Source organism: Syngnathus typhle, linkage group LG4 (genome assembly GCF_033458585.1).
Source record: "Syngnathus typhle isolate RoL2023-S1 ecotype Sweden linkage group LG4, RoL_Styp_1.0, whole genome shotgun sequence".
Lineage (NCBI taxonomy): Eukaryota > Metazoa > Chordata > Actinopteri > Syngnathiformes > Syngnathidae > Syngnathus > Syngnathus typhle.
In genome coordinates, this window is record NC_083741.1 from 17,876,356 (window position 1) to 18,020,534 (window position 144,179).

A 144,179-nucleotide genomic window follows, 5' to 3' on the forward strand; every position below is an offset into this window, starting at 1 on the left:
ATACAGCTATGACCTTTTAGGGTAATATATATAATATATTATATATTATAATAATATAATATATAATATATTAATATATATATATATATATATATATATATATATATATATATATATATATATATATATATATATATATATATATATATATATATATATATATATATATATATATAGTATTTCAGTCAGTAATAAAAATATTAACTGGTAATGTCGTAACTCTTTATAAGGTTGTGCAGTGTGTCATTTGCACTTCAACAAAAAGTAAGCATAGTACTGTGCAAAAGTCTCAAGCCTCTACTAGCTTTGTTTACATTGTTCTTTTGTTATAACATTGTTATAACATTGATTTAGACGTTTAAACCCAGTAAAGTAGGACAGATGTGGAGGGATGGTACATGAGATAAGGAAAAATAGTGTCAATGCAAGTAAAGGTGTGGATGGATTATTTATCTCTTTTATGTTTTTACCATTTGAGTCACAATGTCATAATTGCAATCTGTACACCTCCCACTTGTCTGTCAATGAGTTTCCATAAAACAAGAAGCAGGCAAAAAAAGAAAAACTTATACCAAACACTCTCTTGGGACAAGATGCATGGTTAGTCGACAGCACCTGCGTATTTGTGACACCGATGGCAGATGCGTGTATACAGAAGCCATCAATATCACATTTCCTGTGGTTCTTTTTTCTTTTTAATCTTCATCTTAAAACATCAGCGTAACCCCTACATGCAAACCTTTTAAATAGTTCTTAACTCTTGCAAAATACCTTGAGTCAATAGACTCTTGAATTTATACTTGTAGAATGAGCGTCTTTTAATAGTACTTTTCATTAAAATGCGTACATGTTCAAAATCTGTAGTTGATCAGAAGCTCCCAAATCACATAGTGTTATGATATTTAGTCGTAGAAGGTTTGTGAGAACTATTTCCCATACGTACATGTGGCATTCTCAGGTATTTACTTTATGAATTGAAAAATATGTGACTATTTTGCTTTCTAGTAGATCACTGAATAGATATAAAGACACTTTGTGTCTGTACGTAATGGTGCCAACTAACTTCCCTCCTACATTTTATAAAATGAATATAAAATGTACAGTATATCACGTAATGTGTCGTACTTAGTTACCAGACGGCTTGAACTTTCGCCTTGCATACACACCCAAGTCACATTTCAATTATACTTGCACCTGTTATCTTAACAGATGACCTTTAAAGAGTGAGGATAACAAAGGCAATTTGTGTGGGAGGCTGCCGATGTGGTTTGTTCTTCTAGAGAAAGTTAGACGAAAAACACAAGTAAGCGGCATTGTTTTCCCCATCTCGGACTATTTTTTGTGTGCTTTTGAGGCGGCACTATTCTTTCAAGGATTTGCAGAAGCACATGCGCACGCGCGTGCACACATCCAACACACACACACACACACATGTTGCAGAAAAGCAAACGTAAGCACCTACGCAACAGGTGTTTGCGACATGTCAACAAATATCAAGTTACGGGCAGTCCTGTATTAGAATGTGGACAGATAAGGGACTCACTGAGGCAATAAAGCAAAAGCAAATGATCTGCAGAAGACGTCTAATTCGAATATCCAATTTAGAACTCGTGAAAATACATTGTATATTAATTCCTTTAACCTCAATTTATAATGATCAAATAATGATGAAGAACGCAGTACGTGTGGATTTACATTGTATATTAATTCCTTTAACCTCAATTTATAATGATCAAATAATGATGAAGAACGCAGTACGTGTGGATTTACATACAGTAAAAATGACCCCGGAAGGTCTCATGAACTATTTAGGGAAATCCTCCATTCACCCCTTTTCTTTATCGCATATTTTCATCACAAGGCTGAGCTGGAGCATATCCGAGAAGGTGGTAGTACACTCTGGATATGTCATCACAGGGCCCATACACACAAACAATTATTCATAAATACATTCACATTCAAAATATTCAATGAATTGCAAGAGCAAGCCAGAGAACTCACACAAGGGGGAGAACATCCAAACTCCACACAGGGAGATTTACTGCGCCACCTATGATTAATATTTGTAAATATAATCTTTAATATGTGTCGAATGCTATGAAAACACATTGTGTGTTATATGTGTGAAGAGTTAAGTTCATAAAATGTTACTATTTCAATTTTATTATTGCCTCCAGGAAAATTCAGATGAGTTTGTGCTTCCCCTTAGTGGTCAATTAGTGAAATTGCTTTTATGAGCAGGTATAAGGCCCAATGTGATCATAAAACTTTAAGCAGATGCACTATTTTTCCTGACTAAAGAGTTTTCCTTATTGGAGTCCAGATTCCAACAGCCACATTAATTTGTGACACACTTGATGATACTGTTAATCAATGACCGGGCACTGAGTTCATTCAGCGCACCAGCTTGTGTACGATCAATTCTCTAACAGCCAGCAGCACATGAATGTGATGACTGAAACATGTTGATGAACACATTCAGATGAGTAACCCTCTTTTGGACCCCTTCCTCTTCATACAAAAAGAGATTAGTGACCCGTTATTTCAAATGCCCAATGGCACAGCAGCAACACTGGATTATCCCCATAAGAATCCCAGTACAGGCACCCAATGGTTTACAAACCTTAAGGCTTTAATTAGTCGTGAAAATCTTAATAAAAGTCGACTTTAGATTTTTTTCATAAAACTAGTACACGTGACAATCCTGCAGAGTCAAACGCTTGCCTAAACACATTTTACTGAGGTATTTTTAACATTATTGCACTCCCCATATTGATGATTTCTGCCAAAAATCCAAATCCCACACATAGTCTATAAACCACATAAATAAACAGGGAGAGAAAACAAGAGAGAGAAAAAATCTAAATCCAAGTAAAAGTAACATTTGGTGCAGTAAAAATAATGCAGTAATAAGAATAAGAATAATAAATATTATTTTTCATATACAGAGCTAGATGTTGCTAGTTGTGTGAAGTTATTTGTAAATGAGAGAACATTCTGAAGCAAAACAATTTAAAAGACAAACACTTTTTGGATTTTTAGTGTGATGAAATATTAGCGCCTGACATATACATTGATTATTATTTTTTTAACAAAATTATAAATCATTGTTTTTGTGTGAAAACTCCACTTTTTCTTTAATATGTATGCACTTTTAAATAAAAACGTCAGTGGTGTTTTTTCTAAAGCAATCATATACTGTGCGTTTGAATATTTAGACATGAAGTATTTTATTTTTAAACCCGAAAACACGTAAATAAATAAGTGCGTCATCCATCTGCGTCCGCCGACATTCGTCATCAACAATCGCGTTACGCGTGGTGGTCTCGTTTAGTTTTTTTAATGGCGTATTGGAATCATTTTGCTTTTGGGATTAATTGCTAAGGATTTATTGCTTTGTTTTAATAGGTAGCTCCATGTTTTTGTCAGGCTTCTTTGTTGCTAACTTTTAGCCGCTAGCTGACTCGCGTGACGTTTTCAGAATGTTGTCTCTGAAGGTCGGCTACTCGGCTCTGGCTTCTTTGAGAATTCACCGGACTAAAATAAGCAGTCTCTCAAACGATCATGTTTATTTTTCGGTTTGCGCGGCCTCTACGGATGAGATCCCCATCATCCGTGTCCCTCTGTCAGTGCGGAATCGCATTGAGAATGTCAAGCAAACCAGAGGGAAGAACAATATCAACACGAGCAAAGCCGGCAAGCTCCTCATCCAGAGCAGGAACCCAAGTTTGAACCAGTCTGTAGGATACACGCACGGCAAGTTTGACGAGCCGACACTCTGCTCAAAAGGATGGAAGCACAAAAAGTCCTTCGGGGATTATTTCACCGTCAACAACATCAAATCTGTTGCGCCTTTTGTGTCCGGAAGCGGAGAAGAGGAGGATATTAAAACGCCAGTGAAGACTTTCCATACACTGCACATCTGCAAGGAACTGGTGGAGACTTTGGAACGCTTAAACATCAGTCATCCCACCACTGTGCAGTTGCAGACTATCCCCAAGGTGATGAGGGGTCACAACGTCCTGTGTGCAGCCGAGACAGGAAGTGGAAAGACGCTGAGTTATTTGTTGCCAATCATGCACAAATTACATCTGCATGAGGAGATTCATGAGGAGGGGTCTCCGAAAATCCACGCTCTGGTTGTGGTGCCCTCCAGGGAGCTGGCTGAGCAGGTGGCGTCTGTGTCCAGGAGCCTGTGCGCCCCACTGGGCATGGTGACGAGGACGGTTGGAGGCGGACGTGGCGTGGGTCGCATCAAGGCGGTCTTTAAGCAAGACGTTCCTGACATTTTAGTAGCCACGCCCGGCGCTTTGGTCAAAGCCTTGCGGAGACGCTGCTTAGACTTGAGCCACCTGAGCTATCTGGTAGTGGACGAAGCGGACACCATGTTCGACCCGAGCTTCGCCAACATGCTGGAGGAAATTCTGCGGTACACCGAAATCGCCAGCGCCCCGACCGAGACGCGAGGCCCCGCCCGGAAGGCCCAGCTGCTTGTTGTGGGCGCCACCTTCCCCGGCGGTGTCGGCGAGGTCCTCAGCCGAGTCACGGATCTCGGGAGGATGGTGGTCATCAAGAGCAAGATGCTCCATTTCCTCATGCCGCATGTGAAGCAAACTTTCCTCAAGGTGAGAGGACAGGAGAAAGTCCTGGAGCTCAACCATTACCTGAAACGACTCCAGCAGGAACACGGAGGAGCAGGAGGACACGCCGTTCTTGTGTTCTGCAACAAGGGCTCCACCGTCAACTGGCTTGGGTAGGTTATAAAAAATATGATATCGTAAGACTTGCCCCTCATTTTATCTCAAAGATTTATTTCAGGTATTCTCAATCTCAAGATGAGTCATTTTGTTTCTACAACAGATACTCACTGGAGGAGATGGGGGTGGCCCACGCTCGTCTCCAAGGAGAGATGCCGGCCGCGCATCGTGCAGGCATCTTCCACCGCTTCCAGAAAGGCATGGACGACGTTCTCCTGTGCACTGACGTCGCCTCGCGAGGCCTGGACACATCCCGGGTGCGCCTCGTGGTCAACTACGACTTCCCAGAGTCACACACGGATTACATCCACAGGGCCGGCCGGGTGGGGAGGGCCGGGGGGTGCGAAGGCGGCGAAGTCCTCAGCTTCGTCACGCATCCGTGGGAGGTGGAGCTTGTGCAGAAGCTCGAGATTGCAGCACGGAGGAGGACTAGTTTGCCTGGTATGGAGTCTGAGATACGGGAACCAAAACCTGTTATAGTGGAAACTGAAGAATCAGGATGATGGACCATGCATTAATGTCCACCTGCATCTTTTTATAGCACTCGCTTATTAAGTTGTACTTATGGAAACTCCCAAAATAAATGCTACTTTTGCTATGATACAGACGCAGTGTGAGTGATTAACCACTAGATGGCAGTATTTGTCAGATCTTTAGATTTCCTAATAAACTATAGTATTTTTTAAAAGATGACCCTAACCACGGGGTGATTAATTAATGCTTATTTTTAGTTTTCCATTTCGGTGGCTTCCACGGTTGTGTGACTTAATCATTCCACGCTGCACTAATTATACACATCTCAAATTTTAATGAGCACAGGCCCAAACCTGATGCTTTGTCCACACGGTCCCGAATGTCATACCTTGCAGGGATCCCTCCCCTCCTCTTTTGCTGCAGGTAACTTATTGAAAGCAAAGTGTCAGCCTCCAAGTGAAACTTTTTCTGCGTTACTGATGCTACATGGAATGTTGCCATCAGATTACGTATTCACGGACAGCTGACGGGAATCAATCCAAATATAAATCTCTTTCCGAAGACGTTTTGCTATCACAGTTCCAAGTTTTGGGGTGGGGGTGGAGGAAATGTGGAGATTATGGTAGCAGACAGATGTGAACATTTGAATGTTTGGAATTTTCCTTGGATTCTCTGGAAACTATTCTTTTCTATCCATTAATAGCCTGAGTAGGGGGTGTTCTCTGCAACTTTATTCTTCAACCAGTCCCAAATGAAGTACTGTGCAACAAATCCTTTCATTAAAAAAATGACTTGCACAAATAGTTACAAATTGAAGTTTCTGTTGATTCACTCAGATTGTTTTATTCTAATGCATTTTAAAAATATTGTAGGTTGAGCTCCAAATCTATTAAATTGCATTTAATTGAAATAAATTGCTATAAATATAGAATGTATGTATTGAAAGTATTTATTATTTTTAGTCACCAACTATTATCCATGAGTCATTTCTACTGAAATAAAAGCTTGGTGGTTATTATCCCTTGTTGACAGTGTGGGAGTGGCTGAATGGACTACAAAGCGTGGTCCATTTAAAGTGACGTATTTCCTTTTGTGCCCCCACTGGAGGATTTACTCCTCCCCCCCCCCCCCCCCTTTTTACGCGCACGCACTCACGCGCATTACACGCGCAGTCGCCACTGTCCCTCCACGCAACACATTCACACTATCCGGCCACTTGGAAATTTCTCGCGCAGGATATTATTTGGCCGCTGAATCAGCGGAAGTATCCCCCACCGTGCGCCCTGCGATGCGCCAGTGGAGCGTTTAAAGGTAGGATGCCCTTTTTTTATTATTGTTGTAACATTAATGTAATCCGATTACCGCGGCGCACATCTCTCCTGCGGCACTCGCTGAAAAGCCGCCTGACCTTCTCTGGCTATTGGGGCTTATTAAATGGAGAAGAACCAACGCCGCGTGCGTGTGACTGCTGCCGTGTTGCGGTGCGTGTGCATTGACGGGTGAAGTTGCGTTCTCCGAGATGCTTCGTTTAATCGGCGTGCAACTTGTAGAGTCTTGACCGGTTCTTCTTGGGGCTTCACCGGCTAGGGCTGCTGCAGCATGCCGTTGAGCCAGCCGTCTCTGGTGGCTTTTGTTTGGAGAGTTGCCCCGAGGAGGGGTGGGGGGCAAATTCGAATGCACGGTTCCCCGCCATGTTCATGTGTCAACCACAACTGAATGAATTGTTTGCAACTTTGTTTAATGACCCCACCCCTCGGTTATGCATTCACCAACACCAATGTAAAGAACCATGAATAATGTTGCGCAATTAATCCCATGGCTTCCTTAAATCCTTGAAAATAGGCTGGTTGTGTCATGCGATCAATGAGTGTTTTGTTACATGCATGGATTCATCCTGCAACCCCATGCACGTTTAATTCATGGATCCACTGCCACACCCCTTCTAGTAGAGCAGCCTGCTAGCACTCCATCATGCTTTGCGTAGTGGTGTGTGGTATAATCATCTCAGTTTTACATCATCCATTTTTATGAGGCAGGTTTGTGCAGAAGGCGCTTTTCGTAATGTAAGGTGAGCTGACATGAGGGAGTCTTCGTCCACCTCACCTGTAGCTGCCTGCCACAGTTAACCTAATTGCATTAATTTTGCAATGTGAATTTTCTTTTTGATATGTCACTGGATGTTGTGATCATTCTTCCCACATGGACCATTATTGCAGAGTAGTTTAGCGATAAGCGTGAACCAGGAGGGAAGAGAACGTAAAAGGTTTGGGATCAATCATAGTTGCAAAATTGTTAACTGCTCCTGCTTGCATAAAATTTGTTTTGACGCGATAATTCTTCTGACAAAACATCTGCGTGCAATGAGAAGTTGATTTACTTCCACATAATTTGAGCAAATTTGTTTTTCCAGAAGTTTGTATCACACTGGAAGCTCCTACTATTATTCAGTATCCAAGACGGAGCTCACAGTTTTAAAAAGATTGCTGACCCCTAATTTGATGTGTGTATGTTCGAGAAACTCAGTTAAAAAGGGTAATTGCTGAATAAATAGTGTGTGACCCACAGAGCTAATCCAAAATCCAAACTGTCAGACCTGAACTGCTGCCCAAAACGGAGTTTCACAAATTATTAGCCTAAGAGCACAATTCCCCAAGTCATTTAAAAATATCTTATTTATGTATTTTCTCAGTCCACGACAATCCTTTCAATTCAACATTATGAACAGTTAAATTAAATACATTGCTGAGCTTTTGAGTTATGTTGGCGAATGTGGACCTCTTCTGTGTCCTTCAGCACAGTTGTGCATTTTTGGACGATGTGTCTTTCAAATTGCAGCTGAATCAACCGAGTCTTTTATGAAGCCTTGTGTGACTGTGTGCTGGAAATCATGTTTCTCAGCATGGAGAATGAATTATTGACTATCGCTGTGGAGGCGCCAAATGTGAGGCCTTCAGTACTTGGACAGGATGTGACATAAATTTTTTCTTTGACTCCAACTGATTTAAATGAGAAAATGTAATAAGGACTTTATTTGTATAAACGCCTTTCTTGCCTAGTTGCAACACCCTAGCTCCGCCCCTTTTATTATTATGACGCAATCCAGGATTTTTAACAGCCTAGTAGTATTTTGAGGCAGGGTTAACAGTCACACTCTCTTGCCTCAGATAAAATCACCCACTCAAAGCTGACTAATTTCAGCAGGAAAAAGGATGTCAAGCGTACTACCGTCCTTCACAGACATGATACCTAGGAAATGGATTCAGCTGTTTCGGACTCATTCAGTTGGCCTGGCTTCCTTGTGTAAAAAAAAAAAAAAAAAAAAATCCTTGCTGTCTTTTGCACTTAAACCATTTCGGCATGCAGCTCCCTGTCCATTAACGTCAATTGGCCAAACTCTATCGGACGCCCTTGTCGGCAAAAAAAAAAAGCAAATGAAGAGCTTTTTCATTACCTTTGCGTTGATCTACGGTGTCGGCGGTGGTCGTGAACAGTAATGCTATTTGCCACTTAAATTTAATGATCTCAACGCGGCATGCTGGAACAAACCGCTGCGCCGTAACTGTTCACATGTTCAGTGCTGAAATCACGAGGTAGACATGAGCTTCGTGGGATTGAAAGACGAACGAGTTGATTTATTGATGATCCGGGGGTGGTTGACTAACCTCTGGTGAGCATGTGTGAAGGGGTGTAGCCTGTAACTCTTCATTAGTCTTGCATGGCTTATTTATTGATTTTTTTAGCCCTGCTTAAAAAGAAGCCTGAGGAGAAGGAAGTGAATGAGCCTTACTGTTCATCACTTAGAACACGACAGTGAGAGAAAGAGTCATAATAATAAGAAGTTATTTGCAAGTTATCTTTGTGTGGGAGTCTTTTTTTTTTTTTCAAAGATGGTCACATTTGGTCAACAATGTGGCGACTGAGGAATTTGTGGCCTGGTTCAAGTTGATAGGGCAGATTGTCACACTTGGTTGTGACCCGGCCACTGCATATGTAACCTTTAAAAATGAGAGTCAAATCACAACATTCCAGTCTTGGGCTCCTTTTTAAGAAAAGCATCACCAATCACGGCTCAACGGTTTTCTGAAGCTGAGCCGTGATTGGTTGTGAACTGAGACCTGGTAACTGTGATGTCACTTTCAATGGACAGCGAGTAGCAAATCAACATTTTGCTGATAACTCATATTCCATGAACACAATTTTAATCCAAATGCCGTGTTTAGACTAATGGGGGCACGTACAACATATTATTGTAAAGAACATTTCGGGATTAACTTCCTCTTTAAAGCAACCTGTCAAGAAAACAAACAAACAAAAATAACAGTTTCAGTTGTACCCATAACAAAAATCCAATGACAGCTATAGTTTGCTACTTTCAAGCGTCTTCTGTATGGGCTTTCCAGAACCATTTGTCACATGATCTCTTCCAGCTGTCTGGGTGTATTTATATACATAAGCACACCAAATAAAGAATTATCCTTATTTGCCTTTGGAAAAAAAAGTCTCTAAATAACTATGCTCTTATTTGGATTTTAATTTTTAAAGCGTGACGACACTTCGATTTCATACACCACCTGTATAGAATGTTCACAATATTTTCGATTTCATACAGCCAAAGAGTCACTTTGACCTCAGGCTGAGCTCTTCAGATATCACCGGCCTTTATATGTGCTGCTTCTTCCTGCATCCTTCAAGCCCACCAGGGAAGAAACTTAACCAGGCGTTCCCGATCCTTCTACTGGCTTGCAGACCGTCTCAGAATTTCTGAAGTTCACTTATGGTGTCAGTCTTCTTGTTACTCACGTCATGTTTCATAAATGTAGCTATTAAATCCAAGAATGGCCGAACGTAAAAATAATCCACGTCGTCTTGTAACTCCAAAAGTCCTGAACAAATGGCCATCTCATTATTCAACACGTTTGTTGACAAATTTCTACATTTCAATCAGTCATCAGAGTATTTTCGTCGCCGTGACGCCGCGGCGTGTGAAACTAATCCGCTGGTAGAATTCCCCTGCAGAGTCACTCGCAGCTTTCTTAGGGAACATTGCTGGGAGTGCTGGAAATGCATCCCACCCCCTTCCATCGGTCTCTTGGGCCCCCCCACGGCCTCCGGGTGTCTATTCTTGGTTTTCCCGACAGGGTTGGATTCTCGCTGCGAATGTTTGGCGGCAAACTGTGTCGAAGGGTGTCACCCCTCTGAAAAAGGCCAGAGGACGTGAGCCAATGGAAAGGGTCAAGTTCAGCCATTGACAAATTGACATTGGTGTTCCCGAGTTTCATCACAATCTGTTTGAGACACTGACCAAATTTTGATTTAATTAATCAATTAATGTTATGAATTGCTTATCGCGGGTGTGCTAAGTAAATTTATCTGTATAAGGAATTGTTCGATCCAGGCTGAAATGAGATTTACGAAGGTTTCCTGGCGAAAGTTGAGTCTACCCCTGATGTTTGCATCTTCGAATTACTTTAAGCTCATCAGCAAACTTTGTCGGTGCCTAACAACGATCCAGAGGTTGACTGTAAATCATGGAATTTTTTTTTTTTTTACATGCATTTTGTTTTTGTGCAGTCCCGAATGTTTGTCATTTCATTGGAAACTGCCCCACTTTTCATCACGCTTCTATTGGGGAGCCCAACACGCCACTGTCCATTTACTGGTCGACAGACTTATGTGGAATGTCTGGAATGTCTATCAAACCCCCCTTTCCTGCTGCCTATTGAAGTTGGAATTTTTTCCCATGTTGTCTTTCCGCATTAAAATTACCTATACGGAATCAGGTGTCAAAGTCAACCTCCGAATTTGCCATCATTCAGCAAAACTCGCCGAATGTTGCTCTCCTTTGTTTTCACTTCATTTAACCTCTTTCATCCAGTATGTCCGAGAAACTATCGGTCAAAGAGCATTTTCCATCGAGACACGGGTTTTGTTTGCTTAACCGCCTTCCCAACTTGACACGTCCAAACCTCCGCTGACAGCCGGTACCGCAAATAGCGCTTTAAGTGGCCATTAATGAACGACTGTTACACAGTCATTCTGTCAGCCCAAGCGCCCCAACTTGGTATTTGGCCAGAACCATTCTGTCTTAAATGGGCTCTCAAAGACTTGTGTCACTTGAATCGAGCTATATAAGGAAAACAATCCTGTGTGTATTAGTTTAGGGCAAGTTCATGGAACGCTGCCAGGCCTGGGAGTAAAAAGTGGGGTCAGGAACACGACGAAGAAGAAGCAGCATTCAGAGTGTTGAGCTGTAAACATTCCTTTCCTGGCATTTTGTAGAGCTTCTGAGAAAGCTTTGTTGCTTGCTCAAGGGGCTGGAGATGGCTTCTCATTTGTCCAGCATGTTATAAGAGGCCATGTTTGCTAATGTGGTCATATTAGCTGCCGACTAATAGCTTCGATTTGGGTGGTCCCTGTCCACAGAGTTCACAGGGGCATTTGGAAAGACGCCATCCACCTGCTCCATCCTGCCAAATGTGTGATGGGTTTTTGATTTTGTGGTTCGGACCAAACTAGAAAACAATACAATTGAGCATCAACCAAAGAAATGGTCCATTTGTTGTGTGTCAGGCTTTGAAAGTCAAAACTGGAAGTGGTTCTGACTCACGGACCTGCCCAGGTTCTTGTTTGCTCTGTGGAACACCACAAAGAAGGCATTTGAATGCTATCATTTATGTACACGTGAACTGCTGCCATTTCGAGAACTTGTTACGCAGTGTCAAACTAAGGCCATATAGGATTCGTTTCGCCCCGAGTGCTTGTTGTTTACTTCCTGAAATTGAATTGCGATAATCCAGTAGGGGTTGAAACACTGTAAAGAAGTTTTATTGTGAACGCTTACGTTTGATGCAAACATGCCTTCGTGCAGCTTGTTCTCCAGCTGGCAAGGAGACAAATGCTGCATTGTCACATTCCTCTTCACATGGACCCGAGGGGGGGGGCGAGAATGCCAGGCTTGTCCTCAGTTGGGTTACTTATCTCCCCAGTGCAGTGCATACCCTCAGGGAAATTACTGGGAAAGAAGGGAGGAGGGGTGGCAGGCTTGTACTCATCCACCCACGGTCAACATGTGTCGTGGAATTCGAAATTTAAGTTGTCACTTTTTAGGTATTAACTCCTCGATTGCTTTGGTTTGCAAAATATTTCAGCTGTTCTCGCATTGTGATTTAAATGGCAGTGAGTAAGTTGCAGGTGGGATTTTTGTGATTGTTTGTTTCTTCACCACCTTATTCAAGCTTCTGCACTATGAAGTTGCCCGTGTGGATGAATGTGCCTCAGAGGAGCAGTAAAAGCAGGTAAAAAGACAAATTTCAAAGGAGAAATGGGAGGAAAAGTCTCGCTTCAGAGATTAAAGTCGTAGATATCAATTTTGGGAAATGAGCTCCTTCGCTCTGCCAACAGCAAGCTGAGAAAGATTTGGACGCTCGCATGGCAACAGACCCACACATTCAGTTGAGTTGTTGCTTTTAAGCTTAAGAACTAAGAGGTGTCTGTTTTGTTTGCAAGATTCTGTAAACCCAACTGAATTTATTTTCATAAAATCACCTCTGGCTTTCCTGTGTTTTTATTTGCATGTTCTCTTCTACTTGTCAACTGGAGTAGCAACTTGGTGTACCTAATGAAGTGTCCAGTACACTGTTGATTATTGGCTTTTTTTTTTTCGTTTCCAAAGAGTTACCCGCTTGGCTTAACATGGACATACTGTATTAACTGCAACATTTCCACCATTCTCCAGCATGCGTGTAATTCCGCTCTCCTCGTCCCTTCGGTGCTGCTTTTCCAATTTGCTGACCAAGCAGTGAAACAGTAGCAGCCTGCTCACTCTGTCTCTTCCACTCTCTCTTTTCTCAGAGGCCTTGCTCTTTCTGCCACTCAAATCTGTCCCTGACTTCTCAATCTCCATTCCTTGTTTGGCACGCTCAAACATGGCGAATAAAAAAACTCTTGAATCTTGAATGCCGCCGTGTAGCTTGCAAGCAAGTTGACACTTCATCTTCAAGACAGTTGGCGGGATAAAAAAAGGCATCAGGCGTGTTTATTCGGCTGTGAATCTGCACGCACATGAATGGTTAACGGACGACGTCTCGTGACGTTTTGGCGTTGCAGTTGCCATGACGTCCCTTAAATTGCTTAGTGTTTGTGTTGAAGACGTCTACCAAGACATGTGGCAGTATCAGATATCATGAGAGAAAAGTACTTATCTATAAATGAATTGATTAATTAATTTATTTATTTACAACTGTAATTAAAAAGTATTAGACTCTAAAGACAATATTATTTATTTATTTACATAGGTAATTTAAAAGTGTTAGACTGCAAATTATTTATTTATTTATTCGGCATTCATTCTGGGAGGGCACTATTTCAGGATATATGATAAATTGTCAAGATTTATATAGATTATATATTTTTTTATTTATATAAATGTAATATTTATTTGTTGCGATTTCAATTCCACCAATCGGAAGCTTGAAGAATGTTATTTTCAGAAAGTCACAGTATGAGCAGATCAACATTTAACATTTTGCACATCAAATAAAGTCCAGGTCATATGGTTAAGTTACATCCAAGGCCGTTCTTCAGTGTATTGGGTGACAGCTGCTTCCACACCTTCCGAAGATGATCCGCCTTTGGGGCCCTGTCCTGCCACCTCTGTTGTGTACTCCATTGGCTCATATTCCGTATTGTCCAACTTGTCCCTTCAAATGCAAACCTCATTTATTTGCTATTTAAATCCTCTGCAAATGATCTCCCAGCTCTAAAGCAGGTATATTTTCTATTCCTGGCCGTTGTAACAGGTGACATGCAAAGCAAAGCAGAGGATTTAAAGTGGCAGTGACTCGCTTATAAAAGAGCTCAAGAGAAAGAGCTTTTCATTCGTGGAGTTGAAGGAACTGGGGCTTGGTCCGAGCTGGATTGTTCAGCCACAATAGGCGTGAAGTTGGTGTACCTCTCGTGTCGTTTTGCTCCATTTCTCGAGTGTCTCCTGAGCCACGGCCTGGACTAGCACCTGTTTTGAGAGTTGGAGTGGTTTTTTTTTGCAACAGTAGATATTCACCATTGTTTTGTATAATCAACATTTTTTTTTATCTGTGAAGAATGAGCTCCTTGTATCATTTGCCCACAATAGACTTAAGTACTCCGGAGAGTTTTAGCCTCTCAAGTTCTTAGTTTGAAGTGGCCACTTGAGTGAAACACTCCAGTTGGTAGCTGAGAGACAGGAAACTGGTCATTGGTTCTGACCTGATCTCATCGTGGCAATTGGATTTTGTAAAAACCATAGCCATGTTTCCAACAAGTGGTACAAGTTCAGCTGGATTCATTTTGGAAGTCCTGGTTGGGTTTCTGCTGTAGGGGTGAAATTGGCAAATAATTCTTTAATTTAGCGATGAAGAACAAATCTTGGGGCTTTTGTGTTGTTATTGGGAATTTCTGGAGAGTCTGAGACATGAAGCGCTAACCCACAGATGTCAAACTCAAGGCCCGGGGGCCAAATACGGCCCACCACATCATTTTATGTGACCCGCGATGACAAATTGTGCAGCAAATTCGTGTCATTACTAGAATTCCAAATTGTCTTCATTTTTAATCATATCTTTTTTTAATATTTGACCAGTTTTTACTCGTCTGATTTGAAAAGGAATTATTTGTCAGTTTGTTTTGTATCTTTTACTGTATACATTATGAGGTACTCATACATTTATTTGGGTTGACAGTCATAATGGCCCTCCCAAAGAAGCTATGACTACAATGCGGCTCGCGAAAAAAAAAGTTTGACACCCCTGCGCTAAGCGATTGAGCCCGCCCGCCCTCCATCGGATGTTGTCTGGCGCCAAGACTGTCAACAGCTCCAAACTTCTGATCCTAGAATTGCCCCTGGTTTGTTTCTCATCAACTAACACTTCCAATTCCATCACATAACACCTCATTTTGCGCTTGCAGTGCTCACCCAGAATAAAAACCATCAGCTCTCTTTTAATCTTACTTTTCCACCTGTTGCCAACAGCGTGCACAATCCGTTTATAGCAACTGAACACAATTTAGTTCTGGGCCCAAAGTGCTTTTACGCTCAATTACAACTAAACTAGAAGTTATCCAATGGTTGAGAGGGAAATGGCAGAATGGGTGTCTCCGAAGTGTAAATTGACTACTGTTGCATGTGGCACCCAGGAAGTCACTCATCCATTTTGGAAAACCTCTTCCGCAACTACTGCTAATGGAAAAATGATAAGAGTGTTTATTCTAATTGAAATGTGTGCCAATGCATAGCCGCTGACTAAATTGGAATTTTGTCATGGCTGCTGGCCGACTGTCCGCTAAGTCACAGCTGTCTGGAGGATTAGAGGACTCGCTTTTCTCTACTGCGGAGATGCAAAGGAAGATTAGGCGGGCAGTTCCTGAGGGAAGGCCCGGTCGGCTCAAAGCTGCGACGCTGGTTGTGAGTGAAACGACCTCTCTATGCTCCTTCAGTCATTTGGATGGATGGAGCTGCTTGGTTGTTTGGCGATTGTGCCGATGGAAGGGAGCGTGTGCTGGAACCAGAACAAGGAAGGATCTGTCTTGTCTTCAAGTCCTCAAGGTGGATTTGATCCAGATTGTTCTGGTCTGCTTTGACCCAGTATTAAAATGTCCCAAACTTTAGAAATCATTTTGCATATTACATTTTGGGTTTGTGTGTTTTTTCTGCAGGCACCCTGGGTTCTTCTTAAACTTTCAATTAGAATTTCATACTAATTGAATATAAAACCTTCAAAACTCTGTTTTAGAGCACAAAGTTCAAAGCAAGCATGGTGCATCAGCATTTAGCTGTTATGCTGTACTTTTTTTAAGTGAGGCACATTCTTTGAGACAAAAATGTGTCTTTTTTTAAAGAGATGGAAATACAACAGCCTCGTTGCCATTCTTTGTTGGCATTGGAATGATACGTTCAGTGCGGCATAGTTTTTACATTTTCCTGCTCTACAGTGTGGAAAACTAAACAGTGTCTTGACATGCCTTCCATTGTTTGTATTCTTTTTCCTTCATGCTTAGCGTGTATATTTGTTGAACATTTCAAGGGCAAACAGAAAAATGCCATTATTTTCTGGGTGGTGGATTAAAAAAGAAAGATAAATCAAATGATTTCTCTTGCAGCGTGTGCTGTGATTAGTTGATTTGTCTCGCTGCCGGTATGTATACACAAAGATGTCTGCAGAACTAATCCATCCTATTCAACAGCAATTTTTTTGATCTGTAAAACTCATTTATATTTCCCATACAGCATTTTCTCATTTGGTGATGCCTGCAATTCATCATTTTATTTATTATCGTGACACTAGAACATTGCCAACGTATCATAGCCTCGCAGGACGAGTCTTTTCGATATAAATTACTCTGTAATATGTAGTTATGATTTGCCTTGAGGCTAGAAAGCTTCTCTTTGATTCTCTTTTTGTTTTGGCTATTTAGCCTTCCTTTCTTTGTAATTCAGCTTTTAAACGAAATGAAAGGCCGTGCACATATTTCTTGTATCATGTCATTTGAATTCTAACAATGTACTTTTGTTGTAATAGCACATTTTTGACCAGTGGGAGTCATATGAAATGTAAAAAAAAACAAAGCAAAACAAAACATGGTAACCAAGGGGATGATCATTTTTGTCCCTTTTGTTTACAGACACTCGACATGTTTATGTTGGTTACTATGGACAACTGCAATAACATTAGTTTTTCTGAAGCTGAGTCGTGATTTGTTGTGACCTAAGACGGTGACTGTGATGTCATTTTCAGTCGACAGCAAGTGGCAAAATGGCCGCCCCATAAAATAAAAATAAACAGGTGGGTTTTGCTCGTTGAATTGATATTCTACAAAGAAAACATTAATCATGTGTTTGAACTAGTCGGGCTGCACTGAAAATATGATTACAAAGACATTTTGGGGTTGATTTCATTTATTGAATTAGACAGAATAGGAACTGAGAGGCTGTAATTGAATTCGTAGACACACACACGCACACACAAACGTCCTCCACAACGCCACACGAATCAGCGACAATCTTTGCTGTCCCAAGAGTGGCAAATAGTTGGTTGCCTTGTATAGAAGAAACACGAGCGGCACTCTACTTTGCGTGCATGTGTGTTCTCTGCCTAGTTTAGTGAGAGCATTCTGTTTGATTTCCACAGATTGTCTGTAGCTGTAGCAGATTAAATAGTGTGCCTGGACACAAGGCTCCTGACCCCGTAACCTCTGCTGCTGATGCCATTATGTTGCAACTGTGTGTGTGAGTAAGTGTGTGTGTAGCATTTGATGCATAGCAACAGCTGCACTCCAGATGTCCTCAACTCTCTGGAAAAAGGGTAAGATAGTGATGAGGATAAAAATGAAGCTCTGTTGCATACTCTTCTGTGTTTGTATGATGGTTTGAATGTTGAATGCCGCCATATGTTTCTTTTAGAATTTATTAAGAAGATTTTCATCATTGGATCTTGAGTTCAATGGTTTTTTAAAGGTGAAGATCGCAATGCTTTTGTTTCAGCCGCCACTTGAAGGTGGCTCCGGATTTCCCCCCAGCCTAGCGAGTCACATCATGAGGAGGATGGAAAGATGGAATAGTTCACTCTTAATTTCACACTTGATGGGTGGTCAGGCACTCCACAGACCCAACTACTTCAAAAGTCATTTTGTCATATTCTGTCTCCCGAAATCTGACCTCCAAGCCTGTCAGCGACGAATCGCGGTAATGGTGTCAGGATGCTGAGACCCACCTTGAGCCAGACATACTCCCCCTCACACACTTAGTGGGGGACATTTCCCAATTTATTTTTTGCAAAGGGGGCACCGTGTCGTCTGAGCTCTTGCAAAGATTGTCTGCGCAGTGAATTCCCATGTGGTGTATTTGGATCTCGAGCATTAACCCCTATGGAGACCCTCCCTCCAATTGTGATCAACCTTCTATTGCTTGTTCATTTTCTTTTGCCGCTTGCTTCTTGTTACCTAACCTCAGCGTTTTGCTTTTGGAAGCAAACTCCCTCAGGAATTCAAAATGTCTGTGAAGTTGCTCAAGATAAGGTTTCTCTCTCGTTCTCTATCTCTCTCTCTCTCTCTTTGTGTGGAATGCTCACATTGATTTTCCCAAAGGCAAAAGTGAGCAGGATTAGCGTTCCTCCATCACAATGTCTTCTGCACTTTCCAGGGATCCTTTTTTTACTCGAATGTGGTTTTGATCCTCAGGACACCATCCTCTAAGGCTTTTTATGAAGATGGAATATTGAGTGCATTTCACATAACTTTGTATCTTCAGACTCTTCCTGAAAAAGTTGTTGTTATTCATATGATCAAGTGAAGCCAAAAATTAGAACTGTAGGCAAGGGGCTCTATTTTGCACGGATGTCTGTCATTATGACCAAACAAAATCTTTGTGTTTGTTAATATACAAATTGAAATATTTCCACTACCACCCTTTTTTCATCTTTCCACTGAAACTCTCCAGAAACTTTCCACCTCTTTACAATCCCTGCAGCATATCAAGGAATGTCATCTCCTGTAGTATCCACTCCAACATTTTTTCCCATTCATTCATCATTACATGGCAGACAATCATCATTTGACCTCCTGTAGACAACCCAAAAAGTGAGTTAGTGACTGCAGGAAAAATAAGCCGACTTCCTGTGACTAAGTGACACTCGGGGAGATGAGGTTAGCCCAGCCCAGCCCAGTCGGGAGGAGGCGGGTTTTGCTTAGCGGTTAGCGGCATGGTGTCATCTCATGCAGCTGTTCCAAGCTGCCCCTTTCTAATGTGATTTGGAAGCTACGTCAAATGAGATCATGCATCATGAAAATAAAATGCCCACCCCCCTGCATGCTTTGGGAAAAAAATGAGTTCCTTGGCGTGCTGCTTTGCATCATTGATCACACCGGTGGATTTCATTTCATTTTTCCTATATTGAGTCACCTTCGGAGCATTTCTCTTGTCCTCCATCAGTCATGTAGAGAAATATGGATAGTGCAGTTTGTCACTGATATTGACTACACTACTGCCCCAAGTCATTAGCTACCTTCCGATGATCATAGCAATCACTGTTACTTTGTATTAAAAAAAAAAAGCAACAAAAAAGAAAATGATCATTAATGTGAAATCTGGTAAAAATTATGTTCTAGACGTTTTACCCGTTTTCCTGTATGTGTTTCTCTAATAATGATAAAAATACAATCGTATTCGATATAGATAATCACAATAATGAGATTAAAGAGGAATAATAAATAAATGTTGACTTTTTGTACATTAGATTATGCGGAGTGCACACATTTTTTTAAATGAATAGAATGTTGTAAATATGAACAATTATATGTGATGTTAAAATCATGCATTTTATTAGTAATTATATAAAAAAAATATCTAGCCATCCTTTTTTGGACATAGAGTGTCAACCTATTAACGGTTGATGGATCCCACAAAGAGGTGACGGCAGAACAATGTTTATTCCCATCATGCCCTTTAGTCTAACATCACACCATTAAAACACGATGGGACGATTTGTTTTCATAAGTGCCGCACATACTGAATTTATTGGCATCAACCCATTTTTTTCCTGAGTGGTAACACTGCCTCACTCGATGAAGTCGCTTTTAATTGTCACAAAATGTCACTTCATTGAAGAATTTGCATTCAAATTGCTTATTTAACGACTCGACGGGTGCGGGTCGATATCTCAAAGTCCACTGTTTGTCGTTTCAGCTGTGAAGATCAGCGCAACGCACACAAGGAAGGAAGGAAGGCGGCCTTTTCCTTTCCAGCGATAAGGTGAGTTTTGCTTGTTAGCACCTGTCATCACTCTCGAGAGTGTGCAACTAACACATGGAAGGTGAGGAAGCATAATTTGGTTGATTTAATTTGCAGAGGTAAAGAGAGCTTATTTTAGCCATTGTCTGAGGGTTGCCATAGTAACATGAAGCTAATTGATGTGAATTAAAGCTCTTCTCCAGTGAAACTACTCTTTGAATCTCACCTTTTTTACAAATGGTTACTAGGTATATTTTTTGTTTTGGCTTGGATGGCTTTTTTTTTTGCTATCTCTGGTGTTGTATGAGTTTTTGTAAATAATGTGATTCATACTGATTTGGCATTTGATTACGGTATTTTCCGCACTATAAGGTGCACCTAAAAATCTCCAATTTTCTCAAAAGCCGACAGTGCGCCTTATAATCCGGTGCGCCTTATATATATGGACCAATATTGAGCCACTACGGCAGGCGTGTCCAATTATATGGACTTATATATGGACAAAGTTTTAAAATGGGCCATTCATTGAAGGTGCGCCTTATAATCCGGTGCGCCTTATAGTGCGGAAAATACGGTATGTTTGCGATTTAGGTCATAGGTCCTGTTTGATCAAATCAGAGGATGATGAAGTCAGACAAGACCATCTCCCTGGGCTAGGAGAAAACAATGGTCGTCAGATAGAGCATAGTTCATGTTTGGTGAAGATCAAATGGGCCATGATATAGAAGAGAAAGTACTGCTGTTGTTTCCCGCAAGAATATTAAATCATCTTGAAGTGTGTACAGGTCTCATTTTACCTCTAGCATGAAATCAGAAAATATTTGAGTTCCGTCACTCCATGACGACAGGCTTTTATAAGCTGACTCGGCTTTTCACAGGCCAATTAAGTGGCGGCATCTGGTTCTGCGCCGCAGATGAGGTTGGCGTTCCAGCGGCGCATCTCCGCTTTGCAATGTTTTTTTTGGTTTTTTTTTTAACGAGCTAGCGTAACGTGTTTGTCCCCTGTTGGCTTCACTGTATGGACACCCCTCCCCAGATGTGAGCTTTAAGCACTCGGCGGGTAGTTAAATGTAGGATCCTTTTGATGTGACCCACCATGTTAAAAATGCTGACACCGGCTCTCCACCTACCACCCCTCCACACACACACTTTTTTTTAGCCCCACTCCTAAAGGGCTGACAAGGACCTAATTGGAGTTTGATGGAATTTTTTTCTTTGTTCTGACATTGCTCTCATTATTGAAACACTCATAGTTGGCCTCTTTCTTGTTGATGTGTGTTACAATGGTACTTTATTTAAAAAATGAGCCCTAATTTGGGCAAAGGGGGGAAAAAGTGTCTCATGAGACTTCGCACTGTTACTTGTATTTGCAATATTTTGGTGGTTGGCAGTACTAGTACTATAAATATATGAATTGTGGCAAAAGTTATAAGAATATTGCAGGCTATTTTTCCAAAAACATGCATCAAATTGTGCTGAAATCATGCAATAGTCCCTTGAGGAAGATTTGCTTTCCACGAATAAAGATATTTCTCCACATCGTCAGTGACAAGCCGACACTGAGACAGCAAAGTCTTGCTCACTGGGAGCAATTACCAGTGCAGTAGGACACTGCAACGACGGATGAGTCGGCGGATCGGGTAACCGTCTGACTTTGGTGACTATCCTTAGCCGTGACGCGACGGCACGGACATGACAGGAACTGGCAGACTCCCGTTTATTGAATCACCTGCTCCTCTGAGGTCTTGCGGACGACCAGCATTGGCCTGCTTGGCAGACTTGTCCGCGTGGCTATCATGCTTACAAGAAAGCTTCTAAAATAGCAAACGAGTCATTGAGGTCCCTATAGTCCAAATCTCTGAGTTCATTTAGGTTTTTTGGGGGAAAAATGAATTTCTATTCATTTATTCTAGTCCTTTACATGACCTGAAAAGCTTGTTAAGTGTGAAATGTCTGGTATTTAAACAGAGGTCTTTAAAAGTAAATACGTACTTAACATTCCCTCCTCCTTCCGCTCTCTTTTCCACCTATCCATCTTGTAATTTTCCTTAACCAGTCCAAGCCTCATTTTCCCTTTCGGTGCGCTACCTTTTGTAAGCAAAAGCAGAGCACAATAGTGTGACGTTCCCTTAATGGTGCACTTGACATGACATTTGTTTGTCTATCTCCATTTTGCGGGTCAGGAGCACAATTAGTGTTTGTTTTGTTACTCATTCCAGCGCTGACCTATATATGAGACATGAGAATTCGTCATATGTAGCCAAACTTTGTTTACTTACTTAACCAACACTGAACCTGCACCTATATCATGACGAATGTTTGTGCAGATGTTTACATCCTGTATCTTACTTGATTTGGCCCGATATTGATCAACGTGCCAAAAAGATCAACTGCGGTTTGCATTTAAATCTCAAGCAGATTTGCTCTTGTGATCGAAAGGCTTGATTAATTCGATTTCCTGTCGTTCCCAGTGAAATGATGGAACAGGAGACAAGTGGATGGTGGTGAATGTTCAAGCTGTGTTAGTTTAAAGGGAGTTTTCAACAACTGTTTGCCTGCTGTAGAGATCCCACCCAGTCACCTGCCTCAGTCTTCCTCATTTACGTGCACACAAAGGCAAAACAACAACAACAATAAATCCTGGAGCTAACCATTAGAGACCAATATGCTGTGCTCTGATGAATCTTTAAAAATGGGTCCAGTATTGCTGTGAATTAAAGTCAAGTCATGAATACTGAACGAAAAGCAGGATGTCAAACCTTGACTTTAAAAAAAAAAAGATATCATAATAATAATAAAACAAATTGAAAGTGGGCTTTTTCAAATGATAGCCTAAATAGAACTGTTTGGGATGAAGTGTGTCGTGTTTATCTTGTGTTTGGACAAACACTGGCTGTAGAATACATCTGGCTCATTCTCATCGAGTAGTTTGCACAAGAATGTGGTCAATGTGACAAATATCCTTCTGAGTTCAGTTGGCTCTGATACAAATGTAGGAATGGATCTTGTTTGTGTGTAGATGTTTACATTGGCCGGACCTCCAGGTTTAGACCACGTCTCTGTGTTGTGAATCGATGAGACAAATGTTTACACCAGATGGGAGTGGACATATAGATTTGGACGATGTGTGAATCTGAATGGAGCGGACATGTTTGCGACTGAGCAAACTGACTGTTTCGATCCTTTTTTTTCAGTCAGATGTTTGTTTACATTCTATGCATGACAATATGAAAGGTTAGACAGGTGTTTAGATTTTTGTAAATCAATGGCTTGGAATGGGCGATCACTGGTATAATTTATAGATTTCATACCTAAATTTAAGGTATCGAGGACTCCCGGTGGCTGCCAATACCATCCACCGATACTTAAAAAAAATCTCTTTGGAATTAGTTCACAATAGCTGTGAAGCGGATCATTTCCTTCGTTCCTTTGTTTCAAGATGTCAAGAAACTCGTCACCATGAAACAATTTGCTGTAATTTTCTTGTCTCCTGCTAAACTTGTTGCACATCCTACGGCGAGTTCTTATCTTTCTTTCCTGGCCAAGTGGGCGTTACCCGAGGCCAGCAATAATATGCCGCACATCTGCTCTCTGGAAAAACGCAGTTGTTACGAGGAAACTAATTTATCGGCCAACCAGAGATGGCAGATGGACTAATTATCACGATGCTCCAGCCTGGTTCATTTGCACAAACTAGGTTAGCGACATGCCCATTGCCAAATATGAAGTTGATGCTTTTCTGGCCTGGCTGGGACTGCTGACTCGTGGGCCGTGCTATTATTGGATTAGAGGCCATGTTACAGTAATAAGGTCTGGGTGTGCTCTGCATCATTGATCAATCGAACAATGGCTGCATGCTCCTGCTTTCGGTCTCTGCTTACATGTCAGGACTCACGTCGGCACTCTGTTAGAAAGGGAATTGGGTCTGCAAAATGTTTTTGTCTTGTAACTGTATTATATTACGATGAGAATAATCTTAGTTGACTTTGCTTTTGTTATGTTTTTGCATTTGTATTGTTATTCATTTCGTCAGTCTTGGCTCAGATTGCTTGCTCGGCATGATACGCTTACGTGAGGCTGCAGCTGATAAAACAGTGTAGGTGTCACTGGTGGGTTGGGAGACGAGCGAGGTTTTGTGCTACTGACTCCTTATTATTAATCATCGCACTTTTTTTTTATTTCATTTTAAAATATCGGTGTGCCACGTTCACGCACACGCCGAACAATGTTTAACGAGATTACTCAGGCCGATGTAATACCTCGTCGTATTCACATCGCCTCCCCCCAGTCGAGAATGGGCGGCGGAGCGACACCTTCTGCCCCGGGTGCGAACACATATCACATAGGAAGCAAATTCTCCACGTGTGAGTCAGGGTCAGGAGCCAGACGGGCCAGAAGAGAAGCCTGTCTGTGTCTTTTCCTCTGCGGCTCATCCATAATGACCTTTTACCTCTAACCTCAGACACAGAGGAATCCTGCGCCTCCTTCATTGCTATCCAGACAGGAGATCCTTTGTTAGAATGTTTGAGAATGATTTCTGTTAGATATGGAAGAGATATGTTGGGCAAATCCAAATTGAAATATTGGCAGTTTTTCTTGAACAAGACCAAATATTAATATTTGGGCTGATTAGAATTTTCTCCTTGCTTTGGTGTAGCTGCAACCCCGCTGGCCAAGATGGTGGTGTTGTCGTTGAAAATCTGCGTGCGCCACTGCAACGTGGTCAAGACCATGCAGTTCGAGCCATCCACGGCCGTCTACGACGCCTGCAGGATCATACGCGAGAGAGTTCCCGAGGCGCAGACCGGACAGGGTGAGAACACCGGAACTGTGAAATCGCTTGACGTGAGACAAAAGTATTGGAACGCCGTTTTATTTCACAGAGTGAAAATAAAGAGCAATGATTTATTTGTCAATTTTTTTAAGAACATTTGTGATTTTAAAGGAAGTTTGTCCTCAATGTGGCTTGTTGTTTACACTAAAATCCTCATGTTTGTGGTCTAGCATCGGATTATGGTCTGTTCCTGTCGGATGAAGACCCCCGAAAAGGCATCTGGCTGGAATCTGGCAGGGCACTTGACTACTACATGCTTCGCAATGGGGTAAATATTGCAGTTTATATATGAGTGTGTGTGCGTGTGTTTTTTTAATTAATTTCATTACTTTTAATTCATTTTAATTATAATTCTCAGAAAATAAAGTCACTGCATATAAAGTGAATTTGAAATGCACCAAAGGTGTAACGCGTGACTGTGACCAATTTTTCCGCATCGAATCTCTCCTCATTGTAATTGAACCAAACGGAAATGTCGGGCTGTGATAGGCAGCCGCTAAATTCGCTTTTTGTGCTTTCTATTCGCTCGTCTCAGCCCCGCTAAAACCTGGACCCATTTGATCATTTCCTCCGCGGGCACATTCGGTCTCGCTCTGTGCTTCATCGCTATTTCATTTCCCCCCCCCCCCTTTCTCCTATCTTTGTGTTCACCCCTCTTTCACATCGCAGGACATTCTTGAATACAAGAAAAAGCAGAGGCCCCAGAAAATCAAAATGTTGGACGGGGCTGTAAAAACCATCATGGTGGATGACTCCAAGACAGTCGGGGAGCTGCTTGTGACCATATGCAGTAGAATAGGTACGACTCAAACCTCAAACTCGAGAACTATATGAGGCAGACGAGCTAACCACATTGCTCCCATACTGCCTGAGGATGCAGAGATAAAAATATATTTTTTATAATATCCGTAAAGATTGTTTACGTGACTGCCCAAAAGCAATAAAAACATCCCAAAAACTCATCTAATATTAAGATGACGTATCTAAGGCATGGCGATGACTCTTTCCCCTGAAGGAATCACCAACTATGAGGAGTACTCGCTGATCCAGGAGACGGCGGAGGAGAAGAAAGAGGAAGGGATGGGAACACTGAAGAAGGACAGAACGCTGCTGCGTGATGAGAGAAAGATGGAGAAGCTCAAAGCCAAACTGCACACTGATGACGACTGTGCGTTCCCAGCTTTTGCTCATCCTTGTTTTGAAAAATAGAATCTTTCTGCCGTCATCTAAAATGTAATAATAATACATAAGAATAGTAAAACGTATCAATGACTTGTGAAAATGCGAATTATTTTGCTAGTGAACTGGCTGGACCACAGCAGGACTTTCAGGGAACAAGGCGTGGAAGAGAGCGAGACGCTCCTGCTGCGACGCAAGTTCTTCTACTCGGACCAAAACGTTGACTCCAGAGATCCGGTCCAGCTCAATCTTCTTTATGTGCAGGTTGGGCCTCCAATCAAACACATTTATACATTTACAGATATATATATACATTAATCTCGCCCGTCTCTTTGATTGGTTCTGATGGGCGACAGTTTGAAAATTTTTCATTCATTATGTAGAAATTAAGACATCACGTAATTTGGAGGTCATGCGATACAGCACATTAATGAATGTTTTTATTTATTTATTCAAATCCAACAATTAACAAACCAGAAGATGATTCTGTATATTTTGTATTCACCTCTATGGAAAGGGGATATTCAGATAGTAGCAGTGGGTCTTAAAGTGGAATGTGGAACAAGGAGGCCTGAATTGTAGCCAGGGGGCGAGGTCATGGAGTACCTCGCACTTTGTCAGCTGGATCTTTTAAGAAGTCGAGAACAGCTAGTAATGTGGGGCCGGGGATCTGGTTCTGCTTAGAAGTCTCTGCAGAATCACTGTAAGCGATTACATGCGGGTTGGCTCGCTTTTAAGAAGCCGGTGAGGTCATCTTGAGGAAATCCAGTGAAGTTTTATTAACTCTTTACTTGTAGCCATCAATCATGAAAGGGGACAGGGGGGTGGTTTTAATAATATGAAAACAATCAGCAAAACGTGGTATCTGTCAAACATCAACAAACATCTACGTATCCTGTATTGAACTTAGCTACTGATTTCCCTACCTAAGATCATCAAATTAAAACCGTAATTACCCAAGATAGAAACATCTGAACATGTTTAAGATGATTTTTCATTTGAGATTCATACTTTTGTCCAAATGTACTATCTTGATGGATAGCTTGACTGAATGATAAACAAATAGACTGCGAAACGCTCAGAGAGAAAAAAATTAATGAACAGAAATGGGCAAGGAACAGAACCTTGAGGGACTCCGGACTTAACAAGTCTAATATTTGAATAAAATGCAAGGTAAGGTTGACTGAAGGCAGAATTTTTGATTGGTGTTAGTGTTGTTTGTCTCTCCCTACCCTTATGCAGTTACTCGATATAGACCGCTAAGCTGCCATTGTATCACCCTCGTTCCACTTTAATATTAATCCCCCATTAATGGATGTCATTTTGGCATTGCGTATTAACCACGGGGATTAAGATTGATGGAGTTTTCTTTCTTTTCAGGCTCGAGATGACATTCTGAATGGTTCACACCCAGTGTCCTTCGACAAGGCCGGCGAGTTTGGCGGCATCCAGGCTCAGATCCAGTTTGGACCTTACATCGAGCACAAACACAAACCTGGATTCTTAGAGTACGTAACTAACCTGCCTTGCCCTCATTTGTCTCCCCTCCAAACACAATTTCTGATTCTTCTTTTCAAATCTTTGTAGCTTGAAGGAGTTTCTTCCCAAAGAATACATAAAGCAAAGAGCATCTGAGAAGAAAATATTTCAAGTGAGGCTATGCGATTACTTATTGAGGAGGTTTTCCACACTCAACCAATCTTCCAGTAGTTACATCAAGCTGTGATGTCACTTCCAGGAACACAAAAACTGCGGAGAAATGACAGAGATCGAGGCCAAAGTCAAGTACGTCAAACTGGCGAGGTCTCTACGGACTTACGGAGTGTCGTTCTTCTTGGTCAAGGTGGGCTCTCAATAATTTGATTCAAGAGATGAAAAAGCTAGCCTCCGGTTCTACTTTCTTATTGCATTTGAGTTAATTGAGAAAAGACCAAAAAAATAATAAATAAAGCGGAAGCCTTTTATCTCCCAAGTGACATCTACTTGCGGAGCTTTTTGGATTTCAGTGGATAAAACGGGAGTTGAAGAAAATTACCCAGCAAGTGTTTGGGGTTCACTTCAATTTTAACTTTCCTTTCATGTCTTGTAACAAATATCCCCATTGGTCATTTCCCTCACGCTCGCTGTGAAAACCAGTAAAACTAATATCCAATATACCAAAAATAATGAATTGTGTATTTTTTTTTTTTTTTTTTAGAATGAGATCAGATGAAGTATTTAAAGGTAATTAAAATTAATTCCCAAATAAGACGTGACATGTAATGCTCTAAACTTTAAGAGGAATTTTCTTGTATTTTACAATACCACGATTGCTATCAAACAGAACTTGTTAGACCTATGCAAAAAAGTCCATCGTAAAAAAGCAAATCCATGTTAATAAATCAAAAACTATCGACAGGAAATACTCATTCGTTCATATGCACTGCTTCTACTTTAATCGCGAAACACGTAAATCTCAAACGTTCGCCTCTCCGCCTCGTCTCGGCTTTCATGTGGAATCCGCTCGACCTTTGTCAGTTGGGGTTCGCCTTGAGTGTAATCCGACAGAGCAGAGGCATTTAAAAATAGCCCTGCCTTCAGTCCCCCCCAACCTTGTAACCCCCTCGAGATTCCACGCAACTGACATTCCCGCCATAACTTTTACACAAGTGGACCCCAGTGACCCGACGTCACGGACCGTCACGTTCTGTCCATCTGCTTATCGTCTGCGCCGAATCTTTTTTTGCGTTTTCTTCTCATAGAATCTTAGTAATGACAAATCCAATGTGCTGCTCCAGCTGTTGTGAGATGAACGCATTGCCAAACACAAATACAAAAACCGACCCCACGTCGACAACTAGCTAACAGACTTTTTAACACAGGAGAAGATGAAGAGCAAGAACAAGCTAGTGCCACGCCTCCTGGGCATCACCAAAGAATCTGTGATGAGAGTGGACGAGAAGACCAAAGATGTGGTGCAAGAGTGGCCGCTCACCACCGTCAAGAGGTGGGCCGCCTCGCCCAAGAGCTTCACCCTGGTAAGATTGAAGGCAAATAGTTAGGAATTTGCGGGACGAAATATAATTTCACACCACACAGAGACTCAGAAATTCTGTTCATGAAGTATATTTGGAAATCATTTTTATTATTTTACTGATTATGAAATGAAACTTGGACTCTGCTGTCTATAATTTGTTCCACAGCAGAAATTGCCTTTATATTTAGTGCCGTTCTCCTGCACACAGCGTTTGTCTTTTTTTATCGTTTGCCCTCACCCCGAAGCACACTTGGCCGTGCCTCGCTGTTGATGAATCAGCACTCCGGGAGCTCAGTCAACCCGAGCGTTTCCCTCGCTTCTTAAATTCCCTCGTGCGCTTGTTTGACTGAACGCCTCTCCTCACTCATCGATATTCCACCGTGCGTGTGCGGCCACAAGTCAATGAGCAACACTTCATGCAGAAGCAACCCACCTGGTTTCCCTTTTTATGATGTTAATTCAGAAGGTTGCGATTACTTTGCTGCCTTGTGAACTGCTAATTAGCTTTGGGTTGGCTCTCGCTTCTGGTTTTCTCTATGGTCAAAGCTTACAGAGTTGACGTTACTGTGTTTGTGTTTGTGCAGGACTTTGGCGAGTACCAGGAGAGCTACTACTCTGTGCAGACCACCGAAGGCGAGCAGATCTCGCAGCTCATCGCGGGTTACATCGACATCATTCTGAAAAAGGTGAGGCGTTTATCTCCACGCGATCAAACAATATCCTTCAGAGGAAGATAACATCTAATTTGTGTGCAAGCGATATGTCGAAGCACCTTTTGCTCTCGATATTTGGAATATTATCACCTGTCCTCACTTGGCAATAGTTTCCTACTCTTCCTTACAAAAGTAATCTAAAAGTGTCAGAGTGTAAGCAATTTTATTTATTTAGTTATTTGTATTTTTGATTGATTTGTTTATTTGAATTCTTGTTTCCCTTGATCATATCAATTGTTTAATTTTGTCTGACAGTTGTAGGCAAATTTAATAAAACACAAATATCTCGTTTTTTAATTTGTGCCGAGTAGGGGACATTTCATCGTTTTTAATAGTAGTACTTATTCTCCAAGTGTTGCTAAGTAAAATCTGGATACTGTATATAATTAAAAAAAAAAAAGAAATCACTGAGAATATTTTTTATCCCCACTGTACAGAAACAAAGCAAGGATCGTTTTGGGTTGGAAGGTGACGAGGAAGCAACCATGCTTGAAGAATCTGTATCTCCTAAAAAGTAAGTAACAGCAAAATAATAACGTATTTAATTCGAGCTAGTTCAATTAAGAAAGAACTACATTCTTAGTTTCCCTGTATGTACAAGTTTATCAGCCGTGCCATGATGGTGTTATTATAACAACACAATGTTATTGCATTCTAGTGTTACAAAAACAACATATTACACACTGGGTTCTTTTTCCAATTTCCTCCTCCACACCAAATTGGAGCACAGTTCACGCATCTATCTTCCAGGACTTCATTTCACCACACCAGCGCTTCCTCCTCTGGATTTTATCGTGGGAGATAATCTCCAGAGGAAATTTTGCAGCACTGGGAAAGCGCAAGCTCCATCCAAACATTTCCTGATTAGACGTGCAAGCTCGTTTTCCAGTCCGAGTTTCAGCTTCCCATCGAGGCCATCTCATTTTTCTTGTTATGATGTGTGATGCTAACCAATGCCGCTCGGACCTTCAGGTCCACCATCCTCCAACAGCAGTTTAACCGCGTGGGCCGGGCGGAGCACGGCTCTGTGGCGCTGCCCGGAGTGATCCGATCCGGCTCCATCGGCACCGAGTCGCTCAGCGTGGGCTCCATGCCGTCTCCTCAGCAGCAGATCACCATGGGTCAGATGCACCGTGGACACATGCCACCTCTGGTAAGAAAAGTTTCGCCACAATTAATTAACATGAGAGGCACGAGCCAAAAATGTATTTTTTAAAAAGCTGCAAAATTGCTATTCCAGAGAAATTGAGTTAAATTGAGGCAGACTTGACAAAACTGTTCCAAAGCAAGACTGTTTATTTAAAATATGTTATTTTTCCTGTGCAGAGTTCAGCCCAGCAAGCTTTAATGGGAACCATCAACACCAGCATGCAGGCCGTGCAGAAGGCTCAGATTGATTTGGGAGAGGTCGACGACCTGCCTCCACTAGGACAGGACATGGTATGTTCATGCATTTGTGTTTTCACTATCTTTGTGGTTGTCCCATTGCTAAATGTGAAGCGTTTTGTTATCGCTTCCCTGTATGAATAAAATTGTATTGACATTGTGTGCAGGCCTCCAAAGTTTGGATCCAGAACAAGATGGATGAATCCAAACACGAGATCCACTCTCAGGTTGACGCCATCACCGCAGGAACCGCTTCCGTCGTCAACCTCACTGCAGGTCAGTAGCCTCCATTTTTATATTTTGGTTTTACGGTCTTTGTAAAAAAAACGTTACTATTTAAGTCCTCGATCATTTCTCCCCACCAGGCGACCCGACCGACACGGACTACACGGCAGTGGGCTGCGCCATCACAACCATCTCGTCTAACTTGACTGAGATGTCAAAGGGCGTTAAGCTGTTGGCCGCTCTCATGGAGGACGAGGTCGGCGGCGGTAACGACCTGATGAAGGCTGCCAGGACGCTGGCGGGGGCCGTGTCTGACCTGCTCAAAGCCGTGGAGCCTGCCTCTGGAGAGGTAAGGGAAATCGATCGTCAATGTACAGATAAATTATTTAAAACCAGACACCGGGTTTCAGCAGATATATAATTTTTTTTTGGCCAAGTGTGTGTCCTTCTGTTTGTAATGTCCTTTCTGTTGAATATTCCTCACATTTTTAACCAAGATGAGCAAAATGACAAATTACTTTTTTCTAACGCAATATAATTTTTTAGAGGTTAATATGTAAATTGGCAGCTTAATAGATTTTGAATTACGGCAAATTAGCAAGCAATTTTATTTTCCCGTGTCACGTATAGCTTTCTATATAATTACCTTTCTTTGTTGTGTCCAAATTAATTACACACCCAGAGGCCCCGGAATGAAATGTGCAATGTCTGAGTAATGCGACTTTGCCTCACCACTTTATTCAATGTGCATGTATGTACGTTGTACATTAAAGAGCTGTGAGTGACGTGAAGCTGACTGCAAGGCATTTTCAGACAGCAAGTGGCTTGTTGACCCGCCTACTTATGAATAATGGAGTAGACTTGTGCTGCAGGACTGTAACGAAATGCCTGACATTTGTTCAAAGTTGTTTATTTCTTCTGTAGCAGCAAACCAAAAAAACATTTGTCGGCTAATCATGATGCATAGTCCCTTTCATGTGTAAGGATTTTGAAGAATTAGAGCTGCTCTTCCATGTTGGAATATTTTCAAATGAAGCATTGAATCAATGTAAAGTAGCTTAAACAGGTTAAGCAGAAGCCCTTTTCAAGAGTGTGTGTATACGTGTGTGTGTGTGTGTTCAGCCCAGACAGACGGTGCTGACAGCAGCAGGCAGCATCGGCCAAGCCAGCGGAGACCTCCTCCGGCAGATTGGAGAGAACGAAACAGACGAGAGGTTCCAGGTAACCATGGTGCCCATTTGTTTGTCAAAACGGTGCACTTCAAAATATAATCATATGATAACAAAACTCGTCTCCTTAGTTTTCCTCACAGTGTGAATCAATATGTCTATAACCTTCAAACACGGCCGCCATATATTTTTTTTATTTATCTCTCGGGTCCTTCTGACTTTGCTTCCTGTGCAGGATATCCTTATGAGCTTGGCCAAGGCGGTGGCCAATGCCGCCGCCATGTTGGTCCTGAAGGCAAAGAACGTGGCCCAGGTCGCAGAGGACACTGTTCTCCAGAACCGAGTCATTTCCGCTGCCACCCAATGTGCCCTGTCCACCTCGCAGCTGGTAGCGTGCGCCAAGGTACTGCATAAACCCGAATCAATCTTGCTAAGTGTTCATCTCTTCTCATGGCATCTCCTTCCACATCCTTGTAGGTGGTGAGTCCTTCTATCAGTTCCCCAGTTTGCCAGGAACAGCTCATCGAAGCCGGGAAGCTGGTGGACCGCTCGGTGGAGAGCTGCGTCCAAGCCTGCCTCTCGGCCACAGAGGACGGAGAACTCCTCAAACAGGTTCGTTATAATTTCCTTCCCCAAGAAGGTGTCGTGGTGGCTAAACGTGGACTCGTGAGAAGCTCCTGTCCTGTTTTGTAGGTTAGCGCAGCAGCCAGCGTGGTGAATCAAGCTCTAGAAGATTTGCTGCATCACGTCCGCCAGTACACCTCCAGAGGAGAGCCCATCGGTCGCTACGACCAAGCCACTGACACCATCATGACCGTCACCGAGAGCATCTTCACCTCCATGGGAGATGCAGGTCAGGCCGAAAAGCTAGTGTCACATGCAAATTTAATTTTGGGATAAAAAAAATTCCCATTGTCGTGTATACCTCCCGCTCACAGGAGAGATGGTCCGTCAGGCCCGGGTTCTGGCCCAAGCCACCTCGGACTTGGTGAACGCCATGAGGTCGGATGCAGAAGCTGAAGTGGACATGGACAATTCTAAGAAGTTGCTGGCGGCAGCTAAATTGTTGGCCGACGCCACTGCCAGGATGGTGGAAGCGGCCAAGGTATCATCTTTGCTCTCTTTCTTGCCATCCGACTACTCGCTACTACTAAAGATTGGATCCTCTGAAATTGTGCAACGGTAGTTTAATAAAGTCAACGAGTCATTCACTTGGAATTAAAAACATCTGACCTGACACTGACCTGTACTCTTAGTTTGACATTTTAATTAAGTCTGTACAAGATTACAAAACAAAACTCTGCCTACGCTCATTGTCTCATTTTGACTCCTGGACCACGATCAAAGCGTAAGAAACATCCCAAAACTGAAAGTTGGCAATGCTGTGTATATGAATGTTAAGTCACCGTGATTCCAAGGGTGGCTTAACGCTGCTCACTTTCCGTTTGATCCTAATTTAGCTTGTGTCGTTCCCTCTCAACAAATTACTGTAGCACTACACTTGGTACACATTCCTGCCTTCAATCGAAATGAAGCCTAAAGGTGTTGTAGCTAATAATACGACCAGTCTGAAACTTAGTGTTACATACTATATGACATTTGGGTTAGCATGCTAAAAGAAGACTAAGCGAGACCAATTTAGGAAAATAATTTATCGGATATGAATAGCTCCCTATTTTCCATTGTGACTATAAAAATATGCTCTCCAGCTATTTACTTCAAATGAAGCTTTAATTTACCATCAGTTGCCTCTACACATATCAGCTGGACTTCATCTCAAAGCTGTTGCCATGGCGACTGATAAACTGATAAGATAAGACTTCTGGACACCGCTCATTGTTTGATTTCCTCTTCCATTTCTGCGTGTAATATTGCCGTAGCAAAGCGTCCCTGGGATTTGGAAAGCTTGTTAGCGTTGGCTCGCTCATGCACGCCGTGTCGTCATCCGTCCCTCTGGAAGGGTTTTAGCAGTTTTTTATAATTATGCAAATGACTTTTTTTTTTCTTTAATTGGCGTCAACAGGCAGACGGCGGAGTTAAATTCCACTGGTCTGGAATTTAATTTACCCTCGAGAAAAATAGCTGCTTGTCTTGGAATGATGCGCGTTTGCCTTCAGGGTGCAGCGGCCTATCCCGAGAACGAAGACCAGCAGCAGCAACTGAGGGAAGCCGCTGAGGGTCTGCGAGTGGCCACCAACGCCGCCGCTCAGAACGCCATCAAGAAGAAGCTGATCAACAGACTGGAGGTCCGTGGGAATCCCATTTGGGGTTAAGAGGGCAGAAATGATCATTTGAACCATTTTGTGCGATTCAGAATGCCGCCAAGCAAGGCGCAGCCGCTGCCACTCAAACCATCGCCGCCGCTCAGAACGCCGCCGCCTCCAACAAGAACACAGCCGCTCACCAGCAGTTGGTTCAGAGCTGCAAGGTGAGCGGGATTGGGTTATAACAATCAGTTTATGTTCATTTGTATCTGTCAGTCAAGTATAATGACCAACCACCACACATCAACATTAATCAGGATTTTACATATTACTGTATTTTCCGCACTATAAGGCGCACCTAAAAACCTCCAATTTTCTCAAAAGCCGACAGTGCGCCTTATAATCAGGTGCGCCTTATATATGGACCAATATTGAGCCACTACAGCAGGCGTGTCCAAAGTCCGGCCCGCGGGCCAAATGTATATATCTTATATATGGACAAAGTTTTAAAATGGACCATTCATTGAAGGTGCGCCTTATTATTCTGTGCGCCTTATAGTGCGGAAAATACGGTAACTCTAATTGACCACCGATTTTCTGTAACTTAGGCGGTGGCTGACCACATCCCTCAGCTGGTCCAAGGAGTGCGTAGCAGCCAGGCCAAACCGGACGACATCAGTGCACAGCTTGCCCTCATCATTGCCAGCCAGAACTTCCTACAGGTGCAACACATGACACCCACACGGGTTTACCAAAATGGAATGTTGAGACTCAATGTCCCAGAATTGTCAAGACTACTTTGGAAATGAGGCCGAAGAAAGTATAAATAGAGATAGGACCATGCTGGGATGTTTTTAAAATGGACCCACAACCTATTTTCTTTTTATCTAATAGCTCAAGAAACACGCCTGTGGTGGAGTTTCTGTACAAGCTCGTTGATTGAACTGCTATATTTCGACAAATGGTAGCCCCGGGAGTTTATTTGCTCAACAGAAGGTTGCTATTGCACAATGTTAGCAATAAATTACAATGTATGTCAAGTGAAGTGGAGTTTAAAAGGACTATTATGGAGAAATGGCAAGAAATAAAGCAGTCTGGATGGAATTTATATGTGTTATAGCTTTGCAGAAAGTAAACCCTAGATACACACAACATTGTGGAGCAGCCATTTAAATCATCATTTAAGAAACCACTACCTTCACATCTGAGCCTGTTTACGTGTCCACATAGGTGCTGCTGTTTTGCTTAGCAACCGAGTTCAAATCGGATCAGTAACTCTTAAACGTCCATATGTGAGCAATAGCATCTAGAGACAGCCGTTATCATAACCTTTATAGAGTTTTGCTTTACACAGCAAATTTGAAAATAGATCAATTTCCTGTATGCTCCCTGTTGTACATAGCCCGGGAGTAAAATGGTGACCTCCACAAAGTCATCAGTTCCCACGGTGACGGATCAGGCCGCAGCCATGCAACTGGGCCAGTGTGCCAAGAACCTGGCCACTTCCTTGGCCGAGCTGAGGACAGCCGCACAGAAGGTAGCAGACAATTCTTCAATTTGTGTTTTCTATTTAATACAGAGAAATAGTTCATTTATAAAAGTACTGCGTAGAAATTGGCCAGTCGCATCAGTGTTGTCGATTTGCTCAGCTGCTGAAATGTGCCTAGCAACAAGTGACATTATATGAAAACAAGGTTTGAAACAAATTAATTGGCAGTTTTTCCTAAAACTTGTGATTTTTTTTGTAGGCTCATGAAGCTTGTGGCCCCATGGAGATCGACTCTGCTCTCACTGCCATCCAAACGCTGAAAAGTGAGCTGCAGGATGCCAGGCTGGCTGCAGGCAATGCACAGCTGAAACCGCTGCCGGGAGAATCGGTAAGGAGAAGTCACTTTACTCGTTCAAAATAAGAAGTTTCTATTTAAAATTGTATGTTGTTACATTTTTCTTTAGTTGGAGAAGTGCGCTCAGGAGTTGGGCAGCACGTCCAAATCAGTTGGGTCCTCCATGGCTCAGCTACTCACCTGTGCTGCGCAAGGCAATGACCACTACACAGGTTAGTACTGCTAATTAACTTCTGCGTAGTATGTCTATGAATCGGAGCTGGGTAAAAATAAATTCTCATATTTTTTTTAAATAATGCACATGCTAACTAGGCATAGCAGCCAGGGAGACGGCGCAGGCCTTAAAGACGCTGGCCCAGGCGGCCCGCGGAGTCGCCGCCTCCACCACCGATCCCAAAGCCGCCGCCGCCATGCTGGACTCGGCCCGCGACGTCATGGAGGGCTCGGCGCTTCTCATCCACGAGGCCAAGGAGGCGCTTATCTGCCCCGGTGATGCTGAGAGCCAGCAGAGGTTGGCCCAGGTGAGATCTGACCGCATTTAACAAAAATATAGCCGTAATTTGCACTTCTTCAGACTTTTAAAGGTTACTGAGTCTATTTTCCAACCATTTCTTATTCTCATATGTACTAGAGGTCTTAAATTGATACCCCAAAAAGTTAGTGAGACTTCCATAAACCCGCAATTGCCTGATGAGAGACTTTCTGGTAAATATTTACATGCAGGCAAGGGAAGTAAGCAGCTCAACATCTGTCATAATAAGCAAGGGAAAGTATTTTAATTAATCAGGTGGCATTTTTTTATGAGCAAAACATCATAAATGATTTATGCCTTAGCATCTCATTTTCCCCAAATTCATTAATGCTGTAGGTTGCAACAAACACAAAAGTGGTGCTGCTTTGCTAGTGCGGCCGCATTTTGTATTTAGAAGGTCTTTGTTGAACCTGCAGGTGGCCAAGGCTGTGTCTCATTCGCTGAACAACTGCGTCAACTGTCTGCCTGGTCAGAAGGACGTAGATATGGCTCTCAAGAGCATCGGCGAAGCCAGCAAGAAGCTCCTCATTGAAAGCGTGAGTTGAAGCAAGCAGTAAAAAAATGTTTTTATAAGCACAGGGAGTTAATAAATGCTGTGTTTAGATCCCGCCACCTTCCAAGACCTTTCAAGAGGCACAGAGCGAGCTCAATCAAACGGCGGCCGAGCTGAACCAGTCTGCGGGCGAGGTGGTTCACGGCTCCAGGGCCTCCAGCAGCCAGCTGGCGGTGGCGTCGGGGAAGTTCAGCGAAGACTTTGACGAGTTCCTAGACGCCGGCATCGAGATGGCGGGGCACACTCAGGTCCGTTTTGCTTCCCATGAACTTGACACAAAATAAAACGAGACACTGCCAGAGGAGACGGCCAAGAAAATGAAATAATATCAGATCTTATTTCCTGCTACCTTTTTTTGACGTTTCCATTTTCTAGGTCAAAATGAATAAAACCAAAAACCCATTGTGACCACCTATTATGCATTTCGTAACACAAAGCGCATAAATAATAACATACAGTATGTTGCATAAAATACAAAGCAAACCTTCCATCAGAGTAAAACATTCATCTTCCTGGTGATTCAGCACATTTGGGTCAATATCAGTAAATAATAAAAACTGAGCCCGTCAAGACCCGCCATGAGGCAGAGCTTGTATACATTTTATAAAGCAAGGCACAGCAGTATTGGCAGCCCAATCATCCACCCATAACCATAAATTATAGGATTCATCCAGCCATTAATTTTTTATAGCGCTTGTCCACATTAGTGTCACGGGTGAGCTAGATTGGCAAAAGGCGGGGTCCATCCTAATCTGGTTACCAGCCAATCACAGGACACATAATTTGAATTCAAATCTTCAACTAGCTTTACATGCAGGTTGTGAGATAAAGCCAGTGCTGATTGTTATTCCCCAACCTCCCTATTAAAAAGAATAACTGCACCATTTCCCAATTGTGCTTTCGTTGGCTTGAAAGTTTTTCTTGCTGCTGTTGTTTATTTTGTCTCACATGGCTCGTCCTCACAGAAGCGGGACGACCAAGTACAGGTGATCGGTAACCTGAAGAACATCTCCATGGCCTCCAGCAAGCTGCTCCTGGCCGCCAAGAGCCTGTCAGTGGATCCCGCTGCGGCCAACGCCAAAAATCTGCTCGCAGCCGCTGCGAGGTACCGCCGCTGCTTTTTACGCTTTGGAATCAATAGTCACGATAAGTGTCCTTCCTTTCATAGCAAGTAGTGTCGTCGTGTAGAGCCCACATATCACTAGTGCTCCCTCTAGTGGTAGGCAAAAGGATCACTGAATTAAATTTTTGTAAATCTTAAATTCACGTTTTTGTAATCTAGCATCGTTTTAGTTGTATTTAACTTTTAAGTGTAAAAATCTGGAATGTACAGTGTCGCAGTGGCTAACAATATAGAATATAGTTTTTATGAATACTTTATTTACTGTCGGTCGTTATGGTGTTACATGAGAGAGCTTTTTTTTTTACTTGGTGTAAAAAGCTTGAAAGTGACTGCTTCAGAGTGTAATTTTCCGGTTCTCCTTTCAGAGCTGTAACCGACAGCATCAACCAGCTGATCACGCTGTGCACTCAGCAGGCGCCCGGCCAAAAGGAGTGTGATAACGCCCTGCGAGAGCTTGAGGTAAACCACACTGGTTTTTAATCATTCTGGTTCCCACCAAGCAACAAGTTGGAGGAGTATGATTTGGCTCGGTGTTGTTACGTAGATTACAATTTCAATTGGTTTTGTGTAAAAGGCAAAGGTGGGATAATGTTTTACATCTGTGTAAAAGAAGTTACTAAAACATTTCCAGGCTGTCCGAGGAATGCTGGACAACCCCAATGAACCCATCAATGACCTCTCCTACTTTGACTGTATCGAGAGTGTCATGGAAAATTCCAAGGTAAACCTTCCAGGTCTCCCTACTGGGAGATTAAAACATCCCTCATCTCACAATCTGTCACTCTGCTTTTTTTTTTTTTATTCATGTTGGTCCGGCCAGGTCTTGGGGGAGTCAATGGCGGGAATTTCCCAGAACTGTAAGACGGGAGATGTGATGTCATTCGGAGACTGCGTCAGATTGGCGTCCAAGGCCCTTTGCGGCCTCACCGAAGCTGCAGGACAGGTACGTACAAATTCCCAAATGTCATTAATTCCCGTGAAGTGATTACAATGTTCCAGCACGATATTGTGGGCGATTATTTACGCCCCGCAATTTCAGATTTTATTGTGGAACGTATCGAGCCATCTGTTACTATATTGTGGAAATCTCCAGTTTATAGTTATCGCTTTTTTTTTTTTTTTTACTTGAACTTCACAGCTTTGATTCAAAATGTTTTCCTCTCAATTCAATTAATTGCCATTATAAGTAAGAAAATAAGTTTACAATATGTTTAAAAACTTGCCTTAAATATGTTTCAAATATTAATTTTTAAAAACAAAGTTTTATTTTAATATCTAAGTTGTGGCTTTTCACTGATAGTAGGCAGTTCCCAAGACTTGTTTTTTTATTCTTAGGCATCCTACCTGGTGGGCGTGTCCGACCCCAACAGTCACGCAGGTCACCAGGGACTGGTGGACCCCATCCAGTTTGCAAAAGCCAACCAGGCAATTCAAATGGCCTGTCAGAATCTTGTGGACCCAGAGAGTAGCGCCTCCCAGGTACATTCCGCCATAAAATAAAGACTAGCAGGTATTGTTGTTTATTGTTTCTCACCTTTAAGATACAATCAGATACTTTGAGTAAATGCTACAGTGGCCTCTAATGGACCATGAATCTTATGGGCCTTATTTTTATTTCTCCTTAACATTGCAGGTGCTCTCAGCAGCCACCATTGTTGCAAAGCACACGTCTGCTCTGTGCAACGCCTGCCGCCTGGCCTCCTCCAAAACCACCAACCCGGTCGCCAAGAGACACTTTGTCCAATCAGCTAAGGAGGTGGCTAACAGCACCGCCAACTTGGTCAAAACCATTAAGGTGGGTCTAGTCCTTCCAAAGCCTAATCAGACAGATCATCACATGTCCATTCAGGACTTAAACCAGTAGGCATTGGATTAAAGAATCAGTGGAACATGACAGCAAGAGCTTGTTTGTGATTTTCTCTCTCAGGCTCTCGATGGAGATTTCTCAGATGAGAACAGGAACAGGTGTCGAGTGGCCACAGCTCCGCTCATCGAAGCGGTGGAAAATCTGACGATATTTGCCTCCAACCCAGAATTTGCCAGCATCCCGGCTCAGATAAGCCATGAGGTCAGTCACAGACTTTTTGTGTAGTATACTAGGAAAAAGGCATTTTATGTCTAAACCAGGGATGTCAAATTCATTTTTGTCGCGGGCCGCGTTGTACTCAGTTTCCCTCTGAGGGCCATTATGCCTGTCAATGTCTTCTATATACATATAGTCGAGGCTACACAACAAACTGATGAATAACTAGTTTCGAAATCAAAGACTCGTAAAAACTGTTCGAGTTTAAAAAGATGAATGGTCATAAAAATAACTAGTAATATCTCTATTTTTTAAAAGTGAAGACAATTTTAAAAATGACACAAAGTCGATACAAACTTTTTCTTCGTGGGCTACATAAAATGATGTGGCCGTCCATATCTGGCCCCCGAGCCTCGGGTTTGAAACCTTTGGTCTGAAGTCTTCCACCAACTTGTTTGGCTGCAGGGTTCTACGGCTCAGGAGCCCATCATCCAATCAGCACTCTCCATGCTTGATAGCTCCACATATCTGCTCAAGACCGCCCGCTCGTTGGTTATCAATCCCAAAGACCCGCCCACTTGGTCCGTTCTGGCCGGTCACTCCCGCACTGTCTCCGACTCCATCAAGAGTCTCATCACCGCCATCCGGTTTGTTGTGGGAGGGGGGGGGGGGGGGGACAATTACCCTGTGTTGAAGCTAATCCTATTTACTTTCATCACTATGTTATATTAGGGTCTAAGTTGACATCTTCACAGCACACACGTGGAATATTAATACAGAAGTATTTTAAAACAATATTTTATATGAAAATACAAGATTCTTCTCACTAAAGTATTTTTTTGTAGTTTTCTAGATTTCATTTTTCAAAGCCAGGATAGATGTAAAAATTGCATTCTTTAGTCAATTTTTTTTTTAACTCCGTCCTCGTTGTCATCCTTCGACCTCCCTCCCCCCAACTATTTTATTGCTCCCTCTCTCTGTGGCCCATTTCCATCTCAGTGACAAGGCCCCGGGCCAGCGGGAGTGCGACTCATCCATTGATAACATCAACAAATGTATCCGGGACATTGAGCAGGCCTCTTTGGCTGCGGTCAGCCAGAACTTACCCAGCAGGGACGACATTTCTCTGGAGGTAAGGAACCGTTACGAAAAGGACTCAACATATTTCATTTTTTCTTTCTAGTTATCAAATGATGCTTTCATTCGATGTGCCACACTGTAAAAGAAAAAAGCCAAAATTCACGCTGCAACAATATTTTAATTTTGTGTGTGCATATTTATTTATTTAACCAGGTTGTTTGTGGTTTTTCTCTCGGGAAAGATATTCAGTTTGAGGGCATTGACGTCAAGGTTCCAAATGAACCACTGTGAATGCAATTCCACCTTTCACATGAAAAGGCCACACAGGAACAAATGTACTTTCATTCCCTCTTCTTTTCAGGCCCTGCAAGAGCAGCTGACGTCCTCCGTTCAGGAAATTGGCCACTTAATCGACCCTGTTTCCACTGCTGCCAGAGGCGAGGCTTCCCAACTAGGACACAAGGTGCGCTATATAGGGCAACACATTAATGACTTTACTTAAATGATTTAAACGTGAAGCAAGACAAAAGTGGAAGTAGAGTCGATGTCATTTATCATTGGGGATACATTCAAAACCTGCTTGCAATACGTGAAAATAAATGTGATACAGAGACGCATTTTTAATTAGAATTTTTTCATTTTTAATTTAATTTTTTTTTTCAAAAAAAGCCATTTTGAACATTTTTTTAAAGTACATATATGTATATAATTTAAAAAAAAAAAAAAAAAATTCCTGTAATCAAGATTTGATGTTTGACCTTAGGTGACCCAGCTGGCTGGCTACTTTGAACCACTGAGCAGGGCAGCAGTGGGCGTGGCGTCCAAGCTGAAGGACCACCAGCAGCAGATGACCTTCCTGGATCAGACCAAAACCCTGGCTGAGTCCGCCCTGCAAATGCTCTACGCCGCCAAGGAGGGGGGAGGGAATTGCAAGGTCAGATCTTCAGTGGCAGTTGTTACCATCATCCATTGTTATTTCTCCAAAGTAATATTGTAGAGACAACTTTCAGGCGTCTCACACTCACGATGCCATCGCCGAGGCCTCTCAGTTAATGAAGGAGGCGGTGGATGACATCATGGTGACACTGAATGAGGCTGCCAGTGAAGTTGGCATGGTCGGCGGCATGGTGGATTCCATCGCGGAGGCCATGGCCAAGGTAAATCCAGTTTATGACTTTTATGAATTTTTCATTTAAAAAGTCGACAGCATATCTAGAGAACCAACTGTTTCTATACAGACATCAAAGTATTTCCATATCATTTCTTGTTTAAATTTCGTGTCAATATATAATAAACTACTGCTGCTCAATGTCAGATTCCGAAGTGTCTGTATGCTTTGTGAACGTGACGTACCTGCGATATTGCAAACTGCTGTCTGCTGGCTTCCCTGTGATCCGTTAATTTAACACAGACGCCGTAATGTATGCAGTGCAAGCTGGCAATCATATTTTTTCCTTTTTTTCTTTCCTTTTACTTGCAAGGCTTTTTTTTTTAATGGATTAAATATTCACCAGATGCTTCACAGTTATCAATTGTGCCTTTATAAAGATGATCAATTTTGTCACACAGGTGCTTATTTAACAATCTGCTTGTTAATCTAGTTGGTCCTGCATTATTATTAGTATTCCAAGCAGGAGGATTTGCACTATGCAATAGCTTTGAGCCACCTTCCACTTAAGACAAATAAATGCCTCCTTTATTTAACCTCTCCCTTTTTCCCCTCTATTAGAAAATACTGGTAGTGATAGTAAGTAAGCTCTAATTATGTGTGCTCTAGTTGCGGTACTTCATAATATTAAGTTATTTACTGAGCCCATTTGAACTCAGTTGCTTAGAAACAGCAGCACCTACCAAAGCAAGTCAAAAGGGTCTCGGTTGAATTAAAGTGTGGAGTCTAAATTATTAAGGATGATCTTGCGTTAAGTGGCCAAAGCTTCTTAAACGGCTATTAAAATTCCAATCGACTCTGACTTGTGGTTCTTACGTGTTTATGTTGCAAGAAGGCAGTTCATTTGTTTATTTATTTGTTTGTTTGTTTACATATTTATTTATTATTTAGTTTTTAACTCACTAACTGCATTTGAATATATAAGGACATTAAAAACTGCTTGAATTGGGTATTTTATTGGTTAAGGTGTAACATTTAACATTTTGATTTTTGTATTTTTTTGTCATTTAAAATGCATACTTGTTTGAAATGCAAACTGAATGTTTCTTGTTTCTTCAGCTGGATGAGGGAACGCCGCCTGAGCCCGAAGGCTCATTTGTGGATTACCAAACCAGTATGGTGAAACACTCCAAAGCTATTGCAGTCACTGCTCAGGAAATGGTAAGCCGCATTAAACTTTAAATGTTACTTAGTATAAAACGTTTGGAAAAAGATCTGAAATGATGACGTTTGGTTTGTTATGACTTAGATGACTAAATCGGTGACGTGTCCGGATGAGCTCGGAGGTCTGGCCTCTCAGGTAACGGTCGATTTCAGCCAGCTGGCCGTCGAGGGACGGATGGCCGCCCACACGGCCGAGCCCGAAGAGGTACGGTGACCCGGCAGGCATTAAACAGCAACTGCCGTGAGCAACTTGTCTACTCCATGTTTCCCAGATCGGCTTTCAGATCAAAACCCGAGTGCAGGAGCTGGGCCACGGCTGCATCTACCTGGTGCAGAAGGCCGGGTCGTTGCAGATCACGCCTTCCGACGGCTTCACCAAGCGAGAGCTCATCGACTGCGCACGCGCCGTCACAGAAAAGGTTAGCATCATCATAAACCAAAAAAACAAAGCAAACATTCTGACCGTTGTTTTTTGCCGACGTCCTCAGGTGTCCTTGGTGCTGTCGGCACTCCAGGCAGGCAACAAAGGAACGCAGGCCTGCATCACAGCGGCAAGCGCCGTGTCGGGCATCATCGCCGATTTGGACACCATCATCATGTTCGCCTCCGCTGGCACGCTCAACGCCGAAAATGACGAATCCTTCGCCGACCACAGGTGGGAGTGGCAAAATCTGTTTTTTGGAGAATTTCTCACGTCTGTAGCTTCAAATCGACTTTGGGGATCTGTTCTCAGAAGCTGACAGAATGACTTAGTAGCATGCAGACAAAAGGGGAGCTTAACATTTTCTGAACGTCAGAAAGTACAAATTACCCCTCAGGCTTTGCAAGATGAACTGTCACATCTTTCACTGTGACAACAAAAGGAGACAATAGGCTGCTTTGGTGTGACAGCGTGAGTGAAAAGATGATCCCAGATTGAAATGATAAATTGTTTTGTGACATGGCTCATCATGTTCCTCCCGTGGCATGAAACTGGAAAATTCACAAAAAGCCTCGTTTCTGATCTTTAACTTTTGCACGCATTTTATTTCTGCATTGATTCTGACACGGAAAGCTCATCTAGAAATATATCCACAGCACAGCATTTAATAGTGTAAAAGAGTGAAAATAAAATTAAGAAAATCATAACATAACACAAAATAATATACAAAATAAAATAAACACAAAATGGAAAAAAATACTCTATAAATAATTAAATGAATGATGATTAAATCCCATTTACTTGGTAAGAGAAATTGTATCGGACGTCATTTACAAATGGTGAAATTTCTCTTCCTCAGAGAAAACATTCTGAAAACGGCCAAAGCTCTCGTGGAGGACACAAAAATGTTGGTGTCAGGCGCCGCTTCTGGCCAGGATAAGCTGGCGCATGCCGCCCAGTCCTCTGCCAAAACCATCACCCAGCTCACTGACGTGGTCAAACTAGGCGCAGCCAGCATTGGTTCTGATGATCCAGAGACACAGGTTGAACTGTTTAGTTGTCATAGCAACATGACTTCACATTTCTCAATGCCTCATGAACTCATTGTTTGAACTCCAGGTGGTTCTGATAAATGCTGTCAAAGACGTGGCCAAGGCGCTGGCGGAGCTCATCAGCGCCACCAAGTGTGCCGCCGGCAAAGCTGCAGATGACCCGTCCATGTACCAGCTCAAGAGCGCGGCAAAGGTGCGGGCACCATTTCATCCATCCATTTTTTTTTTTTTTTTCGACAGAGCGTGACCTCATCATTAGGGTCATGTGTGAGGTGAAATCACTCCCAGCTGAAAGAAAAAAAATTCAGTATAGATAAAATATGTCTTCTAAATGGAGTACTACTTACAACCCTGCCAAATTTGAATGATAATTTTGCTTTCAGGTGATGGTGACCAATGTGACGTCCCTGCTGAAGACGGTGAAGGCCGTGGAGGATGAGGCCACGCGAGGCACTCGAGCGCTGGAGGCCACCATCGAGTGCATCAAACAGGAAACGGCGGTGAGATGACATCGGCTGCCGTTCGGCTCTAATGTCAATAAATGCAGTGTTAATGTATGAATCACCATTTGTTGAAGAATTAAAAACCGATAGCTCCGAATCATTCGAGACTATATAGGGATGGACAAATATTGAACAAGTGATATGTAATATATTTTAAGATAAGTGTGTTTTACCTACTCTTCATTGACTTCATTATAATAAAATATATAATATATAAAATAAAAATACAAAAAATATAAAATAAATATATATTCTAATAAAAATATATAATTCTGTTTAAAAACGTAACTATTGACATCTGCCCCCCGTTTCGGCATCCCCAGTTGTTCCAGTCCCGCGATCCTCCGAGCAAAACAACCACGCCCGAAGAGTTCATCCGCATAACCAAGGGCATCACCATGGCGACGGCCAAAGCGGTGGCCGCCGGCAACTCGGCTCGACAGGAGGACATCATTCACACGGCCAACCTGAGCCGCAAGGCCATTTCTGACATGCTCGCCAGCTGCAAGGTTCATATAGTTGATCAGGTGACCCTGAAAGCGTTTACCTCTTTAAGGTTGATTGTATTTGTGCTATGCAGCAAGCGGCTTATCATCCTGATGTCAACGAGGAAGTGAAGAACAGGGCGCTGAGATTTGGATCAGAGTGCACCATCGGATACATTGATCTACTTGAACAAGTCCTCATGGTGGGTGGTTTTTCTGTGTTGCAAATTGTTTGAGATACAATATTATTTGGACCTCACTTTTTTTGTTGGAGAACCTATCATCTGTTGTTTGCTGAAAACTCACCTAGTCGCTGTATTTGGGTCTCTAAAATCCCGTAAGATGCCACAAGATGGCAGTAAAGCTCTGTCTAATAGTACTTTTTTGTGCATAGGTGTTGCAGAGGCCCACTCCTGAGCAGAAGCAGCAGTTGGCGGCGTGTTCAAAACGAGTGGCAGGAGCAGTCACAGAACTTATCCAGTCTGCAGAGGCCATGAAAGGTAATTAGACGATATATATATATTGCGCAACTAAACAGAATTTTGAAGACAATTTTGTTTCCTTGAGGAAAAAACTGGATTCGTACTATGAGAATGGAGGTGCAATTTCTGAAGAAGAAAAAAATTACACATCCAAATTCCTCCACGTTGAGCGGCACTGATTTTACATATACATAATAGTTGTGTTCTTCGTAACAAATTGCTTCATTCCCTGAGATATTTTGTTAACCACTTGTCTTCCTCCTTTTTTGGCACCACAGATGAAGGTAAGTTAGTGTTGTTTTCTATCCAGAGACTGATTTCACCAAAAGCTTGACAGTTTTTTATTTTGGTTCTCATCTTTTGGCCGCTAACATGGCTTCATTTCATCCCATCTCAAAGTTCAGCTGCTGCACGGAGACGTCAAAGTTCGATCCGCTTTTGTTTTAGACACACTCATCACTCACTTCATGCGACGAATGTGGCACCCGGGAATGCGTGAATGTGCCGATGCTCTGTTGTCGTGAGGCATGACCCAGCGACGTTTTGATTCTGCGAGCGAGCTTGTAACTTGTATGTTGTCATGGTTCGATCCAGGTTCCGAGTGGGTGGACCCCGAGGACCCGACGGTGATTGCGGAGACGGAGCTGCTCGGGGCGGCGGCGTCCATTGAGGCTGCCGCGAAGAAGCTGGAGCAGCTCAAACCACGAGCCAAGCCCAAGGTGAGACACCACACGCCTTTATGCAAGACTCGTAAGAATTTGTTCATATGTAGACTTTTAGAATTAAATAGTTTTGAAAAGAAAACAATAAATAAATCAAATAATTTTAATGAAAAATGTCTAAAATATGAAATTAATCACAATTAAAGTATTATAAAACAAAATCAATATAACCAGATTTTTAATTTTTTTTATACAGGCTAGAATTTCATTTTAATATTCTGATATTTTTTGATCATTTCATTTTCATTCATCACACATTTTCCATCTTGCATTTCAAACATTGAATGTCAGTACAAAAGCACTACATATAATTTCTAATAAGTATCAAACCAATAAAAAAAACTTGTCAAGTGCAATTTTTTTCAAAATCTAAATAACTGTTTAAATTGTGTGTGCTTACGTGTAAATAAAGTGACAAATGAGGATTTTCAGGAATGTGGATGTTGTCTCTTGTCTCCTCCCTGTTGAAACATTCCCCACAACGTCCAGTGATGGCGCTACAATGGCTTCTGAATTATTTTCTCACCATCCCTTCTCATGTGTCCAGCCCATTTTCAGTGGGAGAGAAAATAATCGTACGTGCCAGCCAGCCCCTCATGGTTTCAAATCCAACTCATTAGTTCTCCTTGTCCATGAAAATGTTTTAATATCCCTCCCAAGATTTGGCCTTATTCCCTTTTGACTTGTTTCTTCCTCATCCCAATCCTTCCATCTGCGGTAAACTGAGCTAAATCCCTTTCCCTACATATGCTCTTGATAAATCCCACGCCAAATCAATCTAACCTTTAACCCCACTTCCACCCTAACCCTCTCCTTGTGTCCCTGCCTTGCCTGCCCCCGCCTCCGGAGGCCTCCTCTGCAGGGCTCTGTCTGATATGTTTGATATATTAGGTTGTTATTCAGTCCCAACTATATATCAAACATATTCCTACAGTGTCCCGCTCTGTCTACAGACTTGTGGCGTGTGAATGTGCATATGTCTGTGTGCAAGAGGTCACGTGTATTATTAATCCAAACACTTTAATGTAATATGATAATCTAGTCAGTCATTGCACAATTTAGATTCTTCAGCGTTGGTTTGCAGATGTAGACGTCCTTCAAAGCCAAACTGAATTTATTTGGGTCAGCACATCATTTTGTAATTTCAATTAATGACTTCTTCATGAAAATGATATAAAAATGTCAAAAACAACAACAAAAGAAATTTCAGATCCCATAACTGTTATCTTGAAATTAAGAGATTTACATTGAAAAAGTAAATACGTGATACTTTGATAATTAATCCCTTGGTTCCTTCAAATCCACACAAAGTTAAATGCAAAATAAAAGTTGTTGGATTGTGTTTAATTATGCCAACACACAATCGAAAAGGATAAAGTGAGGTAATCCTGAATTATATCCACGACGGCCCCTTCTAGGTACAGTACGAACAATTTGCATGCAAAGTGACGAACGTGTAATGGAAGTATGTGTTGTTGTTTTCTCCCCTCAGTTGGCAGACGAAACGTTGAACTTCGAGGAGCAGATCCTCGAGGCGGCCAAGTCCATCGCCGCCGCTACCAGCGCCTTAGTCAAATCCGCCTCAGCCGCCCAGAGGGAGCTGGTGGCTCAGGGCAAAGTGGGCTCCATCCCGGCCAACGCTATAGACGACGGACAGTGGTCCCAGGGGCTCATCTCTGCTGTGAGTACGAATATTTGATCGACACATTTGATAAGATGGCTGACGAAGCGCGTGGCCTCTCTCAGGCGCGTATGGTGGCGGCGGCCACCAGCAACCTGTGCGAAGCGGCCAACGCGTCCGTGCAAGGACACGCCAGTGAGGAGAAGCTCATCTCTTCGGCCAAACAGGTGGCCGCATCCACAGCTCAGCTGCTGGTGGCCTGCAAGGTGAAGGCTGACCAAGACTCTGAGGCCATGAGGAGACTGCAGGTACGCATTTCACATTGAGTGTCATTAATTTGATGCCATTTTAAGAAAAAATGGCGCATAAAAGTGTTTTTCTAAAGTTATCTATCAGTTTTTATGTATTAAAAGTAACAGTGGTATCGGTGCTCGGTATCGGTGTATAATGTACATATATAATAGCAATGGAACATTTGTGTGCCTCCTGGTGGTTTAATGTGACGGTCCCATTGGACGTTCAACCAGATTGCTGGCAATGCAGTCAAGAAGGCGTCCGACAACCTGGTTCGAGCCGCTCAGAAGGCGGCCTTCGACAAAGCCGACGAAGACAACGTGGTGGTCAAGACCAAGTTTGTGGGAGGCATTGCGCAGGTAAAAAACAAAATCACAGATTTAATGGATCAATGAGTACAGCATGACAAATATGTCACAAGATGTCATTTGTGATTAAATCTTACCTGCACCTCTGCTGAAAAATTGCAGTTCAAACTTTGGTCACTGCATTCTATTAGTTAACCACTAGATGGCCCGCTCTGTCCTTTTAGGTTCCAAATAAACGTACACGCACATTTATTTAGTATTTATCGATGGATTGATTCATGTCATTCTTCGTTTTCGTCCTTGCAAGATCATCGCTGCTCAGGAGGAAATGCTGAGAAAGGAGCGGGAGTTGGAGGAAGCCCGCAAAAAGCTAGCTCAGATCCGACAGCAGCAATACAAGTTCTTGCCAAGCGAACTGCGCGAGGATAACAACTAAAATAAGCGCAGAATCGACTTATTCTTCAAACGGCTCCTCTGCTGAGACTTGTTGGAAGCAAACAGTTCCGTGTTAATCTTCAAATTGCTGAGTTTTGGGACACAAACCTCACCGATGGGTCTCCTCCTATAACAACACAGCTACTTCGACTGATATCAAACCGAATGTGATTCAATTGGGAGCGACCGTGTGAAATGTTTCGTTCGTAAATGATTTTTTACCCGCATTGAGAAGTTCCCGTGTTGTGTGAATGTCTTTTTAATGGCCATGAGAGAGTCACGTGACCCCATCGACAAAGGATGGTTTTACATATTTGTCACTGTAAATTTATCTCATGGACATTTTTGTGTGTGACTATTTTTCCTACATGCTCAATGACCTGCATGTTTGGCTTAGACCTTGAATCTGCAGCGTGCAGCCTATCAGACTCAAAGGTGACTTAAAGAGACCGTTGAAGGAATATTTATTTTTAATTTGAAAGATTTTTATTCGCGGAAAGTTCTTTTCACACTTTGGAGAAATAAATCTGATGCAATAACGAGGATGGTGCTGTAGAGGCCAGTGTCAGTGTCCGGCAGAGATCAATGCAAAATAATAATCAATCATAACATTTATTTTTGCTTCCACCATGAAATCATTTGAAATTTGTTAAATTGGCTGATTATGAGAAACACCTCAAAATGTTGCAACTTTGTTTTATAAATAGTTTTTCGAGTAATTAAAAAAATGACAATAATCATCTTGACTATAATCAAGCACAATTCTGCAGCATGAATTGAAATCACTTTTTTTTTTTAAATGAAAGGGTGCGGCTTTATAAATATACTACCTGCAATAGTTGAGCCCTTTGTTTACCAAAATGTGATTGTAGTGGCTTTTTGCCTTACTTTATGGCCTATGTTACAATAAAACATACATGTAAAGTGTATGTTCAGGTTAGTGCATGACTTCAAGTGCATCATATCATAACTGTTCAAACTTCTATGGATGCACAAATACGTTGACAAGACTTCAAATTGACATTATGCTGTGTGTGAACGAGAATCACGTGTGTGTGCTCATAGTGTTATTTTTATTATTAGTGCCTTAGTCCGTAGCCTATTCAGTGTCTACAGTGATGTGTGTGTGAGTGGAAGCACAAGCACATTTTTTGGCAATGGAGGTTCTCATTTGTTGTCGTGGGTTTTGACATCATCCAAATGTCGAATTACCTGCCGCCGGGAAAGTCTCTCATCATTATGACATGTTTAATGGCCCTTTAGAAGGGGGGTGTTGAAACTGGTTCACTGCAATTTATTCATGTTCTCTATATTTTTCATCATGTTTCTCATCAATTTGATAAAGAATGATCAAACTGGTTCGCTGCGTTTTCACGAGGGTTCTCATCATTCTGTCTCATGTAAGGTCTTTCTATATGATGTTTCACCATGTTTTTTATTATTTGAAAACGTTTTTAGGAGATGGTCACTGCATTTTCATGATGTTTTCACAAATTCTGACTGAAGGATTCATTCATTGCATTTTTATGCAACCAGGATGATTAGGAACTCTTATAACTCGTTCACTGCATTTCATCAAACTCCTTTTCAGGCATTGTACTGTATCATGTCTCAATTTCTGACACGTAAGGCTTTTTTTGGGAATGATGGAACTCGTGAAGGGCTTTTTTTTGTGATGGTGGTTCTGCATTTCCATTGCTGTATGTTTGTCACGTTTGAAGGCCTTTTTGAGGGATGCTAGTACTGTTTCACTGGAGGCCTTTTTCCAGATGACCATAATGACAACAAGATCTGATTGTCATCTGGCATGCACGCTTTTGCTTTAAAACCAACAACAAACTGGCTTTGTTTTTCAGTCAATCACCTTTTTTAATGTGCATAGGCATTTTATGAATGAATACCCCCCCCCCCCCCCCCCCCACATCTCCCCTTTTAACCTGTATAAGAAGTAAATCAACATTTGTCACTATTAGGATGTTGTGGAACATATTACAAATGTTGTATGTGTTACCCGTAAAGATTACGTATACAAGATATTTATCCGGCCATGATAAAATTATTTTTTTGTATTTACTGGAAATAAAGTGTTGCATTGTGTCAACGGCCCTGTATTTGAGCATTTTGATTTCCTTTACTGTGGTTGTGTTCCAGCGAAGAGCTACTTTGAAGAAAGAAAAAAAATCTCCAGAGACTTCTCCTGTTTGCTAAATGTTCAGCAAAGTGTAAACAAGGCCTGACAAGTGTCTTTGAGTTGCTTTGGTGTTGGGACAAGATGGCATTAAACCTGGAGCGATACGCAGGCCTGGCCCGTCCGCTAACAGCCAAGCTAAATTTGTCTGCCACTAAAATTTGAGCAGGCGACATCAATTGTGGCCACTACCAGCTGCTCCTTGTACTCCTTTTAGATATGGAATCCCTTTTACCACATATAATTTTATGATCACCTTCCAATACTATACAAGCCACTGAAATTGAATCTTAAGAAGTTTTAAATGTTGTGTGAGGAAACACATCTGAAAAGTACTGAAAAAGTGACAGCTGCCAGTGGCCCTGTGAACTATCGAAGGAGCACAAGGTGAGGGGGGAGTGAGACGGGGGCGGGCTGTTGAAAAGCTAAAAGCCACTTGAGCCAGGGTGGCCAATTAAAGCGGCACAACTTGCCGACATGCATCAGCACAGAAAGCCACTCAGACAAGCTGGATGATGATCTTCTACGGAGAGAGCGTCTAGTAGTAGCCAGGATGTTAAGTATGCCAGCCAGGAGCTTCCTAAATGATCCCTGGAACACAAACACAAAGTGCCACAGGCTAACCTGACACCCCCCTCGGAGGGGGAGTAACTTCCACATGAGGCTTATTTAATCAGATAGATTTGCTTTGCATGAATAGCTCACATGCACAAGATACTCAGACACGACCTAATTTACCCTGACTGTCTAATGCCATAGATGACAGATAGATATTGTATCTACTGTAAATTAATATCTATAAATATATATCAATAGATTATAGTATGTATAATAAATAAAAAATAGTTTGTAAATAAATAAAGAAATACACATGCTTATTTTTAAAGCAGTCAAAGGTGAATTCTTTTTTTCACGTAAACTTAAAATCTAAAATAATGTAATTAAAACACCATTATTCAACAATTAAAAGGAAATTAAATAATATATCAAAACTTAGACTTATCCCTTGGGATCGTTCCCTCAGGAAATTCTGGTTCCACAGAAAATAGTACAAAAGAGAATGTTGCACATGAGCAATAAACAAAGAGGTGAGTAATAAAAACAGCGTTTGTAATTTATGGAAACCAAACAATCAATACATCAGCAGTACTATATTTTGAAATGAATAATGTTATATTTTTGGTTCATTATGATCAGCATGTTCCTTCATGTTACTGCATGGGTGGTGTTGAAATAGGGCTGGACGTGTTGTTGGCACAAGAAAGAGAGGGAGAAGGTGACGGGCTGTTTGACTGCCATTCATCCCCCATGTATGGTCACACGAGTGGTCAAATGTCTCGAAGGAGCGAATCGGTGAAGACTCGCAAAAATAGGGGCTCCTGTCGAGGGAGGCAGCTGCAGTGGTTTCCAAAAAAGTATTGGGTGTCCCGTGACCCGCCTATCCGAAAAGACATATTTGACCAACAACAACTTGGGTGAGCTCGCACTCCAGCTTGGCCGTTCAGTGTGGTTCAGACGCTCCACTCCGTTTTTCTTCTATACGCGCAAAAAACACCAACACTTAAGCAGCCATGGATGCCATCAAGAAGAAGATGCAGATGCTCAAGCTCGACAAAGAGAATGCTTTGGACAGAGCTGAGCAGGCTGAGTCGGATAAGAAAGCGGCGGAGGACAGAAGCAAACAGGTTGGCATCCAATGCTCGTGCGCTTTTACGCGTGGAGCGAATGGCTTTGCACGCGCTCTAGTGTTTGTCTACAGCCATAATAAATAAAATACCAGTGATTATTGTGATTATGTCTGAATATTCTTTACATTATATTGGTGAACAATTCGTAGTGGGACACCACAATTGCCTAAAAACTAATAATGGGCATCTCTCTCTCTGTGTCCCAGCTTGAGGATGACTTGGTGGCACTGCAGAAGAAGTTGAAATCGACAGAGGATGAGTTGGACAAATACTCTGAGGCCTTGAAGGATGCCCAGGAAAAACTGGAACTGGCTGAGAAGAAAGCCACAGACGTGAGTTCAAATGACCTTGAAATCTCAACCACCCAGCTCCCCTACATTAATGGCTACACAATGCAATAATTAATAAGTACCTGTGGATAGAATGTTATATTTAGCATGTCCTCTATATGGTAAGGTCACTGTTCCTGAGTACATTCCACAGGCGGTGGCACCAAACCACATACTGGTGTCGTGTGACACCAGACTGCTTTTACAAGCATGTTTGGCCCATGTAGACCTTGACAGATATGTGCTTGTTCCAGTTGGCATGGGTCATTTCCATTATGTCCATTATGTTAAATGACCAATTTTCTGACTACGTATTATACATTGAATAACCACAGTGACCCTTTTAGTTGAAAATCTTTTATTTTTTATTTTGTTTAGAGCAGTTTATCTCAAGAACGAACCTAACTAGTAACAGTGATTCAAAGCATTCAAACAGATAAGTCAACTATTTACTCAATGAGCAAGTGGATATCCCAGGGATACCCCAGTTAGTAAGACATTAATTTAGCTAGTATTAGTCAGTGGTTAGTGTGAAATCACTTATTTAGTGAATCAGTTGAGTAGGAAATTAGTCAGTCAGTTTTCTACTCGGTCAGTGGGTGATTTATTCAAGTAGTCAGTCACTTAGTTACGTAATAGATAGTTAGTTATTTAGTTTGTTAATCAGTTGGTCAGTCTGTCACTTATTTATTCAGTCAGCAAACAATAATAATAATGATGATAATAATAATAGTTATGATGATAATAATGCTAAGAATAATAACAATGATAATAATGACAATAATTGTGCAGAGATTTAAAAAGTCCGTACTGTAATAATAACGTTAAACCATATTTTTAATTGAAATTGATCACTTATTGAGATAGCTCAATTTTCCAGTAGGAGGTGCCCTTTTTATTTGTTACTCAATTAGGTCGCCCTAATTTTTAACTAGTTTATAAAAGACAATATTTTTATTTAAATAATAGGATAAACATAAAAATACATACAATTCATAGTTTGTATATATAAATTCAGTTAAATAATTTCCGTGAGAAGCGAGTCACTTCCGGGTTCGGTGGCACGTCCCAATCCTCATCAGGACTTGATTAAAGTGCGGTGGGGGCTGAGACTAAACGCGGCGCATCTCGACTTGTGTCCGGCGGCGGCGCCTTTTTGAGGAGGCCAACAAGAACGACACTAGCTTAGCCGGAACGACGGTCGGGTCACAATCATGGCCGGTGGGAGCTCATTGGAAGCGGTGAAGAAGAAGATCAAGTCGCTACAAGAGCAGGCGGATGCGGCGGAGGACCGGGCTTCTTTCCTCCAGCGGGAACTCAACCTGGAGAGGAGCGCAAGGGAAGCAGTAAGCCAACGCTAACGATTTAAGGCAATTAGTGATGAAGCTCCCGACGGCTTTAAGCGTAAATCTGGTCAAAAAAGCGTGGCAGCGAGGCCCAGACAGTGTCGCTTTATGTGTACCAGACACACTTGTGTTGTGAGTCCCCCTCCACCATCACCAAAAACGCCCTGGATCGAGTAGCTAGCTTGGCGACAGGTTCCTCCTTGTGCTAAATCCCACAAGCATCATTTAGCCTAAAACCGTTTCCATGACTTAAAATACCCTGGTTCAATCATAAACTTTTGATAATTCAACCCAAACAATGCTAAAATACTGCACCGCCGCACCCCTCCTTTCTGCATCCCTCACCACGCCCAAGATTTGTTTGGATGCTGCATGTCCCACGAGAGAAGTTTTTCTTTTTCAGCTCTCCTGCAAATACACCTGACTGACTTGTCTGGTGCCCTTTCCAGGCTGAGGGTGATGTGGCCTCCCTGAACAGGCGCATCCAGCTGGTTGAGGAGGAGTTGGACCGTGCCCAAGAGCGTCTGGCCACGGCTCTCACCAAGCTGGAGGAAGCTGAGAAGGCTGCTGATGAGAGCGAGAGGTACGTGCACTCCACTCCATTTATATATAAGAATCGAAATAAAGTTTCAACAGGATATTTAGAAACTATCAAATGTGAAGATAGAAAATACAAGCTTTGTATTGAAGGTCAGAGTTCAAAGGTCACTTATCAGGATAAGTGACCAGATAACCTCAACCTAAGCAATACTGTTACATTAAAGAAAAATATTATTCTTTTGAACACGCTCCTATTTGCCTCATTTGAGTCATTCTTGACAAAAACTGTATGTTGGAAGACCACTCCCAAGCATCTGTCTCAGTGATGCCACATCTGGCCACATGTTGTAATGCAGCGTTGAGTACATAAGGAACAAGGATAGAAAAACCTCACCACCCCTCAGGGATCACTAAACTAAGTGGGACAAAATAAAAAAATATATATATTTAAAATAATAATAATAATGGTGCAAATGTATAAATTCATCAATGGTTTCCTTGTGATAGCAAACATAGCGCTGTGGATATTAATAGCTATTGATAATAACATTTTCCAATAATAATGGTGATTGTGATGGACTCGATTAATGGTGCAGATTAAATATGCTGTAGGTATGATATGCTGTCATAAAATGAGGATCCGCCGTCTATAAGGCATTTTCATAGGCATGCACGACGTTCCCCCAGTAACTATTAAATGTACATCTAATTTTTTTGTTTTATGTTGTCAGCATTTGTGCGTTGAATGTTATAGGGATGTTTTGCAATGGTTCCTCCGAGGTTTTATTTGCTTGTAGAATTGCATGGTGAGTTGGAACTCATACTCACCCCTGATCTTTAGCCTCTTCCACATTTTGAACAGGCTCAAGTGTTCGGTATTTTTATAGCTGATTAGTTACTGACACAAGGATTCCCATGTTCCAAAATGTCTTCTTGGTAACAAAGTTGTGTGTTTTCTTTTTTTTTTTATCTTTGCTTTGAAATAACCAATGTGCCAATTGTGTCCCCTCAGAGGCATGAAAGTCATTGAGAACAGGGCGATGAAAGATGAGGAGAAGATGGAGCTGCAGGAGATTCAGCTGAAGGAGGCCAAGCACATCGCTGAGGAGGCTGACCGCAAATACGAGGAGGCGAGTTTCTCAACTGGAGGACTTGTCGAAGATTTACTCTAACCCGCATTGCATGTTTGACTTCAGGTGGCCCGTAAGCTTGTGATCATTGAGAGTGATTTGGAACGTACAGAGGAGCGCGCAGAACTGTCTGAGAGGTAACAACGTCACATTTCAAAGTTATACTTGGATATAGCGTTGTTTCATGACTACTTTCCAATCCAAACAATACAACCACAGCAAATGCTCTGAGCTTGAGGAGGAGCTCAAGACCGTACAGAACAACCTGAAGTCTCTGGAGGCTCAGGCAGAGAAGGTAAACCAGCAGAAGAGAAGAATGACACAACATGACATCATTGAAGCTGTTTGTGGTGTTGTGACACTTTTTTTGTTGTTCTTTGTATGTGACCACAGTACTCGCAGAAGGAGGACAAGTATGAGGAGGAGATCAAGGTTCTTACAGACAAGCTGAAGGAGGTAAGAAGGCTCATATTGTGTCAACATATTCACGTCTGAGAATTGGTGAAGCAAATTTTTCAATTGCGTAGTTTTGTGTTATTTGCTTGACTTTTTTTGTATTATGAGATGGTTCTATAGCGGAGGGATCTTATGTGCTTCATGCATTAATTGCATTTACCAAATATGGTTCCTTCCTGTATAAGGAGCTAAAATGACCCATTTTGAATGATCACTTTCATTATTGCGGGTGCTAATCTTTTCTTAACTCCTCGCAGGCCGAGACCCGTGCTGAGTTCGCCGAGAGATCAGTCGCCAAGCTTGAGAAGAGTATCGATGACCTGGAGGGTATGAATTTATTTCAAATCTTATTAGGGCAATAGAGGAACCCAAATTTAGGTCTTACAAATTGGGTCTTTGAAATGCAATATAGATGTCAAATCATTAACGCGGGCGTCACGCTTTTCAACGGTTTATCGCGAGTGAAAGAAAAGTTGAGGCGGCCGTGCTGTTATTTGATTTGGCAGCGATGCCCCTCGCCTGTGTCTTGCATTCCGATCCGCTGGCTGTTCAAGGCCGGCAGGTGTCAGGCCAAGGCTTTCCACGACTCCTTTGGAATCTGTCACTTCTACCGCAGCTGTTGCGTTTCTATTACTGTCCCGCTCCCTTCATGGTTTCATTGTTTGTGTGTGTGTATTTAGGTTTTATTTTTTTTGGGGCTGACTTCATTTCATTCCTTCCCTTCTTCTTTCCTCTTTTGATTTATCTCAATCCGATCCACCACCGTGGTAATAATTCCCCCGCCGTAGATGAGCTGTATGCCCAGAAACTGAAGTACAAGGCCATCAGCGAGGAGCTGGACCACGCCCTCAACGACATGACTTCAATGTAATTCAACAGGATGCTTGTGTGTGTGTGTGTGTGTGTTTGCTATTCCTTTTTAATAGTCGACCCACACACAGCCTTGAACACTTTAACAGACAATAGCTCCTCCTTGTGGCATGTCTGAGTTTGTTAACCAATTAGCTCTAGGCGTGTTTAGTCCAGAAAAGTACAGGTGCATTTCAATAGAATAAATGTCGTAGTTTGATTAAAAATTTGACTGATTCAGCACACACAGTAAGTTAAAGAAACCCCCTAAATTTAATATTTCTTGACATAAAATACAAATGAGTTTTCGTAATTTAAAAAGTATGAATTTTCATAGAACGTTTAACTCGTTTTTTTTAATGGTTCACTTTTTGAATTGAACTACTCGAATGAATTTTTCGACAATAGTTTAATTTTTTGCGACGCACCTGTATGTCCACTAACCATATCTAATAATTAAGTACGCATTGCAGTTTTTAGTCGAGAACCTCGGTATGCAACACTTTGCCTTCCTTACCATCTAATTTCTCCCCTCTGCATGCTTCATTCTGCCTTTTTGTCTTTTTTTTTTTTCTGTCCTTTTCACTTTTTTGTTTATTCTTTTCTCCTACAGCTAAATGCGTTCATCTCAGAAGCCACATGCTGCTTCATTGTCATCTGTCTGTGCAGCGCTGCTCGGACTTTCTTGTCTTTTGTTCTCTCTGTACTGCCGCTTTGTGTACACCTTGAGCCACCGCTGCCGCCACCAACTCTCATACACACCTTTCAAGCCGTTTTACTTTGCTGTAAAATAAAACTTCTTCCATCTGTGTCTGCACTTTCCCCTTTTTCCTCCTGCAATCTTCACATCCATTTATCATTTTTATTTGAGTTTTGTTTTTCTGTCTTAATTTATTTTGTTGAGTAGCTTTTGAATAAATTTCAAAGCTCCTCTCCCATTTGCTGTTCCCTGTCTCTGTGTGGGAGGACGATTATTATGAATAGGAGTTTTGTTCTCATGTAGTGTAACATTTTAAAGTAGGATGTAAATATTGGTCCATGGTGAAATTGTTAGTATTGTAGACCTTTTAGATTTATAAATGTTACATTTGTAACTGCCATCGAGGTTTTAAACAAAAATACACAGTTTAATGACGAAGGGATTTTGACAGTAATAGATCCCTGCCTATGAACATTCTTGCGGCTCAAGTTAGCCAATGTTTATAGTAAAATGTTTATTTAAATCCTCGGTTTGTCACAAGGCGTCACTTTTTTCCCCCCCCTCTCCCCCAATTGAGGTTTGAGCAAGCTCCATATACGCGCCTGTTAGGTATCCGCATTGAATTCCACGTCATCCGGCCTAGGTCCTGCATATCACAATTAAGATACCAGAAAATTGAGTGACTAGTTCCGTCACGAATTGTTATTACACTGCTTCCGCTGTGTATAGCCGTAGATCGATAACAACAGGATTGTGTGTATTTGTAGAATATCAGTAAGTATTGGACTTTAGCGGTTCCACTGATGGCAACAAGCGTTGTTGTGATTTATTATTTTTCCGGCCGACAAAAGATGCGTCGGCTGGCTCACAAGAAACAAACGTCTTTGGTATAATGCTCCAACCTAACCTCCGCCGCCCTGTTTTGTCTTCTGCTACTAACCTGCCTTCTATCTCCTCTTTTCCTTTCTTTCTCTCACCTGCCTTCCGACTGTCAAGATCACCTTTACAAGCAGGTTGAGAAAAACCGTCATCTCACCAACGAGCTACGGGTAGCCTTAAACGAGGCGTGAGGCGGTCACTTCACAAATGTCCTCATACTTTGATGCCGTGTGCATATTCAACAGGCTTCGGCGCACAGCTCCGATCAATGGGTGCTTTTAATTGGCAGAAGAAAAAAATATTTTTTGGGACTATATATCATACTGCATGATTCGATGGCTTCTCTGCGGAAGGTCAGACGCACTGGAAAATGATCAATTATTGGTGTTTGACTGCTATTTGTTTTTCCGAGTTACTGTCAGGGCTGTGGCACATTGATTGAAAAGTGATAATCTTGTGGTTCCTAAGCATCGAGAAACCCACTCTGTTTCAAATGAAGACTTTCTTTTGTGTGCTTCAGGCTTTCTCGTAAGATGGGTCTACTCTATGCAAGTACAATTCGCAGAACAGAAAGTCAAAGCTAACAATTCACCTTCCATGAAGCCACCGACCACTCTAGTTGTTGTTCCACTTTAAGTCAGCAGGGGTCAGTAATTCGCGTTTCAAATTGTTGCCAGCTTGTCAACAAATGAAAAATCCAATGCTTCCGCTGAGGGTAGACAAGGAAGTCCATTTGGATTTTACTATTTGTGTGCCTCGATATATGCGGAAAACTCGGACGCTCGTACTTGATGCACAACGAATTGTTGATACAGGCAAATACCAAATAATTCATCAATCTGACCAAAAAAAACCTACATGTTGTCTCTGAATTGTTTCTCTTCAATCAACATGGGTCTTCATATAAGGCAAGTTTTCCCTCAACTTTCACCAAACGTAAAGGGATCTTTTTAGGAGAAATGCTTCTGGAGCCGAACTTTTTACTGTGGCAGAAAACTGCAAAGATGTATACAGACAAATGAAACTGTTCTATTTGATTGATGGAGTCGTAATCACAGCCCTGCCTTTAACTCAAACTCCGAATATTGACCCCACTTATTGTTCATGTGTAGCTGTGCTTTACACTCATTTTGTGACCACGTTGTCCATAAGTGTGTACAGTATACGCCTGACCCGAGCTTTCTGTTTGTTTGCAATGTTGTTTGAACGGGTCTTAACGCTGCCATGCTATATTAACAGATAAACTTGATCGTGCTAAAGAAGAGGACCAGAGTGCAAGGCAGTTGCTGGATCAGACTCTCAATGAGATCTGTAACATTTGACCCCCAACATGGTGACTGACTGTGGCGCAACATGGCTGCCATAAACACAAGATGCGTTTGTATCTCCTCAGACCTCAATAAGAAACAAGCTACTGTAGATGAGCACTGTAACCACATAGCATTCACTGTATGTCTTTATTGTTGAAAAAATAAGCACTTTTTTCCCAGCCAAAATCATATCATGTGGTTGATCAGCTATGATCAAGCCAAGGAACCTTTTATTGAATATTTTTGTAGTTAGTTTCTTTTTGTTTGTTTGTTTACCCCTTAAACAACAAAAAAAACCTGTTACCTGAATGTACACAATATATTTGCACTCATTTTTTGTTTCATTGTTTAGCTGTTTTCTGTCATACCAATTTTATGATCATGGAAATGTTAAGATCATAAATAAATTGTTAAATGAAGTATATTTGTTTGTTCATGTATGACCATGTTTGACGATCCAGTCCATTAATAGAATGCTTCCTTACTAGTAACGTCCCAGTCTGACATTTCTGTAAACTAGTTGGACTTGGACATTTTGGTGCTACTAGTTGGGTCCAGGAGCCGAGAAGGGTTTGATACATGACACATTTCCACTTGTTGGGCGTGCCTAGTAGCCTTTTACAAGCAAAGTTTGCAATAAGTGGCCAAATGTGGCACACTTGAATCATGTTACCCGGGTAACATGACTTGATGAGGACAAAGAGGGTATAGAACCAATATGGATAAATGATAAACAAATAAATAAAAGCATTTATGGATAAATGTTCAAGCGGATTTCCATGTCGTATTATTCATAGGGATAATTTAATTTATCTTTACGTTGTAAAGATAATTTAAATCTGTGGCATCACTTGCAATTATAACTCCTGGCCGATAGGGGCAGTAGTTTCTTTTGACGTCACTATATTTAACAATTCCGGGTCGATCGTGAAATTCCGTAGCGGGGCAGCGTTGTAACAAAAACGAGAGGAAAAATGGATGATAATCCTGCTTTCGACGTCTCTCCGTCAGATAACAAGGCAACTTATGTACTGAGCAACGTTGTGGAGGTCGTTGAGCGAATTCTTACTTTCGTTCCGACCAAATCTCTACTACGAATCGCAAGGTAGGGGAATGTTTTCTTGCCCAAGTAGCAAACTCCTCAGGCGCTCAACATGGCTGTTTATGGGAAGTGAAAGTGTAACTATGACTTAACATGACGTTATTTTGCTGGTGTCTATTTTACACTAATTGTTTGTTTTTTTAAACATGCACTTGTCAGCAGTGCTTCCCCCCGCTAACAATGCTAACCATATGTTCGTGTGGTTCATTTCCAAAGTGTATGCAGGCTATGGAGCAACTGTGCCCGACGAGTGCTTAGAACACAGCAGCAGCTTACTTGGGTGTCAGTCTGTGGGCCGTCCACCACGGAGGTTAATGCCCTCTGCAACAGTCTGACTGACGAGGTGGAGGTAAAGACAAGCACACACAATATTAACTACAATGGGCTTACAGTAAAGTTGATACCAAATACTGACACTTCATAAGGCTTTTGTTTTGTAATTGAAATAAAAATGTTTTATTTCAGTCAAACATTGTTTCAAACATTGGCTTTCTTTATGTAGCTCTTAATCACTAAAGAATCGCAGTCGTTCCACAGTTGACAATTGGTGTCATCCCCTCATCACTTGCACTTGACTTGTGTTTTTACAGAAAGTGTTTCTTCTGCCCAAAGTGGTTCTCACGATGATGGACCACGAGGCTGTCAAAGTTCCAGGTTACTGTTACAGACAGAAAAAATGTTTGTATTCAGTATTACAACAGTGTTTTGTTGCATGCTTGATAAATCTGTTCCAGATCTAAGCAGTCCTCTTTTTCTCAAAGCAAAGAGGAGCCGCCACAGTCTAGTTGAGGAGCTCAGTCAGGTCTTCCCAAAGAATTGTGATATCATGGGCATTGCTGCACCAGGAATTGTCTGTAAGTTTGCTTCTTTTTGTTCTAGAGATGCCAACCACCACACTTGCTTTCAAATTCAACTTAGTCAGGCCAACTAGCTGGCATGGTTGCTTGTTAATAGTGAGTGTTTTGTGCCCATGCCAAAAAATACAACTTGGGTACCAGCATTTGTGTCCACGTGCCCAATCAAAAAAACAAAGCAAGATAAACACCAGTGGGAATTCCTTGGCTACTGCGGGCAGCAGAGAAAGGACGCGCTGGAATAATGCACAACACCTTGCAAGCAACTTGAGAAGAAGGATCGCCCGTTTTTCCGCACACAACCTCGGCATTAATCCACGCCCCCCGTGCCGAGTCAGAAGGGGGGCTGTCACCTCCCTGCCTGCTTCCGGCCCCCCACCCCCTCCCCTGATAGATGGCCCGTCTGCGGCGCCCCACACTCGCCATTTCTCCACATAATCACAACCCTGCGGAGAAGTGACTCTCCATCAGGCGGGCTCTCCTTGGCGGGGATGATGGCTTGTCAGGCCTCCGCCGTCGATCAGGCCTAATGGCGGGCCCGGGCTGTTTACCATAACACTCATTTATTGGTGATATTGCTGCCAGGGGGGTGGGGTCAGCGTGGGGTCGCTGTGGCTCTAATTCAATCTGAGAAAATCTGTGATTAGATTATGTATGAAGGCTGGGATGACATGTAATGGGTTTTCTTGTAGCCTGAAGTACAAGTAATTTATGCACGTTGGTTATGGACTGCAGGCCATTGAGTGGCGCATGTGGGAGAAATAAGACATGCGCGTGTGAAATCTTTTCTGCAATGTACGTGTCCTTTAGCACGTCAACAAAATATGGTCATCAGCAAGAGGGTGCCTTTAATGTATGGTATATTTATTTGTGCGCATGTTTATTTACAGTAACTCCCAGTGGCTCTCGCTCCAGTCCTCCAAAGGAATATCAGGAAGGGGAGGCCGGCTTTGCCATTATGTTCCCAAGCATGGAAGGCGTTCACATCAGACCGTTTCACTTCTGCAAGAAGTCCCTCTCTCAGAGCGCGCTGAAAGAAGCTGGTGAGTGTAGCAGTGTTCATAAAAATCACAATCTGAGTTAAACAACATGGTTGACATTTTAACAATACGCATGCACATGCTCACCACAACACTATTCCTTCATGGTGACTCTTATAAAAGGATACAATGTTCCATGAAGTGTATTGATTTCTTTTTTTTCCCCCATGGGCTTCTTTAGGACTCATTGACAACCCAGAGTTAAGAGTTGTGCTGCTGTTTGTCTATGAGGCGTATAAACCTGGAGGAGCCCAGTTCCTTGGCCAAATCCTGACGCCTCTGGCTAAGAGCAAAGCTCTCATCGCAGGGGGAATAGTAGAAAGTGTCTTTCCCGCTAGCCTCTGGTAAGAAACACAAAGCAGATTTCGGTACGTGCACTGTTTGCTCATGTAAAAGCAGGGGGTGTGTATTTACGCAACAGGGCGCGTTTGTTAGCGGATCTGAATGTGATTGGGTGAAAGCATCGGGGGGGTTGAGCCTGGACACTTCAGGACTGTGAACTATTGGACTATTGTAAAAATGATGTTGGTTAATCGATATTGGATTGACTAGCATCACGTCTGAAAGGAGCATTGTACTTTTCCCATCTTTGACAACATTGTTGCTCTTTGCAGTTGTAGCCGGGGTGCGTATGGTGTGGTGGGCCTGGCCCTGAGCGGCCCCAAAGTGCAGGGCGCCTCGGTGCTCCTGGACCAGGAAGTTAGCAATCCCAAAGCGGCCGAAGACACCATCCGCAGGCTGAAAGCCGCCAAAATCCCAGAGAGGAACACTCTGGGCTTCATGTTTGCGTGCGTAGGCCGAGGGCACAATTACTATAACAACCAGAACAATGTGGAGGCTGACGCCTTCCACAAGGTCTTCCCCGGAGTTCCGCTGTTCGGCCTTTTCGGCAACGGTGAAATCGGCTGCGATCGCATCGTCAAAGATGACTACACACTGTGCGACTCCGACGCGGATTGTCTTCAGCACGAGTACACCACGGTCATGACGCTGGTCCATCTGGGTTGATGGCTACAAATTCACTCCCATTTGACTAACACGAATTGAGCAGGAACGCGTTGGAGTCATTCTTCGGCCAGCCGTTTGCGTCTCTCTTAAATAGTTACAATAGGATAACACGCGTCATCTTTTATCGTATCCTACTGTGATGTAGCAGTCTTGTCAAACATAAATGTTTCAGGCGGATTTTGGGTCACCTTATAGGGTTTTGCACCCTGAGCTATTGTTAAAAAGTTTCTGGCAAAGGCACTTTTTCTTCCTGTACAAGTAGATGTCACTTTCTTTTTGAAAAGCTAGGGCAGTTTTGCGACACAATGTGAGCAAAAGTATTCAGACGCATGCCCAATATGTGCACAAGCACATCGTAGAGCTTTGGTGAAGCTTTACACTGCCGTTAAAAAAAGGAAAAAAAGCTCTCTTTCGTCATCATTCCCTTTCATACTGAACACCGGTAAAGTTGACATGACTTTTTTTTTTTGGTGGGAGGGTGTGGCACTGTACCTGTTTTAGTTCTGTTAAAGCATTTGAAGACCTTTCACTTCTTCCGTACTAAATGCATTCAAGCATGCCTTTAATGGAATGAAAACAGAAAGGAGTCTTCCCCAACTGTTATGCCAAATCTTGACAAAGTTTTCTAGGGGGAATACAATACAATAAATGTAATACCGTTGCCCTTTCATTGTTGGTTGTCAAGGTCATCGCCACCTGGCACGGCATTTAGGCTTTGTTTTTCTATCTTAAGTGGAGACCGGAACTTACTGAATAGTGATTGGCAAATGTTTTGGTACTCTCAAATTTGACAGCCTTCCAGTTTTCAATGTTGACTTTGGCTGTGGTCAAGGTGCAATTTCCACATGTATGTTGCATTGTGGTGTAAATATTGATATTTAATATTAATCCTTCTGTTTTGTTTGAAGAGTTCAAATATTTCTGCTTAGGAATACTGCCCCTTTTTTAAAAATTTGAGATTAAGTACAAGCGCTGCAACAGAAAAAGGTGGACAGCCCGTTATGCAAGTTAAACCATAGAAGGACTTTAAGAAAATATACATTAAGCCCACAAATGTTCATCATATGTCATCTTCTTGTACTAACTTTCAACAGATAATAGGTGAGTATAGTTTTCTTTGAATGTATGTAATGTAGTTTTTGTTTTTTTTGGGGGGGTGATCATTTTTTTCGTCTGGGTGACAAGTGCACTTTTCTTACCCAATGTGCCAAAATCAGATCTTCATTCTATCTGCCCAAATCAAATAAATGAAGACCTCAAACAAAACGAATCGTGAGCCGTTTACGTGCTTGTGTGTTTTTCATCTCCCACGCCGTGCAACGAGCGTCTAACATGGTCAGCATCCATTGATTGATGTGCGCGCTAACCATCGGCTGGCTAATCCCGATGAGTGACAAACGCTTAAGCCAATTGCCGCGAAGACAACCCCTTCACTCCCATAGTGTCTTTATTTTTGGAAACCATAAAAACGCTCTCGACAAGGGACCTAGCGGGCGTAAAGCTAATAAAAACATTCGTGGCTTTCCACAATTGACGATCGTGAGGGAAGCTCATTGCATGCATGGCAAGCCCTCATCCATTTAAAAAAAAAAAAATTTACACGTCGTGACTGGAGCGATGCAAATGTCACCCGAATCATCGGCGAATTGCTTTCTTACGCCGTTGAGCTGAGAATTCGCCCACATTGCTACCGTGGAAGGAAGCTGGATAGCCGCTTCAGGACTCGGACAGCTCCTCGTACTCGCTCCCTCCTCCTGCTGCTACGCGGGACTCCCGCTGAGCTCGCCGGGGAAGCCCTCCGCCGATCGGCGGCGTCAGCTCATGGCTCCGGTTCTGATGGTGGCGGTGGTACCGAACCGGAGTGCAGCAGCTGCTACTACGATGCCGGGCCACGAAGCGTGTCGCGCTTGAGGTTCACTCGGGGGGAGCTTTTACTCTTCGGCCATGTGAGTCCCACTCAGGTAGGCGAAGTAGCTCTTTCCTTCCATAAATTCCATTTTCATTCGGGTTTTTTTTGGCAGCTCACAAAATACTGTTCCCACCTGAACGCGCTCACACACTCAAGCGGGAAGTGATGAAGAGTCGTCAAAAGTTTTGACAAAATGTTGGCGTTGTTGAAAATGTTACTTGTTACTTTGTTCCCAACCAGAAACCTAAGTAGCATGCCTCAGCGTATCCTAAAAAACTGAAACGTTTTAAATTGCTCTTGTCAGAGAGGAATTAATACTGCAGTTTTAATCATGTCGTTTTTCTCTTAATAACCCTCATTTATAACGCACCAAAACTATATCATAAAAAAGTACAATTTTACATTTTGCAAATGTTTATTCGATTAATATGTGCAATTTTTTATGTAATCAAATAAAGGGAAAATAGCTTGCAGTTGTATACCACTAATTCGTACAAAAATAATACCTTTAGTCCTATTTTTTAAAACACACACAAACTCAACAAATCCATCTACATTGTGAAATGACTGACTTGATTATATTTGCAAGTCTGATGCACTTACTGGATCTCATTAGATCATGCAGGTGAAGCTAAACTACTACAACACGTTGAATGTTGGCAATGTAGCCTAAGGCTCGTCTCATCCATCGCTATGTGTTTGCTGCTTCCCACCGCCATGTCAACTTCCACTGTACAAATCCTTTTTTGTGTGTCTGTCACTCATCACTTTCAATGAATTCTGCCCAATAGGTTCACCATGAAAGCAGCAGCATATAGGCGGTGAATTACAAGAGAAGGACGGACGAGTGGAAAGTGGCAATAAGAATTAAACATCTCTCCTCCCTCTCACCAGACGACATGGCTAATGCTGGGTGAGTTTATATATACGCACACGTGCAAAGAACGACAACATTGTTCAATATGTGGCTGTGTTCTGCTTCATACGGAATTTTGCCCTCACTAACGATGGAGCATAGGCATCTTAATCCATCAGTTAATTGTTTCTCTTCTTCTTTTGGTAATAATACAAATGAGAGGTGCTTCACAATAGTGACACAAATGCTAAGACAGGCAAGGAGAGCTTGCTGTGTTTTCTGCTGCTTTGGCTTTTTCTTCCACTTCAACCATAATTTGGTTGTCAATAAAGTCCCAGAGGTTCCGCAGACCTGCCGTCTTTTGCCTCATCTTCACTTTCAAATGTGAAAATCCATATTAGTGCATGTATGATTCTGCAGAAATGTCACTCCGACCACAAAGCCATGTTGTTAAAAATCAGTGTAGGTTGCTTAGTGCTAGGTTTTTTTTTCTTGCAAATTTATTTTTGCATGAGTCAGGTTCCCTCCATTTGCAACTTGTCCTCTTTTGGGTCCCAGGTGAACTGGGCCTATCCCGACTGATATCAGGCAACTAGTCCAGGGAGCATCAATACAGAATTTCTCACTCTAGTCACCTTTTGATAGAGGCCCAGTACAATATTTTGACCAAATGTGATCATTTACATTAAATGCAAGCATACAGGAAATACACAAACAAACTGTGTGCTTTGCGATGGAACTTGAGCCAATCAAACGGTCTATTCTGAGTATCTTTGCAAGTGGAGTGAGTGGGTGTTTGCGAGGTGGGCAAGCTGTGATGAAAGAGGAACGTGAGAGAATGAAGATTAAAAAGAAGGGGGGAAAATACATAAATGATAATATTCAGTTATTTTATGGGGGCAGTCAACTTTATTCTAGTTGCTGAATTGCTTGACAAAAATATATTTGGAGTTGAATTCTAGTGCAGTATTAAGGAGTTTTCCTGAGGTGGTGCCCCTTTAATTTTCCCTGAATACGAGTTTGGTTTATGAAGTGTTTAAAATCATAAATACTCATACATACTCATAAATATATTTTTAGCACATCACGTGTGCTAATCCGAATCCAATCTAATTCAATTTTATTGACATTCTGTAAGGCATCTTTTAAGTCATTCTACCGTTTACTGCCATCTACCTGATGTGCCTCGTTCAGCTAGCCCACTTTACGGCGTCTTTATCATCGTGATTTTCATCGGGTGGTAGATCTTCGTTTTATATTACTGAAAGTCCGGGTGGAGTTGGGGTTATGATTCATGAACAGTGTCTAATAAAAGTTTAAACTTGTATAAGTGCATGGAGTTCACTAAAGCCGTTTTGAACTGATGATAAAGTAGCTGGATACCTTTACACCCCCCCCCCCCCACTTTTTATTTTACATGATCATTGCTGATATCAGCAGCACATTGGCCTAGTGATTAGCATATCTGACTCACAGTTGAAAGGTTCCCCGGTTTGAATCCTGTCAGCCTGCATTGGCTTCAGGTCAGCTATGACCCCAAACCAGATAATATATCTGGAAAATATGCATGGCTTTCCTCATTTTCAAAAAGGATGACCGTTATCATGACACTCACACTTGCTGGATGAAGAATATTCTTCAGTGGCTCTGCCTCGCAGTCACTTACATGACCTTCTGTTTTGGCCACTGAAATCCCCAGAGCAACTTTTGTCTCGTAATGACCTTTCCTACCTGGCGCTCAATATTACAGTCCGCTATTTAATTTTATCTGCCTCCCTCGGGGAGATTTCACTCCCCTGAATATCACTTCTTTCTGTGTGCGTGCATGTGTGTGTGTGTGTGTGTGTGTGTGTGTGTGTATGTTCCATGGCTCGTTAGTGTGTACATGTGCTAATGTTGTTCAGAGTATATTTGCAATTACCAAGCTGCTTTTTGTACAAGAGCGTCAGGGGGTCTAAGAAAGGTCATTATGTGTGTGTGTGTGTGTGTGTACGTTAGAGCGCAAACCACAGCAATAAGATGTGTTTGTGGAAAGCTTTGCACACGAAAGTTAACGATTTTATATTGTCCCTTTCATTATTTCTCTTGTCTCAGTCATTAATATTACATTCATCCAATAAAAAGTTGATTAAGGGCACATACAAACTCAATCGCACAAGAAAATACATCAAAGACAATGATTTATAGTTGCTGTCCAACACAAATTAAGTATTTGATTTTTTATGATTTTCTTTTTGTAGACTTTTACATTAAAATCCTCAAATAATACTGACTTTTTCCTCAGGTAGTTATTACTTCAATGCAGCAATACTTACAGCAATAAATATCTTTTTAATTATTGCATCAATTATTTTATCACAAAAAAGAAAATCCCCAGTAACATATACATAGGCTGCCACAAAATTTAGTTTTGTGAAAATCCACATATGATTAAAAAAAAAAAAAACATGCAGCAATTTAAAGTGCCTCTCATTAACCCCAAATAAAGTTCAGGAGTTCTAGCAGGCTTTTTTTTTCTCCCGAAGGTTGGAACCGACTGCTAATCTGAACTGAAGCCTGCCGAAACTTCATTTGGGGTTAATCTGAAGTACTTTATGTGGTGGCAGGTGTGTACTGACTCCCCGCTGTAACTCCAAAGTAATATCTTGGTCAAAACTAATCCAATCAGTGTGTCATTTGTTGTGCTTATGTAAAAATGTGCAGGGAGGGAGCCTTTTCTCTCATGAATTTTCTCATTTATTTGTATGCACAGGCTTGTTGTTGCGTATACACACATGTAGGCGGCATGGCTTACACACACAAATTGCTGAACAGACAATAAAAAAGTTGTGGTCTGCACAAGCTCCTTTGTTCCCCTTCAATATCAATTTTGTCGAATTGCACAATACATATTGCATTTGCCGTATGAGCAATAGCATCCTGGTCTTGGGTGAATTTGTTTTTGTGTATCTTCAAAGAAATGTGAGGCCTTCTCGCTGCGGGAAATAATCCCATCAAATTGGGATGAAGGCAGGAGCTCTTGAGATAAGACTGCAATAACATCCAATGCTCTTTTCATTAACTAAGAGGGGGGGGGAAATAACCTACTGAAAATATAATACAGTACCCATATCAGCCACTTTGTCTCTTTGTTTTCTTCTCATCTGGTTCAGCATTATTTTTCACTTTTGGGCCATTTCTTAACTTAAAATTCCAAATTATTCAACATCTAATCATTTTCAGGAAAGACCTTCGCTGTCGTCCTAAGTAAGTAAATAAATAAATATTACATTTCCTTGTAATTTGAAATCGTCTAGCTTGTATAAATATACTCCCAATTAATGTTTTCAGCAAAATGATAAAACAAGATGTTAAGCAGTTCCTCTACAACTGTGCACTTTCCGTCAAAGTTGATGCCCTTGAAGAGTTACGATTGCGCCGATTAAGCCAAAAGCCTTTCAGCGTTAGCACTGTATGCTTTAATAAACTGTGCGAGTAAGTGAACGAGTGTGTGTGTATCTTTCCATCCTTTATGTGTGTACCTGTCTCTCCTCTCCTAAAGGTACGCTGTCTATCCATCTGTCAGTCAGTCACGTTGCGTGCTTCTCTTGTGAATGTTTCAGGTCAAATGGATTTGAAACAAAGTCGCACAACCACTATTATGAGGGCGTGTGAGATTGACAATGGACGAAATCTAAGTTAATTATACTGACACCATGTCCCAATTAATGCTGGGTGTGTCATATGTTTAGCCATTAGGAAACAAAAAGTGCTTTGACGCTGATGACAATTTGCTGGTTCTTTAAATTGAGTTAACTTTGAGGGCTTTTGTCATGTTTTTAAAATGCAACAACATTTAAGCGTTTACAACATGTACATGAAACAACCTCAATAGTTACAAACACGTCAAAGCTTGCATATTCCTAAAAATGGCAAAAGCCATGGACGGCTGCGCCGCATCAGTCCAAATCGTAAAAGAAATCGAACCAAATTGAATCGTTGCGTTTTAAAATCCTCGAATCGTAGCGTCTTTTTGTGTCGAGACGCACGCCCCTAATGGATGGCACGTAAAAGCAACTGCGTGCCTCCAGCCACTACTTGCAGACACGTGTGAAATGGCCGAGCTATTTTGAATTCTTTCCCAGCGAATTGTAGCTGAAATAAATGTGAAAAAGGCTGACTTGAACAGAATGTGGCGGCTCCATCTTTATGGTTCCTCATCATCTCATTTCATTGCCCTCATCCTTCCCTCTCCTCTGCCATCCATCTTCCCCTTTCCAATCTGCACCTCCCTCCCATTCATTTATTACCTCCACTTTTCACATGCAATCCTCCCTGTCTCTCTCAGCGCCATTTCCCCTCTTTTACTGCTCAGAGCTCTCCTCTTTTTGTTTGTTGTCCCCCTGAGCTTGTTGCATAACCCCTGACATGCCCCCAACCCCCACCCGTGCCTGACTTCCTTTGACGTTTGAAGGCGAGTGGGGATCTACTCAGCTGACAAAGGAAGAGGCAATGACATCACATCAGACTCGATACAACAGCATCTGCTCTGGTCTAAAAATACAACAATCGCACACAAACACGCGGAGAGTCAGTCTGCGGCCGCGTTCGCCGTTTGTTTCCACCTCCGTGCTCAATCGAGGCCGCCCAACTGGGTCTTGGCTGTCCTGTTTGACGAAAAAACTGGTCAAATTTAAAAAAAAATATATATATTATTAAAAGTGACGACAATGACACACGAATTTGATGCACAATATGTCTTCGAGGGCCACATAAAATGATGTGGCGGGCTGTATCTGGCCCCCGGGCCTTGAGTTTGACACCTGTGGTTTAGCTGGTTACCCAAATCATTATTGCAATAATACCACAAACTATTTTATTTATATGTATTATTTATTTATTATATTTAATTGATTCTTTAATGTAATTATTATATTTAATTTTATATATATATATATATATATATAAAATTAAATAATATATATATATATAAATATATAAATATATATATATATATATAATATATCAGATTTTCAAAGCGATAACCTCTTCTCGTCCTCTCTTGCTGCTTTGTGCTGCTTGAAAATGCATTAAACAGTGGTCACAAATGTATGCGAGCGTTGCACTTCAAGCAAGACACGCCCCAGTTATTACGCTCCCTCCGAGCAAACGTCGGACCGGCAACTTCTCTATTGTTGCTAAACCGCGTGAGCGCTCAGTCGTTTCACGATGCCAAGTGGGTGTTTGTGCGTGACCCTCGGTGACCCAGCGCTGGTACCCCGAGGGCAACGCTGTGAATAAGAATGTGTTGCCCGACTGAATAATTAAACTCCTTTTTCATCTGGGCTGCCTTGCTATGTCACCGCTCACATTGCCTTGCTTGCCATCTTTCACTACTTTGACGCATCGGCCGCTGCATTAAAGAGCACAAATAAATGTCCGTTTCGTTTTCTACTGATCCATTTCTTACTCTTTATCAAACACTTAATGTCAGTCAACGAGCGAGCGTAATCATAACGTCTTCCGTCTTGTCTTGGTGGTCGACTAGGGACGTGGGGACTGCAGCTCTGTCAGACTTGGAGGTCATCTCCCAGCAGGTGGACGATGAGAACCAATGCTTGGCTCCTCCGGTCCAGCTGGTGAGTTTCGGCTACCGAGACCTTCCGCTCGCGGCGCTGGACCTCTCCATGGCTGGCTCGCAGCTCCTTTCCAATGCCGATGAAGATGAAGCCCGGGAAGGGTGAGTAAAGTGTTGATGAGTTTGCACTGATGACACATCACAAACAGACCCCCCCCCTCTCCCAAGCGGGTATTTTATTTGGAAGTATTCCGACATCTGCACTGACAGACTGCAACAGATTATTGCATAATGAGAAATATGTGATCATCATAAAAAAGGTTAATCAAACGTACTAATCACGCTGACAAAAAACCTGTTCCTTTTCATCGTCATTCTTGTTCTCTATTACGGTAAATGCGAGTTACATTTCATGCAATGTGCTTCTTAGAAATTGCTATCCAGCAAATAATGTCAGTGTTTGCTGTGAGATCACAGATATTTATTTTTGTTGCATTAATTAGCAAGCTTACATGTTACATCACAGATGTCAACATATTTCTACAAGATTTTCTCTATGTTGGCTTCAGCCGATATGAAAATAACACGCTCGTAGTTATACAACGTCATTATTCCCATTCTGGGATATAAATTAAACTCCAATGCATGAAAAGCTGAATGTAGTGTATAAAGATTTATATTACTGCAATTTAGTTACTGTACTAAGTTACTAACATAACAAAGGCTGCAGGGAAATTGTCAATGTTTGGCTAGGTAAAGAGATTTTTTTTTATTCCAATGTTTATCTTCTGTATGTGTGACATATGGAAAGAAGGTCATTCCAGTCTTTCCATTGTGTCGTGCACCTGCGACTCCATCCCAGCGTAACATACGCTCTCATCAGGACACTTATCAACACCGTAAGCGGATGCGAGGGAGCCAATGGACCCATGCTGTAATTTACGAGCCTGGTCCAACTATATCGTTTAGGTCACTAAACCGACCGTTTCACAGCGGCGCAGTTGGCAGCACTGATACTTGTACCTCACTCTGGCACGTATTTGTATTTGCACCGATAAACATTGTACATTTTGTTATTGCGCTTTGCTTCTTGTCTCGGTGAGTGCTACATTTTTTTTTTTTTTTTTTTTTTTTTTTTTTGTGTCCCGGGGAAGGCTAGTGGGAAACACGACTGTGTCTACAGTGTTGAATTATGCATGCAGCATTTGCTATTGTAGCTCCATCGGTAAAGCGCCTGCAAGGCAATGTTTTGGAGACAAGCATCACTTTAAAGCCGGGCTCAGTCGTGGGCTGTGTTACCAATAATTCAATCTACACAACCTAATTGTTTGGCACGGGAAGCTGACCGTGTATGAAATAGGTCACCATAATCGTGCATCCAATTTGCAATCATGTGAAATGAGTAGATCTCACTCGCCATGAGGACGTTGTTGACACAATTCGAGTTCATTTTTTTGATTTGAGTATCACAAGGCCTCCGTCTGCTAATTACACAATCAATATGCCTTTAAAGTTAACCCGCAGTAGCAGGTAGTTAGCTTCGCTAAATAACTCATCCACAATCATCACTGTTTACGCCAAAGTTCATTATTGCTGGTTCGTGCTGGTGATGGAGGAACTTTAGAACTTCCTAATAATCAGGAAATACCGATTTTAAGCAAAATTACGATTGGGCATACAAATGATATTTGTACGCTTTCAAAATTACAGTATTTTGTGCACCAACCACCATGTCATAAATTGTCAACTCAGCATATTCCCACCACCAAGCGGTCAAACACGATACATGGTCATTTTGGACCATGATAGTGTGTCATGACTAGCAAGAGTGCATCTACCATAAGAGAAAGACCATTTGCTGAGCTCCCTTTAAGGGAAATGGGGCAGATGACATTTTTTTTCCCTTTATGGCAGTACAGAATGATGAAGTGTTTTTGAACCGAGCCGAGACTCCGGCCGGCGGTGGCGAAGCAATCCGCGGCCGTAAAAATGAAAACGTATAGAGATGGAATGTTAGCGGCTCCACTGACCCCATCTGAGAAAGTGGATTGCCCATTTCCACTTACTCTAGAATGTGTGCAAATGTCAGCAAAACTTATTTAGGGAAGTGAAAACATAGGCAAACTCTATTTACTTTTTAGCAATGGGTCAAGGTTTCTGTATCATTTTAGCTTTTTAGCTTGTTGGAACTGGATGAGTTTAGTGGTTGCCATTCCACTGACGTCCTGTAGGTGGCAGTAGCATGCATTTCAACCTTTTGCATACTGTCAAAACAGATCAAGAAGGCCAATAAATTTTTTTGTATGTTTTTAGTCATCTGTAGATATGGACTAGATATGCTAAAGCCAGACACGCTAAAGCTAAAAAGAACGTCGGGATCTTTCGGGGAAGTTCTTAAAATCAAAGTCGAAGTCAATCCCTACAAATGAGTAAACAGCTTGTAACCAAAAGAGCCAGACAAACAAAGACAAATATGGAACTGACAGTTTTATCTTGATGGGGTTGGGTCTGCTCCCTTCTTCAGACTCGCTCCCTGTGGTCCGCAGTTTATATGATTGATTTGACACCACTATTGAATAGCTTGATTTGGTCCAGATCAAAAAGTCGATGCTTTTTGGTTTCGGGGAGAAAGCAATCTGACATCGATCCAATTCAGCTGACAAATGGCCCAGTCAGGCATGACCTTAATGGATATAATGGCGATAGAACTACAGGTAGTAAACAGATGATTCGGGCTGGATTTACACACGCTGCTTACGGCAGATTTTTAGTTCTACTGCTCTAATTTGTTTTTGGAAAGCTCTGTCTCGATCCATTGTACACGAGAAACTCAGATGCAGACAAAAATAACGAAAACAAATAGTCAACATTTCTTCCCATTTAGTTGCCTTCACTTTGACTTTTAAAGTATTCAATCCTGCCAAATGTTCCACATATTTATTCACTTATTCATTCAGTGTTGTTTCAGTTATTAGTCTGCAGATCTACATTGTGCAACCATTAACAGAGAGCACAGAAAAGACCCTTGGTGCCATACAAGTGCCACACGAGCCACCCCCCCCCCCACCCCAAAAAAAGGTGCCATCACAATTTGCATCTAACGTAAAGCTTCCGGCGTTTTATGGCGGGAAGCAAGCGGAGGGGATTAATCACAACGAGAATCTGCCACGGCGTGATGAAGCACCTCCCGTCAGCGGCTTTTTGCATATCACAGCCGGTAGCATTGTGAAGGTGGAGCTGACCTTACCGCTCTCTCCTCACACTGTACGCCACCGCCGCCAAAGTGTGCATGCGCCGACGGAACGCCAGCAAATGTATTTATAAACCGAGCGCGAGCGAAAAATCGGGGCTGTGTGGCGCTTGTTATCTAATCCTCTGTAATCATGCTTCACTTCATATTCCAATTTATCCTGCGCTGTCACAGCTCATTAGGAACAATAGCTTTGCTTCGTTGATGCACCGTATATTTAGATAGCCTCCCTTTTCCCATTTTTAAAAAAAAAATCTATTTTTGACAGATTTGAGCTGTTCTTCTCTTCCTTCCCATAATCAAGTTGAAGCTTCCAGGAGCACCTGCTGCGTTGCGATCATTTGTCGTCAGGCTCCGGAGAGCCTCCAAGTTGCGCTCGGAGGGTTCGCTTAACTGCGTTGTCGCTCCAATCGGGAGATGAGTGGGCACCACTGTGGGAGGTGATAGTTGCAACTCGTATCAGGGGCCGTTTGCAGTGTTAGCAGTTTTGGCGCCCTGTTGAGTAAAGTGTACTTGTTAATAGACTTGGGTCCATCCATCTTCCTGTCTGGAGAAATGCTGGGAGGATCAAGGTGGCGTGGGCTTGTGTTCAGCACTTTTATGGATGCCCACTCTTCCCCCACAGTGGTCATGATTCTTTTATTTGTTGGCTTTCATTATTTCAAGTTTGGGTTCCTTGCTTTTTGTGGGAGCTGATGGAGCTATCGAGGAGGCTCATTCGTTCGACCTTTTTAATGGTTGACTGATGGAGCGGTGAGTGACAAGTGGCGCAATCATAAAGATGATGATGGTCATGCTTCCTGAATCCCGCCTCCAGTCTCTTGTCCTGTTCATCTTCTGAATCGGGGGAATCATTTTTCAAACCACCTGGAAGCTTCAAATATATATATTTTGGGCCACACTAATGTATTTTATTCTTTGTGTGAGCCGGTATGTTGTTTTTTGGCTTGATTAGCGCATACGTGAGCTGTGGCATGATGTCACCTTCCATCCTGTTGGAGAAGTTCACGCCTGCCAGAAACTAAAATAGTAGCATATGCCGCTGATGCGGCCGTTCTAAATGTGCAAAGGGGGTCCAGATGGTTCTTTGAAACGTGACGTGAGCAAGGGTATAAAAGAGGAAAGTTCATCTTTGCCCGTCACCAGTAGATTTCGGGCGAAGGTCAAAAAAATCCAATTTTGGAAATAACTCTGTTGGTTTTAGGAGGCGGAGGGTGACTGCTGCCTATTTTTTTTTTTTTTTTACTGTTTAGTTGCTTACTATAATGTCAATTTAAATCTTTCTGAAAGAGTGCCATGTGAAGGTCACAGGAACTCATCATCACTCCTACTTTTAAATGCTTTGTCAGAAGTGAAAGAGAAGTACAAGTCGAGTAATTTGGCCCACTTTAATTAGCCAGTATGAGAAGTTGTCAGAGGCAGTGACCAGGGAGCGACTGCTTCATGTTATCTCCCAGACTCCTTAATTCCTCTGCTGCGGGCAAGGCCAGTGGCAAAAGAGTTCAAAGTTTCATTTGGTGTTTAAATGCATGTATTTCCGTCTGGAGCTCTTTGGTCACAAAATTAAGTACACCTGAGCAAATCTATATTTATTTTGGGTCTATTATCCAAGACAAAAGAGTATACCAGTCGAAAACGTTTGTAGTATTTCACACTATTATTTACCAGAGCTGATCATCAGACGCTTGTGGGTCTCCCAGCATTCAGTGTCTCAATCGACACACCGTTATCGATTACCCTCCCTGATTTAATCTCCCTCCCGTCGAGCCCCGCTCCATCTCGGGTGCTGACAGCTGTATCAACACATGCTTCGGAAACAGGAATTAAAATGAGATTTGATTTAGCCTGAAAAGAAATGTCCCACACGGTCACATGACAGCCAACTTCACATCATCTGCAAGTGGAGATTCTCGCAGTTCCTTTAAAGTTCGGACTGCTTCAAGCTTTTAGATTGCATACCTCACCTGTACTGAATTTTAAGGAGAGGGGCGGAGCCTCTTTGATTGGTTTACGCCAATTTCTAACAGCGCCCAGTTATGAAAATGGCTCATTTAAGAGCTCATATAAATAAATAGATAAATAAATTCATATAAATAAAATAAAATACTTTCTCTAAAATGCATTGAGCTGCAGAGGTTGAACTGCAGAGGCCAGGTGGTTGTGTCAGACTGTCAGAGCCTAATGCGTCAGAAGTACAACATTTGTTCTGTTGCTTGAGTAAGACTCATTAATATCCCCCATGTGCTGAAAGCAGCTTCTGCGACGCCCCGTCTGGACCGGATCGGGTCGGGCCACTTTTGGCGCCACACAAGAACTCACAATACACTCATGGCTGTCTTATCAGTGCTACTTCCGCCTCCTTTCCTAGCCTCATTGCAAGCTTTTTTTAATCTGTGCCCGAGTGTGTGATATGTCGCATTTAGCCTGTAACAAGATGGCCGGTGTTATCATTGGAAATCATAACTCAAAGGTTTATTGCCATGTGTACTCATTTTAATATCCTCTGATGATAAATCTGATCCTGGCATCAATGCACAAAGGCTGCTGCTAGCAAAGGAACATGGCTCCCTGTATTTTATTTTATTTTTTACTCAAATACAATAGAACAGCTAAGGTTGAACAGTGAACACAATTTGTCTGACTACAGGAAGACTTTTTCTTTTTTTTTTTAATGACATTTTAAAGAAGTTTAAAACGGTGACACAGTGCTTGAATTTCTTCCGTGCTCGGAATGCGAATCTACTTAAATCACATAACTTAATGCTTTGTGATTGAATGGAGCTTTACGGACATATGCTAAAATCTGACGTGACGTTTTGACATTATTTGTGATTTGTACTTGTAATGTGCAAATTAGGATTCTTGGCCTTGTAGCTGTTATTATGGGTCTGTTTCACCACAGTAGTAAATTGGAAAAAATGTTTTTTTTAAATCATTTGTTAAAGCAACATTAAACCCTGACGATAGTAATTTGCAGGGAAGTGTTTAAAAGTTTCGTGATTGTGGTTCTACAAATGGTTTGAGGCCATTTGGAGAATTTATTCTTAAGCGTATCAAATATTAAGTTGATGCTTGAAGTGGTTTAGATGAAAGAGACAGCTGGTGGTGGCTGTAAATTATTTGACGAAGGTTATTATTGCAGGCTGAGAAGTGCAAATCTCTCGAGTGTCATGAAGAGCGTGGATTTAGATGACTTCTCCCCAAACAGCCTTCCCTTTTTTTGTGCCGCTGAGCCCCAAAAAATAATTAGAGAGCTATAATGCAAATTGTGGTCACTTTTAGTTTATGTTGTTGTGTTAACCCCTCAAATAAGCGATGCAATTCCAAACACAGACACAACTCGTCCATTTCAGTTCAAATGAGCCTTGTGAGCTGTGTGCCAAGCAATGGAGACGTCAAATGATGAAGGGGCCAAACACTTCACCAATGTCGGCCACCTCTTTTGTGCCAGCAAATGGCGAGGAGGCAACAAATTGAGAGCGGTGCCAACTTTCCGCTCCAGCTGGAGAACTGCTGAGAGGCTTTGTTCCTTCTCAGTGCTCCTACCTCAGGCTTCTCAGTATGACTTGAAATGATGGAAAAAAATGGTCATGTTAGACTATTTAAGGCCAACATGTCAATTGCCAGACGACAGATGACATTCCATAGGCGGGCTGCAACTAACCCTTATTTTAATAATTCGTTTTTTATTGATTATTTTGTTGATTAATAGATGAATCTGATTCATTATCATTCCTATATTATGTTATTATGTCAGGACATTATTTCAGAGTAAAACCAAATGCACAAACATAGAATGATTAACATTCAATCACTTGTCAGTAATTAAAGTATCTTCACCATTCATCAAGTATAGCAAAACTAATTATTGATTATTTTGATTAAAAAACAGTTGCAACGCCAATTCCATTTATTTAAAAAAATATTTGAGACTATTTCCCATCTTATTTTACTTGTCTCACTTGACAGTCAAGATGCTGATTTTGCTGCATGCCGCTACCCCCAATCAAGCTCTGCTACAGTGGTCCTCTTCATGGCCTGATGAATTGGAAGTTCATTAAAATTCCAGCCTTAGATGCAGCTAATGCTCAAATCAGCAGTTCACAAAGCTTCACTGTTCCTTCCTCCGTCAATGCCCTCTCTTATCTCAAGTCTTAACATCCTCACCTTAGCTCAATTTAGAGCGCAGCTCTTCAAACTACCGCCCTCTGTTGGCCACAATGGGAACTCTAGATTTTATTGCTCAGCACATTCTGGTGTCACTCTTTTAAAAAATTCAATTTTAACTGGTTGTTTCTACTTTACTCCCAAATTATTTTCCATTTCCATCCGTCTATGTAAATTGACCTTCATGTCACAAATATGTCCTCATCTAGAAATAGACAACCACACTTTTGTTGTGTTGTGTTGCAGGTCCAACTGGCTAAAGCCTTGCTGTGGCCGTCGAGTGGCCCTATGGCAAGTCTGTCTGCTCAGTGCTGGTTTCAATTGTGTCCTGGTAGCTTGCGTTATTCTGGTGGTGCTCTTCCTCTCCTTGGAGCTACTCATCGACACCAAACTCCTTCAATGTGAGTCCATCCTTTTATTTCAACACATACTTTTTGATAATTGTTTTGTAACGACCACATTGAGTAACGGAGAAGGGAAAACAAATTTAAGTCAAATCCAGTAGTGCATCCTCACTGTTTTTTAGTGGTCCCAATCAAACATGCGCTGGCTGTGCACGTTGCCAATTGATGATGAACAGCAATGCCGAGACAGGATAACGAAGCAGGCATCTTGTCAATGGCAGGAGGCGAGCGTGCATCTCCATTGATTGGTGGCCAGCGTTCAGCTTTAATGATGGCACAGTCTTCAGGGAATGAACCGAAAAGATTAGCGCTGTAGACAATTTGACACTGGAGTAAATGATGGCCCCCGTGATGGACACAGTGTCCTCGCTAGTTGAAAGACGACTTGGTGCTTTAGAAGTGTACTTTCTTTCAAGGCTGCATTTATTTGTGTCTGCAGTTACCAATGCTTTCCAGTTTGCCAGCATCATCCACTGGATCAGTCTCATCATCCTGTCACTTTTCTTTTCAGAGGTAATGTGATTTAGTGCCATTATTCCGCTGAGACTCTGCCTTTTAATCACATCTACTTCTTAGTTAGCCAGATAATTCTCAAGTGATGAGTCTGTAGCTGATCTTGATGTTATCCTACTTTAGACAGCAAATTAGTTGGAAAGAATCCACTACTTATTGTATGTTAATCAACAACTAATTAAACATGATTATTTTTATTCCTAACAATTGCATTAATTATTGTTATTGGATTGGTTTTTGCTGCGTTACTCATTATTAAGCAGCGTTTAAAATCTCAGTACGTCTGGTTTAAATGCTAATGAGCGCTTTAACCAACGTCTATTTCTATTTGTTTCTTCCCCCCCCACCCCTGTTTTTCATTTCATCCGCCACATATTATAATTGGTCATATTTCAATCAATTAAAAAAAAAAAATTTTTTTTGAACACATTGCTATGTTTTATTGGATCTTTTTTGCTTTTGCGTGTTTTTTCTTATTTTCCAAAAACATTGAAATAAGACTAAGGCAATGTATGCTATGTGGCTGATGATTTTTTTTATTTGATACTGAAAATATTTACTGTAATTATGACTTTTACTATTGCGTTAGCATAGTGACAGAGATGCAGTATGGGAGAGTGTGTACTGATATTTATAATAATAAAAACAAATCTGGTTAGGCGGCTATGTTGTAAAACAAAGACCTCTTATGTCATCGATGTAGACGCTGTTGTTTGATTATGTTTACGGTTGTTCACTTTTTCCATTTAATGTCTTCCTTCCATTATTGTCCATATTAGTATTGATAGTTTGGCTTCAGAATAGCCACTTAAGGGCTTTATGGTGAGTAAACGATTGATTTTTCAAGTACAATTGTAATTTAAAACATTTAAGAGACAACACTTTATATTTGTGCAATACTAAATGAAGAGGGAAGCGTTTGACCCGCAGGCCTGACTCCAGTGCAAAACAATTACACTGCCGGCGCCGGCCTTAATGCCCTAAACCAAACGTTAATTATCATCTAGCCAGCAGGAGCAATAATTGAAGTGGAATTTAATGAGCATTGGGGGGAAGGGGGGGGGCTTCAAGCAATATGATCCATCCTCGCCAATGACGTCATATGTTAAGAGTCAACGGGAGGACGTTTAAAGGGTGTTTAATGACTTTGGTATTGTCTACCAGTCAGAACATTGTTGAAGTTCTAAAGCGTTTCACTTTGTTGGCTCCAAATCAAGTATCCAAATGGCACCAACGCATGATGGATTTGGCGGACCACTTGTGCGTGACCTCTCATGCTAATTGGCGGGTGAATCAATGGTGCTGCCGAAAGGCGCGTCGCTAAAGTGACCACAAAGTGCAAGATGGACCTTAATGCGGTTGATCACATAACTTAATGTCTTCATTTGTCTCTAGACTGTCTTCAGAATTGTTGTGCTCGGGATCTGGGACTACATCGAAAACAAAGTCGAGGTACGATTCTTCACCTTCTACCGAATCATACACAGAGTGCACTATGTGGACAAAAGTATTGGGACAAGACCACATTTAGTATTTCCTAGTCTTAGTTTGCGTCCAACTTTGTAGGAACAGTAAGAACTTGAGACTATGGTTGGTATTTCCCCCCCAATGTTAACAGCCCAATAACCTGGTTTAGGTTATTAAACCTCACTAGCATTTTATTAGCATAGCGTTCTCATCATCAGGTGTTTGACGGAGCCGTCATCGTGTTGTCCCTGGCCCCCATGGTGGCCTCCACGGTGGCCAACGGGCCCAGCAGCCCCTGGGACGCCATCAGCCTCATCATTACTCTGCGCATCTGGAGGGTGAAGAGGATCATCGACGGTGAGTCAAAGACAATGTCCACGCCGTTTATTAAATCATATGGACCGAGTTAACGGGTTGCCGTGAGCACCTGGTCCCTCCTGACCTCGTTCTCTCCATCATTATACAAATTATTTACTATTCAGAGCAATATAGCTATTGATCATCCTCAAGAGTAATTTGCTGTCACTCGTCTACTCAGGCCTGGATCGATTGTAGGGTCTGGATAAGCACATTCACAGGGACCGTAATGAATATAGTGGTTGTTCTCCTCTATGCTAATGCGCTCCGGTTCGATATCCGTGTCGAGGTCACCCTCACCGTGGTCCCCCTGCTGCATGCAAACAGACCGCACAGCAACTCTCTTTCCACTTTGCTCATCGGTGATGAGAAGTGCTTTTTTACTAATAGCCCTCGAAACCATTATAAAGTTGCACTTTATCACTGTCCCCAAAAACCAACAACAATGGAGGACATGGATATCGTCACCATGACATATTTGCTCATCGTCGTGTTAGGCTCCCATGACGATATTATTTGATTTCCTTCTTCTTCATGCAGTTGAGGTGTTGATCTCTCAGTGCACTTCCACCTGCTTTCTTTAATACAAGTGAGTGATTGAGCCTCTTTGTTAGGCTGGACAGGGACACGCCAGAAAGTGAGAGGTGCACATTTACAACAAGATTGAGTCCCTCTCACAATTAGCTTGATGCTTGTGTCAAGCCGAATGAGAGAGGACGTCTTCACCGAGTGGCCGTGTGTGAATTGGGCTCTCAGCCCGTATATTTGTCACTTAGCTTGTTGTGTGAGTTTGGATCACGTTATGTTTGTGACAAAAGCAAGAATTGGTGACTGCTTGTGTTTTAAAAGGACAGTCTGGTTCATTGGAAATTGTGTCTCAACAGTAACTCAATTGCTTTGTGAATTTAAGTGTGGCTATTCATGTCCACCTTCCTTCTGTGTTAAATGCAGCAGATGTCATGAAAATGTATATGGAAGTTTTCTTTAAATATATATTTTAGTTAACCTCATAAAACATCGGTTTTCCATTATAATTAATATTTTTAATGAATGAAAAAAGGAAAATAATTATAAAATGAAAATAATACACAAAATCTTAAGTCTTGTCACACTGGCATGACTTAAGGTGAATAGTGAAAATGATTTCAAATTTTCAATAAATGTGAATTATCTTCATTGCCACAAAAGCACTTTGCTGCCATCTAGTGGTGTAGCTGGAGGGGTGTTGAAAAAATGAAATAATTTGCTCAATGTGCAGCGTTGAAGCTCAATTTGGTATCTCGAGTTTGATTTAAGACACATTTATAGTTCCTGCTAAAGTATATTCCAATCAAATATAAGCCTTACTATACTATTTTAAACAGCTTCCCATAAAGTGTTCAATGTAATGAAGCCATTTGCTTTTTGGCCTCAGCTTACGTGCTCCAAGTCAAAGTCGAGATGGAACTGGAAATCCAACAGTGCGAGAAGACGAAAGCAGTGCGAGAGGAGCAACTGGAGCGTCTCACGCAAATCTGCCAGGAACAGGCTGTGAGCACCTTTTCATTTCATCCTAACATACACCAAACACATGAGTGAGTTGCAGAGTTGCATTCATAAATTGTGCACTGCATAATGTACATGTTGGGGGTGCACCTATTCCAGATAAAAGACCATTTGATACATATCTTGACCTACACAGTGCGACATAATTAAAGGGTGATATTTTATTAAAGTGGAATGATTTTTTTCACTGGGATTACAATTCAATTTGAAATATTACGGCTCGGTTTGAGATGGAAACTAGGCATACAATATTAATTCATTTCCCACTATGTGGACTTCCCTTTGGAGAGATTTACTGAAGAATAAAAAATAAGTTAGAATTTTCATTTAACATGTAAAAATGATCCAAAGGCCAAACTGTTCAAGTTAAATCAATTGAAATTATCAAAAATAACAAAATGATAGAGCCTATTTGTCGTTTCGTCACACCCCAGACTTTTTTTTTTGTACAAGGAGTTTAAATTAATTGGCACTGAGTAGAAAATATTTTTTGTAAACTTAAATATTAGACAAATAGATGTGTTTTATTTTGGGAGGTGTTGGTCAATCTGTTGCCACAAGAGGGCAGCAAAACTTCATCAGAGTCATTCTCTTCCAAATGCCACTCCACTGTCGCTATCCCACGCACATACTATGCAAAAAAAAAAAAAAACGTACACAATCAGTGAAAATTGAAAACTATACTTTTTTGTAAACCAAATTAACTAAATTAAACAAATTGGATATACTGATACAGATCCCTGACTTTCCTCCACTGTATGAATTCTTTCTTCCACCTCCCCAACCTGTCTTCATCTTCATCCGTCCTCATTTGCAATCCCACCGCTCCATCCTTGTGGTACAGTTTGAGATCAGGCAGCTGCGAGCTCACCTGGCCCAGCAGGACCTGGACCTGGCGGCGGAGCGCGAGGCTGCTATGCAGATGCATCGCGTGTGGGCAAAGCAGGGCAGGAGTTTCCAAGTTGTGGAGGGCTTGACTCCTGGGGAGTCTGACGACGAGGGCGCTCACAGGAATCCCAGAGAGCTGCACAACGCTGCAGGTACACTTAAACCCTCGGGGTACAGTGTAAGTAAATATTGTGGGAACAGAAGTGGAATCGTACTGTAGTTTATCTGTGACAATTTGGAAGTTCATACAAAAAAACAGACATATTAAAAAGTGTGTTAACCAGAGAAACCAGGGAAAATACGCCCCCTAGTGGACAGTAAGTGGTGAATTTTACGGTGATGACCCCTCGATGTGACATACTGAATTTCTTTTTTTTTTTTTTTTTTTTACAAAACATCAACAAAAGACTTCAGAGACTGATGTTGAGTTCATTGCAATTGAATTTTTCTATTCAGGCCAAATAGAAGGTTCTAAATTAGCCCAGTGAATGTAACCAGGCCAGGTGGAGCGTTTGCTTGAGAAGGCAGCATGACAGACTAGCAGAGAGGTGCAGCATCACGTATGTGCATAATTATGTGCAACAAACAATCCCTAAATGTTGCAAGGCCACGCATGGCCCTGGAGCGGCCTCGTAGCTCCCTCCATCCTTGCACAGCACCGCCATCTGACCGCAGGCACACCAGATCAATGCAAAAAAGCTTTTAGGATGTGCTGAACGCTGGAGAAAACAAGCATGTTTTCTGACACTGTGTCACTCCCAGCGCCCGTCGTGCTTCAGCCAACTTGGACTATTTGGGCAACAGAGTGCTCTGTGCATTGGGCCTTGTTAAGAGGGCAGTGGGCTCCTGTCAACATCTGTTCTCATTCACCTGCAAACCTCAATCGCGAACCACAATATTGACCCATGGGGTCGTCGTGGTGGTAAATCTGGCTGCGGGATACAAAGTGGGCCTTTCCACGGCGACATAGTCACTGGGAGGAGCACTCACAGGCCAGCAGGTTCAGGTCAAGTCACCTTCAATCAAGTCAGTTTGCCATCTCCCTTCTCAAACTGAACCATGGCACCATGCCCCAGAAAGTCCAAGTGTCCCCTGAGATGGAGTCTTATGCCGCCTTCGAAGTACTAAATGGTGTCACACGGTGACAACATCGGCTGTCACTCAAGCACGACATCTGCTCCTCGAAGCAGGTCATTGAGCACTTACTGCTCTGCTGCTTTTACAATCTTATCTTTACACTGCAACACCCCCAAGAAGCTACTTTTTTAGGCACCAGTACAGAAAAGAAATCTGCCTCAGCAGGTAGAATAACTCTTTCATGTGTGAAGAACAGCTTTGAGTCACAGTGACAGTACTTAATCCCTATATGTGTCAAACCCAAGGCCTGGGGGCTGGATTCGGCCCACCACATCATTTCATGTGCCCCCCGAAGACAAATTGTGCGTCAACTTTATGTGTCAATCCTAAAGTTACAAATTGTCTTTACTTTAAAAAAAATACAGATATTGCTAGCAATTTTGGTTACCATTGATCTTTTAAAAATACTTGAAACGTTTTTACTAGGTTAGTAATAGTCTCTGGTTTCAAACTTATTTATTCATCAATTTGTTGTTCATAATGGCCCTCAGAATGAAACTATGACTACGATGCGGCCCGTGACAAAACTGAATTTGACACCCCTGCTATAGAGCATGCTAATAGAATCAAGGAATTGGAATCAAGGAATCAGAGAAAAATCATTTTAATTCGTGATTCTATCCAGATTGATTGTAATAACTTGGCCACCACTACATCAGGTGTACAGTAGAGTGTACGGCTGGACTAAAAGGACCCAGCATGTCACCTCTCCTCTTCCACACACAAGTGACAGCTTGATAACAGGGCTGACTCACAAAAAAAAAAAAAAAAAAAAGAGCCGAGAGCCTTTTTATGTATGCCGGACAGCTAATCCCCCCCCCCCCCCCCCCCCCAGCCTCACCTCCATCACTCATGTGTTATTAATTGTGCAGCGATTGTCTCCGTCTTGTTTTAGTGAGTGCAATGCCTCTTCTCCGGGGGTGGCCCAGGGATTAATATTTTAGAATGAAAAATAAATGAGATTACCCATCAGAGTCTGCAGCAGCAGCAGCAGCGTGTCCCGCGGGACGGGGGCTTGCACTCAAGCTACTCGCGCTTCGCACTCAGCCAGCAGACAGTGAGCTCAAGAGCAATCAAGCGAGCACAAGATCACCGCCATTCAACCGCGCACATCGGCCCCCCAACAAAGAGCCTCCGTGCTTTTGTCAAGCCGAGGCCAGCCTAAACGGGTCCGGTCTATTTCCTGGTGCACTACTCGGCAGAGCGTGAGCCTTTTAAGCACCTGTGGCCTGAGGCACAAGCCATTTTTGTCAATATTTCCTTGTAAACACTACAGATAGTTTCCATTTGAACTCGTTGGTAGTGTTTATACTGAAATGGATCAGTACCCGCAAGGGTGTAAAATCCAATTAAGCCTGTGCCTGTTTACTTCATGACACTCATTTCAATAGTGCAATGTCAACAGTTATTGCAGTCCAGCTAAGCTAATGATGGATCATTCAAATTTATGTTGTCTTATTAATTTTTGTGGATATAATTCTGTCTTGTTTACCTACTCAGATCCAGTTGTCCGTGATGACATGAACAACTACATCAGCCAATATTACAGCGAAGCAAGCAGCGGTAGGTTTCTCGACACTGACCTTATGCAAAGAAAATATATATTAAGATGCAGAAGAAATACATCATGATCATTATGTGCCATTTTTGAAAAACGCTGGACATGACTTCAACAAGACTTGTGAACTTTTCTTTTCTAAAGATGGTAAGACGTGTGGCTTAGGAACCGGCGTGGTCACCACAGCCTCCATCGACATCCACCGCCCCACCAATCACATCCAGCCCAACCCCGCTCACGACCTAAACCAGAACTACAGCTCCCACCCCTGCCGCCCCCCTCCTTTCTCGGGACAGGACCAGAGCACAGTGGTCCAGGAGCTCCTCTCGTCTCTTTCTGAGGACTCCCGCCTCGCTCAGAAAGGACTTACGGTGGATCCGGTCAACCTTAAGCTCCCCAGTCCCACAGGCTCCGAGAAGGCTAGCCCGGAGCTGGACAACAGAATAAAGGTGTTCAACCGCAGGAACCACCAGGAGAGGCGGGGCCGAGGTTGCGTCCTGCTGCAAACCAAGCCGCTCATCCACCTACAGGGCGGCGCCGCCGAGCCCTCTTTGGAGGAGAAGTACCGTCTTCTTGGTCCGGCCGACACGCCTCTGGGACACATGTCGGACACATAGCACATTTACAGCTGCACTTGATGAAGACCTCGTGAGAGTTGTTCTGTCTTCACTGAGGACCAAGATCTCCAACATTCCCTGGTCCTCCATGATGGATATGAGGAGGAGGCTAGTTGCCCACATATAGCACAACAAATACAACAACCCCTCACGTCAAAGTGGATCTTCAAATGATGTCTTGAAACCAGTAAAGGAAAATAAGACTTGGGTGATTCAGCCTTAATTTGCTGTCTAAAGAAGTTAACAACTCAGGGTGTACTCACACTTGGTCTCTGGAATCGTGGCTGACTTCAACAGTCGGGCTTTGACCCATTCAAAAGTGCCATCGCTTCATTTTACAAATTATTGCAAGCTTACTGAGGAGCAGTGGTTGATGCTGACAAGTCCATTGCCCAGGTGCTTGTTTTTTTTACTTTGTGGATTATTTTGTGTCATTCTGTTTATTTTTATTGCGCACTGTGGCAGTTTCATGATTTATGAAGAACTGGTAAGAGGAGCAATCACAGTAAGTAATTGTATGACACATGCTCATGTGCCTTTGAATCATTGAACAATTTTTGACTTGTTTTTCTATTCTTTATTTCCATTGTGCGTTGTGGCATTTATGATGGATAGCTGGTGAGAGGAGCGACCAACATCAATCATATGAACTGGATTTTGGGAGTCAAGTGAGCCCGAGCACGGTTCAAATAGCTAAGTGTGAGTACATCCTAAGGCCTTAGGTCTTTTCGGTCATCTACTAGAACATTCAGAAATGTTACCAACCCGTGATATTGAATTGATAGTTATTCTCTCCTGGACCTGACGTGTTGTTGAACACACGTCCGAAATACTTGGTTTGAACTGCTCTTAAAAACACGGAACTTTCTACCAATAAAAACCAGCAAAGGGGCCGTTCAAGCCTTCATGAACCTCATTGGTCAGTATTCAGTAGTATATTCTTTCTTCTTCTTTTTTTTTTTTTTTTTTTTTTTTTTTTTTTTACCTCTGAGATCAATTTTTATCCACCATGGTCTCTATTTTCCTAAAAGAGACACACAGGGTACATGAGTGGATTCATTAACAAATGACTTTTTTGGGTATTATTTTCAAATGACCGAGTTGGAAATATAACAAGATTTATACATACAGTACTTTTTTGTTGTTGTTCTTGTTGAATCATTAAAAAAAAAAAAAAAGTATCTGCCAAAATGTTTGATTGGAATCAAAAGTTTGGAAGTGATGCCAGCTCTTAATGAGGTGCGAGTGTTTGCAGCATGATCCTTTAAAATTGTGAGCAAATTCTTTTGCACTTTAATGTTTACAGACAGTTTTGTAAACTTGACATACTTGGGGGCGGATGGAGGGGAATGTCATTGCCAATGCAGGTGTTGTGTTTTGATGAAAAATAGCAAAAATAAAACATTAGTATTTCTCTAACTGCTCTCTGTCTAACGTGTATCCATTTACATAATATTAGTAACACTGGTTAACAGAAAACTTTGTCACTCATGTATTTTTTTGGTCCACTCATTTTCACAGAAGGGCTCAAATGGTGACATGAAACGAAGTGAAAATTAAAGTGAAATAAAGAGAAACACGCGACACTCCAACAACGGTCAATGTGTTTTAAGTGCGCCATCTTTTAGGGAACGTGGGTATTGCAGGGAAAGGGGAAAATTAAGGAGGTTTTTACTATAATTTGGACAAGTTCGGCGGGCCGGATTAAAAAGCCTAACGGCTTATGTGGCGTTAGGGTAAGAGATATGATTAGGGTTAGACCTAAGATTAGGATTAGTTAGTAAGAGGGTAGGGTTAGAGCTAGGGATAGGGTTCGAGCTAAGGTTAGGGATAGAGCTAGGGTTAGGGATAGAGCTAGGATTAGGGTAAGAGCTAGGGTTAGGGTAAGAGCTAGGGTTAGAGCTAGAGTTAGGGTAAGAGCTAGGGTTGGGGTTAAGGTTAGGGTAAGAGCTAGGGTTAGGGTAAGAGGTCCGAGTTTGAGCCGAGTTTGAGTCTGGGTCCGAGTTTGAGTCAGAGTTTGAGTCGGAGTCCGAGTTTCAGTCCGAGTTTGAGTCAGGGTCCGAGTCAGAGTAAGGGTCCGAGTTCGGGTCCGAGTTTGGCTGTCCATTTTTTCTGTTAATTCATGTGACTGCTTAGTCTTTATTCAACCCTAACCCTCTTACCCTAACCCTAGCTCTAACCCTAGTCAGAGTTTCAGTCCGGGGTAGGGTTAGGGTAAGAGGTCCGAGTTTGAGCCGAGTTTGAGTCTGGGTCCAAGTTTGAGTCAGAGTTTGAGTCGGAGTCCCAGTTTGAGTCCGAGTTTGAGTCTGGGTCCGAGTCCGGGTCCGAGTTTGAGTCCGAGTCCAGACACCAATCCATGGAAGTTACTTTACTTTAGGCTTAGGGTAAGAGCTAGGGTTAGAGTAAGAGCTAGGGTTAGAGCTAGAGCTAGGGTTAGGGTAAGAGCTAGGGTTGGGGTTAAGGTTAGGGTAAGAGCTAGGGTTAGGGTTAGAGCTAGGATTAGGGTAAGTGCTAGGGTTCCATAGTGTAGTGGTTACCCCTGTGGATTGTCACCCCAGTGACCTGAGTTCAAGTCTCAGTGGAACCCTCAACGTTTTTGGTCAGAGTTTGAGTCTGGGTCCGGGTCCGAGTTTGAGTCCGAGTTTGAGTCCGAGTTTGAGTCCGGGTCCGAGTGCGAGTCCCAGTCCGAGTTTGAGTCAGAATCTGAGTCCAAGTTTCAGTCCGGGTCCGAGTCCGGGTCCGAGGTTTTAATGTTTATTAAAATAATAATAATGGTAAAATAATAATATATGGACATTACCGACACCTACTGATTGAAGTCATATGAACTGACAAAAAAACGAATCACCTTAGATAGTGATTCATTCACTCTCGTTCACTGAAAAGATTTGTTCTTTTTGTACGAACCGTTCACTCACGAGCCAACATTAACACAGCGACAATTTGTCAATACGTATGAGAAGTCGGCGTGAGAGCCGAGCGTCCGTGTGTGACAGGTCGACGGCGCCGAGAGCTCAAATGGCTTCAGGGACGAGGAGGCCGCCGCTCGCTGTCACGCCGATCCTAACCTAAGGGAATGAACAGTGACCATTAGATGCTTCATTATTGACATGTTTTAATAATGGCACACGGGGAGTCACTTTAGCCGCATTAACATTACATGATCATTCTTTGCATTCTCATTAAACAAAAGGTGATGGCATAATGTAAAGCTTGCGGCAAACGTGGGATATTTTAAAACTATTTTTCACAAAATTTTAAAATCAACAACTCGAATGGCTTCTGCAGCAAAAACTTCAGCTGGGCAAAGTGTGTGTAAACATGATTGGGGTGTGAGTGCGCGGTGGAGATTTTTTAGGGTGCGCGCCGCTAAACAGCTGGATGTGTGCATTTAAGAAAGAAAGGAAAAAAAACAGTCTCATTGTGAACAAACAGTGACAGATTGAGAACACGTCTCACACATATACACGTTGAAGCCGGTAAAAAAAAATACAAATGAATTATACATGGCACTTTAAAAAGCTTCTCAGGTTCTTCTTTTGGAGACATTCTTCTTAAGTGCACGCTGCTCCCAACAAGTGTGCAAGGAATCCACTCAGGAGACTGTTGTCATGGTGACCGGCATTGCTTTTTTTTCTTCTTCTTCTGGATACTTGCAATGGCTCTTAGGTTAAAAAGTGGGTCAGTGATAGGAGGAAGAGCTGAAAATAGCGAGTGACCGGCCCTTGGAGGATATGCTATTAATTATTCAATTAGCTTGTGGAAATTGAGAATAGTATTAATTGAATCGTTTTACAGAATGAGGATTATTAAAGCAGTGCAATTGTTGTTGTGGTGGCACATGCCAGGTCATGTGATAAACATGGGACTCCTGAGAGCTCCATTAAATGATCTCCCCGACATTAATTCGGCGATCCAACGTGTAAACGTGTACTTTACGCTTGGCTTGCGACGCGGCGGCTAAATTAGCAAACATTTTCGAGTAAAAAGCATTGAGACTCTTTGGGGAAATTGTCGTCCATCGGATTCTGTGTTTCTTTTTTCTATCTGAGCTGATTTACATATTCATATTCAATTAACACGTTTACTTACATGAATTTCCAATGACCTTGTTTGGATGACATGTAGAGGAAATTGAATGAAGGTGCACCGCTACCTACGCACTCATTTATTTAAAGAGTACTAATTGGGCAGGTTGCGTTTTGGCTCCCCCTACAGGTGTAAATTATAATTTCATTTTAACCCACTGTGACGTTCACAAGCGGAAAAATATGAAGAATTGGAAAAGACTGGGAAATGTTAGAACCGAAAGTATAGTGCCAACAAAATTAAGGATCGCAAAATGGTGACGTCAATAATAACATAATTGCTTGTGTTTAGAGCTAATGAGAAGAGGCCCACATTTGCTTGCTTGAAAAAAAGGTCTTATAATATTCGATGAGTGGTTTTCATTTGTTTTTTTTTAACAAATGAATTCTCATCATTTTCTTTGGTAGAAAAAATTATCTTGAGATCTACAAAATTTGGGGGAGTTTGAGTTAAAGGATTTTACTGCATCAATGTGTCACATGATTTCCCCAAATGCACATTTTCTCCTTCGCAACACTGACACACCAAGTTGATAGATTGTACTCAGTCTTACCTGAAAGGTTAGGAGGCTTGAGTTTGTCCACTACTTTGTGGCACCATTTGTGCCATATTCAGCTTCACTTGTCTCAAGCCCACACTCAATCAGTGTCCCGGGTCGGTCTGTGGGTGCTCCGTCTATGTGTGTGTTTGGACTGGAGGATGGTGGGGGGGGGGGGGGGGGGTGCCTGCAACATTTCCATGCGGCCTCTAGGGAGTCGCACAGCAATTGCTCTCAGCTAAATGCACTCACATATGAATATTTCAGTACAATTTAATGTTGCAGCTACAGCCCCACTGGAGCAGAGCATCAATTTGTGAACACAGTTCTGCTGAAGTTAAAAGCCGGGCCAGATAATACACCATGAAAGCCACTGTCAATCCAAAGGGACGCACACACACTTAAAAGAAGAAGAAAAAAAAGAACAGCACTTCACTTGGCCTGCAAAATCCAAACTGCTTTAGAGTTATTTTTTGAGGAAAGTGGCAGTGGGCGGCCAATATTTGCCAAGTTTTGACAGTTTTCCCACAGCTGTGTGTTCTTGCCATTTGGTCCATGCACACGCGTCCTTGCACACGCATTTGGGCACACAGCTGGTGGAGGGAGAAAGTCCGTCGTGCACCTGCTGTCTTGTTAATAAAATACCCCAAAGTGATGCTCAAACGTCTTTTTTCACACAACTGCGCTCCCCTTAGGTGTGAGAACATGAGTGTGCTACAAAAGATGCACACCACCAGAGACTTGGAAAAAAAAAGTCAATGAAAGTTTCTGATGGTGCATGGACACATTGCTGCTAATTATAACTTTTCTTTGGTTGTGGAATTGCACAATACAGATATTAAACTAAAGAATGAAGAAAACAAGATGGTGAGCCTCCTTCCCCGCACAATACTCATGACTTAATTGTGCCGCAGTTAATTCCTATTTTTCCGCTTTACTAAACCTGACAGAATACGACAGAAATTGAATGTAACGTCATCCATCCCTCTCTATCGAAGGAGACAAATAACAACTTGACGGACGTTGTTGTGACTGATGCAAATACACCGATGCATCGGCCTCATCAAAGTGACACAACTTCTTGTTTGAGACACTCATAAGCAACAAGCCAGGGACAAGACAATGCATTTGTAAACTAAAGCAAGTGTCTGACAGTTACACTAATAAGGTAATAATGGTTGCCTCTGCAATGCAGCGCTGCCCTGAGGCGCCAATCAAAAATTAATCCTAATTATCATGTGAATGCTGCATTAACTCCGCACGTGTAATGAATTATAAATCTGCAACATGCTTCTCCTCTCACAAAGGCCTCTATCGTTTCAGGAAGTATTTCTCCAAGTACAATAAATTCAAATGATTGTGCATTTCATGTGAAATCTTTGATGACAATGACCAGGTATGGTAAGTCTTTTTTTTTTTTTTTTGCTGTAGCCTTTAGGTAGTGTGGTGGTACACTGACTTGACTTGTCTGCAGCGTGAGTGAAGTTGATTTGGCCACGTGTCGGAGGATTTCTTTTTTTTTCGTAAAAAAAAGAAGAGCATTGTTAAAGAGAAAAATAGATAAATAAATCCAGTACACCCAAACAAACTGTCAATATTTCAGACAGATTTGGAGAGAGGTCCCGGGGAGGAAGGGAGGGTTATTGGAACAATCTTTGTGAATTACTAATCTGTCTGGCAATACAATGAAGGCAGAGTGCCATCTCAATGTAAAACATTCAACAGAATTTGGTACTGCAGCAAAGTTCCGTCAAGTGGCCTGGGAGAGACACACACACACACACGCGCACACACACGTCCAGACGTGAGTCTGTTGCCAAAGTTTAAGTGGATGATGAGAGTGTTCCATGCATATTTGATGATGTTAATGGCCCATCAAAGCTTGATTAGACATTCTTTTGGGAGCTTTGTCATGTGATTCGGACAGCAAAGCTATTGGACGAATTATTATTATTGACAAGTATGGTTTGGTCCTCCTTTAATAGGTCACCAATAGTAAATATGTGTGACTCTGTCATTCTCAAACATATACAATTGTCCGTTAGCTGAATGCTAAAACACAAAGTCACACAGTCACACACGAAAGCATGCAAATGAGAGCATGATTCCGTTTTACTTTCAATTTCTATTGAGTACGACAGTAGTGGCGGGCTCCACTCATAATTATAATAATACTAAAAAAAAACAGTCAGCTTCAGTTATTTCAATGAGTTCCATTCAAAAAAGGCGGAGTCAATTCAATGTATGCAAATTGAATCGAAAGGCCATTAGAAATGTGAGCTGACAGTACGGGACTTCACTTAAACACATTACAACTCTCAAGCTGTACAATTCAATTTGCCTTAAACTCATCTGATTACTCCTGAAAGTACAACTTCTTCATAAGAATGACAAGTCTTTGACTCTTATTTTTTTAAATTTTGTATGATTCATGTATATTTATGTGAGCTGAATGACCAGAACGTGTGAGTGCCATTGTAGCTCAAGTTACATCAGCAACAACACCGATTCTTAAGGCCCTGGGCAGTTTAGAAGGACGCGGCAACATATAGAGGTGGAAATCTGATTGGACAATAGCACCTATATATACTGGAATTAATGCAGCCTAAAGCGATGCCAGGAATTGAGAAAATATTGGGAATAAATCAACACAAATTAATGGAAAAAATGTTAGATTTTAGATTATTATTATATTATTATCAGTTTTTCTGAGCAGAGAAGGCCTTGCTATTTTGTATTTGGATTCCATTTTTTGTCTTTAACTGTAACGACTGGCCAAACCTACAAAGTTTTGTTTGCATGTGTGCACATAAATTCAAAAGAATGTAACTTTGTTTGCCAGCCTGATGATGTCAGTACAGAGAGAAGCCCAACTAAGTGTAGTTGCCACCTGAATCCACTAGGTGTCCGTCTTGTGCAGATGAGGACTGTGTCCAAAGGTGGACCTCGACCCATCCAAACCAGTCAAGGGCGTACGTCCCTATTTAACAGATTTTATTTTTTTACGTTACAATTGTATTTCCTCATTTTGAAAAAGAAAAAAAACGCAAAGTTGAATCATTGAAATAAAACCCAGTAGCACTTCTCTTTTGAGAAATAAACATTCTTATCATGGGGCTTTATCATACTCAGAAATATTCGTTGTACTGTTGATGTTACTAAATACTGCTGAATGAAAAATGAATGTAAACTATAGTGATAGATAGATAGATAGATAGATAGATAGATAGATAGATAGATAGATAGATAGATAGATAGATAGATAGATAGATAGATAGATAGATAGATAGATAGATAGATAGATAGATAGATAGATAGATAGATAGATAGATAGATAGATAGATAGATAGATAGATAGATAGATAGATAGATAGATAGATAGATAGATAGATAGATAGATAGATAGATAGATAGATAGATAGATAGATAGATAGATAGATAGATAGATAGATAGATAGATAGATAGATAGATAGATAGATATTCCTCATCCTCAGCATAATAAATGTATTTAAATGAACAGAATGAATGTCCTCCAAAGCAATAAACAATCATATTAATTATTTATATTGTATATTTGTTCATATATTTAGATTTATATATGCACACAAACACATAAATTCAAAATAGTATCTAAAACGTGTGTATTACTTTCGGCACAACTAAATGGGATTGGAGGGTCGTCCTCAGACGTGATGACGTCACAGCTGCAGCGCATGGGACCCTGCAGCCTCTTCACTGACCCCCTCCCTCCCTCCCGCCTTCTTCCTCCTGGTCTTCCTCACTCCTCCTCCTCCTGGACGTCCTGCCTGCAGTCATTCGGGGTTTGTCCCAAGTTGTGAGGGAGGCAACCTCGGGAAGGGCCACTCACTCAGTCACTCCTCACTCCCTTCATCTTTTTTGTGCACCTCCAGTTCGCCCCTTCCTCCTTCCTGTATGGTGGATATTATTTTCAGCTCTTCTTTCTTGGGTGATATGGGGGATCATTCCAAAAGTAAGTATAAGGGGGAGGCAGGCTTTATTTTATTTGTATTTATTTTTATTTATTTTTTGGTGGTCCTGGGGGCGACGTCGCCTCATCAAGTATTTTTCTCAATGATGCAACAAATCGTGGGGGGTTTCTTGCAGTTACTGCATTTGCAAAAACATGCAGAATGCAAGTCGAGTCTCGTCAAGCCAGTTTAAAAATGACTGGTGCTATTGTGCTGTGCGCAGAGAAGCCAGGATTCGCCATGTGTGTGGGATGCGGAAGCCAGATCCACGACCAGTACATCCTGAGAGTCTCCCCGGACCTCGAGTGGCACGCAGCCTGCCTCAAGTGTGCCGAGTGCAGCCAGTACCTGGACGAGAGCTGCACTTGCTTTGTGCGGGACGGCAAGACCTACTGCAAGAGAGACTACGTCAGGTAGTGCGGCTATGAGGCAAAACGCACAAAAACGCATCTAAACGGGATTCACTAATAAGTTTATTTCGGACCTGCAGGTTGTTCGGCATCAAGTGCGCAAAGTGCAACCTGGGCTTCAGTAGCAGCGACCTGGTGATGAGGGCCCGGGACAACGTTTACCACATTGAGTGCTTCCGCTGCTCGGTGTGCAGCCGCCAGCTGCTGCCCGGCGACGAGTTCTCCTTGCGGGAGGACGAGCTCCTCTGCCGGGCCGACCACAGCCTGCTGCTGGACAGAGGCTCAGCCGGAAGCCCCGTCAGCCCCTCACACAACATGCACTCCAACAGAGCGATGCACCTGGCAGGTCCGAAACGACAATATTATACTTATTTTCAAAAAATTAAAATGATTATTATTAATATTATTATTATGAGTAGAAGTAGTTGTATTAAGTCAGTGTGCACTTATTATATTAGCAGGCACGTTCCAATACATGTATGTTTATCATACGAACATGTTTTCAAACAACGTTGCAAAATATATATATGACAACAAAATTGTATATTTGCAGTGGTAGTACTGTTATTGTCACAAACGGGCCCCGTGTTACAATAGAAAACCTCAACATGTATGATAAAGAAACCAAAGACATTGAATTGAATTAAGATGCTTAAAAACAGCGTAGACTATAAGTAAATTACAAAAACAGATAGTTATGGGAAGTGCATAATTGTATTAAACAATAGAGAGCGAGGTGCACGTGCTGTTTGTTGTAATTTATTATTTTTATTATTAGTGCTCGCAGTTTGATAGTCTCAGGAAAAACGAACAAAAAGGTCCATTACAGTTACATTTCAATTAAAATAACGTATTATTTAAATAGTGAAAGATAAATGTTAAAATACACCGCATGTTTTTTGGGGGGTAGGATTGTGTCGATTAGCTTTTTTTTTGTTAGTATTATTACGGAAAAGTATTTTTTGTTTGAATTTGTAATGGCAACTTATTTTTAAGGTAGAATTTACATGGGTAAAAATACTAAACAGTAAAAATTGACACATCGCAATGAAATATTCCGAATAGTACAAGCGTATTGTGCAAAGTTTCTCAGTCTATGTTGGAGTGCCGGCTAAATTGTCATAATTGATCCCATTAAGGCGAACCTTCTGTACCGCTGTCATTATCTGAATAAGCTGCTATTACGTGTGTGTGTGCGCGCGCGAGAGAGTGCGTGTGTGTGTGAGCTGTCAACTTCAACAGCTTATACGCCGCGCGAAAATGACTTTGGCGTTTTGCGCATTCAAAAATCAAATTGACTTTATTTTGAAATATCGATGAGTTAAAAAAAAAAAAAAAAGGGAAATATATTTTTTAAATTTTCATGCGCGTGCGTAAATATCTGTTCTGGATCAGGAATATAACATTTAAAGAAGTGGTTGTTTATCTGGAAATGTGGATGGACAAGTGGTTAGCACATCCGGCTCAGTTGTGTGGACGAAGGTTCGAATCCGGTGTGCGCGCCGTTTGCATGATCAATTTAACGGACCCCGACCCCCTCCTCTATCTCCCAAGCAGAGCCCGTGACGGTGCGGCAGGCCCCGCATCGCAACCACGTGCACAAGCAGTCGGAGAAGACGACGCGGGTGCGCACAGTGCTGAACGAGAAGCAGTTGCACACACTGCGGACTTGCTACAATGCGAACCCGCGGCCCGACGCGCTCATGAAGGAGCAGCTGGTGGAGATGACCGGCCTGAGCCCCAGAGTCATCCGCGTGTGGTTCCAGAACAAGCGGTGCAAGGACAAGAAGAAGTCGATTCTCATCAAGCAGCTTCAACAGCAACACAGTGATAAGACTGTAAGCATCTTCGTAAGTCCAGCCCGCTTCCATTACTTCTCATTACCTTCTTTTTTTTTTTTTTTTTGCTTGCTGCTGTCTTGATTATGTCGTCATTCGGGTACACCTATAAATACACCTGCACACTCTTTTGCTATGCATTGGAATAATATTTTTAAAAAGGCTATTTATAGTATTTCCAGTGTGGGAAAACAAGAACATTTAGTTTTGAGTCAGGTCATGAGGTAAAGTTAAATTAAAAAAAAAAAAGTGTGAAAAATAGTTTATTTTAATAAGAACACAAAATTATTATATTATTGACTTTTCATTCAACTTGACTGTCATTATTATAAAATATTTAACTAATAATTAAATCAATTAGAAGTAAGAAAAAATTTTAAACTGACATATTGGTTATTTTATCAATATTATTTTTTATTTTAAATGACTCAACCAATTATTTTAAGAAATTATTGTTTATTTAATGGCTTTTTAATTCATTAATTTTAGGGGGGGGGGGAGAGAAATAGCACACTGAATGCAATAAATATCACCTGGCTCTTGATAATGTAAATGATTAGTTGACCAGAATAAAGAAAGGAGTGGGCCGTATGTGGACCCCGGACCACACTTTTCCCACAAATGCAAACTGATTACAAAGTTGACCTCTTGTAACATTATGTTCAATATCGTGCTTGTGAATGTTGTATTATGTTGTCTGAGGCGGTCATCACATTACAGAAAAGATGCACGCAGTGCAAAGTATAGATTGACAAATTAATACCGGACATTAAAAATGATTTACATCACTCTTATGGCCGGTGTCCCGGTCGTTAGCACGTCTGCCTCATAGTTCTGATATTCTGGTTTGTTATCTTTTATATTTGCTGTTGTTTATGAGATTAGCAGTTGTTATTGAGTCTGCCTCACAGTCGTAAAGCTTTGGTTTGAATCTCGGTTCCAGCCTTTCTGGGCAGTTTTGCATGTTCTGCCAATTGCTTCTATCGGGTCTCGTGTTACATTCCAAAATCATTCTGACAGTTGCTTTATGTTGAAAGCAATTGTCACTGTCCAACCGCTATTTTGCACATCATAGATGGCGTAGCTAATATAATTTAATTATCTGATTGCGAGATGCTGTGTGGAAAGTGTGCACATTTCTGTCAATATCTTTTTGCTTTGTTCTGAGTCATTATCATGAAGTGCCTTTGGTGTCCTCATTAAGATCACTCACATGAAAAAAGACATTGTGAGGTCTTATTGAAAGTGGGCAAACATTTGCACGCTAACTAGTACAATGATTAGTATCTTTAAATGTATTTTTAAATTTTATGTGATTTTGGCACATACCCCACTTTTTTAAATAGTGTGTGTAATGAGTGGTTGAATGACACGAGGTGGTTTTGCTGTTCACAATAGTTATTTGATTTACTAATTTATATAAACCATATTGTATTTTCCCAATCACCTTAAACATTAGCATGTGTCTATGATTCCACTCTGACATTACAGGCTAACTGGCCATTTAAAAACCTCTCTAATGTTTTCAATATCATTACGAGCAACATTTTGTCTTTCTTCACTGGAGGCTGAAAAAAAAGTTGCAGAGCAAATATTTACACTTTTGTAATTTACATCACATTATGTATATATGGTTGGATGTCATCACGTTTACCGTGTCCATCCACTCATAATGGAATATATTAAATATTTGGAGTATGCTTAATAAGCATATGCATTTCTAACAACATTAACAGGACACTCCGTTTTTAGCCACCTTTGGTGTTCAGCATACAATCAATCTAAAGTTCAATAAAAAATCGCAACAATTTTACGGGGGTGAAATGGGGACGTCTCAAAGGCACCTTATATTGACTTCAGTTCTGATGCAGCACTTTTGCATAATCATGATGTGAAAGGCAAAACTATATAAATGACGCTCATTTCAGAACCTGCAGGGCCTGACGGGAACGCCCCTGGTGGCCGGAAGTCCCATTCGACACGAGAGTACAGTGCAAGGCAACCCGGTGGAGGTCCAAACGTACCAGCCGCCTTGGAAGGCCCTCAGCGAGTTTGCCCTGCAGAGTGACCTGGACCAGCCTGCCTTCCAACAACTGGTACTTTCTTATTCTTGATGCACTTGGATCTAAAAATGGTCACAAACACATAAGCAAACAACTGTCAAAAATGTCTTTGTGAGATATTTGGGATTGAGGAGGAATTAAAAAAGTCTCAATACTTTTGCCCACGTGTTGCTCGACTCATTAAACATTATGCAAGGGCACGTAATAAGATCTTATAAGATCAACATTATGAAACAAAGATCACGAAACTCATGTCATATGAATCTACACAATAAATGAATTTCACTTTGCGAGTCGAACTGCACCTGTAATGTTGAATTGCCCATTACGCAAGTTCTTGGATGGTATGTTGCACTTTGTTTAAAACTTAATCATCATGTTCAATATATTCGAGTAGCATAAAACAAAGCATGGAAATGTGTTCGGTCAATGTGTTTGCTTTACATTTAAAAACACGCAATTGAATAAAATAATTTAATCTCTTATGTGTTTGTGAGTTAAACAGTATTAGAAATAGCTGACAAAGCAAACATTTTGCATTATATTCTGCCACTTCTAATGTGTATTTTTGTGTTTTTTTTCTTTGCAGGTGTCTTTCTCCGAGTCTGGCTCTCTGGGCAACTCGTCAGGAAGTGACGTCACATCCTTATCCTCTCAGTTACCGGACACCCCCAACAGTATGGTACCGAGCCCGGTGGAGACGTGAAACCTGTGTCCTCCGCCAAGGCACCCGCCCCCTGCAAATGTTGCAGCATGAAATCCTCCTACTTAATTCCCTTTTGCATGTGGGCAGCTCATCACATCGACCATAAAAGAAAAAAACAAGGATTAGTCTTTTTTTTTTTTGATTCCCAATCATGGAGAGGAAGATGGACGACAAAGCTGGCGATGTTGCATGAAGAAAGAAAGATGTACAGAACCTTTGGATGTGGATATAACCTCCATGATGAGACTTGAATACCATGGAAACACTTCATGGACTTCCGTCACCTTTCATTGTGATCTTTTTGTGTCATCTTGTTTCCTCGATGTCATCTTTTTGTTTTTTTATACGTTGGACTCTTTGTCTTAAACGCTGAGCATGAACAATAAGGAAAAAAAAATGCAATTTATCGGTGTTGTAAAATACAAGCTTGTTTGAGCTCCTCGAACAAACAGAAGAATTAAATTATTGTTATATTATTTATTGTTTGAAGGGCGATTCGTAAAGGGAATATTAACTGATCTAAATAATAATAATAATAAAAGCTGAATACACAAGTATGTGTCGGTGCAGCTTTTATTTGATTTGTATTTTTTGTTTAAATTAAACATTATTTAAAAATTATTTTGACTTTTTTTTTTTTTAATTGCATCCAACCCCCATCAGATCAGTAAAAACGACAACAACAAAAATTCTGTTGCTTCTCATGCATGTCCTTTATTTCTGTCCACTAAAAAAACCTGCTTGCTGCTCAGTCCAGTTCCTCTGGTCTGTGCAGACGGCGGCCAGCACGTCTTATCTGCTTTTGGCATCAGCTGATACACACTAAACTGAGACCGACAACACATCCACATGCGCGCACACGCGCGCGCGCACGCACACAAAGCTCTCCCAGACCCTGAAGGCAAGTGAAGAGAGCTGCATGGTATTTATCTAGTTTTTAATCATGTCTCGGTCGTTTTAATACACAATTAAGAAAACAGAAACGTTTCCACAACGGCATTTTAATTGATTAAATAACGTTTTGCATTGAAACAATAATTGACCTATGTATTTAATAAAGTGCGGCTGTGAGTGACGTTTGGAAAAAGAGTGGGAAAAAAATCTTAGTGTTTCACGGTGATATTGAAAGACAGAGGACAGATAAGAGACGTGTAATTGGGCTTCCCCCCAAATAAGATAAGTAAACAATGCAGCTGGATTAAGATAAAGAAGATAAGTGAGGAGAATAACAATGGCGTTTAAAAAGCGAAGAATGCAGACCCTGTTCAACTGCCCGCGCGCGCAGCGCATGGCTGCAGCCATTTCTACTTCTGAAATGTTTCTTACATACAATAAATTTGCGTCAATTCTGTCATTTTGAAAAGATAATTTGTAATCATTGAAAACAAATGTCATATTATTTTTAACTGCCCAATGCCCGCAGCGTGCGTTTTGTCTTGTTATAAAGTTTATAACAAGACAAAACGCACGCTGCGTTTATAATATAAACGAAGAGCAACATTTTTTTTACATTGTCAATTAATTTGTCAGCACCTATTCGCACCTAAATATTAAGCAGATAGACCTTTTAAAATCTTATAGAATATTAACTGAGATAGCTACACTTAGTGTGGTAAAACAGTGGCAATTTTCTCCGGAAAAATCAACACAAAAATATTTTTGGAAATAATTTAATGCAAAAAATACGTATATTTTCACATTCCTAAGAAACATTTCATTTTCTTCTTTTTTTTATTTCTTATAGTATTTGGGTGTATTTGTTTTTCTACTTGGTGACGGCAGAAACGCATGTACTTCCACCTCTAAATCAATCAAACATGTATATCGTCTAATTTAATGCAAAAAATACACTTTCTTTTTTTATTTATATTTCGAAAAAAAACTGTCATGTAAAAAATAGATTTTGGATTAGGTCATCGAGGCAGATGGTGTATTTAACAAATATAATTAAAACGCTCGAACGCCCAAATCAAATTCAATTTAGTTCAACTAAATTGATGCGTTTAACAATGACATTTATTTATTCTGATGCTTTCATTTGTTTTCAAGGTGTTGTTGAGCTCTGGTTTCAATCAGTGGGCGTTTCCCCTCATTGACAACCAAAAAATGGCAAACAGCCGCGAACGCACGCACGCACGCACATTTTCCTTATTTTCGCAATGTAACTTTACAGCTGATCAGGCTCTGTAGGTTCGAACGTGCGCGTTTCTGCGTCCGGCTGGATGCGGACGTGTCCGTAATGGGATGACGTCACCGCATGAATGATTGAAGGCGAAGCTGTGACGTCATGCTGTCACTGACAGCAAACCGTGGGTAATTAGAGCACCACAAGCCACACACACGCGTTGCTCGCGTTATTATGTCTGATTATTACATTATTCTTTTTTTTTTGACAGCTATTGCATTCTTGAGGCAATTTATCGAGAGTTATAGCATTAACAAGTAGTGTTTATACCCAACTGTGAAAAAATAAAGGAAAATTGGCTCAGGCAATCAGGCAACTAGGCTAATTATAAGGCTTATAAACAAATGACATAACATTCTTCCCTTATGTTGACAAACATGTTGTGAAAATAGCCAATAGAGAAAATTTCAGTAATTTGTACCACACTAGTGTGGCATTATTATGTCCAGTTCTCAAGAAGAATCTCTCACGTTCAAAAAGGTTGGCGACCCCTTTTATATTCAATAATACCAACATTCCTCAGTTCAGTGCTTTTTATTCCTTAGGGGTTTTGCTTAGTCTTTCGAATCTCATGGTCCAAATGTTCTTGGGGGGCCGTAGGTTGCATTTTAGATGGTTTGTGACAGCAGTTTGGAGAAGTAAGGTTTGTGCTCCAGAGTGACCTTGGTGGTCCTAAGGGGGGGCCACCAGCAGAGAGACATACTCTCCTGGGATCATCCTGACAGGCTGACTTACTGCAGCCACTCAAGTGGGATTTTTTTTTTTTTTACTTTTAAAAAGTAGAGAAACAGAGTGTTGAACCAAGTGGGAAAACAAGGACTGGATGGCCGACCTACTTCTATGAACCAATAACATGAATTTGAAACATCTGCAAAAATATCCAATATATAGTATATGATATATTTTTTATCGACTGCAAAATATCATTCATTATTGCGGCTTTCTACTTCTGTTCTATCATAACTCGTGAACTATGCGTCTGTATTGTACTGCCCCTAGTGGCCAAGGCAAACATACCCGATGGAGCAACAAATTTCCCTTTGAATTATCGTGACAGTTTAATTCTTAGAATTCTACTCAATTATTATTATTGTATGTTTTTATAAATACAGTATTGTAGAATGTTATTTTTATTTAAAAACTTTCAAAAACTACATTAATGCCATCCATTCATTTATCAATGGGTGTGCCTGGTTGTCAGGTGTTTGGTAGTGTTGAATTTAAGGATCCATTCATCGTGGACGTGTAATAGCCAATGTAACACGCTGTGACAAGGATTTAATCATAGTTGCTCCCAGGTTACAGCCACAATGAGAGCTTGAGCGCAATCGATCTTGAACGCCGCTTTTATGGTAAACTGACACAATGAGTAAATATCCACATTTTCTCCTCGCAGCTTAAAAGCATCCCAGACAACAACGAGGGAAGGATTTAAAGTTGATGCATTAAAAAGACATCCATTAAAAATGTGCACTTGCTGGCCACTATCAAACAAGCATCCTTTAGCAATGGCTAACAAACTACAGCTATATGACTTGAGCAAAATATTTGGGGCATCTTTTTCGACTGAGGATGCTAACATGTCTGGAAAGTTCCAAGACTGATGTCACAAAAGAAATAAATTGAATGTAACTACATCAACTAGCATAAGAAAATATTGAACCAACTCCAATTGAAATTGCATGTTGAATCGAAAACAATCATTTCATCCTGTGTGTAACATATTATTATATGAATAAAATAAGAAATCTATTTTTTTTCCCTAACAGTTTATAGTGAATTACAGTATCAAGCTTATTTTGGATGTTGTCATCGAGGATTTTGTTCAAATCACAGCCAGCAAAAACATTGTTTCCCTTCAGTTAAACAAAAGTGACTGATTTAGTATTTCAGCAACAAGTGTCCAAAAGAAAACGGAGCATTATTATTTTTACAAAGACCTATTTGTGTTTTTATGATTCTTGAATTGGATCCGAAACATGAATGACCTCATCACCATGTGTGTACTTTAAGTGAACCTACAGGAGGAAATGACAACAAGGAGCAGCCGCCTGGGGCATCACACCAAAGAGCTTGCACACGCACACAGAGTCACAGCCAACCCGTGTGAGCCAGTCGGCGAGTAAATCATGGCGCCACACCCACACATAAATCTGGTGCAAAAACAACACAGCAAGGGCCATTAGTAAGACAGAGCCTGGCACAATGACTCACTGTAAAACACAGCCAGTCCCCACCCACAAAATCATCGTTAGGTAAGTTGGGAAGACAAACACGTGTCAATAGAAGCAAAGATGAGGAATCAAGACCTAGACTCGGCGGCGTTCGCTTCAGTAGGTCACAAGTTCAAGAATGTCTCGAGGAAGTCTTTCTTTTTTAGATTTAGTGCCAAAGTTCAATTATGTCTCTGACTCACAAGTTCACCAACTTTAATGATACGCTCGCAGCGGATGCGAACGGCGGCGGAGATTTACAGTGGCCGTCAAAAGACAACGCCGTAACTCACTCGTGTCATCTTTGCTGCTCCCGCCCGGCACGATGAATTACAAACGTTGTCTTTATGGATGACCACGCCCTCTCAGTCAGGCTCGTGTCACATCGACGATGTGCTTGCTACCGGGGCCACACAGAGAAAACAATGGTCAAAATAGAAGGAGGAAAGAAAAAGCCGCAGAATGAAAAAGAAAAGCAATATTAGCCATTAGTCATTTTTAAAGGGAAATAAATTCAGGTGTAAAGTACAAGAAAACAATAATATAGCAGTGAAAATATTTGTTAAATAGGTGAAAAAATTTGAAATATTACAAGAAAAAAGTGCAAGTTACGACTGTACAAGTATAAAAATGTAATATTACGAGATTTTTTTTTTTAATTCATTTTTGTCCCGGGCTGAGGCCGCCTGCCGCCGGCCTCTTGGGACTCGCTGGCAGAAGCAACAATGGGTCAGCGGGCTTCTTTGTGCGCTTCCCTCCTTAATCAAACTAGCCAGAGGAGTGATTGGATTTTAATACTGCCGGGCCCACTGTAATGGCGTGATGGACGGGGTCCGCCGAATTGGAGCAGGATGTCAGCCCAGCAAGGCCTCCATTAATGATATTGCTTCATTTCTTAAAGTGGCAGCGACCACGAGATCACCAGCCGGGGCCCTGACCCCTCCCCCCTGCAGCCCTTCACACTTTTCCCTCTGTTTTTATATATTTTCATCTCACACCGTCCCCAATATCATTTTTGGCATTAGATACACAGATGTGAACACAGTGCCAGACTAATAAGTGATTTTTCTTTTTTTGTCCAATTTCAAGTGCAAAATGTCCTCATGAGAATGGAGCACTGCTACACTTAAATTTGGCATATTTTTGTAGTCAACTTTAAACTTTTCATTTTGGTAATAAAATGCATGAACCATAACTGTATAACCATTTTAGTAGACAAAATTGATCAGAAAAAACAACAACTATTTGGGTTTACTCTACGCTTTAAATCATGCAAAATATACAGGAAAAAAAAATCTTACAAAAGAGTGTGATGATATTTTTTGTACAATTTATAATGAAAACTTGAAAATTTGCCTGGCTATTTTCAGTACAAGTAGAACAAATCTATAGGTATTGTATCAGGGCTCAATATTTTAGGATATTCTTACACAATGCAATTTGATGTAAATAAATAAATAAATATTGGCTTATGAAGTCATTTCAAAATTCGAATACTTTTCCAGGAAAATGTTTTTTTCAGCAGCAAGTACAGTATGAGTTGTGAATTTGGCAGGATTTTAAAAGGGGTGCCTGACTGTGCGTTGTTTGCACACAGCGCTCCCAAAGGCACAATGATGCTCATGTTGCTGGGAAGCAGTCCACTTGGAACATAATACAGTGCCATCACTCTGACCAACACAATTTGTTCCAAGAAGCTGGGCCACCTCCAGTTTGTTTGGATGTGAGGGGGAAGAAAAAAAATTCCATTCATTTGAATGGAAAACCATGATTTGAGATACAAGTTGCATCTCAAGGTATTCACTGCGTAGTGATTAAGGATGGAGTGAAGGATCGCGAAAGCAATGGCTGCAAAGTAGCAGTCATCTCGGCTGCCTTGTGTCAGTGTCAGGCGGGCGCTGCCCCACAGGAGGAGGTCACGTCGGTCAGCTTACAGCAGCGCAGGTACGAACCTCTGCACCAAATTAAAAGCAGAAGGCCCGACCGGGGGTGAGCCTCCGTGACCGCGCTGACATAAATTACGGAGATTTACAAGATTTTTAAAACACTTTTAACAATACTCTCCGTTTAATGTGCTCTCTGTTTAATAATGCACTTTAGGCTTTAAGAGCACGATAAACAAACCAATAATTCACTGTTTTTTATCATCTGAGGGCGAAGCGCCTTCAAAGAGGAGAGTGAAGGCTTGTCGCTTGATGTTGTTGCCAGCACTTTGAGACGTAAGCGCTGATCTCTTTGCTCTCTGGGAGATAAAAGTACACTGAGGTTGATTTTCCCAAGAAGATGGAGTGAAAGGGGATGCTGAGGGAGGAGTAAACAAGAGTTCTTTGCTCATTCAACACGGACCATGTTGTACTGAATATATCACGGCTTTTTTTTTTTGCTTGATGACATCGATCCACTTTATAAAATCATTTGAAGTAAATCGAACCCACGTAGGAATGTCGATGTCGCCCAAATTCACCTGTGAGGCGAAATAACGCCAATCAAAATTCTTATAATCGGAACTAATAATTATTGGTGATTATATGTATGAAAAACACTTGCAGGGGATGAATATTAAAAAAATCCAATAAAAAAAAAACAAGTATGGCAGAAGTGGCTTTTTGGTATGAAATTGGCATCCAACATGGTGGACACTTTTTTTTGCCCGTGTGAGATGTGTCATTGTGTCTTTGTGTGTCTGGGGAAGCTCACAATAGCATCTGGGTGGCTTTTCAGGATGTGAAGCCTTGCAGAAAAAGTCAGTTCTTCAGCCTTCCAGGGTTTAAAAACAATACGGTTGCACAAAAAAAAAAATCACATATAGAGATTATTAATCTTTAACGAATGTTAGACTTGGACAAAACACCTAAAGAGTGTTTTTTTCCTCAGGAGATAAAGCGCACTTGTGAGAAGACAACTGACGTCTGTGTTAGAGCAAAGACCTGGAACTGATCACACACGTAGGTTCACACAGACACACACACACACCGGCACACTGAGGCTGACCCACAACCAGCCGCCACAAATCACTGAGCCATCTCGTATAATCCTCCACCAGCAGCGCGGCGGCATTAAACATCCAAACAAATTGCCTCTCGTCAGGCGCTCGCAGCGGGAGGACGCCAGAAGGAAACGCAAAGGTTGCAAGTGCAGCAACTCCTCTGTGGGGCTGGAAAAATAAATAAAATAATAAACGATTTAATTTAACAATGATAATAAATTCTAGCAAGGGGGATAAGGACAGCATGGAAGCCACTGATGGTTTTCACTCATATTTTGGTTTCTTTTTTGTACTGTACATGAAAGTGAAGTAAAATCTGTTGGTGATGTGAAATGTTGGTCAGATTTATTTGAATATGCCAAACAACATGTTTTTTTTTACTCTATTCTCTTCGACAAAAAATAATGCGTGGCGTATAATAGTGACAGATGTTTCTAATATATTGGCGAGCGACATATTTGGAACTTTAGGGTGTTTTGGGTGAGCCAAGGACAAAGTGATATCAAATATTTTTTGTAAATAGCCAAAGGGAAAAACGATATAATTTGTTAAAAATTGGTGTTTGATGAATGTAAGAAGGAAAAAGAAAAAAAGATTTGGGCTACCTTGCATGCCCTAAAGCAAGCGCGAGTCATTTGGATTGGCCAACAGTCAGTAAAATGCTGCTTGACAACTATTTCATTGATCCTCAACCAGACATGCCATTTAATGTCAGATAGCTTCCAAATAACATCTTCAGTGTTCTTTTCATAAGTTTGGGTTTCGGGAGAAGAACCACATTTCCAATTCTGGCCCCGTTGTGAGTACGTGGCTAAAAGCGAGCCACTGACCGTCTAGACTGGCTTGACATGGTTTATGCTGAGCCCCCGAGATGGGTCGGGAAAGCGGACACCTCAGTCAACATCACCTTGCCAGACCGCCCCCCCAAAAAAACAAAAAAACAAAACAAGCAGATCTGCAGAAGTCCGTGCAGGCTTCCTGTGGAAGTGGGCACGTTCAGTCTCCAGATAAGAACAGAGGGCACGGCTCTATCTGCTCAGAGATCTGACACATGCTCTCGGGTGGACCGACTTAAGCTGCGCCGGGGACTTATCTTTACAGTTTCCTATACCACCTACTGACAGATCCCCGGGACTGTGTAAATTCCTTCCCCAACCCTTCCCCCACCTTAAAACGACTCCGGGCAGACAATGAGACGACGCTTTGTGTACTATAACACAGAGAACAGAGGAGCTTTTTACAAGGCGTACGGGGAGACGCAGACAAACACAAGTTGGAGTTGTTGCAATGTGTGTTTGAAAATGGACAATCCTTCAAGTGAGCTCATGAAGCATGACACCCTTCTCAGACTCTCTTGTGTCTCATTTGAACATTGTGCACTCATTTGTTTGATTGCAAGAGCTTACAATTCCAGTTGCCTCCTCTCACCAGCGTTCACGATATTCATAGAGCAACAAATATGAAGAATAATGTTACGGTCAGAAGCCTAAACCGAAACCCGGCCCTAACCTTCTCTATGAAATGATTGAACTTGGAGAAGTTCAAATCATTTGCGGCCACAAACCCAATAAAGAAACTGTCATATGCCAGCTAGTCTGTTGTTTCCTTGGCAACGTCAGGCAGATGGCTCTTCTGCATTATATAACAGAAACAAGGGCAAGGAGAACTGATAACATGCAATGATACAGTATGTACTCTAAAGCCGCACTTTATGAAGGGGAAAAAATAGAAAAATAACAACGAACAAATCAAAATTGACAAGATTGATCGCATGGCTGTGTTTTGCAACCAGTGTCAATACGACTGGACACAGTCGACTTCACTAAAATGAAAATAATAAAAACAAATATATATATATATATATATATATATATATATATATATATATATATATATATATATATATATATATATATAATAATAATAAACATAATATACAATTTATATGTATTTCTTAATACACATTGTTTATTGTTTATTCTGGGAGGCGTAACAGGTGTCAAGTTAAATTTTACGAGTCATGTTCACAGTGTCAACTTTGTTGGGCTTTATAGCGAAAATGACTTCATTAAGGTTCCGACGTCAATTCATGCTAGCTCAACATGCATACCATGACACTCATTTTCCATTCCAGTCATTTTCTAAATTCTTTGTTCCCAAGTCTACACTATGGTTGATCTTCTCAATTCTATGCAAAACAAAGATAATCAAACTCACTCCAATATCAATGTACAACAGTCCCAAAGATTTGGTTCAAATTTAAACAACCAAATTCCCAGTGGATGACTCAGTGTTATTCAGAAAAAAATATGGTGTTTTTAGTAACCCTTGCAATGTCTTTTTTACTATAGGGAAGAGTTATTTATATGCGGACGATCTTGCGGGGGCATTTATCATGTGTGCTAGTGCTTCCCCCTTCAAAGTTCCCAGTTTTATGACGTGCATTATTTCTTGTGCACACACATAAACAAAGCCAGGGCTGCCGGCACTGAATCAGCAGCCTGTGTCACCGTGTGGCCCCCGGGTCAGGCTCGCTTTCTTGTGCCGCCAGTGCTTACATTAGCATGTGAAAGCCTAAAGCTGTTCCAAATATTCCCTCTAAACATTTAGCCTGCCCAAGACTCGCATGGAAAAACTCCAGGCAGGCACGACGATGAATGAGATGAGTTAGTTGGGATTTTTTTTTTTGTGAAGTTAAGAAAAGGATATGCGACAGCCTTCATCAGTACGTTTGAGCTTGTCCATGATGCGGTAGTCACGGAGGCACCAGAAGTCTGTGTTTACATTGCAAGTGCCTAAAAACCAATTTAGCCACACTAGTCCCATTTGTCTTATCAACATGTAAATGCGTTGCCGTGTCGACGGGGCATTTAAAAGATTAAAAACAATCATCGATTTCAAGCTGGTGCTTCTTTCAGCGCGGCCGGAGACGGAGAAACAGCGTGCAACAAGTTCAGCCGCCGCTGTTCATTTTTTAAATTAGCAGAGTGCCAAAGGGCCAGAGGGGCGTTGAAGCGCGGGCGAATATATAAATATTCAAAAGGCAACATGTCGTATTCCCAGTCTGCTCCTTCTGTTAACTTTTCTCAACTGGAAACTGAATCGTGTGTCATTCACCCTAATTTAATCATCAGCCACTCTCATTCAATTATCCAATATAATATGCAAATGAGATGAACAATGGCCAGCTCATGCTAATTATCTGCATCAGAATAATTAAATTGGACACAAGCGGTGGAGGGGAACTGAACTACCATAAAATAGGGAGCAGATTCTTTAATTAGGCTAGCAAAAATTTTATTAGAATCTGTAATCTGCCCGTAAATTGTGCGAGGGTGGCCGGGCACCGGGGGGACATTACTCTTATTGGAAAGCGCTCCCTGAAGACTCGCTCAGGGGAGTGGCAAGCAACATGGCCGTTATCAAGGGCAAATCCATCCGAAAACAGGTTTCCCATTTATGATATTATAGTAATAATCTTGGCTTGGGAACATTAACAAGAAACTGCAAACCAGAAAGCTGTTAATATACTAAACTGGGGATTGTGTTGTGGATCAAAGTGAATAAAATAAACTTTGTCTAATAGTAGAGAGTCAATCCATGTGGATTAGCGATTTTTTGTGGCCATCTTTGTCACAATTTTATTCATATTTTTGCTTTTTTTTTTTTAGAAATCTGTATTCATTGTATGTGCCTTCTTGTTTTTACTTTTTGTATTGTTTACTTGAATGTTTTGTTTGTCCGTGGACCAATATAATATATATATATAATATGTCGTATGTCTTGTCACCGTGGGATAGTAGGAAACGCAATTTTGATCTCTTTCTGTGTCTTGACGTGAAGAAATTGACAATAAAGCAGACTTTGACTTAAATTATTTTTTACAATTTAGTATTTTTCCTGTTCTCACTCTGTTGGTGCAATAAAATGAATTAAAATAGAATAAATCCATTCCAGCTCCTCAACTGAATGATACTAACAATGTTTTTATAGGGCTAAGCTGAAAGTAAATATTGAACTAAATGAAGCCTTTTTTGTCTCTTTCTAAAGACTAGTACAGATACAACTGCTTGAGCTTTGTTGGCAGCCATACTGAGGGCAAATTTAGAACAAAAACTAAACATTTACCGTACCTCTATGTGAAATACACGGCATAGAGTTAAAGGCCCGAGCCGCCAACTCTGTGGCTGGCACTCGCCTTTGACAATCCAAAGGAGTGAGGTTTGACTACTAGCATCCGTTAACTAAGCATAGTTAGTGAATCAATGCAATGCTGGTTGGAGTAGCTTGTTTATAAACTGATTCGGTTGTGAAAGCGTCACGAATGACTTTGGAGTTTGCTGCTGCTGCTTCAGCACAATGATGGTCATAAATGGGCACTTTGCCACCTTGCAGAACCAAGTGTTGTGAATAATTTCTGCTGTTCCAAGGCAGCAGAGCATGCCTGCTAGCCAGTTTGACACAGAGAAAAACCTGGAGCGTAATCTTCGGCTCTGCTCCTGCACGCATGCAGGCACCGCTGCCTCCGCACAACAGAGCGGCCGTGTCCGGCGGCACAGCCCAAACCGGCGTGCCACTGGACACACAATGAGTCACTCCGAGGGCCGGCAGACAACGAGCAGCAGGACCCCGCACAAGGTGCCGCAGCCACTGAAATATTTACAGAGGCGTGTTTTGTTGCTTTTGTGCTGAGTGATTGAAGGGGGAAGACCTCAAAGGCCGACGGGCGGGCGGGCGCCCTCAGCTGAGGGGAGGCGGCGGAAACAGTAATATTTCAAAGTGCGTAGCGAGTTGTGAGGTCTCCGTGGATGAAATGCACGAGAGTGTGAGTTTTAAGATAATGATAAGAAAAGCTTCAGCGCCATATCGTCCATCACTTTGTGAGCGGAGGCACAACAACATCTCTGTAACACCCTGATGTATCCTGCTCGGGCCCGACAGTATTTGTTAAACATGTCAGCGTGACAGAACAGCAGTGGGTCAGGAGCACGGCGGGATCAAAGCGGCAGTACGTTTGAGTGAGGATGTTGAGACGACTCGCAGAACACAATACACGGCACCCGCAGCCACTCGGCTGTCTTTTCTTTTTTTTTTTCCTTCCACATATATCTACTGTAGAAGCGCACATGAGGGAAAGGCCAGTGTTTACTTGGTGGATCCCCTTTTCTCTGTAAGATAAGCATGCCGAAAGTCTTGAATGTATCATTTTAATATCATCAATCACACCAGGTATACACATTGCAAAACACGTTCTTCAACAAATCATATGTCACCTCAATTTCTTTTTTGAAAAGGGTTGACATGTCAATCGAGACAATAATTGTTGTGAATCATCACCTGAGTATCAACAACCTTGCTGCATAGGAAGTTAACTTGTGTAAGGATTCATTGTATTTATATAAAGATGTAACTTTGTAAATATTCCCTGCTGCTGGCTGACGTCAGAAAGAGTTGACACAGCATGAGACAGCTTCGTGCGTCACTTCTCTTTAGGGCAGCAGTCCCCACCCAGTCATTTTTTTTTTCTCCAAAATTTGAGTAAGTCTGGGTTATTATAAAAATGATTCTGCAATTCCAACTAAAACAAACCGGCGTCCTTTCGAGTAGTCCAAAAATGTTCTATTGGAATCCATATTTAAATATCTGAATAGCAGGCTGTCTAACCACCGTCTCTGTCTTGTCTGTTCCTGTGATGGATTAACAAGGGTCAACAGTCACGCGAGTTTATTCTCACAGAGGAAACCGCCCATTCTAATGAGTTTGTTATATTGCATGGCAAGATCGTTCCGCACTTCAGGTTTTAGAAAGGCTACCAAAATCTTGCATCATCATAATTTGACATTATCATGGCAAATTTGGCTTTCCTTACTATATAGCACAGATGGATGCTTTCTTTTCCTGCTGTCAATATTGTATATCAAATGACTGGCAGCTCGTCAGCTAATATCCCGAATAAGCAAAAAGTCCACACCTTGAAACGAAATCCTTGTTCCTGGATGAAAGGCAAAATGTGCGTAAAAGCCCGATTCAACACCATCATGTCTAATAAAGTCATTACAATTAGCTTCAAATTGCTAGCTCAAGCCACTAAATGTCAAAGTTGTTCACAGCAACAAATACCAGCCTCACAGCGCTGCGGCGTTAAATCCCTACGAGGATTCCTAATGAGTCGGCAAACATTTTCCTTGCAAATTTTTGCGCCACATTCCGGCCCAAACGAGAGGCACACTTCCTCGTGTAAATATCAGCTTAAAGTATTTAACTCATACTCTCGCCGCAGCATGCCAATACCGCCACAGAGCTCCATAGCCGCCCTGTACTGGGAAAAAACAAAAAGCGAGGATGAAGGAAGGCATATTTCAGCTTCCTCTCAATAAAAATCAATGTATCTTTGGACACTAAGGGAGTGTCAGTAAAGTAGCACTAAAGAGACTACGTTAGGTCGACTGGAGGGCACGACTCCCCCAATTGACGCTGGCTACTATTTTAAATAAAAGGGCTGCTTTTTCTCGCCGAGTTGTATTCGCTGATGTTGATGGGAGTGTGGAAAGAATGAGGCAACAAGTCACAGGTTTCTCACACATATTCAGTGACGAGCATGCGGACCATCAAACGGAAGGCTGTCGTTAAAACAGAGCAGCTGGAGCTGACATGGCGGCGGGGTCAAGTGAAAGACCTCGGCGATACGAGATGTGGATTCACTACATTTACAGCTTCTGTAGAAAACACTCTTCAATTTATTCCCCGATAAGGACTTTTTCCAGATAACTATCAACTCTGGGCACAGCAACAGGGTAAGATTACATAAGCATTTGCATTCATTTTTTTGCCATCGCTCCCGTCAGTCCAAAACCTTCTTTATCACAATTTGATCAATTTAATATTCTCGTCATAAATCTGTATTATTTATTTATTTATTTATTAAATGTATTAAATTTATTAATTTATTTATTTCCCGACTTATTGGTCTGTGGAGAGTGTTTAAAACGGGTTGCCATACCCAAATATATCTACAGCACCAAAAACGGTAGATGGAGGACTTTAAAGCCATGGGATGACCGAGAAATGTAATAATAATCAAAAAAAGAAAACGAGTTGACATTTAATATGGTAAGATTAAACACCTTCACAATGCATTAGTGGGATATCACTAATTTGACTGAGAACATTCAGTACAAATGACTGGTAATTGGTCCATTACTCTGTCGCCATGTCTGCTTTAAGAAAAGCTCAGGGAGGCCGGCGGGGACCCGCCTCACCTTGTCTGAGGGGCTCAGGTATGTCAACCCCCTCCACAACAGCTCACTTCTCCTCAGGGGAAAAGATCTGTCAATCACAGCCCTCCCTGAAAATGTCTCCAAAACCCCGTCAGGTCTGGCGAGGAGTGACCTTGTGTGGAGCACGCTCCTCTTTCACGTCTTTGTTGGCGACTTTGCTCACGACAATAATTACAATCTCAAAGCCCTCGCAGCTTCCACACATCACTTGGGCTTAAGCTTGTTGTTATGACATGCTTGTGTTAAATGCTTTCACCGTGGAGGCGGCTATTGTCAATTTGTCAGCCTACGACTGTGGGCGCCACATTGAAGCTTGGATTCATGTGCCGCCGGCCACACTAGAGCTTAAGTGGGATGGCTTTAAGTACACTTTGTAGGCCCCGCCTCCTCCATGCTCTAATACGTAAACAATAGTACCAGATATAATTGTGGACCCTTAATACAATTGTACTGGCTTTACAAGCATTGCCAGGCGCACTATAACTATACTATAACTGCTTTAATTTACACAAAAATAAGGGACTGGTAATATTGAGGAAAATAAAATCTTGTGGGCAAACTTTGGTTATAGGTTGATAGCCTGATTGTTTTAAGCCCTAATTTTCACTCATTACCCTTAATTCTTTCCCCCAGTAATTATAAATAAAAAATTTCGGCGTGTTTGTCTGATTATGAAATAGCGCTTATACATAGAGATTTTTATTATTCTTTTAATTAATGTAGTTTCTCATGAGAGCAACTTTATTCTTACATTTTTTGAATAAATTAAACATTTATTTTGGTTACACATTCTAAAAATTGCCAATTCTAGTCTTAAAGTTGCTGTCTTTATATATGTTGAAAAAAAATGAAATGATCAAATACAATTAACAATTGCGGAAAAAAATACTGACAGTTTTGGTTAAAAAAAAGGGTGACAGAATCCAACCCTGTGAATAAATTTACGAATAAGCAATCTAAATAAATAGGAGTAAGGAATAAATTACGACTACACAATAAGTGATTCTGGGTCTAATCATTGTATATACTCCATCCTCCATAACGAGCGTAAATTACGAGCGAACAACAGTGCACTGAAGTGATGGAAACAAATTGGCATACGTAGCAGGAAGTAAAATGCATTCATTGAGACTTTTGTGAAAGAACAAAGGCGGGGAGGGACACAAACTTCCTTCAAATGGTTGATCACTTAATCGTGACGTCTCAAGTAAGACGACAGCTTTATGTTTGTGTTACCTAATAGCGTCAGAGTGACAGAGCATGGTCGTTTACATCGTCGCACATGTCCGCCCCCTCGCTCAATTAAAAGCCCCTCATGAATATTTATGGCTATCTACCAGCCAGTAATTCATATAAACGATGTTTCCGCTTGCGAGCACAGACTGGTCACGTCGTCTTGTAAACACAGCTCAGTCATGGGACTGTTGCTCCGCTGTAATTCCAGAGCTGGTGTGAATCGGGCCCGGGGCCAAGGCCTTGCAACGTGGCCACGCTAGCGGTGATCGGTTTCGTCAAAGCGGCATAGCGCCGACTCATCTGTCGCCAGACCCCGGCGGCCGCGATGATAGACGAGGAATGCCGGAGGGGAAAAATAAGATGGAGGTCAAACGTGTGCTATTCTGCAAGCAAATTTATAATGAGCAGTTGTCATTTTGACTTAGGAAAAAAGGTGAATGGTACAAGACGTACATTAGTGTTGTTGACTTGACCTTAAACCATCATCCGGTGTGACTTCACATGTGTAACTTTATCTCATGGAGCAGTTAAAAGATTCATTACACAAAAGTGTTTGGAGGTTCCTTTGGCTTTTTTTTTTTTCATGGATGTCACCGCATTACCAGTGAGAGCAAAAAGTGTGGTTAGAATAAATTTTAAATCAATTAGACACCAAAAAATGCTTAATATTACTGCAGCTTACTGAGCCAGTTGTAACCGTCTTTTTCACGTACTATATATCCTGTATGCGTGTATTGTACTGCCCCCTAATGGCAAAGACATGCGCACCAGAGGGAACAACACAAATATACATACGCACAATGCATGTTTAATTTTTTTTTCCCCATTTAATCATTTTATTGCGGTATGTTTTAGCAAAGTGCATACTGCAGAGTGCTATGTTCTTATTAAAGTATTTTTTTTTACAATTTTTTAGGGGGTGCTGGAACAGATTAATGACATTTCTATTCATTTCAATACAGACAGATGCTTTGTTGAGTGTTGGGAGTTCCAATTGTGGTCAAGAAACAAATTCAACTTATTGGTCAGGTCACAAACTAAAGACGTGTTCGTTCCAGCAAAAACTATACAACGTCATTCAGGGAAACTCTTTCTTCCTATCCAATATGTCAATCTCTTCAGCCAGGTAAGTAATTTTACACATTTTTATTAGTACAATTATGAATTTATTTTTTAGGCTTGTTACTTAAATCAAAGCCTCTCAAGTCAAAGCGTCAACATTTTGATTCTGGAACAGATCACTTAATTCCTATAGAGGCGGGAAAAATGACATTTGCAAGTCAAGCAGTATCACCGATTAGGTTGTGTTCTACTTTGGAGGTATGAACTTCATATTGTCACAGCAACCAAAACATGCAGCACATTTCTATGATGTTGCATTTTTTTAGTCTCATTTGCCAAGCATGGCACCACGAATACAAGCTCTTTTCCTTGTATTATTCATCAGCTGCGGGCTAAAGGCGATCGCCAGCAGTCACCGTGACAGATGCTTTGTGGTCTGCTGCCAAATGAAGGCGAAGTGAGAAGTCTCGGAAGTGTTTGTAAAGGAGCCCTGCAGGTCATGTTAGCCCTGTTCCGATAACCACGGTTAAACACGGAGGCCAAGCATGAAGCGTGTACAATGAGTTAACCCTCCAGAGGACCATTACAACATCACAGTGTCAACTTATAGCACGACGTGGGACTATATAACTTGATCCATTATATCAAGTGTGTTGAGTTTGATGTTCAAGTCTGAGCGGCTGGCCGTGACAATGTCTAAGGACACTTGTATCTAGGTTAGTTTTGTATTACATTGTTTTCATGGTTTACATTATTGACAATATGACACAATACACTCGAGGCACACAGCATTTGTTATTTCGTTTAGCCGAATTGTAATATTATTGAAGTACTTCTGTGACTAGTTTTGGGAGTAACTCCCGGTAATGTACGACTTTACAGGGCTGATAAAATATCAATAATGCACATAAAACTGCATTTTAACATTGTGGTGGAGGAAACCATTAATGTTTTCCAGGACGATTAAAACAATATTACTGGTCTACAGTCTTAGATAACACTATAATGTTAATTTGTATGTATAAAAAGAAAGTATAAAAAGACGTTCATCATTGCATAATGAAAATTAAATCAATTAAAGTGACTCCTTTTTATGCATATTTTTGGTTCTGTTCAATGCAAGCTTCCATTTTATATGGAGTATGCAAATTCTTCCTACATAAAGAAATTCACATTTTTAACTTCCACTTGCTTTTTTCCATCTATCTGATGTATACTTGCCATAAAAAAAATAAAACTACTTTTGATATACAGTTTTTGATCAGTCCTAAATCCTCAGACCCTGCCTACACTCCGTTCATGCGTTCATATGATACAACTATATATATTTTTTGGAAGTAACGTTCAACTTACGTTGGACGTCTTGATGTCACTGACTGCACATGTTCGAGTGATAAGGTCAAAGACGTTTTCTTTTTTTTCTTCTTAAACACAAACCATGTGTGCTGAATTCTGGCGAACCAGCGTTGTTTAGTCTGCACGGTTCACTTTACATGACGACGTGACAAATTCCACATCTTATGGATCGGGACTGTAGATATCTACTTGAAAAAATAACATTATGGATACTAATCAAGTTATCGGTCAAAACATTGAGAATTTGGAAAGGTTGTCGCTAACATCGTTTCGTTCATACAGGTGGAACTAATGTCATTCAAAACAATTTTCAAATATTTTCATTTGTCTCGTATTTTCAAATTCCGTTCAAACCCGTAAACGTGTCCTGCATTGCGGCAGCTGTGGATTCGCTTTTGTCTTTGCATACGGTGCTAATTCCAGAGATCTCTCTTTTCAATTATTCATGCCAAGTACATAACTTTTCAATTAAGTAATTGCCAGGCTCGGGAGATTTGTGCAAACACTGTAACACACCCACCAAGCTGCAGCAAGGTCACCCAGCAGCCTTGGGGAGGGAAAGCTTCACCTGTATTCTTAATAAACACTGACTTCAAGAGGTTTAGCAGTAAATATTAAAGAGAACAAAATGATGCGACATCCATCTGCATTAAGATCACAATGCTTCCGTGCTGCCAAAGCTTTGATTTAGGAGACACAAAATGATTAGGAAAAATGTGGAAAAAAACAGCTGCAGAGGAAGTGATGGGAAGATAGGAGGAACCTGTTTCAATCACTTGCCAAATTCTACCTAGCAACCAACAATCTAATCTCTTTGACCCAGTAACCTGTCCACACAGATAAGAGCGCAGGACACTTCTTACATAACCTGCTGTTGGATTTTCAAACAACATCATACATAACCTCCAGAAACTGTGCAGAGCATTTATAATATCTTTTTGTTGTAGCAATGCAAATAACTTTGATAGAGAAGGTTGGAAGAAGCGGATCTGGAAAATGCAAACAGCATTCGGATTTTTGATCTTGATAACCTTCAACTCTCAACTGAGAAAGGCTTAATAAAATTCAGTAAGGGTCTTTCTTTGACATAAAACAATAATTATATGTTTATAGAACTGACCTTTAAAAATGTAGCTTCTAATCCCATGTACTGCCATTGATCAAATTAACCATAGTCAAAATTACGACTCTTAATCAAAAGGTCAGATCGTCACAAACCGTCGTTTTTTCTGGCTGCCTGATCAAAAAGCCAAACCAGAAATCCGAACATTAAGCAGAAAGCCAGCGTGATAGCATCAGGCTACATTTGTGGAGTTATTCTCCAGCAAGGCCCTGTTTATACCTTGTCATAAACATTTCAACATCCATGATAATTGTATCCATCTGGCCCTACTCCTCCGACGCAAAAACGGTAGACGCGTGCAACCGCACGACGTAGCGGCCTCAAGCTTGGCCTTGCGGTTACGTTCCAGATCGAGACCATCTGAGTGAGGTTCAAATATGGCTGCCGCTGCCTTCGGACAGGTAAACACGGTAATAGGAAACTGTCACAACTGATTTTAAGCGGCACGCAGAACATGATGGCAATCTGTTGCATTGGAGGGAGTGGATAGGAAGGAAGAATAGAAACCATAATGGTGCAAATGGAGATGACAGGAGGAAAAAGAGCACGAGAAGGCGGAGCCTGGAGGAAGCGGCGACGAGGCGAGGAAGGAAAGCAAAGGTGTCAGGGTGAGTGCGCTACAGTGATAATAGGGGTGCCTTTCAGCCGCTGCACAAGGGTAAGGTGAGACTGCCTCACAAACTGTGCTTTCTGGGCAGCGGCCCAAGCCCGGGGCTGCCTCATTGATTTGCGCTGGAGAAAGGTCCGATTGTGCAGCTGTGCCAGAGCGCTTTGCACCCAAAAAAAAAAGCAGCTCCTCTTGCTTCGCGTCCCCAGCAGCCTCTTGTAAATAAATTTTGTAAAAAAAAAAATTCTTTTTAATCTTCTGGAATTAGGGCCGTTTTTTAGTTCTTTTTAGGCAATACGTATTTCCCGCCGGAAATGATCAAATCCACTCTTTAAATGAACATTCTATAAATATTTGACATTTAGGACGAGCGAGCGTCCTTTCATGCCCTAGTACGATTACATGAATCAAACCCGCTTTGATTAGTCAATTCATGGCGGGCGGGATAAGGCAAGACCCAGGTGGCCCCCTCCATTAAATGACAGATTAAGCAGAGGCCAACTAATTTCTTTAGCCTAATCTTATTAAAGGCAAAAACAGCTGTCAACTGTCATGTGACTCCAGGAAAGAACCGGAGTACGTCTGCGTGGTGACAGCGAATATTCCCACTTCAGCTTTGCCTCCATCTTTCGTTTCTCTTTTCTGTTAGCGAGCTACTTCTCCACAGATAAGCAACAGAATGCTTTCTGTTATCATTCAATTGAATTTAAATTAGCCATTAAATGTGGATATTGATGCAAATGTGAGAATTGGTTTCACACAGCTCAGATAATTACATAATGACATCTGGATTGATGTCGAAATTAGTTGTTGACAAATGCATTAGGGCAGTGAAAATGTCATTTAGGGGGAATTAAAAGAGGAAGTGACATTGGAGAGATGTTTTAATGTTTGGCGCTTGTACTGTCAACCACACACTGTATTCTTGCCATCAGCACTTTTCGATTGCTCCTCCTCTCTTGTAATTGCCGGTGACTGACCCTGGCAAGAGACATGACTGGTGAGGGTCCCTTCGCCCTATTTGCTGACAATCCTTGTCAGTGGGCTTGAGGGGCAATTTGGCCGTTGACAAGCCTTCCTCAGTCTCTGGTTACCGCGGGGGGGAAGTATACGGCGAATTCAAACTAGCCATGCGAGACAATCGGAGGTGACTAAATTCCTTTCTCTTTCGAGTTGTCTTTTCCTTCGGCCCTCCAGGAGTCTCTTCCTCTCTTAACTCTTCTTTTTTTTTTCCACAATGGACAACGCTGGCTGCTCGCAAGGCTGCGAGGGGCCAACAAACAATGGGCATATTGTTAATCGGTCCATAAGAAAGCCTTATCTTGTTGTAGACGTGGTATTAAATTTCGTGGAGGCCCCATGCGGACGAGCGAGGAGAGAGAGAGAGAGAGAGAGAGAGAGAGAGAGAGAGAGAGAGAGAGAGAGAGAGAGAGAGAGAGAGAGAGAGAGAGAGAGAGAGAGAGAGAGAGAGAGAGAGAGAGAAATGTAATAAACTGCATAATCTCTTCACCCAGTTCTAAAGAGCTTAACCCCGTGTCAGTGACTGCTGGTCCAGCGGTACCCCCGAAATGAGGCAACAAAGGGTTAAAAAAACAAGCAGGTGGAATATTATGTCAGGGTCGGGAGCTATTTAAGGTATTATAGTTTTTTGAAGTTCAGAAAAGTGCAAACCATTGTATTTATTTTGATGCACTAGGTGAGAGGTTTTAATTACTCCTTAGCCAAAAGTTTCACAGTTTTGCATATGAATACCGGCAACTATTAAAAAATTGAGTCCATGACTGCTTGAGTTTTCAGGAATTTAGCTTTCTTAACTTTGGTTGCAGCGCAGTTGGAATTCCAGGACAGATGGTTTATCAGGGTGAGGGGGGAAAGAGGATTATAAAGGAGCATTTTTGTACATTCGACATGACTTCAAATATACTCATCTGGGGCTCATTTCATTGGAGTTAAAAGACGCCTTTTAAAAATACTCGCATGTTTCCAGTTGCTTGAACAAACATGATACCCGATATGCAATTTGATGTATTTACAGCCGCTTTACGAGGTAATTTGCGCAAGGGAAAAAAGACAAAAAAAGGTTCGTCTTATGCCAAAGGATCATTGGGGATTAGCTAAATCAGGGGTGTGCATCCAAAGTTCAGATTCCAGAGTTCAAACTGGACCCCCCTGTGATAAAAAGAAGTAAGATGGGGAATCAGGTATGACCTCACACACCAATTAACAGACGAGACATAGTCTTGTTGCTGGACACAGAAATGCCGACAATCATCAAAAGTTGTTGAATTGATCTCGTCTGAAAATTTAACAACAGCCAAGTTGTGCTGACAAAGTAGGTTAAACAGTGTTTTCAAAATGTTTGCCTGGCATGAATATGCAATCTATTGTTACTGTGGCTTTTTCGATCAGGGTCTCCTTGGAAACGAGCTGATTTGTGGACTGATTGCTGACAGGAGCTTGGTGGCAAGCCCAGATTGTGGACTGCACACATGCAGAGTTAACATAGACGCACAAACGCACACACGCTCACAAACACACACATTATCTACATTGACTCAGCTGCTCTCTAGCAGCACCTACTGGGAGAAGTGTGAATCTTCTGAGACTGTCAGAATGGGAATGCAGAGCAACTCATACTTAATTAAGTATATTCTATACCCATTATACATTATTGTTAAAATACTGCACATTTAAAGTTTTATTTTACATTATTATACATTTAAAGTTTAAAGACAGTTAAAAAATGCATTCCTATTCACAATCTAATTGACAATCATTACTTTAACCCTTTATAGACACATTTACAATAACATTTAAAACGTTTATTTTTTATTTTTTTTATAATGTACTATTTTTACAAATACATGTCAAATAATAATTCGAAAGGATAAAATATAAAATGCTTTCATTATTGTATTGTTTAAAATGTTTTCTTATCAGAGTACATAAAAACTAGGATTTTTATTATTATTATTAGTAGTAGTAGTATATATTAATATATGAATATAATAATAATAGTAGTATTTCTTTCTTTATTTATTTATTTGCTTTCAAAGAGGCTACATTGGAAAGCACGCGTACACTATATAAATGTCCTCTCAACTAATAAAGGAATAAATACAGGAGATGCTTACGATGAGTAAGAACCATACTATCCAGAATAACAAAAATATAAAGCTTTCCAAAGCAGTGATGCATCATCCACAAAGGCAACATTAGCTCACATTTTCCTTGAGTGAAATAGAAATAGAGAGAATACATAAACATGGCATGTACTTATCAGATGACAGCAATACTTCACGAGGTCACTTCAAGGAAACCAGAGTGGGGGACTGACATTACCCAAATAAAAATCAATGATTATTCATTTGTTGTATTGTGTATGTTGAAGTAAAAACAAAGTGAGTGCATTGAAGAATATGAATGGCCGCATGTGTAGAGATGATGTGTGCTTGTCTTTATTTATTAGAGGACAATCGGGGTCAATGTCTTGGAGGCTGTCCATGCACATTACAGGCGTATGCCTGCTGCAGGTTCATTACTTGGTTATTTATGTAGACAGCAGCAGTTGTCTCCCTTGCGCTCATCACATGAGCAGACAAGGAGCTTTGTTTATTGCTAACACGGCAACTCAACCGTAAAACACGCAAAAGTTGACTCAAAGTGTACAACGACAAGGCAGAAGGAAAAAAAAAAAAAAAACACTAATTGTGGTCCACGTTTATAATCCAACAGACATCAGCCTCACATTACTGACGGGGGAAAAAAAACACTTCAAGGTTGCATCTTGACGCAAAGTAACTGGATTAACAGGCTCCAGAGATTCACTGAAAGGAAATGAGGTTGTCCACCAGGTAGGCAGATTTCTGCCAGCGTAATCTTTTTCAGTTAATGGTCTGATTTACTCAAGCGCTGCCAATCAATAAAAACTTGCTGAAGTTACTCTTTGGTAATGTCGCACCTCACAGCATCATGAGTGACAATCGAGGAGGAGATATGGAGATTCGTGCATGTCACTCTCAACGGAGAAAGAATAGAAAATATGCTTCAGAAATGACGGCATGAGGGATGTACGCAAATTTTAGAAACATGACGGGAGTGAGATAATCTGTGAGAATTAGGAGCCTTTGGGACCTTCCTGTGGTGCGTTATAGAATCTCCAGGAAGTAGACTGACCCCAGTAGACTTCCATTGTGCCTTCTAATGCTTCTGTATATAGCCTGTGTGTGTGCGCGTGTGTGTGTGTGTTTGTGCGTGCATGTTTTACATCTTTACTTTATTAAATGTAAAAAAAAACAAAGTGTTGATGGTGGAGGGGGAGGGGGGGGTCAAGTAAAACAGTCTTTGATGCTTATTGAACAATTTCCAAAGTGTTATGTGACCATAGAGACATAATTTCCAGAAAACTATGGTTGAATGAATTTTATGACCGCGGGAATATTCCAAAGATGTTCCACAGAGTAGAGTAAGCAAAGATTGAAAGGATAGTAATAAATAAAAGGCCCAAATGTTTTAGAAAGATTTGAGATTCAGGAGGAGCAAAGTCTAACCTGTGATTGATTAGGCGTACGTCTCAAAACTTTTGTCCATCTCAAGTATGTGTTGGATGTTAATGCTGCCTGGCTTGCACTCCTCAACACCAGAGATAGCGCGAGTGGAGATGTTTCTCACACTTACACACACACAGGAAGTCGAGGTGCTGGGGAAGCCCGCTCTTATCTAACACACACACGCACACACACACACACACACACACACACACACAAACGCACGCACCGGGATCGGCTCTGCTTTCTGTCTCCAACATTAAAACCTCTGCGGGTTATTTTCATTTGGACATCAGGCGCGCAAGAGAGGAAATCACTCGATACCTCAGGCGGAGAACTAGTTGAGGGGACTTCCACATTTTGGGAGCGGAAACTTAAATCAATTGGTCTGACATATGAGGAACATCACTTCCGCTGTGTATGCTTTGTGCTCTTCTATATTACGCTTTTGGATAATATTATTATATTTAAAATATATATTATATATAATATATATAAAACATAATATTTAATATTACGCAACTGGAGTTAGGGGACTACAATGGCGTATTTCAAACTGCATTATAAACACTGATGTCCTTCAAACTTGAATTATTTGAATTACTATATAAGCCTATGATAAAATAAAAAATGTCATATTGGTAAACCTCAGACTCACTTTTTGTTATTTTTGCTTCCATAAGCATCCATCCGCATGCAGCAACCCTTATCAAAACGTTGTCTTGTTTTGCAACTCAAACCCAGACATTTTTTCTTAATGCTTGCAAAAAAACGTACTTCATATTCCACAATTGTGTAGATTATGATATTGATCGTCCATCCCCTCTGTAAAAGCATTATAAATATAAAGAGCATTCCTCCATTAATGGAGAGTAGGAAGCTGGCTAATGCTAATGAGCCTCAGAGTGCCCATTCCAGTCCATTAAGGGCTCTTAGCACTGGGAAATGATGGTGTTGTCGCGAGGAGGGGAAAAAAATAACACGGGCCGCACGGGCCCACAGCGTGCACATAGTCGGGCTATGATGAATGCTGCTAATGGACTTGCTGTACATTGGTGAGAGAGAGGGGGGGGGGACGTATTTATTGCTGTATGCTTGAAAAATTGAATTTATTTGAGGATCTGATTCCTAATGGGTGATATAAAAGAGGAGAGCTTTTATGAAGATCCAAAAAGTTAGACAATACTGTTTGTTTGGAAAGTTGGGGGGAGATTTACTTGGCAAAAAGACCGGGACTTTTTTTTTTTAAATCACAACTACTGGAAGCCAAACTTTTTTTTTTTTTGCCATTTTTCAGGAATGCTATTGATTTTAAAGTATATCAGACACAAGCTGGTTGAGAGATTTTTTTTGAGCAAAGCAAATGTAATTTAGAACCTAAGAGGAAAAATCAGGTCAAATTCGGACAAATGGTTAAATTGTTTTCAACTCATCTTCCAAATTCCGCAGCCTATTGAATCTTATCAATTTGGATGATTGATATCAAACAAACACCAAAAAAAACCACCCCATCAATTCCTTGCCACCTGCCTGTCTTTAAATTCTTCCGGATTATTGTTTGAAATTCGAGCCTTACCATTACTGGCAGATACCAAATGCAACATGTTTGAGGTATTACGTTCTTAAATCATTTTGTCACCTCTCCACAAGGTCTTACAAGCTATTGTCCATTGTGAAAAAGGTCTGTAAAGAAACAGTGTGGAAAAGAAAAAAGGGATACTGTAAGACATGACAATGTCACCTTTGAAATGGTAGAAAGTGACACGCCCCTTTCAACTCCCAGAGTTTGGGCCAACAGTACCACCAAATTAAAATAAAATAAAACATTTATTTAGCTATATTTATAAGATTCAAAATAACATTTTTTTTCTTTGAGCAGCAGTTTTTGTCAGTGACTTCGTTTGCGGAGCAACCTTCTAATTTTAATGAATTTTTTAGGGGGAACATTATTATCAAATTTGACACTGGTAAAAAATACGACATGATTACAAATGACTAAATGGTCTCAAAAGTCAAAATCAAAACTCGGGACATTATTGTAAAAACAAACAAATAATTGGAAGATGGTTATTTGAGGTGTGTTGCTTGTGCAAAATGCCAGTAAAGAGAATTGGGTGAAAAGAACGTAGACACAAAAAGAGGGGGGGTAATGAAGGTGTGCGGGGGTCCAAGAGAACTACCTGACTGGAGCCAGAGGGGATGAAAAGGCTGGACTTATACAATGAGACCAGAACAAGGGGGCCGAACATGGGATGAGGGCATCGGGGATGCATGAATTGCACTGCTGACTGCGTGAAAGAGAGAAGAAACAAATGGATGATGTGAGGGGAGCAGAAGAAGGGGGGGGGGCTACTTGTCTGCAGAATCAGACCTGAAACATGACCCCGTCTGCATTGTTCACTCACGCACTCAACAAGACACAGTCAAGAAGCAACCAGCCAAGCCGCGGATCAAATGATTTCTCACAGAGAAGAGATTTACCCTGCGACCCCTAACCCCCCCCCCCCCCGCCTAACGAAAGCTTGCCCCTGTTTAGCCCCCCCCCCTTCATTGCTCCATAACTTCCAGACCTGAGGTGAAACTTGAAACACAACTATCCCAAAACACTAAATCTCAAAAGCCCACGCTGCCAATGCCCCTTGTCGCACAAAAGAGGCCCGTGAGTACACTGAGACACACTAAATGCCCTGACACGCCACAACATGCTCACACACACACACATGCACACGCACGCACACACACAGGGCTAAGAAGTGAGATGAAGAAGTTGAGAAGAAGCAGGTCTGTGCGTGAGGGAGGTCTGCTCTGATCCAGAATGGCGACCACGGGAGAACGTGGGAGGGAAACACGCCAAGAGAGGAAGGGGAAGAGAGCCAATGATGTCAAATACAAGAATAGGAAAAAAAAAAGGTATGCCCTAATTTAACAAAACAAAAGGTTCTATTCATGCAACTGCACTGCGTTGTGTTATTATTGAAAATGGTGTTCAAGCATCCCTTTCATAAAAAACTGTATTGAAAAATATTTGTGCTGCATTCACATTGAAGCATATTTTTATTTTCCAGCAACTTCAAGCTGTGTTGAACAAATCAGTCAAAATAGCAACAATGGATGGGAATGAGAGTCAGGCTATAGAAACTATTTTTCAGCACACAACTGAAGAAGCAACAGAAAAATGGACTGCTGCAGCAAAGCGGAGACTGTGGAAGGGGGAAGACACCAAAACAGGCTAATATTAGCAAAGCTTGACCAATGAACAACCACCAGCGCACATTATACCCAAAATATATCAGCTAGAATTTTTTTTTTTAATATATTAAAATTGAAGGTTTAAATAGCACTTGCACTCCTGACACATTTCAAATTTTCTTCAGCGCTTTTAAAAATAAAATAAAATAAAATAAAATAAATAAAAACCGAGTTCAGTAAGACCTCCCAAAAGAAAGCTCAATCTGAATGAATGGGCTAAGCCCCGCCTCCTTCAACAGGCTTAGCATAGTGCAGGACTTTCACTGTGGCAGCAGCTAAGAGGCTACATGATCCTTTTGCATTGCTCACATACTTAACCTGCTTGCAAGACTTTCCAGCCTAAGGGCTCTTTGTCAGGACTTGCAAATGATTTTTCAGTGATACAAATAACGTCCGAATGCTTTAGATAGTTTACACATGTGAGATGGTTATGAATGAGGAGAATGCACCTTCACAATTATAAACAGACCAGCGCATATATCCACAAGCAGGACACTTTAACTTTCTCTCCAGAAACGTCAACACCTTTTGTGGATTGCCAACAGCCCTGTACCTTGAAAAGTGACGCTCGAGCGCTTTTTTTGTCACACCTTGATGCAAACAGCCAGTGAAAACAGGCTTTTAACAACACAAAAATGCACACATGGTTGACCAAATTCATCAAAGATAGCTTAGGTGATGAACCATAGATTCATCAAAAATAAACATTCACGAGTAGTTGAGTCAATCTATATTTAATAGCAGCAATCCAATTGTGGAATTTGTGTATTTATATAAATAAAATATCTCTCACAATCTTGATAGTGCTGTATTACTTGCTGTCTGACCTTGGCCAGCAGGTTCTCGATGTCCTTTATCTGATTGGCAGAGTAGCAAAGCTGTCCGACCCAAATTAGCAAGAAAACTGTAAAGCCAGCTTGACTGACGTACGGCAATTTTATTGGACTCTAGGGCACAAGTGATTGTTATGATTGTAAACGGTTGTACAATGTGGAATGTGACCAGCCATAGAAACCGAGCACCGTAATCTGTCCTGTACAGTTTAAAATACAATTCTAAGGACCCTTATGATAAATAAAAGGAAACCACAAGAACCATGGCGGACTGTAGCTCCCAAATCATAATCACAAGTTTACATCATTCCACCTGTGAAAGTCTGTAAGGAGTTCCTCATAAACGTACTTTGTCCGCTGTGACCTCCTGCAAATCAATTTCCGTCATGTCAAGGACTGTGTGCATCTTGCACAGCAATTTTGAGAGGAGCTTTTATTGGCCAATCGATTTGGCCGTGTTCACACCCACAATGGCGCAAAACACCCTCTTTAAATTGGGGCAAGCCGCATGTGTCTATGAAAATACCAACATGAAGGCCGTTTTTGTGTCACCAACCTGCCTCATAAACAAATTAGACCATGCCTTGTTCCATGAAATTATCTTAAAACCTCCAACCTGCTGGACAGCACTGACAACCGCCCCGACCACACAAAAGGTTTGAACGTCCATAAAAAGGATCAATGCCAGAAGTGATTAATCGACAAAATAATATGTGATGATCCATGTCAGCAAAGAAAAGTCAAAGTCTACTTGTTTGACCCACGAGGTCAACGTAGTCGTCGCCTGAGGACATTCTAGAACAGACACACAGAGGACATCTAATCAAACAGCAGACCCAAAAGACAATATCTCTTTAATGACAGACTATTGGCCTGGCTGAGCAGAAACTAGATTAGAGGCTAAGTCGCTGAGCAGCAGACCAAAGACAAACAAGCGAGGTGGGCCGGGTGGGACGGGAAGAGGTGAGTGACACGGCCCGGGCCAGTTGTATCCCATGATTAACCCTTTGTGTGCGGGTCTTCTTGGACCTAATCAAAAGACTAGGACAGGTCTAATGGCTAGAAATGATGGCTCAGTAACAGGGGGAACAGGGTCAGTGGGTGGGCCAGACGAGGTCTTTGTACTGCCCTTTCCTCACCCCACTAATTAGCTGACATGGAAGGTGGAGGATGGAGCACAGACGAGGCGAGGGAGGAGCAAAAAGGACGAATGGGAGCACAGAGGTGAAGATTTGAGGCAACAGATGGAGAACAACTGTGCCAAGCCAAGTGTGAGGGCAGCGTTACTGCGACTGTTACACCACATAAGAAGACGCAGCCAGATGGAAAGTGACACAGTCACGGGCATCTCAACATAACTTCACAAATGCTTAGTGGAGCTGCGACGGACGCCCTCGGGTGCTCAATTCGAGTCCTACTGTTGCATTCATAATAGCCTAAATTATAAATGCACATGAAACCATCACGGCTGCATCATTGTGTGTGGAAAAGGTTCACGACTATTGTAAAAATGTATTTATCGAATGTGCTATTTAATAGGATCTATCCTGTCAAGAAATGGCAATGATTTTGCAAAACATTTTAACATGACATAAATAGCTGCCATAATATTCAAAATAATACAGAATTTACTGTTCATTGAGAACGGGATAATAGATAGCGCAAAAAGAATAAATATAAATAAATGCTGACTAAATACATGATCGAGACCAGACTCCCCAAAAATTAGGGTAAAAAATTCCGAGTTGCATGGCCATCTTTTTTTCCAATAAATTACTTTTTTGTCAATATTGGTAGATTAAATTTTTTTTTTTAAAAAGGCCTGCTATGGGTTGGAAAAAATCTCTAAAAGACAGCCAGGATCCACTTTCAGAATGACGATGCCCAGCTAGCAACCAACGATTCTACTCAATTGGAAGCAAATGTCATCCCATTTATTTAACGTTCCCCATCCAGCTCCACCGTATAGACCTTTGATTTACAAATCAACGCTATGAAAAAAAAAGCTTTGAATCCGAACAAAAGTTGAAACCTCAAGGCTCTCCAGGACCAATGGTTTTGCACAATAAATAGAAGCCATGCGGTGACCGTGAACTGCCAAGACGGCAGCAAGAAAGAAGAAGGAGTCAAAATCACCTTGGAATGCCATCCCAGAGGACAACGCTGGGCTCCCGGCATCCAGTAAACACTGTCCATCTTGGCTACCTTTTATTTGAAAGGTGTGACAAACAAAGGCAGACCTGCGTTGTAAACACGTGAGCTCATGGCTGTCTCCAGTTGCATGGCGACGGCTGAATTTGTCCAGAAAAAAAACAAAAAACGATTGAGCTGAGAGGGACCAAAATGCACTTTGACACAAAATAAACCATTAGTGGTCACCGAGGGAGCTGCACCGCCAGGTCACACGCTCGCTCGGGCCAACGAGTCGACACTGTGAGTGCGGGGAGGCTCCAAGTCTGGCGCGGTAATGAAATTTACCTAGTGAGATGACTTTTAACCTTAGCTACCTTCAACGTGTGGCGTCAGATATTGTTCATCTGCATGCTTGCTTGTTTCTTAAATCTTAGTTTGACACAGAGCAATAATCCCAGAAAGTTTGACGAGGATTGATTTAAAAGGACTTAACGACCAAATACGTTGTCAGGTAAGATTCAAAATTGACAAATCAATAACAAAAACAAGAGGCTTAGTGGATTCTGCCTGCCATTATGCATCGAATATTAATTTAAAACTACTCCCAATAGGTAGGGGGCCCCGTTTCAAATTGGATATTGGTGTTTTTAAAAATCACTTGTTGAAGGTGTAGATTTTGGGGTGGGGAGGCAGAGGAGGGGCGACGTCTACGTTGGCAACTTTTTGAGTAGGAATGTCCGAGGCGATCAGATAATCCAGAAAAAATAAACGTAATCCAGGGTGGCTCCGGGACACGAGAGACGGCGGGTGGTGAATGTGAGGTCATGTTAACACGGTCAAGACTTTGGTTTACTCTGAAGCCAACGGTTTTGACATATACTGATGCTATAAAAGTAAATTTTCAAGGCTCTAAAACCGACGACTAGTAGGTTCTTCTGCCGTAAAATCAATAGTAAAGGAGAAATATCCTCTGGGTGCGCAACAGTGGCAGCAGCCACTTTATTGACTGGAGTGGATATGTGATCTGAGTGCTAGGCAGGGGAACGCCGCGCCCTTTGACCCCACCCCCAGCCCTCAGGCATGGCCCTTATGCCCATTGGCAGATGTGACTTACTGGAGCAGACTTTCCTGTATGGTGACAGCTTGTTAGCCACCCCTTCCCCCTTTTTATGACACAAGTGCAGCCTTGACTGTGAGGGGGGGCTAGCAAGATTTTTTATTTATTTTTTGCTTTATTATTATTTTTAATAATACCGCAAGAGATCTTAAATTGGTCAAGCACTCTAAGAATATTTTAGCTATGCTGGACAGACATAACACAAGTTGGTGGGAGGCCGGGTTTTGGCGTGGCCACAATAAACTAAACAGATTCTGAATGTTTTTCAGAACTGACCACATGTGCATCCACTTTGATGAAAATGGAAACAAAAAATTTCGAGCTGGAATGCAGTTGGTAGTCGTTTGTTGATTTGGATTTTCAGCTTTAATTTCTTTTTTATGTCAGGTCATTCAACATGTAATTTATTTGGCATTTATCAAAAATACTGGCAAAAAATGGAACCTTAATGCAGCACTTGCTCAGTATGCGACTGCTGAGCTGGTTGCGGTCTTTCCTACACTATATTTCTTACTTGAACTATACATTAAAAAAAAAAATCATTCTTAATATCCAATAAATAAGAAAAACTGTCGCTGTCAGTGCTAGCTGTACAGACTCAATGTGAGCTAGTTTTGCAATAAATAGGAGACAAATAACTCAAACACGCCTCCACCACTGTTGCCAGTCCGCCCCCTTCACTCAGTCTCCTCCATTGCAATCCCCGGGGAGACTTATTAATGATCCACATGGTCTCCGCCCTCCTCGTCGATTGGCAACATCAAGTACCCATCCACTCCGCCTAGCACATCAATGACGCTCGTGTGAGTTGCTCGTTTGAAGGCAAAGAGCGACGACTGTAAGAGCATCTTGATATTGAAGACAAAACAAAATGAAAATCCAAAGCGAGCTTATCAATGAGAGGTCAAGCTTTTAAATCCAGGTCAAAAACTGCCCCATAAATATGTTTGTTGCGTTTGTGTAAAAGAACTTGACCTCAACCACATCAACCAAACTTAGATTGGTCAAAATGTCTTCCATTCTTCCAAAAAGTCATGGTTCAATTTTATTGCTCTAATAAAAAGCGAGCAGGAGATACTGTCAAGATAGCTCCACCTCAGCGAGGCATGACACAACATCTAAGTGGAAGGAAAACAGCGAGCGCTTAGCAGAGAGAGGTGTCACTTGTTCTCAGTATTAGCGCTGGAGCAGATAAGAAAACAGATGGGACAGGGCAGGTCAGAGGGCCATGCTACGGCTGACAGCTTTGTTTATTTGGCCTGTCTCTGATATCCTGCTTCCAACCCCCTGACCCCCCCCCCCCCCCTTCAATGCACACTCCTCACGCCCGACCTGGAAGTGACCACGGGTGGATCAAGGCTGCTTTCCACCCGAGACTCAATCCAACCTGGCCCGCTCACCACTCAGGCCAACTCAAAACACATGGAAGGCAAGTGTGGGCTTCTTTGACAAGAAAAACAATTGGCAAATTTGTTCTGGCTCAGTTGGGTGGCGTTAAAATATTGTAGACTACAATGTCAGCCAGAATAAACATGGCTGACCTCGACAAATAGATCAGATAAACGTGACGGAAACTCCTCAAATGAAGTCCGTGACGATGGGCGTGACCGAGATGATGTCATACATCAACCATGGGTTAAACTTCAGCTTTGTGACGATATGTGAGGCCTGAAATGCACCAGAAACGATAACCCCACATGGACAGCAGCAGATAAGAACGATCAGACCCAGTTACACCAAACTAAATGGGGTCCTTGGCCTGATGGTAGATAACCAATAACAGAAGATGTTGGATGCTATGACTAATTTCCTGCAATGACAGATGGCAAAAAAATAATAATGCTGAAGCAAAAACAAAAGAAGCACTCTGAGTTTGGCAAGGAAAAATAAAACAGAACCGCCATTTTTGGAAAAACTTAGAAATTCCTATCAACTCGATTATTTTATTGTGGAGTTCCAACATAAGAGATTTAACACTCGTTCAAATGCCCCATCGCGGTTAATTTGTAATCCCCCCCGCCACCCCCCCCCCCCCCCCCGCCTCTAAACACACCAGGGAAAACCAAAAACAAAGCGGCGCCTACCAACAACCAAAACATCTGCAGGGCATTGGAGCCGACCCGCACACACACTTTTAGGCCAAGCAGATGGTTTGTCTCCACCATCACCCTTACACACACACACACACAAGGATCACACTGCAGAGCCGCCAAGCTTCTCAGAGAAGGGGGTAGGCCGTTTGAAAAATGAGAAAAATCCCACATTTGTGTTTTCTGTATGTGCGCTGTATGCGTGTGTGCGCGTCTGGACTTCTTCTCTGTCTGTCTCTCGGCCTCGCACAGTGCGACGCAGACCTGTTGAGACAGCGAGGGCCCGCTCCTGTTTAGACTGGGCCGGCGCCAGTCGTCCCCTCGCGTCGCCCTCAGTAGCGACAGGTGAGACGCTTCAGTCGGCCATCATCACACTCTCGGCTGACAACGCCGCGACGTGCCGCATTCAATCCATCACGCCTGTCACGAGCTAAAAACTCCCCTTTCACATTTAGTGTAAAGGAATTTGCTTTTTCCCTTTCACCAATGTAAGAACCAATTTTGGAACTTGATTCGGAAGATGAGAATGGCACATATCAAAAATAGACAACATGCTGTCATCCATTATTGTTTTGGGTTAATCATCTCCACTGAGATGCCATTTATTTTATTTAAATTATTTAATTTAATTAATCTATTTATTCTGTTGATTTATTTTTTATCTATTTAATTAATGATTTGCTGACTGCCCTATTTTTATATCTCTACTAAAGAGGCAAACATTAAAAACACAACATAAACATTTTTTGTCAACAATATGTGTAACTTGTCAAAGTCACCTCGAGAGTTGGAGGTGTTGCATTGTTGGCTGCCTTCCATCAGATCTCGTTTCTTTAATCGCATGTTTAAAGCTGCGTGTGCTCCTTCACACCAACAATTGGCTAAATCCCAAATTCCCATGTCTGGAAACGTCCAATTTTTTTTTTTTTGGAACTGCTAACCCTTTTCACCATAAGGAAATATTATATTTTGCGCAACATCCTGTAAAACATCCAACATGTCTGGCTACTTTTGATGTATTTCCCATCACATGGCCTTAATTACAGGATTTGAAACAAAGCAGAGGTTGTTGGACTTCTTTTTGATCAAATTTGCAGCTATGTATTCCCTGTACTATAATTTGCCCCTTTATGAAGGTGAATATTACACTATTCCCCCACGACAGCTTTACAATCTTCAAGGTTAAATGAGGACCAATTGCTACGCAATATATTACTTCTCGACCATTCCCAGTTAAATGGGCTGATGGTTATAAATATTAGTAATCATTGGAAGGGAAAACACAAGGCTTGTGAGCTGAACTAATGATCAATGAATCAAAAGTGTCCCTACGTTCACCCCTGCGTGCGATTTGACGCACGCAAGCCTCGTCATAAAACGAGATCACGGAGGAATTTGCTATTTATTGCTGCTTACCAAGCACTGACAGTGGACATCTGTTTAAAGTACGCAGTAAGGGCGTCCATTTTTTTTTTTTTTGTGCAAAGCATTCCTCGTTTGGTGACCTCGGCATGTGACGGGGAACTTTGAAAAATTGGAATGAATTGCTGCATCAATTTGAATGCGCCTCCATGAAAAATTTCGGTCAACCGTAACCGAGATGACAGGTGAGGCAAAAAACGCCCTTTGTTATGGATGGCGATCAAACATCACGTTCCTACAAAAACATGCAAATCAAAAGCTAAAACCTTCTCCAGTTGCGAACGGTTTGATATTAGAGATAAAGATTTAAGACGTGACTGTTTGTCTCCATTTTCTTCCAAGTAGCGTATTTTACTAGCCGCTTGGCTACAGTACAACATGTCCAGCAAGATAAAGAGCTTTTGCCAAAGCCTAAAACCAACAACCAAAAAAAAAAAAAAGCCTCAAAACACCATCAATCACAAAACCGGGACATTTTCCAGCAGAGACGAAAAATAAATTTGATTCAATCACATAATATATCAATGCCATCAAGGGATGGTACAAAACCTGTAATATCTGCTCATACTATTTCCTGTATCTAATTTCACACACTCCACTCGAGTCCAATAAAAATATGACCATTCGCAGAAGCCACCGGATGCGCACATGCAACAAGAAACAATAACGCCCGGTGAAATGTCCATTCCCTCTCCTCTTGCAGCACGCATTCATAGCATCTAAAAGCCTCTTCCATTTAACAGCGGGCCCGAGGCTGTGAGTGACAGGCAACAGAATGGACCTTATGTTGTCACGTTCTCAGCCTGGAGGGAGGCCTGGCACAGCACTCAAGAAGGAGGGAGAGAGGGTGGTCTGGGCATGCGCCACACACCAGCCAAACTGGAGCAGAGTCTCAAATATCCATGCAGAGTGTCGCTGTTGCCTGCAGGGCAGAGTGGCACAGGCGGCTGCCCTTTTGTGTTCCCAGTGAATGAAGATTTGATGAGATTTGATCACCATTTGACCAAAGAGCATCTCAGCCTGGTGAGAACATTGTCCAGATGTTGTTTGATCCGCTCTTGAGTTTCCAGTCAAGAAAAACACGGTGTATACTATGGAAACTACTTGACCTCCTATTGAACTGGAGAGGGCAGAAGTGAATGTGTCGCACTTCACATGTTGTCATGAATGACAGCATGAAGAAAAATATATGTTTGGTTCTATTGGAAATCACGGAAGACTTATTAGGAATATAGTGAGCTAGCTAGTGTATCAAAAATATTTTGCGTCCAAGGCCAGAAAGTGTCAAATTCAAGTTCACAATAAACATACAAGTAGATGATTCTGCAGCAACACATAAGAATTTTTTTTTTTTTAATGAAATTTAAATACCAAAAAAGAAATAGAAAATAACTGATAATATAGAAAAATCATGAGAAAAGGTATTTACATTTTGTCTTAGGGTTACTTCTGTTGTTTTTGTTTTGTTTTTTTGGTTGAAGAACAAAACCCCAAAGCTTGGGAAGTAATTTTGTTTTTAGAATTTCATTGGATCCAAGCCCGAACTGATTGCTCATTAATCATAAATTCTTAATGATCAGTCAGTTGATTGCTATCCTAACTTCTTGCCAGAGCATCTTTAAAACATTCCAGCCCAAGAGTTTCAAAAATGTTCAAAAAAACATGATTTAATAATTACTTAAAAAAAGTCAACATTTCAGTTTACATTCACTTTACTTAAATGTGTAACAAACTATTCAATAACCATGAACTTGAACTTTATTGCTTGTTTAACTGTGAAAGTCAAGTGACAGCACACAAGTGGTAGGATTAAAATAGATGTTTAAGCCTACAAGGTATTTTGTGGAGAGAAAAAAAAAGAAGAAAGGGGAATCAAAGAACCAAAAAAATGTGAAAATGATACCTTGCCTATTGTCTGGCCCTCATGCGTAGCTACCTTCACCTATCCACAAAAAAAAATCCCCCACAATCAGGGTCTTTGAAAGGCAAATGGAGGTGGGGGGGGGGGGAGAGACCGGCCTATCACGTTCAGGTATGCGAGCTGGAAAGGCGACGTGGAGCGACGGCGAGGTGTTGACAGTGAGTGGCAGGTGGAGCAACTGTTTCACAGTTCACTTGGAGATTGATGAAGCATTTTGGACGGCCGCCTTTGCAACGGCGCTGGCAGAGGCGTAAGTCGATACCCGGCCCGAGGGATACTGTAATGTTCGTACATGAATCGCCCCAAACCAAACGATAGCCCGTTCGGCCTCCCGCTGACAAATGACACATGCTTCCACTGTCTTTCTGCTTTCCATTCACAACAGCTTGCTTTTGCATGCTCGTGTTGTGACAGGCCTCTAAATTGATTAAGCCCTGCCCCGGGATCTGACACGACAGGGTGTTGCCTCCTATTTGTTGATTACTATCGATTTTCTTTGATACTTCATTTAAAAATCAATGGCGGGGAGCGCATGAAAAACAGGCACAGTTTACACGTACTTGAACATACTATTGTGCGGCGGAGAAGGCCGCGCTTTTGGCAGTCGCCGTGATGGAGGCAGCCAATTAGGTGGAAAGCTCTTAACAGGTGAAAGAGAGAGGCCCGGCTCGGATCGATGGCGCGCTTTCTTCTACCAATCACAGAAAGTGGTCATAAATTACGGCGCATCTGTTTTGTTTCCACGACAGCCACCGACAACTTTGTTTTTTTTTTTATTATTTGTTCTTTCTTGGTAACCCTTGCTCTGTCCAGGAGTCTCACTTGCGAGCCATCTTCCATCATTACTTGACATACGGCGAGGGCAAGTGTCAAATAACAACGCTGCGACAGCGTGATATATGTCAGAGAAATGCGACCTGTCTCACTAAATGTAAATTTCCAGCTGAGGTGTTTGTCTATTTGCTCTAAGTTATGCTAGGCTCTACACGTAAACCACTCTAACTGTATTGGGGCCGCGTGCACATCAACACGTTTGATATGCGGTTTGACCTTTCGGCAACACGCTAACTGCATTTCCGGGGATCTGTCAGCCACAGAGGGAGGAGACGGGAAATATTCTATGTATGGCGTGACGAAATAATTTACAATTTTTGATTCAATTAGTTATGGATTATTCTATCGATATACAATATATATAAATATATACATATATTGCTGATTATCGTGGTAACCAATTGTTATTTATTTGGTATTGTTTCATGACTAAGAAAATAAAAATAAAACAACATTTAGGAGAGTGATGTACTCACCAACTTTACAAAGTTGATTCAGTTACAGTTTTTTTTTATTATCTTCCAAAGTAAACGAGGATGTTTTCAAATGTCTTATGATTGAACACACTGCTATTATGAAGTAACCAGAGAATAATTTGTGTTGAGCGCCTGAAATAAGAGGATTTGGACAATTCTAAAATAAACAACAGTTCTAAATGATCACTCGATTATTACGATATTTATTGATCAATTTGATAATCGATTGTTGATTTAATTTTGAAACCGCTACTCCTCAAGACAGCTCATTTTCCAGACCGTTTTGTTTTTCCTCTACGACCTTCACCTAAATTTGTTTTTGTTATTGTGCCATACCTATTTTAGGAGTTTGGAAGCTGAGCCATGATTGGCCATTACCAATACACATTTTAACTCTCAGAAGTGCCACACACTACAAAAACTGTATGCCTTACATGGTTCTTAATTTTTTTCTTTTTATCCGCTTAACAAATTTGAGGTTGAGCATTTTAGTGGAGGAGATTGTGCTCAATGACCTTGAAGGTGCCACTGTACTCTTACTTTTCAGTCTATCCTCTCATATAACCATTTCCATAGAAACAAGTGGGGTAACCCGTTCACTTAAATTGTACAGAATAGACAACTTCATTGAATTCACAATAATGTATGCCACACATTCTATATGATTTGAAATAACAATTTGATAAGAAAGAGCATTTCAAATTCTTTGTGTCTTCCCTGTGGCACGAATCTTTTCCTCTTTTATTCACACTTGCCTCTCACCACCCCCTTTAGCCCAAAGTCAAGCATGCAGAAAGGAGCAGGCAGGTCGTCTCCAGCAGACCCGAACGCTCTGTTCTCAGAGTACTCACCTTTCACCCGGCGTGAATGTGACGCGGCATGGCTCGGGCCCCTCGAGCCCCGCGGAGACCAGAACACAACACCCGCCAAACAAATGAGCGGGGCTTGTGTGAGGAGATCCAGTGGGCTGCTGAAAGACACAAGGTGGCATAAAGAAAAGCAGGCAGCACAAACAAGCCAGCGACATTGTAGAAGAGACATGGAGATGACACTGAGGTTACATGCGGAGAAGTTGAGGCGCCTTCTTACGTAAGGAAGCAGGTGCCTTTGTGCGCGACCCAAAGCTGATTGTGTACTCTGGCTCTTCATCTCCTTTCTGTAACACAAGCAACATATACCGTTATAAAGTGGAATCTCCAAAGTCATTATTTTCTGGAATATGCATGAGAAATCAAACTTCAAATCATGTTGAGATTTCAATTCAGTGAGTGTCAAACATGCTTAATTTTTTTTTTGATGCCATCACAAAAGTGCATCAAAAATGGTAAATTGTGAAAAGTCACAGACAAAATTAAGGACCAGGCAATTAAATATCAGTTACTTCTGTTCGTTCATTTTATTGTGTATGCTAAAATACTAGCATGAAGGTTAATGAAGGAAATGTTTACATCTGTCGGGTTTACTTTTATTTGAAGTTTGTAAAATACGTTTGTGTGGCTTTTATCATACATTATGAAATAGTTTGGTTTTCATTGTAATTTGATTGCCTAAATTCACTGTAATCCCTCAAAAAAGCAGGCTTGCTAATAGATGCCGCATCACAATTACTTCCAAGAAAATAAACACTTCAAATAGACTTTACAATGCTCATTCAAATATCTTTCACTTGAATTTGATCTCTGCTTCAAATAAAATTGACCACCACATCT

The 144,179-nt window shown here is 41.5% G+C and overlaps 6 protein-coding genes across 10 annotated transcripts; all 6 read left to right on the plus strand.

Annotated features, from left to right (window-relative positions):
* Positions 1-3,292: 3,292 nt before the first annotated feature.
* ddx28 (DEAD (Asp-Glu-Ala-Asp) box polypeptide 28) lies at positions 3,293-5,358 on the plus strand. The gene is made up of 2 exons (XM_061276745.1): positions 3,293-4,753; positions 4,861-5,358. The coding sequence occupies exons 1-2, from the start codon at positions 3,483-3,485 to the stop codon at positions 5,258-5,260; spliced, it is 1,671 nt and encodes a 556-aa protein (XP_061132729.1). The 5' UTR covers positions 3,293-3,482; the 3' UTR covers positions 5,261-5,358.
* A 1,027-nt stretch (positions 5,359-6,385) lies between these two features.
* Positions 6,386-52,626, plus strand: tln2a (talin 2a). The gene is made up of 58 exons (XM_061276916.1): positions 6,386-6,542; positions 19,945-20,010; positions 24,647-24,802; positions 24,994-25,091; positions 25,493-25,622; positions 25,839-25,991; positions 26,124-26,266; positions 27,383-27,510; positions 27,590-27,653; positions 27,741-27,845; positions 28,864-29,019; positions 29,603-29,704; positions 30,169-30,245; positions 30,704-30,884; positions 31,058-31,171; positions 31,285-31,393; positions 31,483-31,691; positions 32,465-32,563; positions 32,747-32,914; positions 32,989-33,123; positions 33,205-33,364; positions 33,450-33,616; positions 34,629-34,757; positions 34,826-34,939; positions 35,324-35,437; positions 36,118-36,252; positions 36,464-36,592; positions 36,669-36,771; positions 36,872-37,080; positions 37,508-37,627; positions 37,695-37,892; positions 38,610-38,749; positions 39,133-39,226; positions 39,399-39,488; positions 39,588-39,710; positions 40,103-40,246; positions 40,401-40,562; positions 40,695-40,835; positions 41,256-41,437; positions 41,790-41,922; positions 42,232-42,333; positions 42,634-42,804; positions 42,881-43,027; positions 44,098-44,199; positions 44,288-44,407; positions 44,475-44,621; positions 44,691-44,857; positions 45,483-45,666; positions 45,743-45,868; positions 46,059-46,175; positions 46,502-46,687; positions 46,759-46,866; positions 47,058-47,163; positions 47,740-47,864; positions 49,360-49,548; positions 49,614-49,796; positions 50,016-50,141; positions 50,398-52,626. The coding sequence occupies exons 3-58, from the start codon at positions 24,667-24,669 to the stop codon at positions 50,524-50,526; spliced, it is 7,629 nt and encodes a 2,542-aa protein (XP_061132900.1). The 5' UTR covers positions 6,386-6,542; positions 19,945-20,010; positions 24,647-24,666; the 3' UTR covers positions 50,527-52,626.
* A 1,540-nt stretch (positions 52,627-54,166) lies between these two features.
* LOC133153101 (tropomyosin alpha-1 chain-like) lies at positions 54,167-62,702 on the plus strand. Of its 2 annotated transcripts, XM_061277159.1 has the most exons (10): positions 54,172-54,398; positions 54,608-54,733; positions 56,526-56,659; positions 57,629-57,746; positions 57,813-57,883; positions 57,966-58,041; positions 58,140-58,202; positions 58,460-58,529; positions 58,991-59,069; positions 59,665-59,862. In XM_061277159.1, exons 1-10 carry the CDS (start codon positions 54,285-54,287, stop codon positions 59,666-59,668), a joined length of 855 nt encoding a protein of 284 aa, XP_061133143.1. In that variant the 5' UTR covers positions 54,172-54,284; the 3' UTR covers positions 59,669-59,862. The 2 variants fall into 2 exon arrangements, with proteins under 2 accessions (XP_061133144.1, XP_061133143.1); XM_061277160.1 differs by lacking the exons at positions 58,991-59,069; positions 59,665-59,862 and adding an exon at positions 61,870-62,702 and having other exon boundaries at positions 54,167-54,398.
* A 146-nt stretch (positions 62,703-62,848) lies between these two features.
* fbxo22 (F-box protein 22) lies at positions 62,849-67,214 on the plus strand. Of its 3 annotated transcripts, none has more exons than XM_061277009.1 (7): positions 62,849-63,045; positions 63,259-63,391; positions 63,633-63,720; positions 63,804-63,896; positions 64,787-64,939; positions 65,118-65,280; positions 65,551-67,214. In XM_061277009.1, exons 1-7 carry the CDS (start codon positions 62,915-62,917, stop codon positions 65,942-65,944), a joined length of 1,155 nt encoding a protein of 384 aa, XP_061132993.1. In that variant the 5' UTR covers positions 62,849-62,914; the 3' UTR covers positions 65,945-67,214. The 3 variants fall into 3 exon arrangements, with proteins under 3 accessions (XP_061132993.1, XP_061132992.1, XP_061132994.1); XM_061277008.1 differs by having other exon boundaries at positions 63,633-63,696; positions 63,777-63,896; XM_061277010.1 differs by having other exon boundaries at positions 63,633-63,696.
* Positions 67,215-67,344: 130 nt separating this feature from the next.
* LOC133152999 (transmembrane protein 266-like) lies at positions 67,345-91,094 on the plus strand. Its single transcript, XM_061277011.1, has 10 exons — positions 67,345-68,766; positions 74,237-74,428; positions 81,930-82,084; positions 82,527-82,600; positions 83,996-84,052; positions 84,286-84,424; positions 85,839-85,954; positions 86,814-87,009; positions 89,495-89,557; positions 89,697-91,094. The coding sequence occupies exons 1-10, from the start codon at positions 68,753-68,755 to the stop codon at positions 90,167-90,169; spliced, it is 1,479 nt and encodes a 492-aa protein (XP_061132995.1). The 5' UTR covers positions 67,345-68,752; the 3' UTR covers positions 90,170-91,094.
* Positions 91,095-98,652: 7,558 nt separating this feature from the next.
* On the plus strand, positions 98,653-104,424 carry isl2b (ISL LIM homeobox 2b). 2 transcript variants are annotated; one of them, XM_061277500.1, is made up of 6 exons: positions 98,653-98,788; positions 99,010-99,199; positions 99,277-99,542; positions 100,754-101,046; positions 102,963-103,130; positions 103,687-104,424. In XM_061277500.1, the coding sequence occupies exons 1-6, from the start codon at positions 98,731-98,733 to the stop codon at positions 103,801-103,803; spliced, it is 1,092 nt and encodes a 363-aa protein (XP_061133484.1). In that variant the 5' UTR covers positions 98,653-98,730; the 3' UTR covers positions 103,804-104,424. The 2 variants fall into 2 exon arrangements, with proteins under 2 accessions (XP_061133484.1, XP_061133485.1); XM_061277501.1 differs by having other exon boundaries at positions 100,754-101,034.
* Positions 104,425-144,179: the final 39,755 nt, after the last annotated feature.

Bases quoted from the DNA above. Each gene is read 5' to 3' on its own strand.
- ddx28 (XM_061276745.1), top strand. From the start codon at position 3,483: ATGTTGTCTCTGAAGGTCGGCTACTCGGCTCTGGCTTCTTTGAGAATT. The intron at 4,754-4,860 runs GTAGGTTATAAA...TTTCTACAACAG, and splicing joins TCCACCGTCAACTGGCTTGG to ATACTCACTGGAGGAGATGG.
- tln2a (XM_061276916.1), top strand. From the start codon at position 24,667: ATGGTGGTGTTGTCGTTGAAAATCTGCGTGCGCCACTGCAACGTGGTC. The intron at 39,711-40,102 runs GTACGTACAAAT...TTTTATTCTTAG, and splicing joins TCACCGAAGCTGCAGGACAG to GCATCCTACCTGGTGGGCGT. The intron at 47,164-47,739 runs GTAATTAGACGA...GGTTCGATCCAG, and splicing joins GTCTGCAGAGGCCATGAAAG to GTTCCGAGTGGGTGGACCCC.
- LOC133153101 (XM_061277160.1), top strand. From the start codon at position 54,285: ATGGATGCCATCAAGAAGAAGATGCAGATGCTCAAGCTCGACAAAGAG. The intron at 54,399-54,607 runs GTTGGCATCCAA...TCTGTGTCCCAG, and splicing joins CGGAGGACAGAAGCAAACAG to CTTGAGGATGACTTGGTGGC. The intron at 54,734-56,525 runs GTGAGTTCAAAT...TGCCCTTTCCAG, and splicing joins CTGAGAAGAAAGCCACAGAC to GCTGAGGGTGATGTGGCCTC.
- fbxo22 (XM_061277008.1), top strand. From the start codon at position 62,915: ATGGATGATAATCCTGCTTTCGACGTCTCTCCGTCAGATAACAAGGCA. The intron at 64,940-65,117 runs GTGAGTGTAGCA...GGGCTTCTTTAG, and splicing joins GAGCGCGCTGAAAGAAGCTG to GACTCATTGACAACCCAGAG. The intron at 65,281-65,550 runs GTAAGAAACACA...TGCTCTTTGCAG, and splicing joins GTCTTTCCCGCTAGCCTCTG to TTGTAGCCGGGGTGCGTATG.
- LOC133152999 (XM_061277011.1), top strand. The intron at 84,053-84,285 runs GTACGATTCTTC...TCTCATCATCAG, and splicing joins ACATCGAAAACAAAGTCGAG to GTGTTTGACGGAGCCGTCAT. The intron at 87,010-89,494 runs GTACACTTAAAC...TTACCTACTCAG, and splicing joins AGAGCTGCACAACGCTGCAG to ATCCAGTTGTCCGTGATGAC.
- isl2b (XM_061277500.1), top strand. From the start codon at position 98,731: ATGGTGGATATTATTTTCAGCTCTTCTTTCTTGGGTGATATGGGGGAT. The intron at 98,789-99,009 runs GTAAGTATAAGG...TGCTGTGCGCAG, and splicing joins TATGGGGGATCATTCCAAAA to AGAAGCCAGGATTCGCCATG. The intron at 99,200-99,276 runs GTAGTGCGGCTA...TCGGACCTGCAG, and splicing joins TGCAAGAGAGACTACGTCAG to GTTGTTCGGCATCAAGTGCG.